A 144,179-nucleotide genomic window follows, 5' to 3' on the forward strand; every position below is an offset into this window, starting at 1 on the left:
CGTGGATTTACATTTTTCAAAATCCCGCGGGAACTCTTTAATATTCCGGGATAAAAATTAGCCTATGTGTTAATCCAGGGTATAATCTATCTCCATTCCAAATTTCATCCAAATCCATTCAGCTGTTTTTGCGTGATTGAGTAACAAACATCCAAACATCCACACTTTAATATTTATAATATTAGTAGTATTTAATTAAATATTTAAGAAGAAGAAGATTAAAAATGAAAACACCGCACAATTCCAATAATTTATTTTTATAATAAAACATTCACAATCATAGATATCACTCGTCAGTCAATTTGGCCTAAAATAGTTCATTCAACAATTTTATTTATCTCGTGTAACAACCAACTTGATTCAAATTTATCTTATCTAAGGCTGAACGCACACTGGCTACTAACAATCGCTTGAATGTCTAGCTGCTCAAGCGCAAAGCACACCAACAGAGCGCACACCTTTTTTGAGAACAACTCAAACTAAACTCAAATTAAACTTCGCTCAGGCGAAAGTAGTCAATGTGCGAACAGATCAAACCTTAGGTTCATAATTTATTTACATTATTTTTTATATTGCAGTTATTTTAAAACTTACAATTTATTTACAAACAAAAACACGTCACGTCACGTACACGTCAGGTCCGGATCGCAATCGGAGTATGAGGCGGGCACCATCGATGGCGGGCTCAGCCCACGCGGTACCCCGCAACTGTGCTGTGTGGGTGTGCTGGGCGTAAGTATTAATTAAGTAAAATTTCTTCTCTAATCTGTATAAATATAACATTCAAAGTCCTAACTGACTGACTGACTTATATATCAACGAATTAACATTCGAATTAAAATTCAAATCGGCGAACGATGCAGAGATGAAAAATATTAAATAAGCAGCAAGCCGACTGACCATTCGCTATCGATATTTAATAAAAAAGCAAAAAGACTAAGTATAACTTAGACTTTCAAAATTTATCTCTAGTACTAGTTGACCTGCCTCGGCTTCGCATGGGGAACCTACCTATTCCATAGACAAAATATCGGTATGAATGTGTGATACTTATTTCCTCCGATTATAATTTTCAAAATAGTACCTACGTTAGTAGGTACATAATAATTCAGAGTCAAAATATAGGTATTTAATATACAGAAATTGTCCAGTTACAATCTATACAAATATTATAAAAAAAATTACAAAAAAAATAAAAACCGACTTCGATACACAAACACTAAAAATTGAAAAATAATTTAATTAATTACCGAATATATTATGTATACAAGAGTTAATATAGTTCCATAATAATACTTTTTGGTGCCGGTGCCAATTAGCTTTAGCTGCGCGAATCGTCTAGACTTCATATTTTTATGAGACTCCACAATGGCACCTCATTGGCACCGACCCCAAAAAATATTATTATGGAACTATATTAACTCTTGTATACATAATATATTCGGTAATAAATTAAATTATTTTTCAATTTTTAGTGTTTGTGTATCGAAGTCGGTTTTTATTTTTTTTGTAAAAAAAAATTATTTCACAATTTTTAGTGGCCCCATGGAATTATGCTATGACTGGTTAAAAATCTACTGTTTACTAAGCTATTACACTGATCGCGAGCAATTTACTCTTATCCGTTGAGGAGTTCCAGTAGGTATCTATCTTCGAAGATGTTCATCAGATCTTCACCAAATTTAAATGGGACCAACTTTGAAGTATACCTTTTCAAACAAAAAAAGAATTTTCAAAATCGGTCCAGGCGTCTTCGAGTAATCGGGGAACATACATAAAAATAAAAATAAAAAAGATTCCGACGAATTGAGAACCTCCTCCTTTTTTTGAAGTCGGTTAAAAAGATAAAGTTTGTAAGTTTGTTTGTAATCTATGGAATTACTGAGCCATATTTGAAAATTCTTTCACCAGCAGAAAGTTACATTTACCTGAGTGAAATATGCTATATTTTATTTTCAAAAAATTAGCCATCCCTATGAAAATTGTAATAAGCTACCCGTGCAAAGCCGGGGTGGATCGCTAGTTTTATTATGAAGTAGAGATTCTGCTGGATTTCAACAATGTGACCAATAAAGTAAAATATAGTTTACCTACATTATTTAATTTAAATAATTAATACGATTCGAATACCACAACTATAATTTATCATGAATTCTGTGGAGTGTGAAAACAGGTATGAATGTTCATTTCGTCAATATTGTAACAGGTAGTGCATGCATAAATTAACGACGTACGATTGTAAGGGTGTTTCCACTGACCCTGAGACGAAAGCACAAAGAAAATGGAGTTGTTTTAGTGAAACTGAAGTTGAGTGGAGCAGACAAGAAAAGAGTGGGGACGATAGGCTTTAAGACGATGCTTCTAGAAAGACGAAAAAGTTGAAGGTTTCTTACAAGTCGTCGGAAATATCTGCGCACATCGCTGGAATACGCGTTCCCGCATTTCGCCAGTTTTCGCCTATCCAGTACCGGTGCCAACGCAAGCGCGTTGCATGACGTCCCTAAGCCAGGTTCGCAGATATTTCCGACGGGTTTTAAGTAATTTGTATCCGAGAACATAAGTTCACCAAAGCTGGCTTTTTACGCTGGACAAATTAATAATTGTAATTTTGAAATGTGAAATTAGCAGTCACTAAAAACTAATTAATTTCATTACTAGCTGCCCTGGCGAAGTTAGTACCGTCTAACAGTCGATTCAATAATTTCTCCGTAAGAACCATCCTCGTACTTCAAGGAATATTATAAAAAAAGAATTAGCGAAATCGGTTCTACTGTTTTCGAGATTTGCGATCAGCAACACATTTAGCGATTCATTTTTATATATAGAGATTTGTAGTGAATCTAACACAAAATTTTCAGCTGTTTGGACACTATAATGATTTAAACTCCAAAACGCATCATGTTTGAAAAATGAAACATGATTCTTATATACCTACTTAATATCAAAAAATAAAAACTACGATAAGGCATGTTATCGAACTCTGTATGAGGAACAACCACGATTTTTGCTGTGTGAACAGTCTAAAAGCCAAAAAATATATATTTATATTTTTAGCATGTCGCATTGTCGCATTTTGTTGCTCTGGCGTAAAACAACGTTAAGTCAGGCGTAAGTTTGAACTAATGCTAAACGTATGCACCATTTTGTCTCGGTTCTGTTATATCAGCATGTATTTGCAAGTAGGCTATTACAACTAAACTGCTTAGCTGTTAAATATTAATTAGAACTAGACCGCAATTACCGTCATGTTGACCCAGATTCTTGTACTACTTAAATATTGAGATTCGATTTATTCCCAACAATCAGTTACAATAATTAGGCTTCGGTGCGGGCATTGAATATTTCTTTAAAAGATGATTAATTAAACTTTCTTTTTAAAATGGCGTTTATTTAAAACCACCATATTATGTAATTAGAACGCTAGCATAAACTTAGCGTTATTGTTATACTATCTAAACACAATCCAATACCAATAACCATTTTGCCTCATTTTGTAGTTTTAGTGATTTAGTATTTTTCATACCCGCAATGTATAGCGTGCAAAACTCGGATCAATGCCCTACCTACGACACGGCATTGTCTCCGAGTGGCCTACTTGCGCAAGGTTCGTTGACGTCGAGTCAGTTAGATGTTTTATTTATCGTGAACATTTATTTTATTTTTATTTTATTTTATTGGTTTGCCAACAGATAGTACACATATTATAAAATAACAATTACAGTTCACAGAGAAAAAATTTAGAGTGTACACCCAATTACTGGCAAACCGGCATGCATTTTAAAAGTTTGCAAGTGCGGGATTACCAGTTAACTTAAAGCTAAAAATACAAAATATAGTAAGTATTTTTATATAATATTTTTCGCGTTTTTTTGTGATATATCAGTAATCATCAGTACTATCACCTGTCCTCGTTTTTGCTAGCGTTCTTCGTCAAAATAACTGCAATAGAAAAATTCTTTATGATAACTTTATACTATTGACATTTTACAAAAATTTCCTAGAATCAATATTTATCCTAGCCTAAAATTGACAGGTATCAAACTTGAGACCACTTTAGAATAACAATTCAATCAATACACTAACTTTTACAAAATACATAAGTATAAAGATTTTTAATAGTGTCCTAGAAAAAAAATTTCATCATCATGAAAACGGATTTCTCAAAAAAATTACCTGAGTATAGAGTTCAGTAGTTAACTTGCAACAGTAACACTGTCACGTTGTCATGTAAACAGAACTGACGTTGCTTACGTACTTATTACCCTCACCACACGCACAAATCGTGTACGGACAGGCTGGTTGCCGGTAGTAGTATAAATCTGTTCACATTTACCACACGCTTTTACGGAGTGTCGGAGGTGTGATATTTCTCAAAAGCGACGCATTCGCGTTTCCTCTGGTGCTGCAAATATTCATGAGCGGTGGCAATAATTTAAAATCAGATAATAATTTAAAGAGAATAAATTAAAAAAAACATGATTTTAATTTATTTTTAACATGAAAGTCACGCTGTACGGAAGGCGAATAATGACGTCACAATCGGTAAACGTCATATTTTAATTTTTTAACATGAAAATGTTAAAAATTAACAGATGTTATAAAATTATGTATAATAGCGTGACATTAATCTCTAAATATATAAAACGAAAAGGTGACTGACTGACTGACTGACTGACTGATCTATCAACGCACAGCTCAAACTACTGGACGGATCGGGCTGAAATTCGGCATGCAGATAGCTATTATGACGTAGGCATCCGCTAAGAAAGGACTTTTGAAAATTCAACCCCTAAGGGGGTGAAATAGCGGTTTGAAATTTGTGTAGTCCACGCGGACGAAGTCGCGAGCTTAAGCTAGTAATTAATTATTTTAAAAATTGATAAAAATAATATATATTTTTTAATTTATTCTCTTTAATAATGAATTCTAGCCCCATAAACTAGCACTATACAAAAAATCACGTCATTTTATTACTACAGTCCAAGACCCTATTGCTTACAAAATGATAGATGATTAGATGATTGGAATGATTAGATGGTCAAAAATAATGCAATAAGTAGGTACAATAATATCGCGATTTAGATTCAATAGGTACTTATCAATATGGTACTTAAAAAAACATAATATATATACGAAATTGTTCACGAATCATGATATTTTACACGAAAAACTCAGAGTTTTTGTAGCACTGATCACATTGAAAAACATTGTTCATTTCACTATCTACATTTACAAGTAGGTGGAGGAATCCTCCTATATGCAGCTTTCCCGGACTTTCCTCGTGGCGGTGACCACTTCATGTCTAGAGGCCGATATGTCCACTCCCCTCGCTGTCACTCCTCGGTTCACGAATGATATGCTCTGTGAGGAAAAGAGAAGTATAATGAGAAATCAAACCAAACCAAATAAGAGCCTCGATAGCTCAACGGTTAAAGGAGCGGACTGAAAACCGAAAGGTCGCCGGTTCAAATCCCACCCGTTGCACTATATTCGTACCTACTCCTAGCACAAGCTTTACGCTTAATTGGAGGGGAAAGGGGAATATTAGTCAGCAGTTTTCTTTATTAAAAAAAGTGTCATTGTTGATCATCAACCCATCACCGGCTCAGTGAGCACGGTTCTTCTTTTAGAAAGAGAGTCCATAGTCCACCACGCTGGCAAAACTCCTTTTTAGAACATTATGGAGAACTCTTAGTCATGCAGGTTTCCACACGATGTTTTCCTTCAATGTTAAAGAAAATGATATATTATTTGCTTAAAACACACATATTATGTAGGTAACTCCGAAAAGTTAGAGGTGCCTGTCTGGGATCGAACCCCCAACCTTCCTAAGAGGAGGCCGACGTCTTAAACACTAGGTAGATGTGCCTTGCATTTGCTTCAAAAATATAAAAATAATAAAAAAACTGTTAAATATTCATACAATTTAGTTCGATCATGCTGGTTAAGCAACACTGACCAAAATTGCTAACGAACTTTCGTGGCCCGAAATTGGCTTTTACTCCCGTGCTTCGTGGAGCACGTTAAATAGCAATTCATTTCCAGTAATTATCATTAACATAATTAATATTCCGATAATAATAGTTAACCTAAGAATCGAAAATTGTAGGTAGGTACCTGCTCTAAAACGAATCGTACCTATTCACAAGGATCTGGGAACCTGCATTCTTATCCCGCCCATAAACCACCACCATTTTGAATTAATGGAAGGAATCATGACCCTCATCATCATCATCATGATCAACCCATCACCGACCATCTACAGAGCACGGGTCGCCTCTCAGAAGAAGGGGTTTGGCCATTTACGGATTGGCAGACTTCAGAACATCTTTCCCATCCCATAATTCCTTCGAGAACATCATGTAGAACTCTCAGGCATGTAGGTTTCCTCAAGATTTCCTCTTACCGTTAAAGCAAGGGATATTTAATTACTTGAATTGAAACGCACATAACTCCGAAAAGTTGAGGTGCGTACCCCGGATCGAACTCCCGACCCCGCGATTAGGAGGCCGGCATCTTAACCACTAGGCTATCAGAGCTTAGCATGACTGTCAGTAATGAGGAATACTGAGGGTCATGATTCCTTCCACAGAAAGAAAAATAGATTAACTTTTATACTTACGCCACTAGTTGGCAATATAATGCTATGGTCACTATAAATTTTTATAGTGTCTCCTTCCATTCCTATTTTGGGATTACTGAAGTCGTCCAGCGGCTTTTTATCTACGGAAAGAAAAAGCACATAAGCATTGTACAAAATACACTTTTAAACAACAAAGCTACAATTTTGTGAAATCGTAGTCAAGGGCTAATAGAGGGCCAGACCTTCGTTATTTTATAAAAGCTGAAAGTTTCTCTGCGTATTGTCCCCAACACAGGGAGGAACGATCAGCGACTATGAAGTCTGGATCAGGGTGGCATTGGAAGATAACAGGTAACAAAGGTGTAAAATTTCTTACGTATAAGAGTACAGTATAAAGTGTATATTTTTGTATAATTACTTCCGAGTAGTATTAGAAATCACGTCATGATTTGCCAGACATTAGTATCGTTGCGACCCCCTGCCGGACACCCTTAAACTTTAACAACTTGAATCGAAATAAAGAAAACCTAATAAGACCTTCATTTTATTATGATTTAAATTCTTCTGTTTTCATTCCCAGTAGCTATAAGATCTTGAAATTGTATTTCTCAAGCAAAAGCTTTCTGCAAAATGACACTTCAGTGGCAAGTAAAATAATGTTAGTTGTGATTATGCTCCTGAACTTTTCTAGCACGACGGACGGACGGACGAACGAACAGACAGACAGACACCAAAGAGTTCCTTTTTTTCCTTTTGAGGTACGGAACCCTAAAAGAGCTAATGAAACCTTCATTTTTAATTTTATCATGATTTAAATTAATAATATGATTAAAAGCTATCTTTCTTGTTTTTATTCGCAGTCGCTATAAGATCTTGAATTGTATTTCTCAAGCAAAAGCTTTCTGCAAAATGACACTTCAGTGGCAAGTAAAATAATGTTAGTTGTGATAATGCTCCTGAACTTTTCTAGCACGACGGACGGACGGACGGACGAACGAACAGACAGACAGACACCAAAGAGTTCCTTTTTTTCCTTTTGAGGTACGGAACCCTAAAAAAGCTAATAAAACCTTCATTTTTAATTTTATCATGATTTAAATTAATAATATGATTAAAAGATATCTTTCTGTTTTTATTCGCAGTCGCTATAAGATCTTAAATTGTATTTCTCAAGCAAAAGCTTTCTACAAAATGACACTTCGGTGGCAAGTAAAATAATGTTAGTTATGATAATGCTCCTGAACTTTTCTAGCACGACGGACGGACGGACGGACGAACGAACAGACAGACAGACACCAAAGAGTTCCTTTTTTTCCTTTTGAGGTACGGAACCCTAAAAAAGCAAATAAAACCTTCATTTTTAATTTTATCATGATTTAAATTAATAATATGATTAAAAGATATCTTTCTGTTTTTATTCGCAGTCGCTATAAGATCTTGAATTGTATTTCTCAAGCAAAAGCTTTCTGCAAAATTACACTTCGGTGGCAAGTAAAATAATGTTAGTTGTGATAATGCTCCTGAACATTCCCAGTGTAAAGCCTTTAAGTAACTAAGTAAAGGCTTAATGTTGATGTTACTTGGTAACGCCTTTAATGTTATGTGGGTACACATGATGTTAAACTCATAGGGGTTTCATTACAAAGTTCACTGAATTACCATATTTACACACTTGTGTCATAATATCATTTCCATAAATATGCTGAGGAGTTTTTCCATAATAATAATATTATGGAGTTACGTGGAATACTGGAAGAACAAGGTTCTAATTAATATTATAAATTGTACAACTAAAATAATATAGATTTATTTATTGTCTCCACAATAGTTGGATACACAATTTCATCATCATCATGATCAACCCATCACCGGCTCACTACAGAGCACGGGTCTCCTCTCAGAGTGAGAAGGGTTTTGGCCATAGTCTACCACGCTGGCCATGTGCGGATTGGTAGACTTCACACACCTTTGAGAACCTTATGGAGAACTCTCAGGCATGCAGGTTTCCTCACGATGTTTTCCTTCACCGTTAAAGCAAGTGATATTTACTTAATAATTAAAACGCACATAACTCCGAAAAGTTAGAGGTTCGTGCCCGGGATCGAAACCCCGACCTCCGATTAGAAGGCGGACGTCCTAACCACTAGGCTACCATTGCTCATACACAATTTACAATATTAATAATACCTATTACTGACTATTTTGCTAAACAGATTGGTTTTTGACTACGTAAAAACTTGTGTTTCAAAACACTAGGCCCTTTTCCTAAAATTATTATATACATTTATGAGAAATTATTGCTATATTATGAAATTTCTCAATCTATTTTCAGTTAATACTGGTCAAGTTATCTGTACAGCACAATTGCAAGCAAATGGCGCTTCGCACTCATTCGAAGAAATTAATTAGCAATCACTAGGTACGAACCCAAACCTTGACTACTCGACCCAACTTTATTGTAATTGTCAACTTTTCCCACTAGTACTATAATGGATCACTTACCAAATTGTACAGGCATTATATTGTCAGGATCGTCTTCTTCCCCATTCATTTTCAGTTCAAATCGGCTGCTATAGTCCATTTTCGGAGACACCGTGTATGAGAGAGGCATGTCAAGTCATCCATCGACTAGACTTTATTGTAATTGTCAACTTTTTGCACTAGTGCTATAATGGACCACTTACCAAATTGCACAGGTATAATGTCAGGATCGTCTTCCTCGCCATCCATTTTCAGTTCATATCGACTGCTGTAGTCCATTTTCGGAGACGCCGTGTACGAGGGGAGGGTGTCTCTTTTTGGGAAAGAGTCGATGCTGCCTTCCGAGTATAGAGCATTTCTGTTAGAAAAGACAAAAGCAAGATTGCTTGGTTCAGATAATACGATAAATTTTATCTTTTTTATTTATTTATGTACCAGCTGATCCCCACGGCTTTTGATTTTCCAGGACAAAAAGTAACCTATCTGTAGTAGCCCGTCCCCGTGATGCAAGATCTCAGTACCTTTCGTAAAAACATTTAAACGCATGATTCTTTAAAAATCCCCATGGTATCACCACTATTTAAGAATGCAATTCCTTACAGCATCAAGGCAAAGGATTTGGGTCCTCGAGTTCAAAAAGTCTTTACTTTTTTTTTTTTAGATACAAGTTAGCCCTTGACTGCAATCTCACCTGGTGGTAAGTGATGATGCAATCTAAGATGATAGCGGGCTAACCTGGAAGGGGTATGGCAGTTTTTATTAAACCCATACCCCTTTGGTAGGTACAGCTACTATATACCTCCAATATCATCGTACTTCGTACTGCGACATAATCGCGTTGCATGCACGGACTGCCGCGGCCGTCTCCATTATTTTAAATTCGTGATATCTCCTAAGATATTATTCTAAACTAGCTTATGCTCGCGACTTCGGCCGCGTGGACTACAAAATTTCAAATCCCTATTTCACCCCCTTAGGAGTTGAATTTTCAAAAATCCTTTCTTAGCGGATGCCTACGTCATAATAGCTATCTGCATGCCAAATTTCAGCCCGATCCGTCCAGTAGTTTGAGCTGTGCGTTGATAGATCAGTCAGTCAGTCAGTCAGTCACCTTTTCCTTTTATATATATAGATTAAATTAAATGCTACAAAGAGCAATTTTGGTCTTAATTAAATACTTGAGATGACGAACAATTTTATTTTGATAAGGATTAATACTATGATAGTGAAAACACATTTGAAAATAAAGATTTGTTTTGGACCACATTTCAAAACCATAAAAATTGTTATTGTGAGCCTATCGTAAAAGATAGATATATGCTATCACGGACTTTTTTTAAGAGCTGTTTAAGAGGACTAATCCATACTTCCATACTAATATTATAAATGCGAAAGTGTGTCTGTCTGTCTGTCTGTCTATCTGTCTGTCTGCTAACTTTTCACGGCCCAACCGTTCAACCGATTTTGATGAAATTTGGTACAGAGTTAGCTTATATCCCGGGGAAGGACATAGGCTACTTGTCATCCCGGAAAATTGATGAGTTCCCACGGGATTTTTAAAAACCTAAATCCACGCGTACGAAGTCGCGGGCATCAGCTAGTAGGTATTATTGGCAGCATTTAGCATGATTTATACAGTAATTAGATACGGCTAGCTTTAAGTTTTATTGTAACCTCTTAGATTTCAGCATCTATTACTTAGTACTTACGTAGAAGGTGGTTGCTTCCCATGCGTCCTCACGAAGTGTCTCCGGTATACAGCTACAATGATAGCGCAAACTGCAGCGCTTAGAAGCGCTACCATCGCTAGAAGGGACGCTATCATCGGCGACAATGAGAAGGGATTGCTTGCACCTGGTAACAAAACTGACAATTAGAAGTATAACCCGTCGGAAATATCTGAGCACCCGCAACTCGCCCATTTTCGCCTATCCAGTACCCAAAGAGGATATTAATTAAACACTACATTCTACCAGTACCGTTGCCAACGCAAGCACGTTGCATGACATCATTAAGCCAGGTTCGCGGATATTTCCGACGGGTTGTAATTATCTATTACCTACTACCGGTACACCGACCTGTCCGCTCCGCACACGATATCGGTAGGGCTGAGGTCTGAGCGGTACAAGGGCATTGCTATCTTATCGCTCGGCTTTGCTTCGATCAGACCTCAGCCATGCCGTCATACAAATCGCGTGTGGACTGGGGACGGCAGGAAAAATTTAACATCAACCTTTAGAAAGAGATTACGGCTTTGTAGAGCGTTGTCTCTGTCACTCACACCTATGTGACGTATTGTCGGTCTCAATGAGAGAGCTGACAAGTGTCTGGTGGGAGGGTCGAACTTGGCTAGCGTGGTAGACTATGCCCAATACTTTGCTCACTCTAAGAGGATACCCGTTCTCTGTAGTGAATCGGTGATGGGTTGCTCATGATGATTTTACAAGCAAACGCCAATGGGAAGTCTTTTCGTGAAAAATACAGATTACTGTTAAAACCAAGTTAAAACAGACAAAGATGAAATATCCTCTTCGGGTAAAATAAAAAGTCCTGATGCTGCCATTTATCACTGTCGAGACGCGAGACGCGAGACGCGAGACGCGAGACGCGAGACGCGAGACGCGAGACGCGAGACGCGAGACGCGAGACGCGAGACGCGAGACGCGAGACGCGAGACGCGAGACGCGAGACGCGAGACGCGAGACGCGAGACGCGAGACGCGAGACGCGAGACGCGAGACGCGAGACGCGAGACGCGAGACGCGAGACGCGAGACGCGAGACGCGAGATGCACAAACACTCAGCAGTCCTAATGACGGAGGGTTATTGCGGAAAGCGCTTGCTATCCCGTACTCCTTATTCGCCATGGCATTCAAATAGTAACTATACTAAACTCTATCCCGTAGAAAATACAATATAGGGCTCTGTCTGTTACGTTGTCTCATAACTACTACTGTAACTCTGTTTACCATCATCATCATCATCATCATGATCAACCCATCGCCGGCTCACTACAGAGCACGGGTCTCCTCTCAGAGTGAGAAGAGTTTTTGCCATAGTCTACCACGCTGGCCATGTGCGGATTGGTAGACTTCACACACCTTTGAGAACATTACCTGTTTACCATACTACTCTTTAATTTTATTTTATTGGTTTGCCAACAGATAATCCGTACTAATATTATAAATGCGAAAGTTTGTCTGTCTGTCTGCTACCCTTTCACGGCCCATCCGTTTAACCGATTTTGACGAAATTTGGTACAGATATAGCTTGCATCCCTAGGAAGGACATATGCTACTTTTATCCCGGAAAATCGAAGAGTTTCCTTGGGAATCAAAAAAATCTAAATCTACGCGGACGAAGACACACTTTCGAATTTATAAAATTATAGTATGGATAGTACAGATTAGTTATACCTACTTAAATACTTATACGAATATATCTCACTACGAGTCCAGTCATTGTACATAGTGCAATATATTATATCAACATCATATTATCATATAGGGGCAATGAACTGGTTAGACATACGTACTACACGCTAACAAGACCTTTATGTTGCCGGGTAACTAATAGGATAACAACATTACACCGAATATGTGGCAGCTTTGTCCGGGCTAGTACGAGCTAACATAATCAATTGTTACTAAAGGCGTGTTCATATTATGATACGCGTAAAACGTGCGTTGAGCCTGAAGATCATAAAAGTGCGGAAGAGAGTACTTCAGCCACATTATGAGAAACTAGATGATGCCCGCGACCGACTTCGTCCGCGTGGATTTAGGTTTTTCAAAAATCCCGTGGGAACTCTTTGATTTTCCGAGATAAAAAGTAGCCTATGTCCTTCCCCGGGATGTAAGCTACCTCTGTATCAAATTTCGTCAAAATCTGTTGAACGGTTGAGCCGTAAAAAGCTAGCAGGCAGACAGATACACTTTCGCATTTATAATATTAAGTATGGAAGTATGGTTCGAAGTTTCTTCTGTAAAACGCATGTTGCCACGTGTTACCACCATGGTTCAGTGCGTTATAAGTATATTTAGGTACAGAAGTAAAATTCAATTAAAAAAACACAATTTATTAACACAAAACCAAATACTTTTACAATTATCAAACTTTTAATGATTGGAACAAAATTTAACACGAAAGACACAAAAAGTAAATGTCAGTAATAAAGAAAAACATAACTCAAACCAGACCACGTTGAATACAGTACAAAAATCAGTAGCGAAATGAGCCCAGTGCTTGTTTTGTGTTGTTTCGGATTGACTATGCTGCGTAGGCCCTATTGGCCGCTACAGCGTCACCGGGGGGGTTGGCGAGCGCGAAGCTCCGCCTGGGGGTGAGCCCTAGGGCTCGAAGAAATAATTCGAGAGGTCGGGGGGCAACGTCCTCCTAAGGGCGCCTCCTGTGAGGCTCGGACCACGGCTTAGGATGACGTTGGGATGGGTGGAGTTGTCGGTTTTGTTGGTTAGTCCGTACGCCCCCGAGGCCGTGGCGTGAGCCCACGTCCGGGTGACGTTAGAAATCGGGGACCTCGTCTTCGCCGGCGAAGACGCTGTGATGAGGTTGAATTGTGTAGCCCTACGAGATAGGGTGCATTGTCGGTCATGATTTGATCGTCGGGGTCGTTAAGGACGTGCTTAGGGCGTCTTTTATCTGGGGGGTCGTTTCGGTCAGGGGTATAAGTCGCTGCCTCAACTATTAGGGGGTTGGGGTGTCTAATGGCTTTCTCAAAATAATTTTTGGAAAGCTGTTTAAAGTAATGAGCTATTGTCGGGAGTTGGAGGTCTCTGTGGAGGTCCACGTTGCGCATGTACCACGGGGAGCCAGTGGCCGTACGCATAAACTTATTCTGTAGGACTTGGAGAGGTTTGAGAGAGGAGGGCGGCAGGTGTGCAAATGCAACACAGGCATAAGACATTATTGGGCGGATGCACGTTTTGTATAGCGTGACTTTATGTCGAAGTGACATTTTGCTCTTTGCGCAAATCATGGGGTAAAGACGGGAGAGCACATACGCTGCGTTCTTGCGGACTCTACGAATGTGCGCGGCGAAGCTCATCTTGTCATCAAAGGTTACACCCAAGTACTTGGTATTAGTTTGCCAGGGAATGGGGCGGTCGTAAAGAGTTATTTCAGTCTGTCGAAGTTTGTATTGTGATTTCCTTTTGGACTTTTGAAAGAGCACTGCTGCGCTTTTCTCCGGGTTAACCTCTATCCTCCAAAGGCGGAACCAGTGGCCTAGGCTACTGACTGCCTTTTGGAGTCGAGCTTTAACGTTCCGGTAGTTTAGGTCGGAGCTGTATAGAGCGGTGTCATCCGCGAACTGGGCTATATGAACATGAGGGGATCTGGGAATGTCGCTGGTGTACAGCGCGTACAAAAGTGGCGAGAGCAGGGAGCCCTGAGGGACTCCTGCTCGAAGAGGTCTTGGGGAGGATAGGGTTCCATCCAGACGGTAGCGGAAAGTTCGATTGGTGAGAAATTCTCGTAGTAAACGTACGAGTCTTTCGGGCACGCCTAGATGGTAAAGCTTGTAGATCAAGCCGGCGTGCCACACCTTGTCGAAGGCTTTGGCTACATCGAAGAAGAGGGCTCCCGTTGGGATACCTCTCGTTTTGAATCGGTTGAAGCCGAGGAGGATGTGCTCCGTGAGGCGGTGCACTTGATGAACACATGAGTGTCTGGTTCGAAAGCCAAATTGCTCGTCGTTGAGGAGGTTTTTCTCCTCTACGACGGACCTAAGTCGATTAAGGATAACTTTCTCATACACCTTGCCAAGGGTGTTGAGCAAACTAATGGGGCGGTAGCTAGTAGGGAGGTTCCTAGGTTTCCCTGGCTTGGGGATGCCTATAACGGTAGCTTCTTTCCACCTGTCGGGGAAGGAGCATCCCGCCATGAGGGTGTTGAAAATGACAACCAGGAGGTTGATTAATACATCGGGGAGTAACTTTAGTGTTTTGTTATTAATAGAGTCGGGGCCTGGGGCTTTTTTGGCGTGAAATTCTTTGATAATTTGACGAACTTCGCCGCTATTTGTCGGGAGGATTGGATCGCCACCTGGGGCGGAAGAGAAGATAGATGCTAGTATGTTTTCGACTAGTTCTATATGGGACTTGTCTACAGAGATGGTGCTCGGGGAGCATTGGGCTTCTAAGCTATCGGCCAAGCATTCGGCCTTATCGACATCTTCAAAGGCGGGCGGTTGATTGGGACGTAAAAGCGGAGGAGTGGCCGAGACAGGGTCGGCTTTGAGAGCTCTCGCCAGGCTGTAGTAGGCTACATGCGATGGCTTGAGCTCACTCAGCTTCCTGTCCCATTGTTCGTCGCGGAGTTCGGCAAGGCGAGCCTTTACCTCCCTCTGGGCTCTCCAGAGTTCTCTCCGGTTGTCGGCGTTAGGACATGCGTCATGGGCTCTACGTTTAGCGTTTTTGATGGTGATGAGTTCTCTGGCGTCGTCCGGCAACTGTCGACGGGTGAAACCGTTCGGCATCTGTCGGGAGCAGGCGCTTAGAGCATCGCGGATATGATTAGTGAGGTGCAGTGAGGCTGCATGCGCTTCATCTAGACTACCTATAATGTCAGGAATTTGAGAGATGTGCACTGAGTCTATAGACTTAAGATGCTCTGAGAGCTTCTTGAAGTCAATGACTGTTTTGGTCGGGGGGGCCGCGGTGGGCGGGGGTCCTAGCCGCAATAGGACGGGACGGTGGTCTGAGCCTAGCTCGGACAGCACCTCCAAAGGACTCACCTGAAGGGCGATGTTCTTTAGAAGAGCTATATCGAGTATGTCCGGTCTGTCTGTTGAATTGTCGGTCATTGGATAACGAGTCGGTGTGTCAGGGGCTATAACTATGAAGTTAAGATCGGGGCGGTGCGTCAGTCTTTCGAGTTGGCGTCCTCGTGAGTTCGGGGAGCGGCAATTCCAACTTTGATGTTTGGCGTTAAGGTCTCCGGCCACGATAACGGAGTCTCCTAATGAGAGAAGTGCGCGGATGTCACTTTCTAACAGATCTTTCGAGGGAGAGAGATAAACGGATGCTAGTATGACCGACGGATGGCCAGTCATACTCACCTGACATATGGAAGCTTCCATGTTGGTTAGTTGTGGAGGATCGAGAGGAGTGCAGTGAAGAGCCCTTCTGTAGTATATGGCAGTGCCACCCTTAGCAGTGGCCCTGTCGTTTCTGACTATATTAAAATTAGCAATTCTGGGATTACTTCTACTAGGTTTCAAGAAGGTCTCTTGCACTAGAAGAATGTCGGTTTGATGTGCACATACAAATTCGCGGACTTCGTCCATTTGGTCGATAAGGCCGTTTGCGTTGTAGAACGCGACTACTAAGGAGTGGGGTTTTAATCTACCTTTGGTCGTACTATCCATTATGGGTTGCTTTAAGGTTATTAATGGAGATGAGCAGACCCAAGTGTTGGGTAATAGCTAATTTGGGATCCTTCCTGAAGGTCCGGGCGAAAACTTCCATCTCCACTATATCAATAGAGGCGAGGACAGTTTCGATTAAGTGGAGATTATCCGCAGCGTTAGTCGCCGCGGATGAATGGAGAGAAGGCTCTGCTTGGGGCTGGGGCGTAGGCGCGGAAGCCTTTACCGGGGCTGATTGGGCGGGCTTGGCCGGGGCTGGTTGGGCGGGCTTTGGCGCAGGGGGGTTAGCCCTGGGAAGGGGTTTTTCCCATGCGTTGGTGGCCGGAGCCGGCGCAGGGACGAATTTCTGGGCGGGTTGGGGAGCTGCAGCAGGTTTGCGGCCGGCCGGTTTGACCCTTCGCTTTTGCTCCTTGGGGGCTTTAGGGCATCCGCGATAATTCGCGGTGTGCCCTTGAGACCTGCAAAGAACACAGCTCGGGGGTTCCTCGGTAGGTTGCTTCCTGGGGCAGTCGGAGGTGCCGTGGTCCCCTAGGCACTTAACGCACCTGGGGTGGGCGAAACAATTCCTTGCGGAATGGCCGTACATCTGGCAGCGATGGCACTGGCCCATCCTGCCGCGGTTACGGGGGGGCTCTATTTTAAGACCCGTGAGGCGACACACCGATGTGATGTTATTGATTTTCTTACCCGCGGGGGTAAGTTCGAGGGTTACGAGCACCATCTCGTAGGGGGCTTTGGTTCTAGGATGGTACATCCTGTGAACCTCTAGTACTGGCAGCTCCTGGGAAAGGAGGTCTGTCTTTATGTGGTCGGTGTTCAGCTCCTTCGGAAGGCCGCGAATGACTACGCGTAAAACGCGTTCGTCGGGAAGAGCGTAGGTGTGGAACCCTACATTCTCTTGACGGAGCGTCTTGGTGAGAAGGCGATGGTCGCCTGAAGTTGGGCATTGAACTTTGATGCCCACTGCGGTCGAGCGGGCACTCGTGAAGGAGATACCCTGCTGGTCTAATAGTGGCAGGATACGCTGCCAGCTCAGTTTCTCTCTAATGAAGAGAGGAGGGACTTTTTCCCTTGGCGGTTCCTCCATGGGGGAGTCTTCAGACTCCTCCTCGGAGGTCGCTTGGGAGGTTGTGGGTTGGTTACCGGGCCCTGAAGGGGCTGCAACGCCCACCTTTTTAGGTGGGGTTGCGTGCGACTTTGAGGCCTTCAGCTTTCGCTTCTGGGCCTTCGTCTGCACCGTCATGAATTCCTCTGTTTCAGAGGAGGCTGGGGACGTTTCGGAGTGAGGCTCCTTGGTCGGGATCGGTTTTTGGGCTGAAGGCCCGGCTGGGGTTTTGGAGTGAGGCTCCTTAGTGTCGGTCGGTGTCACGGTCGGGGTATCGTCCTCCATGGCCGTGGCCGAGGGAGGAGATGCCGGGGGACGGTCGTAGCGCGTAGGCGTCCGACTTGCATGTACCTTAAATTTCTTAAGGTAGTTGGGGTCTCGGGTCGCGAGGTCGGCGATGAGAGCACTCATGTCGACGTCCTTGTAGAAGGTCTGGGGGAACTCCGGGCCCTGATGGGGCCCAGGAGCGGGTTGGTCGGGGTGGTTGGGGCCCATAGTGGACCCGGTGGCGCTAAAGGTCCTCCCTGCCAAGGCAGGGAGGTGGGTACCTACGGTGTGGCCCTAATGTGAGTCCCCGCCCTTGGGTGACGGGGGTGTGAACCTATGCTGCGCTTAGACTAGTGTACTCACGGGACCTGGATCCTAGAACTACACTAATACTACACCCAACGCAGGAACAATCCGATGGCACTGATAATGGCACTTGCACTGACACTGGCGAACTCGCGCGAGAGAGTTCAAACCGGTACCGAGAAACGGAGCGCATCAGCAAACGTCCGCACGGGGCGGAAGCCGAGCACGGAATAGCCCAGTGCTTGGGCGCGCTCAGCTTTTATAGCTAAGCTCATTAAGAGAGGTGGCGTGACCTAAGAGTATGTATATTATGAACGATTCAGACAGACAGATAGACAACGAAGTGATCCTATAAGGGTTCCTTTTTTCATTTCGGGACACTAAAACTAAGAGAGAGCAGAATAGTGAAGAAGGAATTACCAGTATACTTATCGGGCGACCTGACAGCAATGGTGAACAGGGTTGCCACTTCGCTCCTGCCCTTTGCATTGGCTGCGTAGAGGTTGAGCAGGTAGCTTAGACCTTTGTCGAGACCCTGGACTTCGAAGCTTGGGGTGAAGTTCGCCGTCACGTTCGCTCGCAACTATGGACAATCATGGTATCATCTAAATTTGTAAAAGGTGATCTATCAACGCACAGCTTAAACTACTGGACGGATCGCGCTGAAATTTGGCATGCAGATAGCTATTATGACGCAGGCATCCGCTAAGAAAGGATTTTTAAAAATTCAACCCCTAAGGGGGTAAACTAGGGGTTTAAAATTTGTGTAGTCCACGTGGACGAATTCGCGAGCGTAAGCTAGTTTGATAATAATTTGGAGCTACAGATTTCCTAATTTATACGTAAAATAGCCAAAATTCTAGTCCGCGTGGATTTAGGTTTTCAACAATCCCGTGGGAGCTCTTTGATTTTCCGGGATAAAAAGTAGCCTATGTCACTCACTTTCAGGTCTTAAACTATATCCATGCAAAAAATCACGTCGATCCGTTGCTCCGTTGCGACGTGATTGAAGGACAAACCAACAAACTAATAAACCAACAAACCAACAAACAAACACTTTCACATTTATAATAAGGGTGAGATGGGTAGTGATTCACTGTTTACATGCATTATATCACTTAAAGTTAAGTTAATTACTTAACAACTTAATGGCACCGATTCCGTTGTCTTTCTCTAAACTAAATTTAGAGTATCTGCATCTTTTTCTTTTTAACAATGTTAAAAATGGACAGAACATGAACTTTACTCTAAATTTTAGTGCACGCTACAAATTTAAAGAATAGGCTCGCGACTGTGCGCTAATACCATGGGTTTTACCATCTAAAAATAAAATTTAAAACTGTCAAACTGCGTCTATCCTTTTCATATTACATTAATAAGAAGAGTATGCGAATACTCTAAGTAGTCGGCAAAATAGTAATCACTCACACTCAGAGAGGGTAGCTCCAGTACTTCCATGAAGAACACTTGCGGCAGGCCTCCGTCGAAGCCTTCGTAGCACTCCACTTGCAAACCGTGACTCTGATTCAGCACTGAGCAATTTTGTAACGACGTGGGCCGCCCTAAGAAACAATAAACACTGTGTTCAAATCATCGAATCGAAGTTTTAAATAAAAAATATTTAAAAAATCGCCTTCCGAAACCACTACAAAGTAAAAAATAACTTTTGTTTCTAAACGTGTATTGTACGTTGAAGTCGAGCGAGCTTCACGCTTTGATTTCTAGTTTCTTTAATCATGAAGTCGTTCCTTGACACCTAAAATATTAATTCACCATCTGAAATTCCCAATTTCCCACGGCTTAGGAGTTCAGTACCTTGCAGCATTAGGATTGAGGAGTTGGGAAGTGGGATTCAAAGTTCAATGATGTAAGTATATGCTCGTTACCTTAAATAATAATTTAGCATGATCCGCAGTTCATGAATCACTATATATAGGAGTGCTGCACCCTACAGCATAAGGGTTAAAGAGTTGGGACTTGGAGTCCAACTAGTCCAACTATAACACTTCCTGAATCTTGATAACTTTATTTTATTTTTTATTTTTATTAATTACTCACTTTCACTTACGGCTACTCACACAATACATTAAAAATTATTAAATTAAACTAATTATTAAATTAAACTTAGGTGGGCAGTAACACTGCAGCATCAGGATTGAGGAGTTGGATCCAGAATTTTCTATGGGACCACCACGGAAACATTGTCTTTTGATTAAAAAATATATTTGCAAATCGGTCCAGAAACCTCGAAAAAATCGATGTACATACATTGAAAAAAAACGGGCCGAATTGAGAACCTACCTGCTTTTTGGAAGTAAATGGAATCCAATTATAAAGGTATATAACTTGTTATAAGAGAAATTGCAAAAATATCCGTGAGGGATGTTATCGAATATTCTTGGAAGTTAGAGAGGAAACCTTAAAGTTGTTTATCACAAAATTGCGAGGAGCTTTTTTATAAGTATAACTTTCGAAATTCGGAAAAAATAATTGATCCTTCCGATAAATAACATTGTGTAATAAACGGAACAATCTGGATCGTTAGAGAAAATATTATATATTTCTAACCTTATAGAAAATTATGGACTTAGTAACTATCTACAACTCAATTTATTTCTCGAAAAAAGCGGAGGACCAGTTATACTTACCCGCAGCAACGACGTTGAATGTGCAAGGCACCTCCTGCTTGCCGACAGAGTTGGTGGCGAGACACGACAGCGTGCCGAAGTCCTTGTCTTCCGTGGGAGTATACCGCAGCACTGAACTGTGCTCCGTGGCTGTGTATAAACTGTTGGCGAACAATTGTAGTGTTACACAGAGGCAGACTATCCCTAAGGCAAACTAGGCACGTACCTAGGGGCGCGAGGTGTCGAAGGGGCGCGCGCGATCATGTAGAGTTCCACTACCTGGCCTAGCTAATTATCCTTACTAAGGGCGAGATCTATTGAGCGCACTATCGTGTACTATACCTACTTCTTCATTTTTGTCGGAAAGCCTAATTACTGTAAGTATGAGAGAGAGGTAGCAATGCTACACATAACTACTAGCTTATTCCCGCGACTTCGTCCCGCGTGGACTACACAAATTTCAAACCCCTATTTCACCCCCTCAGGGGTTGAATTCTCAAAAATCCTTTCTTAGCGGACGTCTACATCATAACAGCTATCTGCATGCCAAATTTCAGCCCGATCCGTCCAGTAGTTTGAGCTGTGCGCTGATAGATCAGTCAGTCAGTCACCTTTTCCTTTTATATATTTAGAAGATTTAGATACTAGCTGCCCCGGCGAACTTCGTACCGCCTAACAGTCGATTCTTTTTCAGGATTTTTTTTTAATTTTTCTCTCCATAAGAACCATCCTCGTACTTCAAAGAATATTATAAAACAAGAATTATTAGCGAAATCGGTTCAGCCGTTCTCGAGATTTGCGATCAGCAACACATTTGGTGATTAATTTTTTTTATTATAGAAGATAGATGTCAGAGATTAGCTTTCGTCTTAAACTGTATACCTAAGTACCGTGATATTTGCTCAAAAAGACAAATAGCTACTTGGCTCCGTTGCCAACTTCGCAAAACTTACAAACTTGAACTTTGTCTACAACTTTGCAACTTCGAAGCGCGGATGCAGGGTTATAAAGGATTACCTGAACACCTAGTAATGTGTCATGCAGGAATAATAGTACATTATGGTACAAGTGTGTAATGTTGGTGATTACCGCTGAGGCGCCATTGAGACCCGAGCCGTTAGGTGAGGATCATCAATACGCACGTGTATCATACGACGTTTTTCAACACACTTGTAATGAAAATAATACTAAAAATTTATTTGTACTATTGAACATGGTCTTTCTTGTATCGAAACTTTTTTAAGAACAAAGCATCTCAACCAATAAAATCTAAATATATATAAAAGGAAAAGGTGACTGACTGACTGACTGACTGATCTATCAACGCTCAGCTCAAACTATTGGACGGATCGGGCTGAAATTTGGCATGCAGATAGCGATTGTGACGTGGGCATTCGCTAAGAAAATGTTATGAAAATTCAACGCCTAAGGGGGTGTAATAGGGCTTTGAAATTTGTGTAGTCCACGCGGACGAAGTTGCGAGCATAAGCTAGTAAAAAATAAAACTTTATAACTCACTTGTGTTAGCGACATTGCTTTGCCTACAGTTGAATTTAAAAAAAGAATTATGAGGAGAGGTAAAAATGGCGGCAATAAGAGCGGGAGCTATTGATTTGAAGCAGGGAAAATTAGAATTTATAATTATGTCTTGAAGAAGTTAATAGTTTAGAACTAAGATTGAAGTTTATTAAGTATTGTCTAAATGGAATAAAGTCAGTTCCTATAAGTTGAGGATATTTTTATTAGTTCCGAAGTGAAGATTACTCATCGCCCACAATTTTGTGAGTACCTATTTTTATTCGTTTATTAAAGTACCTATGTACTTTGAGTGTTAAATTGAGTTTTGATTTTGTCTCGACTAAAATGCAGAACATAGATATTATAATAATTTATATTTTAAAAAAAAGATTCCGACGAATTGAGAACCTCCTCCTTTTTTTGAAGTCGGTTAAAAATATTCAAATGAACTTTAGGAAAAGTCCGGAATCATAAACAATAGAGTAGTATTATATTAGGGTATAGAGTTATCACTCGCGGAAAATATTATACGAAACCATCAAGGAAATCAGCGCTCCTAGTAGTTGGTGTACGAACTAATTTTCTTAGATATACCCATAACTATGGTTCTGTTGTTCTGCTATATATAGCCCTTATCCTACACCTATTGTTGTTATAATTTTTCGAGGTTATTTTGATACAAGTTTATCTCTTTCATTGTTGTTGCTTAATATTTAACATAGTAACAATGAAAGAGGTAAAACTTGTGTCTAAGTTGAGTGTGAACTATTTAAAACAAAAGTAATATCATCACAATATCTTTGTTTTATTAAACTTAATAAAGTAGGTATAACATAGCATTTTAAATTAAAAAAAAAACCAGTAACGTCGTGTCTAGTGTTTACTGTCCAAATTCTGGACGAATCCGAATGAAAAATGTAGTAAAACACACCGACCAAAAAAAAAAAAAACTGGGTGAAACATAAAATAAAGGTTTATTTATTTACTTTTTTTAGTTTACGGCCCTGGATAACAGTCCTTTAAGGCCTTTATTTATTAACTACACTTCATTGACCACAGATCGATAACTTTTTTTTACTGGTTTTACGGCTCTGGGTTCTAGCTCTTTTGAGCCTACCAATAACTTATAGGATAACAATATACTTAGTAGATAATCTATGGGATAACCTAACCCGGGAGAATCGGGAAGTGAGAAAAGTTGTATGATGTCAAACTAATTAATGTCGATTTATTATTTCATCAAAATGTAGAAATTTAATAATTTTAAAATGAATATTGCATTAGGAGGCAATCAATCAGTTTATTGATTTATAAAATGTTTATAAGAATTTATATTACAGTCGAAATTATTAAAATAATACACTAGGTATATTTTGATTATTTTAACAAAAAAAAATATATATGCGTATAACGAAACGTGTAACGATTCTAGAGAAAAAGTATGCCGGCATTAAAAATAATCTTTGGTATTGCTACTACAAATATTATTAGCTGTTGATGTACAAACTACCTATATCAGTTCATATTTCCATAGTTTTGTTCGAAGTAAAAAGCACCGTGACATAAACGTCGTTAACACTTTTCCCGATGATAAAACAGTTTAAAACACTCACTAACGCCTTGTGGTCCACGAACAACATATCAAATATACCTACACGTAAAATTCATTCTTTTTATCCATGATTTAAGCAAATTTTTTATTAAAAATGAAATGAAAACAAAATTAAGATCCACAGAGTAAACTAAAATGCTAGTTTGACGTTTCGCATTCTTTAATTTTTTTAGACATTGCAACCACAGACGAAAAATGTATGAATGTTAGGGACCGTACACATCGATAATTCGTTCAGAATCGGAAATTGATCGAGTTATTTAAATCAAATTATTTTAATATAGCATTGTGTACAACAGAATCGGCCCCATTGTTTACGAACCATCAATAGATATATAAAGTTATTTTATATTGCGTTCTCGTAATAATGTTTACGGACTTATAAGTTTTGCAAGTACATAAAATGAAAATATAATTCTTTACATCAGAGTTAATTCATTCAAACGTCCACATTCCCAATATAGTTAGTTCAGCAATAGCGCATCACTAGAGGTCAAGTCAAAATAAAGTCACGTGATCAGTATCGCCATATTTGTTATCTTTTTGGATCAATCATAAATTGGAATGCAGCTGTATAGGTGTAGTATGCATATTTCGATTCGTTCCTCGAAAAGGCAAAGGTCGTAGATCATGCAGCCTGGTGAATCGTAGATGACTTAAAATATTTTAATTGTGAAATAATTTTTTGTAAAATTAAAAAAAAATACTAAACAGCACATTAAAAAAAATCTGAAAAAATATATATTTGCGCAAAAAAATTATGCGCGGGAATCGTAATAAAAAATTAATCTTTTACTCTTGAAAGTTAAACGTTTTTAAAACACGACAATTAACAATAATAAATTATGTACCACCTTTTAATGGTGATTTTGTTGCTGCTTTGTTTTTATTTCTGTTTCAGCAAGAATCTGTAATGATGATCAAGATGTAAATGCGGTACAATTTAAAGATCATAGTTTGATAAAGAGATTGATGTCATACAAGAAACAAAATTTATAAGCTATTGAAATATGCAGAAGATATTACTTATAGCAAAATGTGCCATGTTATTGCCAGGACGTTGTGGATAATATGATGACGATCACGATAAGACAATGAGACTATTAGTTTGCGGCCATCAGGTTGGTGAGCGGGCCACCATGGCGTAAATGATATAATTAATTAAGATGATGATTAAGATGATGATTAAAATGATGATTAAAATGATGATTAAAATGATGATTAAAATGATGATTAAGATGATAAGAGAAAGAGACTATTAAGTTTGCGACCATAGGCTAGTGAGCGGGCTGCCATGGCGTAAATGATATAGTTAGTTAAAGATGACAATTAATAATAAGTGAGTATATCTCTTAAGTTACACTGCATTTACACATTTAAAGAACTCAGATACTGCTTAATTGTTTTTATTTTGTTCCTTTCAGGCATCATTGACGTAACGATCGTGGATATTTTACTGATGTCATGACGTTGTGGATATGATGACGATCACCATAAGAGAATGAGACTATTAGTTTGCGGCCATCAGGATGGTGAGCGGGCCACCATGGCGTAAATGATATAGTTAATTAAGATGATGATTAAAATGATGATTAAAATAATGATTAAAATGATGATTAAGATGATAAGAGAATGAGACTATTAAGTTTGCGACCATAGGCTAGTGAGCGGGCTGCCATGGCGTAAATGATATAGTTAGTTAAAGATGACAAGTAATAATAAGTGAGTATATCTCTTAAGTTACACTGCATATTTTACACATTTAAAGAACTCAGATACTGCTTAATTGTTTTTATTTTGTTCCTTTCAGGCATCATTGACGTAACGATCGTGGATATTTTACTGATGTCATGACGTTGTGGATATGATGACGATCACCATAAGAGAATGAGACTATTAGTTTGCGGCCATCAGGATGGTGAGCGGGCCACCATGGCGTAAATGATATAGTTAATTAAGATGATGATTAAGATGATGATTAAAATGATGATTAAAATAATGATTAAAATGATGATTAAGATGATAAGAGAATGAGACTATTAAGTTTGCGACCATAGGCTAGTGAGCGGGCTGCCATGGCGTAAATGATATAGTTAGTTAAAGATGACAAGTAATAATAAGTGAGTATATCTCTTAAGTTACACTGCATATTTTACACATTTAAAGAACTCAGATACTGCTTAATTGTTTTTATTTTGTTCCTTTCAGGCATCATTGACGTAACGATCGTGGATATTTTACTGATGTCATGACGTTGTGGATATGATGACGATCACCATAAGAGAATGAGACTATTAGTTTGCGGCCATCAGGATGGTGAGCGGGCCACCATGGCGTAAATGATATAGTTAATTAAGATGATGATTAAGATGATGATTAAAATAATGATTAAAATGATGATTAAGATGATAAGAGAATGAGACTATTAAGTTTGCGACCATAGGCTAGTGAGCGGGCTGCCATGGCGTAAATGATATAGTTAGTTAAAGATGACAAGTAATAATAAGTGAGTATATCTCTTAAGTTACACTGCATATTTTACACATTTAAAGAACTCAGATACTGCTTAATTGTTTTTATTTTGTTCCTTTCAGGCATCATTGACGTAACGATCGTGGATATTTTACTGATGTCATGACGTTGTGGATATGATGACGATCACCATAAGAGAATGAGACTATTAGTTTGCGGCCATCAGGATGGTGAGCGGGCCACCATGGCGTAAATGATATAGTTAATTAAGATGATGATTAAAATAATGATTAAAATGATGATTAAGATGATAAGAGAATGAGACTATTAAGTTTGCGACCATAGGCTAGTGAGCGGGCTGCCATGGCGTAAATGATATAGTTAGTTAAAGATGACAATTAATAATAAGTGAGTATATCTCTTAAGTTACACTGCATTTACACATTTAAAGAACTCAGATACTGCTTAATTGTTTTTATTTTGTTCCTTTCAGGCATCATTGACGTAACGATCGTGGATATTTTACTGATGTCATGACGTTGTGGATATGATGACGATCACCATAAGAGAATGAGACTATTAGTTTGCGGCCATCAAGTTGGTGAGCGGGCCACCATGGCGTAAATGATATAATTAATTAAGATGATGATTAAGATGATAAGAGAATGACCATAGGCTAGTGAGCGGGCTGTCATGGCATAAATGATATAGTTAATTAAGGTGACAAGTAATAATAAGCATTATTGACGAACGATCATGGATGTTTTACTGATGTCATGACGTTGGGGATATGATGACGATCATAATAAGAGACTGAGACTATTAGTTTGCGGCCATTAGGCATCATTGACAATGATCATGAATATTAAACTGATGTCTATGTCTGTCTGATGTGTGAATGAGGACATTCTAAGAAAAGGATGGCCGAAACGAAATAATTGTTCGAATGTAACAATCATCCAAAGAAGTGGTTTGGTTTAAACAAAGATGGTGATTATGAGATTAAGATATAAGTATGAGTTTGATCAAATGAGAACCCCTGCCAAGAAAAGATGAAATTCTTCGAATGCAACAATCAACCAAAGAAGCGGTTTAGTTTAAGCAAAGGTGATGATTATGAGATTAAGATAAAACTATGAGTTTGATGGAATGAGAACCCTTGTCAAGAAAAGACGAAATTCTTCGAATGCAACAATCAACCAAAGAAATAGTTTGGTTGAAGTAAAGATGGTGATTATGAAATTAATATTAAACTATGAGTTTGATGAAATAAGAACCCCTGACAAGTTCGAATGTAACAATCATCCAAAGAAGTGGTTTGGTTAAACAAAGATGGTGATTATGAGATTAAGATATAAGTATGAGTTTGATGAAATGAGAACCCCTGCCAAGAAAAGATGAAATTCTTCGAATGCAACAATCAACCAAAAAAGCGGTTTAGTTTAAGCAAAGGTGATGATTATGAGATTAAGATAAAACTATGAGTTTGATGGAATGAGAACCCTTGTCAAGAAAAGATGAAATACTTCGAATGCAACAATCAACCAAAGAAATAGTTTGGTTTAAGTAATTATGTTTAGGTGATTATGAAATTAATATAAAGTTTGATAAAATAAGAAACCCTGACAAGAAAAGATGAAATTTTTCGAATTCAACCAAAGAAGTGGTTTGATTAATGAAAAGTTAGTGATCATGAAATCAAGATAAAACTATGAGTTTGATAGAATGAGAATCTCTTTCAATTGAGCCTGAATGTCTGAGGACAGACATGAAGTCAGAATGGCCGATTGTTAGCGACATTGCTTTGCCTACAGTTGAATTTAAAAAAAGAATTATGAGGAGAGGTAAAAATGGCGGCAATAAGAGCGGGAGCTATTGATTTGAAGCAGGGAAAATTAGAATTTATAATTATGTCTTGAAGAAGTTAATAGTTTAGAACTAAGATTGAAGTTTATTAAGTATTGTCTAAATGGAATAAAGTCAGTTCCTATAAGTTGAGGATATTTTTATTACTTGTGAATAATGGCAATGAAAAAGTCACAGTTTGATTATAGGTGTCATTATGTGCCTAGTTGCGGTGAAATTAGAGCCACTTTATGAGCAAGTGTGTTGAAAAAATAATAACATATAAAGTCTCGCAAATTGCTAATACGCGTGGCCGCCACTTTAGTGACGTCAGCACTAGACTGAAGTTTCGAGCTGATGGTATATTTTTATTTCGGCTGACGTTAAATTTTTTAATAGAGATAGCGAGCAAACGAGCAGGCGGGTCACCTGATGTTAAGTATTACCGCCGCCCATAAACATTTGTAGCACCAGAGGAACCGCCGATGCGTTGCCAGCCTTTTAGGAATTTGTTGGTCCGCCCCTTGAATAACCCCATGTTGTAATCTAAAGGGAACACCGCCGAAAGGAGTTGATTGCCACAGATTGCATGTGCGTGGAAAAAAGGATCTGGCACAACGGGTGGTCGAAGTGCTCCAGAAACCCATGCGGTGAGGGTGGAATTGATTACGGTGGCGTGCGGTGCGGTTGTAGAAAAAGGAGGGTGTAAAGAGATCAAACAACTCTTCGGAACACTCTCCATTATAGAGGCGATAGAACACGTAAAGAGAGCTTACGTCTCTGCGGTGTTCCAGGTTTTCCAACGAGCTGATTCGATGTTAATGAGACATGGTTCCAGCGCAATAGCAATTTTCGGGACATAACAGCTTGTTACCTCGGAGGCAACTCGCTCTGGTCGCCGGATCTGTTGAAGGTCCACTCGAAGTTGGTCGGCTGAGGGTTGGAGTCGACGGAGCACGCCAACTCGATGGTCTCCTGCTTCAGCGCGCCGAACACTTGCCCGTCCTCTACCGACTTGCATAACGGTGCATCTGATTAACGAATTGTACCAGATTATTGCACTAAGTAATTCATGTAATTATAGTTATTTATGCAACTGTAGTAGAAAGTGGGGCATTAAAACACGAAAGTCGGTTTAGTATGACTTGAGTGTTTTAATACCTAATTATCAACAGTTGCATATAAGACTTTATCTGCACCCATAATATTATGAATCCTCTATAAAAGATTCAGAAACAGTTAGCTTATTGCCAACATTAAAACACCCAATTGGCACCGATTCTAAGCACAACCTAATTTTAGAAGATTCGCGCCCTCTTCTTACTATTGTAATATGAAAAGGACAGAAGCAGTTTGACATTTCTAAATTAAATTTTTAGATGGTAAAACCCGTGATTTTAGCACGCACTCGCGAACCTACCGTTTAAATTTGTATTGTGCACTAAAATTTAGAGTCTTTAAATGTGAAAGTCATGTTCCGTTCCTTTTTTAGCATTAGTAAAAAGAAAAGGATGCAGATACTCTAAATTTAGTTTAGAGAGAGACTAGAGAATCGGGTATCTTAATAACCATTAAAGCATCCAAACGAGTGTTATAATGTTCTACTGAATTTCATTATAACACTCCTGTGAAAAAGAGACAGCGCTATACTGCTGGCATAAATCTGTCTCGTTATGCCAGCAGTATAGCGCCGTCAAAAATATAGTGAGCCAGCGATGGGCTGATCATGATGATGATGACTATCCATAACTTTGAAAACTTTAATTCACTTTAAATTGGTCTTTCGAATACCTGCTTCGCAACATTGATTATTCGAAAACAATAAAACAACGCCAAACTTACATTTAACTTATAACTAGACGGATTTGCTGGAGCTAACCTTAACTGAGAAAGTTGTAGTCCCGAGACGCAGCCCTATTCACAGTCTGTAGCATTTGCTTTGGTAGGTACCAGGACTTCATAACCGATCAGAAGATAAACTTACTTTGAACTTGACGAGACAGCGTTGATATCGCTGTGCGAGTGAAACAGCTGTCCCCCAACACCTTCTCTACAGTACTGGAACTGCAACTGAACCTTATACCAGAGCCATCGTCCTGTCTACCGTCTGCAGCACTAGACTTTGCTACCAGGACTTCATAACCGATCAGAAGTTAAGCTTCATTCAACTTATCAGCAGGGCGATTGTCTAAAACCTGCATCAATCATTATTACAATCTCAATTGTTCTGATTGGCTGAATTTGTGCCATTCTTATTGCAACAATGCATCGTAGCCAATAGTGAGCGAGCATTAACCAATCAGAGATGATTGCGATCGTGACATTGTAGCTGTCAAACAACGGCGGTAGGGCCCCTGATTGCTGAAGGCTCCCTGCAAGACAGCTGAACAAAGACAAAGACACTTAAATGACATTGACAGGGGGGCGCTGTTCGAGAAAAAAGAAGAACAAAGGGGACACTTGGACGGCAATGTTAGTTCCAATTTTCGCCACGCGCCAAGATAGCCTTGTCGCACTGTACTCCATACAGATGAACTCTTTGAGAACTTCGTCCACGGTCTGCAGCACTACACTATGCTACCAGGAATTTATAACAGATCAGGAACTTGTAACAAGACGCATGGATGCACTGAACGAGACAGCTGCAGTCCCATGAAGCTGTCCCGTTCACTCTGCAGCACTAGACTTCATAAGTCATAAGAAGTTGAACTTACACTGAACTTGTAGTGAGACAGAGTTGCTAGATGCACTCCCCTCGCTGTTATGAGCGAGACAGCTATAGTCTCCCGACGCCGTCCTGTTAACATTCTGCAGTACTAGACTCTGGTCGCTTAGGATGACGCCGTAGCTTGCGTTATGTTGGATTTCTTTCGTCTGGTGAAAAAAAAAAATTAAAAAAGAAAATGTTCATATCTTTTTTGTCAAATAAGATGAATTCTTGACGATTTTCTCTACTGGATCACTACCCATTATTATAAATGCGAAAATGTGTTTGTTTGTCTGTTTGTTGGTTTTTCCTTCAATCACGTCGCAACGGAGCAACAGATTGACGTCATTTTTTGCATGGATATAGGTAAAGACCTGGAGAGTGACACGGAAAATCAAAAAGTTGGACGGGATGTCACTCTCCAGGTCTTTATCTATACTCATGCAAAAAATCACGTCAATCCGTTGCACTGTTGCGACGTGATTGAAGGACAAACCAACAAACAAACACACTTTCGCATTTATAATAAGGGTACTTACTGATTTATCAAAATCGGTTGAGCCGTTGAGTAGTTACGAGCGGACATGTCAAATACAAAACCCTCCTTCGCCGCAGTTGAGTAAAAAACTTTTTTGTACTTTTTACGGTTTTTTTTACTTTTACTTTTAACTTATTCTCCTCCAACTTTTTCGAGCTAGAAGATACTAAATAAGATCCAAACTATCTTACTTCTTTGTACCAAGCTAGTCTGCTGGCCTTCGGGTTGGCTTGCACACTGCACTCGAAGTACACATCATCGCCTTCCTTGATATGATTCGGGTTCAGGTTCGAACCCATCTTCAAAGTCGCTATCGGTACATCTGTAAAAAAAAATCTCTCAGTACACCTGTACCAATTCCTTCCATTTGATCGGATCCAAAGGTGGGCTGTTCGACTTGTGGACAATCCCAAACTAACCGGCTCGTTGGAAAGCCTGGAGCACCACATAGAAGTTAGCTCTCTATGCCTTTATAATGGGGAGTGCTCTGAAGAGCTTTTTGACCTCATTCCACCCTCTTTTTTCTACAACCGCACCGCGCGCCACCGTAAGGAATTTCACCCTCACCATCTGGGTGTCTAGTGCACTTCGACCGTCCGCTGCGCCAGATCCTTCTTTCCACGCACGTGCAAACTGTGGAACCAACTCCCATCGGCGGTGTTCCCACTAGATTATAACATGGGGTTATTCAAGGGGCGGACCAACAAATTCCTAAAAGGCCGGCAACGCATCGGCAGTTCCTCTAAAGCTGCAAATGTTCATGGGCGGTGGTAATCACTTAACATCAGGTGACCCGTCTATTTAAAAAAACCTGTGCAATTGTGAATTGTGGAGTTTACATCTCCTGAGGACGGTCCGGTCCGGAAAGCTCGCACCTACGTAGAACCTAGGTAGAACAAATTATTTCATCGTTTGGTACGGTATATTATTCCAGCGATGGTTCCAGCCGGTACAACCTGTCGTTATGTTGATAAATAAGTATTTGATCGGGGCCAACGAGGTTTTTACTATCGTGCGAATAAATTGGTGGCGGGTGATGACTGGAGATGATGATGATGATAAACAAACTGCATTGTAATTCACTATGGTCGTTATCGTCATGGTCAACCGATAGGGATCCACTGCTGGGCACTCTTGTAGGAATTCCACACGCCACGGCGGCTCCCTGCGACTCGTCTGATGTCGTCATGTAAAAATATAACTTTAAAACAGCACATACAGGGTACATACCAAGACGCTAGCAAAAACTTAGCGTTATTGATAAACTACCTAAACACAATCCAATATCAATAACCATTTGCCTCATTTTGTACTTTTAGTGATTACGTATTTTTCAAACCAGCAATGGCCCCGATTCTCTAGTCTCTCTCTAAACTAAATTTATAGTATCTGCATCCTTTTCTTTTTACTAATGCTAAAAAAGGAACGGAACATGACTTTCACATTTAAAGACTCTAAATTTTAGTGCACAATACAAATTTAAACAGTAGGTTCGCGAGTGCGTGCTAAAATCACGGGTTTTACCATCTAAAAATTAAATTTAGAAATGTCAAACTGCTTCTGTCCTTTTCATATTACAATAGTAAGAAGAGGGTGCGAATACTCTAAAATTAGGTTGTGCTTAGAATCGGTGCCAATGTATTAATAATTATTAATTAATCATATTATACTGGACTGAAACTTTTTAGGCAACCCATATGCAATATATTTATTGACATATTAAATCTATATATATAAAATTCAAAGTCCTGACTGACTGACTGACATAGATATCAACGCACAGCCTAAACCGCTGGTCCTAAAGACATGAAATTTGGAGAGTCTATTCTTTGTAAAGAGTAGGTATCCACTAAGAAAGGATTTTTCGAAATTCCACCCCTAAGTGGGTTCAATGGGGGATGGAAATTTGTATGAAAGTCCGTCATTTTTCAAGTTATTTGCATGAAAATTGGTATTTGGGATTTCGGTCACAAATGAAGAAATACGTGTTACAGGATTTTTGAAAAATTCGCCCATAAGGGTGGTAAAATAGGGGATGAAAGATAGTATGAGAATGTTTTAAATATTGGTATTATTAACTTGAAATTTGGAAAGTAGGCTTTTCTTGAGGTCAGGTGTCAGCCAAGAAAAAGGGATGAAATGGGGGTTGGAAAGTTACATGTGTTATTCGGTGCTGTTCAGGGTGCGCGTCCTGATGTTAAAATGTTTGTTTCTGAAAAAAAATGCCATTTGTTTCCTGTAGACCACGCGGGCGAAGCCGCGGGCAGAAGCTAGTGTAAAAATATAACTTTAAAACAGCACATACAGGGTGTAACCAGGACGCTAGCAAAAACTTAGCGTTAATTGATAAACTACCTAAACACAATCCAATATCAATAAACATTTGCCTCATTTTGTACTTTTAGTGATTACGTATTTTTCAAACCCGCAATGTATTAATAATTATTAATTAATCATATACTGGACTGAAATTTTTTAGGCAACCCATATGCAATATATTTATTGACATATTAAATTGAATATTGACGACCTCCCTGGCGCAGTCGTGAGCGCTGTGGTCTTATTAGTGGGAGGTCCCGGGTTCGATTCCTGGCAGGGGTTTGGAATTTTATAATTTCTAAATTTCTGGTCTGGTCTGGTGGGAGGCTTCGGCCGTGGCTAGTTACCACCCTACCGGCAAAGCCGTGCCGCCAAGCGATTTAGCGTTCCGGTACGATGCCGTGTAGAAACCAAAGGGGTACGGGTTTAATAAAAACTGCCATATCCCTTCCAGGTTAGCCCGCTATCATCTTAGACTGCATCATCACTTACCATCAGGTGAGATTGCAGTCAAGGGCTAACTTGTATCTGAATAAAAAATAAAAAATAAAGAATATAAAATACGTTTCATCCATTAACCAGCTCGGTGAAGGTCGTCTTGTATCGGGATCTTAGACCAATATTAATATTTGCAAATGATCATAGAAAACACCCGAGGGAAAGCACCCGTCACGTCAGCTCAGGAATGTAATCCTAAATAATTGATACGGAGGCTGTGACGTCTGTTATCTCGCTAGATTAATGGCGGACTAATTTGACACCCACGTGTCTGTTATCTGGACTTTATTGCGGCTAAGGCGCAACGCACACGGCACACCTGTAGAGCTGATAACAACTTTGATAACAACTCAAAGAGTTATATGAGCGTTTAAATTAATTAAATATTACTTGCTTTAACGGTGAAGGAAAACATCGTGAGGAAACCTGCATGCCTGAGAGTTCTCCATAATTTTCTCAAAGGTGTGTGAAGTCTGCCAATGGTAGACTATGGCCAAAACCATTTTTACTCTGCGAGAAGACCCTTGCTGTGTAGTGAGCCGCCAATGGGTTGATCATGATGATGATGATGCTGTATAAGTAATGGAAATTATATCCAGGATAATCTCATTATTTATCATTGTTAGGGTTCCATACCTCAAAAGGTAAAACGGAACCCTTATAGGATCACTTTGTTGTCTGCCAGGGTACTTTCCGTTGACCTAGAATCATGAAATTTGGCAGGTAAGCAGGTCTTATAGCAGACATAAGGGGAAAAATATAAAAAACGTGAATTTGTGGTTACATCACACAAAAAAAATTAAAGCGTGGTCATGAACTAATAATTAGTAATTTCATTTATCAAAGTAAGATAACTATATCAAGTGGGGTATCATATGAAAGGGCTTCACCTGTGGATTCTAAAACTGATTTTTATTTATTTTTATGAATTATAGTTTTTGATTTATCGTGCAAAATGTCGAAAAAATACGAATGTAGTACGGAACCCTCGGTGCGCGAGACTGTCTCGCACTTTTTTCCGTCTAATCCCCATTCCAATCAATCGGAAGATAATTTTGGGATGTAATAACGGAAATATTCCGGCGTGTCCGTCGCTCTATCCAGTTGGATCTAATCTCCGTTAATTAATACAGCCTCTCGGATACTCGACGTTATTAAAATTAACGGACTTTGATGCCTATGGAAAATTGTTGTTGTAACAAACCATTCGTCCGCGCGGCCGCCGAATGCTTTCCCACTCGCACACTACTAACTGCACCGTTCTACAACACGTCATCGAGTCGCCGCCTACGCAAGGAGTGGGGATCAGCGTGTATAAAAGACGCGCCCGCCAGTGCAACATCGATTCACAGCCATAGAGTAAAGTAATACACTGGAAATGAAATGAAATGAAATGAAATGAAATCATTTAATTTTGCTAAATGTGAGTAGTAAATGATCGTACATATATAGATGGTCCTTTCACATTTTGCCATTTATGTATGGCGTGCAAAATATGTGGTACTTACAATAAATATAGATTTAAGAAAATAACAAATAGAAATGACCACGACAGTAAAATTTTAAAAACTTATAGTTACATTATCAAAACGTCATAATTCAAAGTAATAGTAATTTATGTCAAATCCCACAGTTATCCAAAAAATCCTTAACACTATAGAAACATTGGTTAATTAAATAGTCAAACAATTTTTTCTTAAATTTAGATATTGGTAGACTTTTAATGTTGTCAGATAGTTTATTATACAAAGTGACAGCCATACAATAAGAATTGCGGGAACATATCTCTAGTCTTCGCCATGGTATTTTTAATTTAAGTTTATGTCGGCGGCGTCCGTTATCAGGCTTCATATCAAATAAATGCACATGTTTCTTTACAAATAGACATGTTTCAAATATATATAAACATGGCAAGGGTAATATCTTTTTTTTTTTAAACAAAGGCTGACACGGAGCTATTATATCCGCGCCACACAATGATCTGATGCATTTTTTTTGTACTCTGAAAGCATTTACGATATCGACAGAGTTACCCCATAGTATTAGTCCATATCGCAGTATAGAAGCAACATAACCATGATAAGCAGTTGTAGCTGCTTCTTCAGAGACTGTATTTCGGAGTCGATATAATGCATATACAAACCTATTAAGTTTTTTACAAATTATTTGTATTTGTTCCTTCCAATTACAATATTTATCAATTGTAACCCCCAAAAAAGTTGCCGACGGCACCACTTTTATTTTTTCATTATTATAATTAATGTTAAGGTTAAGGGATGAGCAGTTATAGGTCTGAAATTCAATTATTTTGGTTTTTTTTAAGTTAACGCAAAGGTTATTTAGATCGAGCCAATGAATAATCTTATTTAGTGCAACATTGATGTCTTGTTCAAGTTCATCTTTTAACTTACTTTCAATTATTAATGTAATGTCATCAGCAAAGAGAATTGTGTCATTTTCAACCGTGTCTGGCAAGTCATTTATATAGAGCAAAAACAGCAGAGGCCCCAAGATACTTCCCTGGGGGACTCCCGATTTGACCTCTTTGTATAACGATCTATGAATAGATTTATGTTTATTTAGTATGGTCGTAATTTCAACACATTGTTGTCGTCTATGGAGATAGCTCTTTAGCCAGTCGTAGCCAGCACCTCGTATACCATATTTATAAAGTTTTTCAAGAAGAATCTCATGGCTGACACAGTCAAAAGCTTTGGACATATCCAGTAGTATAGCAGCAACTGCTCTTTTTTTGTTGAATGCACTGTTTATCTTTTTAATTAAATCAAAGCATGCTAATGTAGTTGAGCAATTTTTTTGGAATCCGTACTGGTTTGCTTTTAGAATCTTGTTTTTATCAATGAAGTCGTTTATTTTGTCAAGCATTACTTTTTCGAGAATTTTTGAAATAATTGGTATAAGAGTTATAGGTCGGTAATTATTCATCTCATTTTTTGCATCCTTTTTATGTATCGGTTTAACAATAGAATACTTTAATTTTTCAGGAAAAGTACCATCTTGAAAAGATAGATTTATTATGTGGCATAATGGCCCTGTTATTGTTGGTGCACAAGTTTTTAAAATCTTCGTTGTAATGCTATCATAACCTGTAGAGTTTGTATTTTTAAGGTTCTTTATCACTTTATACAGGTCATATTCAATAATGGGTGTTAAGAACAAAGTATTAGTGTTAAGTGGTATACTTTTTAAAGAGTTGTAAATATTTGTGGCTTGTTTAAACTTTGTTATGTTAATAAAGTAATCGTTAAATTTCTCTGCAATGGTATGTGGATCATTATGTACAACAGAGTTAATTTTTATTTCATTGATATCATTTAATTTACTGTTACAATTAAAATTATTCTTAATTAATGTCCACGTTGCTTTACATGTATTGTTAGCTCTCTTAATAAATCCTATGCTTCCTATTTTTCGTGACCTAAAGATACAGTGCTTTAAAATTTTTGCGTATCTGGTGTATTTTCTTAAATTTAGTTGTTTATTAGATTTTGAGTATATGTAATTTAAATAGAGATTTCTTTTATTAATACAACACTTTTTTATACCTTTTGTTAACCAACTTGTTTTTATTCCTTTTTTTACTGTTTTAACTAAAATATGTGGGAAACACAGGTCATAGAATAGTGCGAAAATTTCATAAAACTTATTAAATGCTGCATTGGTTTCCGTCTCATCGAATACTTCGCTGAAGGATAGTGATGCGATGCATTTGCAAAATTTGTCTATATTTTCGCGACTATAGTCTCTCTTGCTCTCATACCAGAAGGTGTTATTTTTAAGTTTATTTGCTGTAAATTTACAACCAAGTGTTTGCGCGGTGTCATGATCCGAGAGAGCTAACTGGTGTGTCCGGGGGGTGACTCTTTTATCTTCAATGTTACTTATAATAAGATCTAGACAGCTATTTAGTCTTGTCGGTTTGGTGATGTGATTTCTCATGTTGTAATTATCCAGGATGGACGCCAATTCAATACTATCTCGATTTGTTTTTAAAGTGTCAATGTTAAGATCTCCACAGAGTATTAGCTTCTTATTTTTTTGTTTAGTAATTTTTTGTAGCAAGACATTTAGGCTATTAAAGAAATTATCTACCTTAGATTGAGGTGTTCTATACACACATATGACTGTTAAATTATATATAGGGATATCAATACCACAGCATTCGAACTCATATTGTTTACACATACTAGTAAGATCTAGAGATACACATTCTATATTGCATTTTGTTAAAATACAGGTGCCACCGCGTTTCTTATCACTGCGGCTGTAAATAGCAGACAAGTTATAGTTACTTATACATAGGTTCTCGCTAAGGTCACTTCTAATAAAAGTTTCGGAGAGACATATAATATGAATTGCGCCGAGAGAGGATTCGAGCTCTTTGATCGCTATTTCTAATGAATCTTTCTTATTAAGGACACCTGCAATATTCTGATGCAGTATATTAAATGTGGTTGTGTTATTAATCTTGTCTGTTTTATTTAGGACTCCAGCTATGTTTTGGTCTCCAGCTATGTTTTTGTGAAGGATTCCAAACTGTTTAGAAAATTTACTGTAGTCGCGTTTAGATTGTTAGAGTCAGTTTTATTGTGAATAGTTGTAGTATTTTTATTTGTTTTTAAGAAATAATAAGGAATTGTACCTTTACGTTCATACGGGGTTTTGAAAGTGTCGTGTTTTGCTTTATTTTTATTCATTTGAATAAAATAGTAAGGTATAGTCCCTTTTTTTGGCTGTGCAGCAATTTTGCGATTATTGTGATAGTTTTTCGTTGCTTCTATAATGGACGTTAGATATAATCGTTCATATTCTTTACAGTTTATTTCATGACATAAGGATTTACAAAACTGATGACTGAAATTTTTTGAGGGTAAATTTACATATTTTACATATTTAAAATTTTGTACAATAGTTCTAAGGGAGTGATTCAGTTTATATTCATTTAAATATTTATTTTTGAGCACATTAAGTAGAATTACATTGGTATTATTTAACACGCGTATCGCAGAGTATACATTGTTTATAATGGCATTACAATTACTATCATTATGTCCAACTAATAATATAACAAAGTCTTTTGAAGTCAATTTTGAAGAGATTGTCATACAATTTTCAAGAATATTTTCTGTAGATGCATTTTGCTTTGTGAAGCAAGTCACAATATAGTTAGTTTTGTTTAGGGAATCAAGATAATCTGTCATTTTCTCTCCTAGTCCGACGCTGATATCACTATCACTTAGTATGATAATATTCTGTTTATTAGGTTTTTCCGTGTTAACTTTTCTATTTTCTAAACTTTTTTTTTTTCAGATTCGTTTCATCACTGTTCTTCGGGTTTGCTGAATGTCTCATATTTCTATTTACCAAATTTTTCTTTTCCTGTTTTTTTATTTCATCCCTTTGCTCCGAGTTTCCTGAGTGTGTCATATTGCTACTTTCCAGAAATTTCTTTTCAAGACTTTTTGTTTCATCATCAAAAGAGTTTGTTTGTGATGTCCGGGTTCCTGCAGAATTTTTTTCTTCTATTTGCTTCTTCAGCTTTGAGATTTCCATTTTTAGTTCGGCTATTTCTTCGTAAGCGCTTTCTAGTTGGGAAGACAGCATCGTAATTTCTTGTTTCAGATCTGCTTGTGAATTGTCAGTAGTTGATAGGTCCGGTAGGCTACAAGTGCTGACGTCTTTTAATGTCGAGTAGTGCAGGTCTTCCATCGAACTACATATTGTGACATTTTCCAAAGATGCGTTAAGTGATTGTACAGGTTTTATCATTTCTTTTTTGTTAGCTGAAGTCTGTGTGCCTGAAGTCGATGCTTCGTGTTTGTTTTGGATTTTCCTACAGTTATAACATTTCCACTTCATTTTGGTAATTGATGACATGGTATTAAATCTCTTTAGTGTGATGCTAGCACATTTTAAATCGAGTAAGTTGCTGCATCCAGCACAATGTAGATATTCAGTAGTCTTTATTGTGTGCGTGCACATCGAGCATGTTACGGTTCGTCTTGGTCTTGTAGGCATTTTTAGTTATTTATATTATCAAGTTCTTAAAAGTACAGTATTGGATGTACAATTATATACACATAAAGCCGAGCACCCCGTTCTCCGAGAGTGAGGCCTGACACTCTAAGCCGAAGTAGGTATCTATTTTATGATTGTTACCACTACACCATTGTGGATTTGTCTTAGCTGACGAAAATTGTGTTTAGGTTCCTCTTAGTTAGTTCAAATATAGTTTTCCAATAAAATTACTGATTTCGTAAAAAAACAAATTATATTTGCTGTAGTACTTTTTTATATTTTTTTGACTTTTTTTGTGAATTTTGATATAAAATTTTTCCAATATAACTATATTGCACCAATATTGTATGTTGATATTACTTTATACGTGGAGTGCCATCTATCGCTATACTTGTGAAAACATTTCGTAAGATGGGTGGTCGTCGATCGATTTCTCTGAAGATAATAAATTATTAATAATCTATAGTGATACATTCCGTAGATGGCAGTGGTGGCGTATGGAAATTTCCAAGACTTGTCATAGTTTAATTAACGGTCACGTTATTTCGTAAACTATTGTTTTTGTAAAAACTTCTTCATATCCTTATTTTTTACACAAATTATTATATCTTTTCATTTCTTGAGGTTTTTATAAATAGTCAAACACTGTTAAATGACACAACACTGTAAAAATTTTGAGTTTTAAGGGTGATCACTTTCTAACAGTTTTAGTTGAATATTTACATTGTATACACTTCTTTTATTTGGATAACAGTTTTCCTGGTAGTTTATGTCAATATCTAACTGTTTTACACTTTTTGTTGATCAAATATCACTGTTTCAATTTTAATTATCACTTTGTACTCGGAGACCGTTGTTTGTGTAACACACCTACGAACAATCCAATGGAAATAGAGAGCCTTCTCATAAGATTTTAATGTCACCCAAATTCCTAATGCAAACCTAGCACCATCTATTAGTTGGTCAACTACAACTGTAACTGTATACATACCTATAGGTATCTACATACATATATACCTACTATACTTATATATAAATAGGTGGTACCTACTACGTGCATATAGGTAAACCAAAACCACAATAGACCTTTGACTTTACAGTGTTTTATTGAGTTTCAAAACAAGTATTAATTTAACAATAATACTTAATTTATTAGTGAATTGAAAACAACAAAACACTGAAAAGTCAAAGATCCATGTGATTTTGGTTTATCAATTTAATGCACGCAGTGTAACAGGACCACCTTTTTATTGGCACCTTAATTATTATAGGTTCATTGGAATAACAACACTGATTGTGATTTACTTTTTATTTTTATTATGTCTCACAGATCACTAAATGTTAATTTCACGAGAAGACGAAGAAGAAACCACTCGACTCGACGTACTAGTAACGGAATTTACCTTTCGCCAAAACAGAAAAAACAAAACACCATGCCGATTCAAAACACAAATGGCAGCCATTTGCAATCTCTGACCATAGAGTAAAGTAAATCAAGCAATAATTTAGTTCATGTGACCAACTAATAGACGGCGCTAATAAAAACTACAACAGGTGATAATAAGCAACTTTCCGGCCCCTGTTCACAGCCTAGCGGCTGGTTTGGAGCGATAGGACGCAGTCCTCCAAGACCAGTCGGGTTAAGGAGTGCGGTAGCTACCTGCAGCCCACTCTGACAACCAGTTGAGGTTACGAACGCGATAGCCCCTGCAGTCCGTTCGTCCACCTCCAGCTTAGGATCCAATTTTGTTGTGTACGTTTATTTGTTAAATATTATGTAAGGGAAGATTATAGATTTACTACTCATCCTCGAGTTTTACTTCTACCGCCCCTTATATTGTTAATTTGATGAGCTCTAACCTATTTCACATCATCATCAACCAATAGACGTCCACTGCTGGACATAGGTCTCTTGTAGGGACTTCCACACGCCACGGTCTTGCGCCGCCTAAATCCAGCGACTCCCTGCGACTCGTCTGATGTTGTCCGTCCACCTAGTGGGGGGTCTCCCAACACTGCGTCTTCCGGTGCGAGGTCGCCATTCCAGCACCTTGGGACCCCAACGTCTATCGGTTGTACGAATGGGCAGGGCACATACCTGCCCATTGCCACTTCAGTTTCGCAACCCGTTGAGATATATGTCGGTAACCGTAGCATTTCATACATAGATATTTCACATAATTTCACATAATTTCACATGATTTCAAATAATTTCACATAATTTCAAATAATTTCACATAATTTCACATAATACAAAATAATCATTTTTAAGGTCCGTACCTCAAAAGGAAAAAAGGGACCCTTATAGGATCACCTTGTTGTCTGTCTGTCGGTCTTTCAAGAAACCTACAGGGTAGGTACTTCCCGTTGATCTATAATCAAGAAATTTGGCAGGTAGGTAGGTCTTATAGCACACATCAGGGGGAAAAAACAGAAAATCGTGAATTTGTGGTTACATAATTTATTATCTAAGGATCTCTTGTTTTACTCCGGAACCATAAAAAAACTGTGAAATATGATAAGCAAAAATGGTGAAAATATTTACTCTTTTCATTTCATCAAAAGGATAATTTTTGTTAAAAATTATTTTACGCAAAATATCAGGACTTTACTTGAGTAGAAAATGAAAACCATTTTGGAATGTGATTTTTCCTATTTATGAAGAGAAACGGGGTTATTGTAGAATGTAGACTGATTTTATCAATGAATAAAATAAAATGTTGTTAACATTTCCGAGCGTTATTTACAAACCTATAAAAAGGTCTTCCTGTTGATGAGGAGTTTACCAGAGTTTATCTGGGTTATTACCTAAGCTGTGATAGCCTAGTGGTTAAGACGTCCGCCTTCTAATCGGAGGTCAGGGGTTCGATCCCGGGCACGCACCTCTAACTTTTCGGAGTTATTATGCGTTCCCCCCCCCCCCCCCTCCAATAAGGAATTTAAAAAGTAAATTTTCATTCAAAACTAAATTGAATAAATTCCTTTTGGATAAACAGGTAGAATTTCAGGATCATGTGGCGGAGTACTCCTTTTTGTAACAAGATTTAGGCTACATCATAGGTATACCTTATACATGTGCATAGATGTTTCCAATTATATATATAAGTATAATATGTGTGAATTTGTATATATTATTAAAATATAGAATAGATAGGTTAGATAAGTACAATTAAAATAATTCCGTGGCGCCACCTGAGTAGGGACCTTTTTTTTCGGGTTGTGCCACACATAACATACTTTATTCCGGCGCTTCTTCTACTTGAGGTCTTTTGACTTTACTACTCAAGTATTAGAGGCGCCGGGATAACATAACCAGGTCTAGCTGGTAATGTGTGGCACAACCTTAAAAAATAAACGTTTTTCTTTCTTTCTTCTTTCTTTCTTTCTTTTCAGTAATTAAAATATATCACTTGTTTTAACGGTGAAGGAAAACTGCATGCCTGAGAGTTCTCCATAATGTTGTCAAAGGTGTGTGAAGTCTACCAATCCGCACATGGCCAGCGTGGTTGACTATGGCCAAACCCTTCTCACTCTGAGAGGAGACCCATGCTTTGTAGTGAGCCGACGATGGGTTGATCATGATGATGATAGACTATAGCTTATGCTCGCGATTTCGTCCGTGTGGACCATACAAATTTCAAACCCCTGCTTTTCTCCTTTAGGAGTTGAATTTAGAAAAATCCTTTCTTAGCGGATGCCTACGTCATAATAGCTATCTGCATGCCAAATTTCAACCCGATCCATGTAGTTTGAGCTGTGCGTTGATCAGTCAGACAGTTAGTTACCTTTTCCTTTTTATACATTTAGATGCTTTTCGTCAAACGCAAGCCTATCTTGTAATAACGATTTCGTTTCATCTACTTAGCTAAAACTGAAGTCATAACTATTGGTCTCAGGGAAACATATTGAGCGAAGGATCTTCGAGCAGCATCATACAGCATCCCCCGCGTTATCGGGAGCCATGGGTTATGGTTATGCGAGGGTGTGGATGATCGCCTCTTTTATGAGTCTACTCGGGAATCTCGCTCTTTTATTTATAAGCTTCATGTTGGAAATGTATTTTGAGAACAGGAAAAGGGCAGAATTGATTATAATAATGTACCTACCTTTTTTTTTTTATTCAGATACAAGTTAGCCCTTGACTGCAATCTCACCTGGTGGTAAGTGATGATGCAGTCTAAGATGATAGCGGGCTAACCTGGAAGGGGTATGTCAGTTTTTAATAAACCCATGCCCCTTTGGTTTCTACACAGCATCGTACCGGAACGCTAAATCGCTTGGCGGCACGGCTTTGCCGGTAGAGTGGTAACCAGCCACGGCCGAAGCCTCCCACCAGACCAGACCAGAAATTAAGAAATTATAAAATTCCAAACCCCTGCCAGGAATCGAACCCGGGACCTCCCACTATTAAGACCACAGCGCTCACCACTGCGCTAGGGAGGTCGTCAAAAAGTACCTACTTACTTTTGACCGAATTCGGGCCACGGCAGCCAAATCTCGACGTGGACTAGCTAACTATTGTGTTCGTAAACACTGGTGCACTTCTTCAGACTTCAGACTCATAGGGATGGGCCGGCAATCCAACACGATCGGAGAAAGAACAGTCACAGGACTTACAGTTTTATGTGTTCTCAGAGGCGGGCGTGTACTTACAATGCACATTCAACCTCCAAGTGTCCTCTATAGCGGAGTTGGCTACTCGAGGGTTCTCAGCTCGGCAGACCAGCTCGCTGTCATGGTCTTCCGCTTCGGGGACGAAGGTTAAGATGCTGGTTGTTGTGTTTGTATCCGAGAACTGTGAAAGAAATATAGCTGTTAAATAGATTTCATTACCTACCCATATCTCTATATATAAAAACTAGCTGATCCCCGCGGCTTCGCCCGCGTGGATTAAGGTTTTTAAAGATCCCGTAGAGCCTATGTCACTCAGGAATAATGTAGCTTTCTACTGGTGAAAGAATTTTTAAAATCGGTTCAGTAGTTACAGAGATTACCCCGTACAAACAAACTTAACGACATTAATATTAGATAGAAGAAGAAGATGAATCGCAAAATGTGTTGCTGATCGTAAATCTCGAGAACAGCTGAACCGATTTCGCTTACCTATTCTTTTTTTTATAAAATTCCTTGGTTGGTTGGAGGATGGTTCGAAAAGAAAAACGGAGAGAAAAATTTGAAAAATTGCCTGAAAAAGAATCGACTGTTAGGCGGTACGAAGTTCGCCAGGGCAGCTAGTTATAAATGCAAAAGTGGGGACATGAAAAGAGCCTCCCCGCGTGGTGCTTAGTAGTATACCGATCACAAGCACCCGGCGTCCCTGGAAGCAGCTACTACATGAACACAATCAGTAGGCTGACTAATGTTTTCACCACGACGGCTACCTTTAAGACCAATCTATCGTGGTTGCGGCCTTTTGGACTGCCCATGTTTGAGGTGTCCGTAGACTCGAGAAGAGAAGAATGCAAAAGTGATGTTTGCTTGTTGGTTCGTCCTCCAATCACGTCTCAACGGAGCTACGGTTCGACGTGATTTTTTGCATGGGTATAGTTAATGGAGAGTGGCATAGGCTACTTTTTATCCCGGAAATCGAAGAGTTCTCATAGGCCTTTTAAAACCCTAAATCTACGCAGATGAAGTCGTGGGCATCAGCTACCCAGTCAAAATATAAATCTAAGAAAAAACCAAGCCAAGTTACATACAAAAGTAACGATTTTTACGTAATAATGAGTTTTTTTTCTTTTCTTATTTAATTTAATTATAAAAAACAATAAATTAAGACTAAAATAAATTAAATTAAATCTAAACCCTCATCAATACCACCGCATCGAGGCATTGTACCCAAGATGCTGGCAGCATTGCCCCTTTGGATGGCCAAACTAATTATTTGACCAAGGTAGCTGCCAGCTCTCGGGTCCCCGGTTGACTCAATAACCCTTTTCGAAATTTCCTCAAAAAGAGCTCGGGCCCCGAGCTGATATCATGAGCAAACAAAGCTATAAATCAGGGAAGATTTTTTTTTTTTTTTTTTTCTTGTCATTATCTGCAATCAGTCGGGGGACTATAAGCAGATTTATTGTGCTGAATTTGTTATTGAGAAACGAGGGAGCCATTGGCCACTGCTCCCACGTCCATCAGATATCGAGCACATCAGCTCGTTTCAGTCTTTTTACTCTAGGGGCAGCTAGAAGTGAGTTGGCGAGTGGGTTTGGATGCTTGGCAAGGCGAACTTTGTGTTTTTTGGAGTACTTGTTTATTTCCTCGGAAACAGTTGGCATATCCAGGTACTGGTGCAATTCATCGTTGCGTGTAAACCAGGGCGCACTAGTTATTGTCCTTAGTATGTTGTTTTGAACCCTTTGAATCCGCATGATGTTGGTCTTACAGCTTGTGCCCCACAACTGTATGCCATACAGCCAAATGGGTTTCAATATAGTGCAGTAAACAAGTACTTTGTTGTTAAGGGATAGCGTGGATTGCCGACCAAGCAACCAAAGCAGATTTCTGAATCGAGTGTTAAGTTCATTTCTTTTGTGATCTATGTGATACTTCCACGTTAGACGTCGGTCCAGATGAAATCCAAGATACCTGACGCAAGTCGTTGTTGGCAATTCATCGTTACCTAGCTTCACGGGAGGACAATCGCCCCGTTTTAAAGCAAATGTTACATGTTGCGATTTGGAGGCACTTGCTTTTATACGCCACTTGGTCAGCCAAGTGTTGATTTTATTGAGGTGTTCTTGTAGGCGGCTACTAGCTTGATTGGCATCTTTATTACACGAAAGGAAAGCAGCATCGTCGGCAAACGTAGCTATGGTGACATCTGGTGATTGTGGAACGTCACAAGTGAAGATGTTGTATAGTACTGGACCGAGAACTGAACCCTGGGGAACTCCCGCGAAGCATGTATAAAAGCTAGACCTAGCATCTCGCTGCTTTACTTGAAATATTCTATTGTCTAGGTATGATGCCAGCAAGAGGAACATGGAATGAGGTAAAAATGTCTTAATTTTGGCCAACAGTCCTTTGTGCCATACTCTATCGAAGGCTTGTTGAACATCGAGAAACGCAGCAGAGCAATATTCTTTCTTTTCTAGACACTGGCGTATTGTATGGTAGACTCTGTGAACTTGTTCTGTGGTCGAATGTTTTTTGCGAAAGCCAAACTGGTGTCCTGGAATAATATCACTGCCATCCAGAGCGTCTTTTAGTCTAGTCAGGAATATTATTTCCCAGACCTTCGATAGAACAGGAGTAAGGCTAATAGGTCGATAAGAGGTGGCTTCTTCAGGTGGTTTACCTGGTTTGGGTATCATGATAATTTGGCTTACTTTCCAGATGTCGGGAAAGTGGCTTTTACGGAGCATACTATTGAAAAGGTTTGCCAAAAAAGCTAGACACTTTTTAGGAAGTTCCTTGAGTAACCGAGGGGTGATCAGATCAAATCCGGGAGCTTTCTTGCAATCGAGAGAAGCTATGGTTTTTGAAATTTCTCTAGGCGAAGCTGGTTTTAGAGGTAGACACATCTGTAGATCTTGGCTAAGGATATCTTGAATTTCTGGATCGTCTGGATCAGAGGAGTCATTGGGCCGAAATACATTGCTGAGGTGGACAGCAAAAGCTTCCGCCTTTTCACTGTCAGTTCGAGCCCAAGTTGAACCTGTTCTAATAGGCGGAAATATTTGTTGAGGCTGATTAAGAGTCTTTGTAGCCTTCCACAGAGATCGATCTCCACGACCTGTCGGTGATAACTGTTCAAGTTGATTTCTGATCGTGTAATTAGATGTGTCTGCTAGTATATTTTTAAGTTCTTTTATTGCACGATTTAGACTAGTTTTGTCATGCGGGCAGCGTGAGCTTTGCCAGACACGTCTGAGTCGCCTTTTTTCCTTAATTTTAGATCTTATGTCTGATGGAAGGTATATCCTATCTTGTTTAGGATTTAGAACAGGAGTGTTAATCCATGCTGCAACTTGGATTAAATTTGTCACATATGCAGCAGCATTATCGATGTCATCGGTGTTCTGGAGCGGAACTTTAAGGTTAATATTATTATTGAGATAATCTCGGTAGGATTCCCAGTCCGTCTTGTAGTTATGCAGCTTATCTTGGTTTTCACTCGTTGATAGAACAGTATTACTCACCTCCAAGATCAATGGGGAATGGTCTGATGATCCGTCTAGACTTGATTCAATTTTAGTATAAAGGTGGGATACATTTTTGGTTACAAAAAAGTCCAGGAGGTCAGGTCTTTTGCTGGGATCAGAAGGCCAATACGTCGGTTCGCCCGTCGAAAGGGTAAGTAAATGATTTATATCGACACTACTCTTCAGTTCTCTTCCACGTGGAAAGGTGTAGCGCGAGCCCCAGAAGGTATTTTTCGCATTCCAGTCACCACCGGCAATGAATCGATTGCCCAGAGTTTTAAAATATTTGGAAAACATACCTTCGTCGATTTTGTGACGAGGCGGGCAGTAGATGGCTGAAAGCGTAATGAACTCCGACTTCTCATGAACTTTGACTGTAGTGGCTTGGATATGGGGTGTTTTGTAGTGATCTAGCAAGTGGTGCTTCAAATTATTCCTGATAACTATTGCAGTTCCACCGTGGGCTCCGCCATCTGGATGAGGAGTCAAATAGCTACAATAGCCAGGAATTTCAAATATGCTTCTGACCGTTACGTGGGATTCCGAAATAAGAACAACGTCCAGCTTGTTAGCGGCTATGAAGGCTACTAATTCATCTTTCTACCAGTGAGACCGTTTATGTTCCACGTAGCGATGCGTAAAGAATTCATTTTGAAATTTTAGTAACGAGTGTGGTGATAAGCCCCAACAGGGTACTTATTTGTTGTAGTAAGAGGTCAATTTTTTCACTTTGTTTTAGAAGTAAATTTTCTATGGAATTATAAGATCCAGGAGTTGATTGAGGTTCGGTATTGTTTGGTGGAGCTTTACGTGTTCTTGTTGCTTCGGCATATGTTTGTGTTCCCTTTTCTCCTCGACGTGTGAATGAATTCGTGTCATGTTGTTTAGTGTTATCCATGTCAGATTTAGCTTGGTGAAAAGATTTAGCGTTATAAGTACTCTTTTTTCTATTAGATATCTCCCTGTAAACCTGGCATCCCTTGTAATTAGCTGGATGGTCAAGCGAGCAGAGTGCACATTTAGCAGGTGAATTTCTATCTTTTTTAGGACATTCTGATGTTTTATGCCCTTCTCCACATTTCACACACCGATAGGGTCTCATACAGTTGTTTTTGGAATGACCATATTGTTGACACCTGTGACACTGGACAACTGTTTTTGATTTTCTAGGGTTTTCTATCTTAACTCTTTGGTGAAATATATATTCAATATCTTTTAGGGATCTATTATTTATGCTCGGCTCCACGTTGACGAAAAAGGTAGATGTAGGATTCTTGTCCGGCCCGTATCTGGCGTTGATTATTTCACCTCGAACTTTGTTCCCTGTTGACTCCACGGCTTCAACTATTGCATCAGGGAAGATGAATGTTTTAAATAAACACTATACAACATCCACGTACATTCATGGTAAATTCTATTACCCTAATGTTGGTATACTATGGAGATTCTCCAAGAGGAATCGTTGTGGGTTGCCATAAAAATGAATTACTTGGCACATTCACACGATTCATGCATATGGCTGATGTATAGCGCACGACAATTTGGCACACGTAAATCAGGCGGTACTTTTATGAGTCTTATAGCCTGAAGCGTAAAGTATGTATTGCATTGAATAAATTTTGCTGACTCGTGTATTTTGCCCACCTTTAATAGTTTCAGCTGGTTCACAGTGCGACAAAACTGTCTGGCCATTATTTATCAAAAGTACAAAATATTACAAACGAGTCGATTGCTGAAAACAGTGCCAATAACACTGCAAATTATCATACATTTTTAATAATAAAATATGATTTAAACTAACAACTATAGAGTTTCTTACTGTTTTACTTAATAGATGTGGTTTATATATTGTTACACTTTTCTATGTATTACGACATGTATCTCTAAGTATTTTTCTAAAATTTTCAGATAATTTTTATAACGACTCCAGCATCAGTGTTTAGCGACGCGCGCTGTGATAGTGTCAATAGAAAGAGATATTGTCACATTACCCAAGTATCAAAAAAGACATCATTTCCACACCCAAGTGTGGAACAATCACACACCATCGATCTAAAATCACTCATACTTGTAAACGCAAGACATAAGAATTTTCCAGTATTTCTTATCATAACGTATCATGTACTAATCATGGTTTTTTCATCATCATCATGATCAACCCATCACCGGCTCACTACAGAGCACGGGTCTCCTCTCAGAGTGAGAAGGGGTTTGGCCATAGTCTACCACGCTGGCCATGTGCGGGTTGGTAGACATCCTTGAGAACATTATGGAAAACTCTCAGGCATGCAGGTTTCCTCACGATATTTTCCTTCACCGTTAAAGCAAGTGATATTTAATAAATTAAAACACACATAACTCCGAAAAGTTAGAGGTCGAAGTCCCGACCTCAGATTAGAAGGAGGACGTCCTAACCACTAGGCTATCACAGCTTTTATAGGCTAGGCTATCATTGCTTTTTATTAAGCATGATTGTCATCAAGCACAAGCCTATCTTGCAATAAAAAAACTTAAAGTTAGTCGCAGTGTAAACGCGTGTTGGCAAGTTGTAGCGCCTAGTTGTGCAAGTAATGTTGCCAACAAGCGTGTTCTCTGTACGCGTATCTTGCAGCACTGTACGCAGAACATGCTGTATAAATTCACGGCTCATATTGATTACTTGACAGCTTTACCTCTTTAATGTAGGCGTAGAGCTAACGGGAAACGCCGAGGACATCTAAATGTATCATCATCATCATCATCAACCGATAGACTTCCACTGCTGGACATGTCTCTTGTAGGGACTTCCCGCGCCGCGGTCTTGCGCCGCCTGAATCCAGCGGCTCCCTGCGACTCGTCTGATGTTGTCCGTCCACCTAGTGGGAGTCTACCAATATTGCGTTTTCCGGTGCGAGGTCGCCATTCCAGCACCTTGAGACCCCAAGTCCCCAACGTCTATCGGTTTTACGAACTATGTTCTATGTTCTGTATGTCTAAATGTAAAGGTACCTAAGTACTTTTTATCCCGGAAAATCAAAGAGTTCCTTTAAATGGAAAAGGTGACTGACTGCCTGACTGCTCAATGCACAGCTCAAAATACTGGACGGATCAAACCGAAAGGCATGCAAATAGTTATTATGGCGTAGCCATCTGCTAAGAAAGGATTTTTGAAAATTCCCTTAGTGGGTTAAAATAAGGGTTTGAAATTTGTTTAATCCATGCAGACGAAGTCGCGGGAATAAGCTAGTCGCGTCATAAGTTTTTGTGACGCACACGCACGGCATACGCTAAGAAAGGATTTTTGAAAACACAATCCCTAAGGTGGTAAAATAAGGGGTTGAAAGTGTAGTCCACGCGAACGAAGACGCGAGCATAAGCTAGTTACCTATTATAAAGAATATGCCTTCTTCAACGTCGATATCAGATGTTTAATTCAATACACTCGTAAATACTTATGAGATAACTCATTGAAACACATGAAATACTTCTTTTACATCTTTATCACCACTTACAACAATACTTCACACTTTTACATCTTTATCACCACTTACAACAATACTTCACACTTTTACATCTTTATCACCACTTACAACAATACTTCACACTTTTACATCTTTATCACCGCTTACAACAATACTTCACACTTTTACATCTTTATCACCACTTACAACAATACTTCACACTTTTACATCTTTATCACCACTTACAACAATACTTCACACTTTTACATCTTTATCACCACTTACAACAATACTTCACACTTTTACATCTTTATCACCACTTACAACAATACTTCACACTTTTACATCTTTATCACCACTTACAACAATACTTCACACTTTTACATCTTTATTACCACTTACAACAATACTTCACACTTTTACATCTTTATCACCACTTACAACAATACTTCACACTTTTACATCTTTATTACCACTTACAACAATACTTCACACTTTTACATCTTTATCACCACTTACAACAATACTTCACACTTTTACATCTTTATCACCACTTACAACAATACTTCACACTTTTACATCTTTATCACCACTTACAACAATACTTCACACTTTTACATCTTTATTACCACTTACAACAATACTTCACACTTTTTTGAGATTACCTCCCAGCTCTAAAGCTTCAAACGAACTAACTTAGAAAAACGCCATTTATGCCGACCAAACGTCACGTTTCTTTTTTTCATTCATTACACAGAAAAATGCAAAGTGTATGCCATTGGTCTGAATCGAAAACAACCCACCAATGACAGCCTCTTTGAAATTTCATCCAATGAGATTATTCCTAAATCTTAATGCAGTTGTAAAAAGTATGTGATTTGACCCAAACGATAAATTATTATTTGAAAATCATGACACTATAATATAGCTAGGCAGCTACGTTATCCCCGAGTGGTATAGACTATAATATAAATTATATCATACGGACGACTTGGTGGGCAAAAAATAGTAACACTAAAATAAAGTCAATTCATTCGTACAGCCTCTGATACACGAACATAGTTCGAAAAAACCGGCCAAGTGCGAGTCAGACTCGCGCACTGAGGGTTCCGTACGACAACCGTATTTTATTGATATTTTGCACGATAAATCAAAAACTATTATGCCTAAAAATAAATAAAAATCTGTTTTAGAATACACAAATAAAGCCCTTTCAAATTATGATACCCCACTTGGTATAGTAATCTTACTTTGAAAGTTGAAAATAGCAATATTTGTTCATGACCACAATTTAATTTTTTTTGTGTCATGTAACCACAAATTCACGGTTTTCATGCCCGCATGCATGCATTTCATGCATTTCATGCATGCATTCCCGAATGTCTGCTATAAGACCCTACCTACCTGCCAAATTTCATGATTCTAGGTCAACGGGAAGTACCCTGTAGGTTTCTTGACAGACCGACAGACAGACAACAAAGTGATCCTATAAGGGTTCCGTATTTCGTTTTGAGGTACGGAACCCTAAAAACCGACGAATTTGGAAAGAAAAAGCAAAGTTCTTACAACATTTTTTAGTAAGAACTATATTACTTTTGTTTTACATCCCAGGCCAAGAGCAAATAAACTATTTTATCTGGGGTTTGTATGAAGATTAAGGCTTTTTTGCGAATAAAGATTAAAGGACAAAGGGGCGAAGGTCGCTCCAAATGTCGGTAAATAAAGGATCCGAACTTTGCAGACCAAATAAAGTATTGAAATTCCGAACTAAATTTATTGGACCGGCCTCCATAACTCTTCTATGAGAAAAAAACCTTTATTTTTTTAGTATTACCGAGTATTTTGCTGATTAGGTAAAGCTAAAAATTGTCCAGTTTAAGAAATTTGTCAAAATAATGAGTTTGATGTGAGCTACTCACAAATTAGGCATTATTTAGACTACTGTGAAGATGATATTGCTAGGATCGAAATTAGAATGCCATAAGTCTACTTTGTCGAATTAGTTTACAAATTGTGAAAAACCAAATTAAATTTGAATTTCGCGGGCAGACCCGTGTCTTGGGCCTTAAGTTAGCATATTCAGCTCGTGATGTGTAATTTAAGCATGTCAATATGGATTTCTTTCTTAATTATTAAAGGAGTCTGTAAGGAAAACGATCATTCCTTATTTTGTATTTTCCTTCATCCCTGAAGGCAGCCTGAAGGTTTGTTGTTTCATGTCATTCCGTCGTACAATATCGCTGATAGAGTGAATAATTTAGTAGGGGCATTGTTAGGTGTGTAAGACGTCCGCCTTCTAATCGGAGGTCGGGGGTTCGATCCCGGGCACGCACCTCTAACTTTTCGTGTTATGTGCGTTTTAAGTATGTGCCTAATTAAATCTCACTTGATTTAATGGTGAAGGAAAACATCGTGAGGAAACCTGCATCCCTGAGAGTTCTCCATAATGTTCTCAAAGGTGTGGTGAAGTCTACCAATCCGCACATGGCCAGCGTGGTAGACTATGGCCAAAACCCTTCTCACTCTGAGAGGAAACCCGTGCTCTGTAGTGAGCCGGCGATGGGTTGATCATGATGAACATGATGAACCAGGTGACCTGAGCTTTGGCCTGGAGTTACTGGTCTTGCACTCTACCTCCAAACACCAGTTACCTTACTACAAGTTGGCGTCAGTGCACACTTACATTCCTCGCCTTCCTCCGGAGAGGCTTCATCCCTTTCCACCAGGTGACCTGAGCCTCGGGCCTGGAGCCGGTGGTCTTGCACTCCACCTCGTAGCTCCTGTCCGCCGAGAGCTGCCGGCTTTTGCTCAGGATCTGCACCGTCAGTGGTCTTACTGCAACAAACTGGCTTCAGCTGTTTTATACGAAAAGAAAATTTACAGCGGTTCAGAAATGTTTTTTTTATTTTTATAGACTAGCGCTTGGCTGCAATCTGACCTGGTGCCAAGTGATGATGCAGCGTAAGATGAAGCGCGCTTGCTTAGAAGATGCCTATTCACTTGAAGGTACCCATATTATAATTGGAGGGGAAAACTGATGCTGGAGGGGTGTTCCAAACTTTAGTGGTTTGGATTAGAAATGAGGAAGCAAATCGCTTCGTAAGTATCCGTGGAATTTCGACTACGTACGGGTGCAGACCTTGGCGATGCCTTGCGGTACGATAGTAGAAAGGTGAAGGAGAAACCAGCGTAAATGTCGAAATTGGTGCCGAATGTCGGAGAAATTGATGTAAAAACATAGAAAAAAATGCGAATTAAGAACCTCCTCTTATTAGATATGTAGTCGCCTAATTCATCATTAAAGCTTTTATATCTTTCATAGCCATAGCTCAAATATACTAAATTATATGAATGCAAGACCCTCTTCAAATTTTTTGTTGATTCGTATCTATCGTCGTCTAAACTTTATGGCCGTTAGGGCCGAACTTGCTCAAGGTTCTTATGCTGACACATGCTTTTTTCTCAATAACATCAGTACCTTTATTATAAATGCGAAAGTGTGTTTGTTGGTTGGTTTGTTGGTTTATTGGTTTGTTGGTTAGGCCTTCAATCACGTCGCAACGGTGCAACGGATTGACGTGATTTTTTGCATGGGTATAAATAAAGACCTGGAGAGAGACATATGCTACTTTTTATCCCGGAAAATCAAAGAGTTCCCACGGGATTTCTAAAAAACCTAATTCCACGCGAACGAAGTCACGAGCATCAGCTAGTTTGATATAACTGTCCGCTTGGTTTCATCATCATTGAATCACCAATATCAGATAAATACTATCCTCACAACGGGCTCTACGGGCAGCGGCACGTGCGTCCCGCAGTCAAAACCGCGGCGCGTGCGCGGACGGACTCCCTTGAAAAAGGACCCCGTATGGGTTCGAAACTAGTCGGGCTAACGTCGACTACACACGTGAGTAAGCCGGGACAGATAGTATTTATAATGGAAATCACTCACGGTAGTTTAAACGCTAAAATATCAGATAACTACCTATCGAATCAAAAGCAACTGCCATTGCCCTCATTTCAGCGCAATACGTAATCACAGGTAGGACCGAAGAAATTGTATTGTAGAAACGTAGTACACCATGTCGATGGGTAGGACACACTCATCGGACAGCGGAGACAGCCGTTATCTCCACGGACGAGAGAATCGCGGCGATAGTCTGCCGTGCCACCAAATTCGATACAACTCTTATAGCCTTATCTCCACAGGGCGATACTATCGCCGACGATAGTTGGTAGATAGCGACTTAGCAATTGGCACCCATCAGGCAGCAGTGGCGTGCAGGTCATAGAGGCATAAATGCACTGCTTACCCCAGTTGTAATAGCTCAATGCATATTTTTCATTATGACCTGCCAGTAAACACGGTTTCTACCTAACTAATGCCTACCCTGGCTTAAAACCCTGTGCACGCCACTGTCAGGCAGGTACGGTACTCCGAAAAGCTGTTAGTATTTCATACTCACGATTTATATCCAGTATCAGAAGCTTGGTCTGCGGCGGCGCCAGGTTGGTGTTGGACGCTTGGCAGATGAGCCTCGCGTTGAGATGCTGTCGTCCTATGCTGGGGAACGTGAGGATGTTCACGGTGACGCCATCAGGCTTCTGCTCGAAGGAGTCGTCTACGATCGTGTTTTCGAGATACCACACCAGGACAGGGCGAGGATCACCTGCAAAAGAATACCTGATGATATCATGGATTTACTTCACTAATTCAGCTTCAGCAAAATCTTTGTTAATAGCGACAACCCTTTTGAAAAATCTATACGCAAATATAAACTCAAACTCAAAACTCAACTCAAACTCCAATCATTTATTCAGAATAGGTAAAATTTTACGCTTCCTGATTGTCATAAATTTTTATTTGTAAGATGATATGATATAGTTGTGATAATTAATACGTAAGTACTTAAAACTAAAGCTACGAGGGTTCCAAACGCGCCCAGGTCTGAGAAGAGCCTAGTACAACAAACTCAGCCGGGTATACGCAAAGTATCCAGACCTTCTTATTCTAATGTTTTTAAATTCTGAAGGTTGTCCTTCAATATCAAAGTAATCTGTCTTTTCAGATCTATTTCAAAAATAGATATTTCTCAGAGATAAATTTCATGATAAGAAGTTCAAAGCTGTTAGGTAGTTACCAAAATATCTATTGAGCTGCAACATAGCTGCAGCTGCAGCTTAGAGCCTCAATAGCTCAACCGGTATAGGAGTGGACTGAAAACCGAAAGGTCGACGGTTCAAACCCCGCCCGTTGCACTATTGTCGTACCTACTCCTAGCACAAGCCTGACGCTTAATTGGAGAGGAAAGGGGAATATTAGTCATTTAATATGGCTAATATTCTTTAAAAAAAAAAAAAAAAAAAACAAACATCTATCGGAAATGTTGATATAGGCTACGTACGACGTGTAACAAATCACTGATGCATGCATGCAGGCGTCCGTTAACGCTCGCTGAGCGTTGCATGCTTCGATCAACTCAGAGCTGAGCCCAACGTCAACGTTCCTAGTGCCACGTGAATTTACTTCACGAATTCAGACGCTTCAACAAAATCTTTGTTATAAGCGACAATCTTCTTTGAACAATCTCAATCAAAAATATCTTTAAGGTGCCCACGGGTTAACTCCCGGCATCGGAAACTGTTTCATATTGCACCAAGTAAGACTAAACACGCTGATAACACATTCAGACGACGAAGTTGCAACCAAGCTAATCATCTATTCGCGAAAAGTGATATTTTTCATCTCTCTCTCCATAGGTATAAATTAGCAATTAAGGATGTTATATCAAATTCTGCCTAGTTATAGTTTATACTTTAGTCGATTTCAGTTCTGTGTTCCATAAGTTTACCTACCTAGTTAGTTTTAAATACTCTGTGCCTAGTTTTTCATACGCATACTATGCCCGTGTGTTGTGGACATAATTCTTTATTATAAGTGTTAATTTCTCATTGGAGACTGCTTTGGTTTAAGTGTTTATATATATATACTATCTAGTTAACTAATTGTAACTGTTTGTCTCTATAAAATAAAATAAATTAAATTAAATTAAATTAAATCTCTGGTACGCTACTGGCAAAGAGTATATAATCACCATACTGGAAGCAACATATCCCAGATGTGCCAGATTCTATTCTTCTAATGATGTTTTAATTGTCTCTTTACTTCTGAAGGCTGTCTGTCAACGCGTCAAAAATCAAAAAGCTCTGTCTTTCAGATCAACGTGAACGTAATAAATAGACATTTCTTAGAAATACATTTTATGGTAGAAAAAGGTCGAAGCTGTTAGAAAAAGCTCTATCGGAAGTATAGGTCAATATAGTCTACGTACGACGTGTAACAAATCACTGATGCATGCATTACTGAGCGCTGCATGCTCCGATCAACTCAGAGCTGAGCCTAATGTCAACATTCCTAGTGCCACGTGAATTTACCACACGACGGCGAATTTCAAGTAAACATACTCGTACGTTACGATTCAAAATCATGTTAAAAACCTGTTCGAAAACAGCAGAAATTGCAACCATGTTTGTGCCCAGCTTTTGGTACAGCGTAAATATATAAGCCGTGATAGCCCAGTGGTTAAGACGTCCGCCTCCTATTCGGGAGGTCGGAGGTCCGATCTTTTTAACGTTTCGGAGTTGTTTGCGTTTCAAGCAAATAAATATCACTTGCTTTAACGATGAAGGAAAACATCGTGAGGAAACCTGCATGCCTGAGAGTTCTCCATAATGTTCTCAAAGGTGTGTGAAGTCTACCGTCGCACTTGGCCAGCGTGGTAGACTATGGCCAAACTCTACTCACTCTGAGAGGAGACCCGTGCTCTGCAGTAAGCCATCATGATCAAGATGATATAAAAGGAAAAACTTACTGACTGACTGACTAACTGACTGATCTATCAACGCACAGTTCAAACCACTGGACGGAGTAAGTAAAGTACTTAAAACGCACATAACTCCGAAAAGTTAGAGATGCGTGCCCGGGATCAAACCCCCGACCTCCGATTAAAAGGCGGACGTCCTAACCACTAGGCTTTCACAGATTCCTTTTATATAGATTACTAGCTGATGCCCGCGACTTCTTTCACGTGGATTTAGATATTTGAAATCCCGGGGAAAACTTTTTGATTTTCCGGGATAAAAAGCAGCCTATGTCACTCTCCAGGTCTTTAACTGTACCCATGCAAAAAATCACGTCGATCCGTTGCTCCGTTGCGACGTGATTGAAGGACAAACCAACAAACCAACCAACCAACAAACAAACATACTTTCGCATTTATAATAAGTGGTACTGTGGCTCTACCGCGGTTGTTTGACAGCTACAATGTCACGATCGCAATCATCTCTGATTGGTTAATGCTCGCTCACTATTGGCTACAATGCATTGTTGCAACAAGAATCGCCAATCAGAACAATTTTTTTTTTTTTTTTTATACAGAAGGGGGAAATCCTCATGGACACCCCAATTGGGTAGTGCCGGACTCTTACACAATCAGAACAATTGAGATTGTAATAATGATTGATGCAGGTTTTAGACAATCGCCCTATAGATATTAGTTGATTATGACAGCATTGGATATACACAGTAGTTTTGAGGTTATAAGTGAATAAATACACAGACAAAGGCGGATATGCGACATCGATACGTGATTACTGATATTGAATTTCGCTTCCCCTTGTACACAATATTGAGATGCTGTACCAACATCCCACAAGGACATGACTGCGTATCTACATTCTACTCTAAGCGTATTAATCTAACTAAATGTATTTATGAACGTCCTGTGTTTACAGGAACCCTGATTGGTTGATAGCTACGAACAACAATACCTACATAGTCTATGGCCTATGGCCAGAATTATAAAAGTGTATCCGGTTCGAAGGACTAGCATGATGGAGTGTTTGGCACAGGTACAAATTAGGTGCTTCGTATGAATAAAACTTATTAATTAATTTAATTTGACGACCTCCCTGGCGCAGTGGTGAACGCTGTGGTCTTAATAGTGGGAGGTCCCGGGTTCGATTCCTGGCAGGGGTTTGGAATTTTATAATTTCTAAATTTCTGGTCTGGTCTGGTGGGAGGCTTCGGCCGTGGCTAGTTACCACCCTACCGGCAAAGCCGTGCCGCCAAGCGATTTAGCGTTCCGGTACGATGCCGTGTAGAAACCAAAGGGTGGGTTTAATAAAAACTGCCATACCCCTTCCAGGTTAGCCCGCTATCATCTTATACTGCATCATCACTTACCACCAGGTGAGATTGCAGTCAAGGGCTAACTTGTATCTGAATAAAAAAAAAAAAAAAAAAACGTAATTATTATGGAAAGCGAAAGACACGTGTTTACATGGCAGCGATCCGAACGCAAGAGAATGAAAAATAATGTCTGACTGACTGACTGTCATACGTTACAGATGAAGTTTTGTTGGTGTTGCCAACAGTCTATACTCTTCTCTTTATAGTTACATTCGACATTGTTGAGGGTTGTGACGCCTGTATAGGTAGGTACCCTATTACTAAGCCTCCGCTGTCCGTCCGTCCGTCTGTCTGTTAGCAGGTTGTTTCTCATGAACCCTGCACCTCCCATGGCCCCACCAACATCTCGGCTATATCGGCCAAATCGTGGAAGGGCACCCGTTCGGTACTTGCTCTTGGCATTTTCCCGGGGCGCCTTCTTGACTCCCTTTTTTTTTTTTTTTTTTTTCCTTGGAGGAGGAAAACCCTCATGGATTGCACTGTGCATGCCCGACTCCACGAACTCTTGACTCCCTACAAATTATTTTATGTCTTCTCCTTGTCCCATATGCTCACACCTTGGGGGTTAGACGTCATTAGCACAGCTGAGATTCCCGCTGCTGCTCCTCCGTGGTGCCGGCCTGGCACGCCCCGAGCTGCTTCGCCTCTTATGCCAATGGTGCGCGAATTCCGGAAGCCGGTTGTAGTTCCCCGCCAATGGGACGGGTTCCGTGTAGAAGACCGGGCAAGCTTTCCCGCGTACGATCCCATCTAACATCGTCACCCACAAGTCCACTCCCATAGTACATGGTGCCTATCCTCAACGCCAAAGCCGTACTCGTACGCCGGGCTCTCGCCATACAGGCGCGCCGGCCAACAGCCGGGTGCGATGAGGATCTGTGTATCTCATGAACCGTAATAGGTAGAGATTTGAAATTTTCACAGAATGTGTATTTCTATTGCCGCTACACTAACAAATAGTAAAAATTACAAAATGGCCGCCATGAAAATTAAAAATTAAATCGAAATTGCCTAAAGATTCAAACAGCTATGAGCAAAATTATTGGCTGTAGAGGTATTACGGTAACAAACAAATAGCGCATGCCTTCGAGTTAATTACGAATGAGAGCTTTCCAGCCAGTTACACAGAGCACACAGCTGTGACAGGTAGCTAATGTAATTCACTAGCTGTCCGTGTTCATCAGATAGGCCATAACATAAAATACGGTAAAGCAGTTTTCATGGAACTGGGGCCCAACTACCAACGCTTAAAATAGTAATGTTTTAATCATTTTAATATTGTTTTGACATTTGCATACAAAACTTTAAGCGGTGGTAGTAGGGCCCCTGTAGGGGCAACTGTTAGAACGAGACAGCGTTATATCGCCGACATTAATCTGTCAGGTTTTAACTGAAATTTAAGTCTGAGTAAAGCCAATGTACGCTCTATAGATCTCCGTTGTTATCAAGAATGTATTTCTCTGCCAAGCCTCAGCTCCACTCAACTCTGCCGGTATGCGTTGTGCGTAAAGTCCAAACAGCCAATTTCGGTGTTAAAACAAGTAAATAACGTATGCCTTTGAGTTAATTACGAATGAGAGCTTTCCGGCCAGTTACACAGAGCACACAGCTGTGACAGGTAGCTAATGGTATTCACTGGCTGTCCGTGTTCATCAGATCAGATAGGTCATAACATAAAATAGGGTAATGCAGTTTTCATAAAACTGTAATGATGTCTCTGTATACAAGGTACCCTGTATTTTAACCGTTCTGTATTCGTTGGGGTCTGATTGACCTAGTAACTATATTTCTTTACTAGATGATGCCCGCGACTTCGTCCGCGTGGATTTAGCTTTCTAAAAATCAAGTGGGAACTCTTTGATTTTCCGGGATAAAAAGTAGCCTATATCCTACCCCGGGATGCAAGCTATCGCTGTACCAAATTTCGTCAAAATCGGTTGAATGGATGGGCCGTGAAAGGCTAGCAGACAGACAGACATACTTTCGCATTTATAATATTAGTATTATAATATTAGTATGGATGTACTCGCTGTCTCAATACTGAGCACGGGTCGCCTATCAGAATAAGAAGGGGTTGGCCATAGTTTACCACGCTGGCCATGTGCGGATTGGCAGACTTCACACACCTGTGAGAACATTATGGAGAACTCTCAGGCATGCAGGTTTCCCCGTTAAAGCAATTGATACGTCTTAATTGATTAAAATCACAGCCAACTAGGAGGCCCATGTCTTACCATTAGGCTGTCACCACTCTTTATGCACGGTAGGTTTAAATAAAAAAAAAATAAAAAAAAAATGATTTTGATTGCTTTAAAAAAAAAATCTAAAATTTATATTACAATAATGAAATGCATCTACTCTAATGAATTATTAAGGAAACTCCAGAATATTTGAAAATCCGATAGACGTTGGGGTCCTAAGGTGCTGTGATGGCGAGCTCGCACCGGAAAACGCACCCACTAGGTGGTCAAATGACATCACACGTGGACTCAGGCGGCGCAAGACCGTGACATATGGACGTCCCTACAAGAGACCCTTGTCGTTGTATGTGTTGTATGTGGACGTTTATCAATTGATATTGATAATGATATCATAGCTCGTAGCTTTAGTTTTAAGTACGTATTAATTATCACCACTATAATATCATCTTACAAATAAAAAAAATTGACAATCAGGAAGCGTAAAATTTTACCTATTCTGAATAAATAATTTGAGTTTGAGTTTGATACGTTGACGGATAGATCAGTTGGGATTTTTTTTCCTAGTGGTCTTTCCTACCCCAGCAGTACTCGGAGGGTTAAATCGTAAATTCCTTTCAGTGAGCAGCGGCATTGTTACCCGTGATATTTCCCCTGTTAACGAAATAATACATGGAATATTGAAAGAAAGTATGCTTTATGGGAGCAGAAAATACAATTATTTCCTCCTGTTTTTTCGTACATTTCACGTACGATTCGCCGAGTATAATTTTCATTGTTACTTTTTTGTAATTTAATTAATTATATAGCTATTTAATTAAAATTGAGTAATTTATTAGGTTAGTAACCTTTCTGAAGATTTTAAGAAGCGAAACTAGTTCAGACGAAACACTTAAGAATGTAAAGGGCTTCTGAAACAATTAAGCGGCTTGATTACAGCACGTAGATTTTGGCTTGAAATGAAATGAAATCAAATGAAATATGTTAACATAAAATTAATAATTGAGCCAAGCATATTGAACGTTTTCAATGTTTGCTTGAGGCTTGATCGTAATTGATGCGATTTTTAGGGTTCCGTACCTCAAAAGGAAAAACGGAACCCTTATAGGATCACTTTGTTGTCTGTCTGTCTAAGAAACCTACAGGGTACTTCCCGTTGACCTAGAATCATGAAATTTGGCAGGTAGGTGGGCCTCTAGCTGGCTTTAGGGGAAAAATCTGAAAACCGTGAATTTGTAGTTACATCACACAAAAAAAAATTGTGTTCATGAACTAATAATTAGTATTTTCAATTTTCTAAGTAAGATAACTATATCAAGTAGGATATCATATGAAAGGTCTTCACCTGTGCATTCTAAAACAGATTTTCATTTATTTTTATGTGTCACAGTTTTTGAATTATCCTGCAAAATGTCGAAAAAATACGACTGTAGTACTGAACCCTCATTGCGCGAGCCTGACTCGCACTTGGCCGGTTTTTTAATATTACTTGAGGCGACGTTCGGACAGTGTTCGAGAAATGAGAAAAGAAGTACGCAATCGCCTACGTAAGACGCCGCGAAATAATTAATTCTAAAAGCATATAACATAGTATAATATGAGCTAGTAGCCTAAGAGGATGCGCCCGGAACCTAATCCGATTACCCCTGTGTATCTCACAAAGCTATTAACGTTAGTACCTACACGCTTAAAGCTCCAGAATAGCCAAGCGGTTAGAGTTAGAAAGAGTCCTTGGGAGAAACTAATTACGGAGCGACTTCATCTCAAACGTTCGTGTATTGAAGAGCTAAATGAATTCGGATGGTGATGACAACCTAGTCTGTTGTATAGAAGCAGGCGATAGTTTGCGGAAATCCATGATATACAATGAACCAAAATCCGCTGAAACAGGTCGAATCTGTGTGGTGCGACATGCACCGCCAAAGTCTAAGTCACTGTTAAAGTCTTTGCAATTGTGGATTGTAAAGTCTACATCATTCAATACCATATTGAAAACATTTCTTAAATGCTATTTACGTGAAAAAGGATTACTTAAACTAAAAAACGTTGCTAAGGCCGCCTTTGCATACACTTTTTTTTTTTTAAAAAAAAGAACATTAGCCATGTTAAATGACTAATATTCCCCTTTCCTCTCCAACTAAGCGTCAGGCTTGTGCTAGGAGTAGGTACGACAATAGTGCAACGGGCGGGGTTTGAACCGTCGACCTTTCGGTTTTCAGTCCACTCCTTTACCGATTGAGCTATTGAGGCTATTGAGGCTAGTTTTAGTTTCTTTGTTTTTGTTTTGTCATGTTGTGTAATATTTTTGTATGCAATAAAGTATTTCTATCTATCTTTCTAACGTTGTTATCACTCACTAGCGTAGCCCGCGACTTCGTCCGCGTGGACTATTCCAATTTTGGACCCCTATTTTACCCCCTTAGGGGTTGAATTTTCAAAAATCCTATATTAGCGGATGTCCCTGTCCAGTAGTTTGAGCTGTGCCTTGATAGAACAGTCAGTCAGTCAGTCAGTCACCTTTTCCTTTTATATATTTAGATTAAGTTAAGAGTAAGATAAACATAATATCCCTTACCTCCATGCACCTCACACAGCAGTTCCAGGGTGTCTCCCTCATCATACGGCTCCAGCAGCCTGGTGATGTCCCTGGTCTTCGCGTCCATTATCACAGGCCGGTTGGGGGGAGCTGCAGACAAAAAACAAACTCAATTTTTTTATTTTATTTTTAAGTTTTTATCCACTTTTCCAGTGCAAAAATGTATTATTTTTAGGGTTCCGTACCTCAAAAGCAATAAAGTAACCCTTGTAGGATCACTTCGTTGTCTTTCTGTCTGTTTATCTGTCTGTCCGTCTGTCCGTCTGTTCGTGCGTCCGTGTGTCTGTCGTGTCGTAGGTAGGTCTTATAGCACACATAAGGGGAAAAATCTGAATACCGTGAATTTGTAAGAGTTAGGTAATTTACTTGTACCTACGTGTCAAACCGCTAGCAATAGCTAGAAAACTATTTAGATTAATTATTAAGCTTTAAAGTTCCTAGTATGAAAAATAATAACCCTTTTAAAAATATCTACTTACTCATCCAGCTCTCATTACCATCCGACTGTATCCCCGGTTTAATTTCAGTCCATTGAAATTCCCAGACAATACACAATACATTTTATCTTTTATCTCCCGAGGTTGATAATTCCGAATCGGAAAGTCAATGAATGATGAAAATTTAAATGCAAAATCAGAGTCCATTGAAAAAGAAAATTACGAACTCTATATTATTGTCTCCTTGAGTATGTTACCTACTAATCTATGTAACTAAAATAAAAAAAAGTATAATACCTTTAAGAACCTGAAGTGACAATGGGCAATGGCGTGTGGAAGTCCCTAAAAGAGACCTATGTCCAGCAGTGGACATCTATCTGTTGATAATGATACTTAGAAGCAATAATAGCTACTGATGTTTACTGATAAAATGATACCACAAAAAACGCGAATTAAATTTAAAAAATTCTATAATTTCGTCAAAGTTTACGATATATTGCAAATAAAACGATATTGCAAATATTTGACGACCTCCCTGGCGCAGTGGTGAGCGCTGTAGTCTTAATAGTGGGAGGTCCCGGGTTCGATTCCTGGCAGGGGTTTGGAATTTTATAATTTCTAAATTTCTCGTCTGGTCTGGTGGGAGGCTTCGGCCGTGGCTAGTTACCACCCTACCGGCAAAGCCGTGCCGCCAAGCGATTTAGCGTTCCGGTACGATGCCGTGTAGAAACCAAAGGGGTATGGGTTTAATAAAAAACTGCCATACCCCTTCCAGGTTAGCCCGCTATCATCTTAGACTGCATCATCACTTACCACCAGGTGAGATTGCAGTCAAGGGCTAGCCCAGTCGAGGCCAATGGCGCGTTGTAGGTACACGAGGTATACATTGCGGGTTTGAAAAATACTAAATACCTAAATCTACAAAATCAGGCCAATGGTTCTTGGTATTGTATTGTGTTTAGTTAGTATTAAAATAACACTAAGTTTTTGCTAGCGTTCTGAATACATTCTGTATACAGATATACATACATAGACTGCTAAAATCATAATCCTTACTTTTTGCTTTGCCGTAGTCTAAATATATAAAAGGAAAAGGTGACTAGCTGACTGACTAATCTATCAACGCACAGCTCAAACCACTGGACGGATCGGGCTGATATTAGGCATGCAGATAGCGTATATTTTTTGTAAATATAATTTTTTTAGTGATAAGTTTTTCTGTATGTTTTATGGACTAGAGATAGACTCTAAATGATTAAATAGTTAAAAAATGCAGATAGCTATTATGACGTAGGAATCCGCTAAGAAAGAATTTTGGAAAATTAAACCCCTAAGGGGGTGAAATAGGGCTTTGAAATTTGTGTAGTCCACGCGGACGAAGTCACGAGCATAAGCTAGTGTCAAATAGAGTTTTCTTAAATAATGCGCTTATGATTACAACCATTGATGTCGGAACCACCCTTACGCCACATAAAAAAGTAGATAAACTTACTAATGACAGTAAAGTTAATTCTCAAGTTCCTCGTCGGAGAGTTCTTGAAGTCCACTCTGCACCTGTACACGCCGGTGTCGGCCGTGCTGACGTTGTCGATGAGCAGGCTCGCCGGCGCGGCGATGGCGCGGAAGAAGGCCCGAGTCCCGAAGCCCGTGGGGGAAGACCACAGCTTCGGCTGGCTGGGAGTGCGGCCTCGGACGTCGTAACTGGACAGAGTAGAATATGCTCTTTATACGTATAGGTAGAAAGAATCGCGCATCGTGGGCTCTGTATTACAGTCGTATTTTTTCGTCATTTTGCACGATAAATAAAAAACTATTATGCATAAAAATAATTAATACTTAAATCTGTTTTAGAATCCCGACTAATATTATAAAGGCGAAAGTTTGTATGTGTGTGTGTGTGTGCGTGTGTGTATGTTTGTTATTCCTTCACGCAAAAACTACTGGACGGATTTGGCTGAAATTTGGAATGGAGATAGACTATACCCTGGATTAGCACATAGGCTACTTTTTATCCCGGAAAATTAACGAGTTCCCACGGGAATTTGGAAAACTTAAATCCACGCGGACGAAGTCGCGGGCATCAGCTAGTGTACAGATAAAGCCCATTTATATAATTAACCTATTATATATTAATTTATATATTATATATTAATACCTAACTTGGTACAGTACGCGGCCGAAAGTAATCTACATCGATCTTGAGACACGACAGACAGACAACAAAGTGATTCCTAAACAGCGCCACCACACCCGGTCCTCAGTCTTCCTCATCCAACCACTTCTCACCAGGTTTTTATATCGTCGGTCCATCGTGCTGGAGGGCGTCCCACACTACGCTTGCTTAAACACGGCCTCCACTCAAGGCCTCTCCAGCTTCAACGGCCATCGCCTCTACGACAGGCATGACCTTCCCACTGCCACTTCAGCTTGCTAATAGTTTGGGCTATGTCAGTTACCTTTGTTCTCTTGCGGATCCCCTCATTTCAGATCTTATCCTTCTGGGAAGAATTCTTTCTGTAGTAAAATTAAAAGGGTGCTTATTTTACCATCGAACCGCAAGACGTCGGGCGAGTTTCCATCCTTATGTCGTCGACATCCCATCTCATTACTCATACGTATGGCTAAGGTTTGGAATACTCTTCTACGATATGTGTTTCCTAGCAATTACAACCCGGGTATCTTTAAAACAAGAGTGAATAGGCATCTTGCCTGTGGCCTATAATGAATAAAAAAAATCTAACCTGTACAATGGTTCCCAATCAGCCTCCTTGAACCACAACACCATGGCGACCCTGTCGTCTGCTGATAGAGGCTGGGTGTCGCATGGCAACGCCGCTTTCTTGCCGACCACGCCTGCCACGTGCGCCGTGGGAACTGCGGACAAAAGGAAACTTTATAACCTGAAGTTTCTGTGTTACAATTAAAAAAAAAATAGATTCCTTATTTAGAATTTTCAGCAGTATATCAATCCTGAAACCTGAACCTAAGTGTTTACTGTACAGATATCTATGAATGTTGTCTGTCCGTCGGTGAACGTCCTCTCCAGTGAGACGTGACAGGCAGCCATGCGAGCGGTCGCACGGTATACGTGTCTGTTGCCTAGTCCGTTACCATGGTAAGCGATACCTCCGAGATCGTGTTACATCTCGCTATTGAGTATGAGTACCTGTCTTATCCTACAAGTGCGTCTTAAGATGAAGCCGGTGAGAATAAAACATGATAAAAACAATATACTAAGACTATAAATAGCCTCAATAGCTCAACGGTCGGAGGTTCAAACCCCACCCTTGCACTATTGTCGTACCTACCTCCTAGCACAAGCTTTACGCTTAGTTGGAGGGTAAAGGGGAATATTGGTCATAAGTGGGTCCAGGTCGGGTCACTTTAGTGCAACACACAGTGATGGGTTGACTCCCCCAGTTTTGACTACTACATGCAAAAGAGCTTAAGATTATTAAAGGGGTGTGCGGGGTGTCCCCCCGCTTCGTACCCTGATTGCCACGTCAACCTGTCGCGGACTATACATGAATTTCAAAAATACCTATCATATTTCTCATTAGGTGTTATCGCAAATGCAAACAACGCAATGATAAAAACAAACCATACAAAAAATCCACCGAGACAAATTTTTGTCGTTTTCTTTATCAAATTAACAATTTCAACATTTGCCAGAAGCTCTCGGAATAATTACACCAGCCTCAGCATAATCAGGACGATTACAGTTTTTCACGGCTTTTACATCCACAAAGCTTTGCAAAAGCTGGAAATAGAAATATTTTCAGCTTTTAATATACAGGGTGTAACCAACCAACGCTAGCAAAAACGAAGACAGGTGATAATGGTGAAGTACTGATGATTACTGATATTATGATATTACAAAACAACACGAAAAAAATACAAAATATAATATATATGTTAAATTTTGTAAAAGTTCACGATATATTGCACTGCATTTTGAAAAGAAAAAAACCGGCCAAGTGCGAGTCAGGCTCGCACACTGACTACTACAGTCGTATTTTTTCGACATTTTGCACGATAATTCAAAAACTATGATGCATAAAAATATATAAAAATCTCTTTTAGAATATACAGGTGAAGACCTTTCATATGATACCCCACTTGATATAGTCACTCACTTCGAAAGTTGAAAATACTAATTATTAGTTCATGACCACAATTTAATTTTTTTGTGTGATCTAACCCTAAATTCACGGTTTTCAGATTTTTCCCCAAATGTCAGCCATAAGATCTACCTACCTGCCAAATTTTATGATTCTAGATCAACGGGATGTACCCTGTAGGTTTCTTGACAACCAGACAGACAGACAGACAGACAGACAACAGAGTGATCCTATAAGGGTTCCGTCTTTCCTTTTGAGGTACGGAACCCTAAAAATACGTAGGTAGGTACTTATTTCAGGACTTCTAAAAATCTACCCCCACACCTATTTTCTAAATTCCACCAGAGCGAAGCCGGGGCGGGTCAGCTAGTTTAAACATTAAGAGGTGAGAAATCGCATGCCGTAATGGTAGATAGCTCAATAATAGCTAGCAGCTACCTATTATTTTATTTTTTTTATTCAGATACAGGTTAGCCCTTGACTGCAATCTCACCTGGTGGTAAGTGACGATGCAGTCTAAGATGGTAGCGGGCTAACCTGGAACGGGTATGGCAGTTTTTAATAAGCCCATGCCCCTTTGGTTTCTACTAGGCATCGTACCGGAACACTAAATCGCTTGGCGGTACGGCTTTGCCGTTAGGGTGGTAACTAGCCACGGCCGAAGCCTCCCACCAGACCAGACCAGAAATTTAGAAATTATAAAATTCCAAATCCCTGCCAGGAATCGAACCCGGGACCTTCCAATAATAAGACCACAGCGCTTACCACTGCGCCAGGAAGGTCGTCAAAATTTTTTTTTTTTTTTTAAAGAATATTAGCCATTTTAAATGACTAATATTCCCCTTTCCTCTCCAATTAAGCGTCAGGCTTGTGCTAGGAGTAGGTACGACAATAGTGCAACGGGCGGGGTTTGAACCGTCGACCTTTCGGTTTCCAGTCCACTCCTATACCGGTTGAGCTATTAAGGCTATAAAAATATAATATATTAACCTATATAACCTATAGTATTGCACTAAAACTAAAGGTACGGACAGACGTGCTCAAAAAAAGCGTGCGCGACATGCTCGAAATAAGCATGCTCATTACATTACACACGTGCTACTAATGAGCACTTGCTCAATAAAAGCATGCTTTCGTGCTAGTAATGAGCACGTCTGTCCGTAGCTTTATGAATAATTCGCGCAGTGAAGCAAGAGTAGGTCCGCGTTCTGCTCAGCATACTTTGAAATTGTTTTAATTTCCCCGATTTTACAGCTACTCATCGCCACGTAAACTTTACACGTGGCTGCACGCTCAGGCTCACGCATAGATAACATGCATTTCAGCACCGCCACAAACTTTGCGTAACGTATGACATAGTAAACGGTACCCGTAGTACAAGATTTTGCGTCTCACCAAACCAAACCAAATTCGAGAGTCGAAATACTTCCGCGTTAAAGTAAAATGGACCTAAACAGCCTTGAATTGAAGTCAAATATTCAATGCCACTGTTTTTAATTTCGCAATGTTTCCGCTTGGAGCGCTCGCTGTAGAAGTGTAGACAAACTTGAGCTTTAAAACAAGGCATTTAAGATCCAGTTTACTGTAACGCGGAAGTATTTCGACTCTCGAATTTGGTTTGGTTTGGTGAGACGTAAAATCTTGTACTACGGGTACGGATTTAGACCGTATTCCGCGCTTCAACTATGCGTGAAATTGTCGTCGAGTTCAAAGGCTCGTTTACAACCCGATATAAGGCCTCGTTCAAAGAGACGTGGTATCGGTGCGTAGTATGGCGCTGCAAATGAAGGGTTTAGGCCATAGTTAGCCACGCTGGCCATACATAACTCCGAAAAGTTAGAGGTGTGTGCGTGCCCGGAATCGAACCCCGATTAGAAGGCGGACGTCCTAACCATTAGGCTATCACAGCTTTTGTATCAGTATTAAATGTACTTGAAACATTTTTGTTTCAAAGATTTAAGATCAGTTGCTTACATAGCTCAGTTCAACTATTAAATCCGCACAGAAAAGATTTAGAAATTGATCGCTCTAAGAAAACATTTACTGTCAGCAGTAATTTACTCGATACATTATTTTTGTTACAAAGATTTACGACACAGTCTATTTCAACTGTTCACACAGACCCCCTTATTTGGAATCATTGGGATCCAGCCCTAAACTTGTCAATCAATGGGGTATTTCTGTGGTTTCCAATAAGACGGCTGGTTAGCCTCAGTGCGCGAGGGAGTGAACTTGAACAACAAATAATTTGACCGATTGCATCCAACTGCGTTCGTAAGAAATTGTAAAGATTGCTTACACAAATGTCGATTCATGTTTGGTTCGAGTTATAAGAGCCTTGCTGTTTTAGATGCTTACAAGTTTTTAAAAGCCAAATAATATTATGATAAGTGTTATGTCGGTTTAGATGATATTTTTGATATACTGTGATTTTTCATATTTGGTTTTATTTTTTAAATGCAGCATTAATGCTGAGCTGGGGCCATATTTTCATCCTGTGCCAAGTGGGTGCGAGAATTCATTTTATTATTAAGTATTTTTATTACGAACTACTACCTATTAACCATTAATTTTAAGTTTGTTTGTACCTTAGGCACAAGATGAATAAATTAGTTCTTTAGTTAGTTTTTTTCTTTCTTTCTTCTATTTGATTTTATATTACTTTTATATTATTAAAAACTTTTGTAAGCAACCTATTTTCATTTTGAGGAACACAGAGGCTAACATTAATTTTGACTTTTAGTAAATTAAATTAGTATTGTGTAAAAGTAGGTAAATTCAATGTAATCTTAATATAATATTTCCGCTATCGCTTCTAAACTTAAAGCCAGCATTGTTTACACTTGCGACCCGACGCGCTGCATGAATACATTATACTGGTCTTGAATACACGACTTCAGTGTTTATTCCAGTATTATCATTATTCCATTTATTTTCTGCCAACGATTCCAGAACTTCGGGCTAAAACAATGTAAATTAGGTACAGAAATCCTTTGTGGGGCTGAGTATTTGCTTTTATAATAATATGGGTCCACATTCCACAAGAATTTTCAGATTTGCTATTACAATTTAAACATTGTGTAATTTAACCACTCAAAATTTCAACACACACAATTCAAACACTCGTAACACAAGTTATCTTAGTACGAGTGCCTGAGCACTCCTTTGCCAGGATCACATATTATTAACTAGCATAATCCCCATCATCGTCATATGAAGTCGGGAATATAGAAGAAGTGTTTGGTATAGTACGCGACAGGTTGAAATAGCAATCGGGAAGGGAAAGCCCTGCACACCCACCTCAGACCCCAATCGCCATCTCAACCTGTCGCGGACTTTATACCTACCCGTGATCTCCATAAATCGCGCGGAGCATCTAAAAGTGTCTTGTTTGGCTGTAAATGCTAAACGGCCAACCTGCGCCCTCGTAAAACGGCTTATGACAGGGAAATCTTTACGTTTTACTAGGGACAGACAGGACAAAGGACTTATTTAAATGACTAGCTGCTACGTGGGTATTTAGGTTTTAAAATCCCGTGGGCACTCTTTGATTTTTCGGGATAAAAAGTAGCCTATGTCCCTTTCCAGGTCTTAAAGTATACTCATGCAAAAATCACGTCGATCTGTTGCTCCGTTGCGACGTGATTGAAGGACAAACCAACAAACCAACAAACAAACAAACAAACAAAGTCGTGTAAACACTCAGAGAGCAACTTTTGACATATGCATCTCTTTCGTTTACACGGAATGTAGGTACATTTATTGTGCGTTTCTTGAGAGAAAATCGCCGATAGTTAGTTGTTTTCTCGCCAGCGGATCACTGCCTGAAATTCCAATTTTGGTATAAATATCCTCCTAATACCCGCTCTGCCTTTTTGTTAAATCTCTTAGGTGTGTGACAACGTAAATATAACCGTTTTATTGTAAACAATAAAATATAAACGACGAGTCTGGTTCGTGTACACTCGCTTATAAGGTGAGCTTCAAAATAGACGCAGGAAGGTAGAACATGGATTATTTAAAGATAGATTATATTGTGTGTAATTTATTTATAAAATAGTTGATGCCCGCGTCATACGCGTGGATTTATGTTTTTAAAAACCGAGTGGGAACTCGTTGATTTCCCGGGATAAAAAGTAGCCTATGTCACTCTGCAGGTCTTTTTTTTTTTAATTATTATTATGAAACACAAACAGCTTTTACATTTTTACTTAGCTACTTATTTCTAGTTTGTACATATGCCTATTAAGTGTTCACTCATTTACATTATATCTATTGAATTTTGGGCGGGAGTTAGTTAGGTTAGTAGTTACATTAAATTAAATTATAATGAGTTAGTTTGTTTGTAACCACTTCATAACAAACTAACAAACAAACAAACAAACTACAAACAAACTACAAACAAACTACAAAAAAAAATTACAAACAAACTTTAACTATAGGTACCCATCCAAAAAATTACGTCGATATGTTGCTCCGTTGCGACGTGATTGAAAGACAAACCAACAAACCAATAAACTAACACACAAACACACTTTCGCATTTATAATAGGGGTAGTGATTAACTGTGTAATTCTGGGGTTTATTATGAAAAAGACTTGACATGATGGCCTAAAACACTGATTGACGATTGGGCTTTATTGCAGTGGTTTTAGTAAAAAATATCGGTACACACACTACACACGAATGGTTCCGTACTATTGTACAAGATTAGTAGATAGGTATAATTCTTTGTGAAAATTTCAACTCTCTACGGTTTTTTAATTGATGAGATACAGACCACTGACAGATAGATGGACAGACGAACAGCAGAGACTTAGTAACAGGATCCCGTTAGCACTTTTTGGATACGGAGCCCTATAAAATTAAGTGATAATTAAGTAGTAATAGATAATTATTTGTTACCAAATACAACATACAGCAGGGCAAACTAATTAGCAAATATTATAACATTGCGATGTAATTATTATACAATGAATAAATTAATAACTTACTGGTGAATTACGACGGGATTTAGGAGGATTAAAATAATTGATATTGTACCTAAATAACTGAAGCGTTAAATCACGCAGGTATTTTATACCTACGCATTGGATTATAATTTTATTATTCCATTAATATTTACAAACACAGCAAATCAGAGCTTCTGCCTATCACTACCCGATATATAGAGTGTGACCAGTGGCGTGCAACTTATAGAGGCATAAAAGCGCTGCTTACCCAAGAAATAGTTAACTCGGTTGAAATTGCTCAATGCTCATTATTCTTTGACTTGCTTACCTAACTACTGCTTACCCTGGCTTTAAACCCTATGCACGCCACTGAGTGTGACTAGCACAAGCACACAAGCACACTAGCAAACATTTAGCGCTATTACTATACCTACCACCTAAACACAGTCCAATACAAATTGGTATTATGAAAAGCATCATACAAAGATGCATTTGACGAGTTAAAAGAGTACCTCGGTAGGTACTTGTAAAATTTAATTGAATAAAAAAAAATCAATTGATTTGAATTGAATAATCATTTGCCTTATATTATGTAGTTTTAGTGACTTAGTATTTTTCAAAAACGCTATGTATATATAGCGTGCAAAACTCTTGGTCAATTACTACGACCCAGCCTACGATGCAGCATTGACCCCGCGCCACCTATCTACGCAACGTTCATTGACCTCTAGCGTCAGTCAGATGTTTTGAGTGCAAACATTGCGAATTTTTTTAAAAATACAGGATTTTTTATTTTTTTTACTTTTTTTATCTATCTGTAATCATCGGTATAAGTTCCGCAAATTGCTATTGCGCTGGAACCATGTCTCATTAACATCGTAATGACGTCATTTTGACGTCATTTGACGCATATTTAAGTAAAAATATACCGTCAGCTCGAAACTTCAGTCTAGTGCTGACGTCAATAAAATGGCGGCCACGCGCATTAGCAATTTCCGGGACTTATACCTACTGTCACCTTGTTTAATTTTTTCTAGCATTCTAATAATAGCCTGTATATGTATATCACTTGACTATAATTATACTTGAAATACTTAGTATAGTTTTTGGACTTTGCAGTTTAATGAAAGATTCGCTATACAAGGCAAGATAACTATCATTCAAAGAGATAAGATTGTAAGCTCATAATTAAATACCTGGGACCTGGGTACTTTTGAGGGTTGAATTTTCAAAAATCCTTTCTTAGCGGATGCCTACGTCATAATAGCTATCTGCATGCCAAATTTCAGCCTGATCCGTTCAGTAGTTTGAGCTGTACGTTGATAGATCAGTCAGTGAGTCAGTCAGTCAGTCAGTCACCTTTTCCTTTTATATATTTAGATTAAAGGAAATTTCCATGTTGCCAAGTTTAGGCAATTTAATTATTTTAATCAATCTACATGATTATATGCCAGACTAGGTTTCGTTAAAAAATAAATACCATTCTAATTTGTATAATTTTTGTATTTTCAACTGTTGAATTTACGTAAGATAATTATTCATGAATTATTATTTTATGTGTTCTGATAATACCTAAATGTAGGTATGTATGTACATTTAAAGTTTGAAACTTGAGTAGTCCACACGGACGAAGTCGCGGGCATCAGTGTTCCCACTAGATTACAACATGGGGTTATTCAACGGGCGGACCAACAAATTCCTAAAAGGCCGGCAACGCATCGGCAGTTCCTCTGGTGCTGCAAATGTTCATGGGCGGCGGTAATCACTTAACATCAGGTGACCCGCCTGCTCGTTTGCTCGCTATTTCTATTTTTTTTTAAATCAGCTAGTTTTCGATATAAATTCAAAGAAAAGGTCAGTGAAACGCTGGAGTATTTCCAGCTATTACTAAGAAATTGTATTAATATTGTACAAAGTAATATAAAGCAAAATGTTATAGATACACAATGTGTTTCTGTGCGTTTAGAATTTACTTTGCAGTTTACTGTCGTGCACTAACTTTAACGGTCCGCTGAAAGTTCAACTTTTTAATTAAACATTTCACTACGGTTGCCTTCACCAACTTGTATCTCTTACAACAATAATATTGTATTGTATTAATTGAAATTTGTTTCATATAAATAAGGTTTATTTATTAACTAGCTATAGCTGTGATAGCCTAGTGGTTTGGACATCCACCTTCTGATCGGAGGTCGGGAGTTCGATCCCGGGCACGCACCTCTAACTTTTCAGAGTTATGTGCGTCTTAAGTACATAATTAAATATCACTTGCTTTAATGGTGAAGGAAAACATCGTGAGGAAATCTGCATGCCTAAGAGTTCTTAATAATGTTCTCTAGGTTCTGTGTAACCTCTAGGCCATCACAGCTTACCTATTGGTCTGGTATAAAATCATATTTTTAGCAAAAATACTAAAATCAGCTCTAATATCATGAGGTAGCTATTAAACTTCCTAATTACTTTATTTGGAAACCAATTAAAATGATTGAGTATCAAAAAATATTAATCGGCGGAAATCGGATTAAATGTTTTGTTGAGAAAAACAGCGACCGTGAACGCAGATAAAGGGATAATTTCCCGAAGGGACTGCAAAGTACCTATAGTGCGACAGGTCGAGATGGCAATCGAGGTATGAGGCGGGGAGAAGCCTCGCACACTCGCACGGTTCTGTGCGGGTATGCGGGCCGTCCCCACCCCAATTGCCATCTCGACCTGTCGCATACTATACTTTGTCCTTTCGTAAAATACCTTATCTAAACCATTTTTCAACTCGAACAAGCTTTTATTTCGAAATATCGTCCAAAAATTTACAAACTTCAGAGGGTCAACAATCCATACTAAATGAGAAAGTGTGTTTGTCTGTTTGTCTATCTGCTACTTTTTCACGGCCCGTTTACATTTGATATACACCTACTTATAACTCAGAACTGACAAAATTTTTTTTGCCCTTTTTGTTTTCAATGTGCGATAATGGTATATAGAAGATATCATTTTGTACGCGTTAAGAATCTCCTCCTTTGTGATATTCAGTACAAAAAAAAGTAAGTAGATCATATCCCGCGCATATTTTTAATCATAAGTCTCTTGAACTACATTTCTTTCTTTCTTTCCGCCCCACTTATGTTGTAAATCAGCCCGTGCGCCCTTAATTAAGCGAAACGTATGCATCTTTATAACATACATTCGCATGAAAGAACCCCCTGTATAGCTCGCAATACGAGGCGGTCGGTGAATGCAAAACTGGTTCAAGAAAACATTTATTTTAATAAAACACGGTTCACTACTTCACTAAGTGATATGTTTACCTTACTACGGGAGGAGATTTTTTTTTTTTTTTTTTTTAATTAGATATGCCAACGATAAATTGTAACAACATTCACAAATATTAAAAACATGTCACAAACAATTCCAGTCCTACTACAATCATCAATTATAGGCATATACAGCATTACGTAAGTCTCCGATTGTGTTAACAATAAGATACCTACATTACAAACTTTTAACATAAATATAATCTACAGCTAAATTAATAGATACAATTGCTTAATTAATAAAATTAGTTGCTCATTACATAAAAATTAAATTAAATTAGATAAGAGTCAGATAAGGATAACAATTTAAAGATTAAAGATTACGACAATGTCAGCTCATTCATGGAGTACAATAATATAAGTAATAGTATTATTTTAAATGTTTTATTATTCGGAAACACTTCTTAAAACGATTCTAAACAATTGAACATAAAAATTACAGATCGAAAATATCATCTAAACCACCGCAACGAGGCAGGGTGCTGGGAACGCTGGCAGCGTTACCTCGTTGAATGGCCAGACTAATATGCTGACCGAGGTAACTGCCAGCCCTCCGGTCCCCCGTGGATTCCGCGAGACGGGATGAAAGGTCCTTAAAAAAGGATCTAGCTTCCTCGCCCCACCAACCCATGGTCTCCAACCCAAAAGGCACAAAATATGAAACTATTTTCTGTATTCTCATATTTGCGCCTCTTGGCCCATGGCCATTTTAAATGTTAGACTTGCCCTTACAAAAGTTTAAAAAAATCGGTTAAAAATATGCTCCTGAAAAAAGCATAATACACAATCGAAGATCATGTAAATGATAAAAGAGCGTAGATTTGACTTGCATTACCTACTTTTATACACGGAATAATATTCATCATCATCATCATCATGATCGACCCATCACCGGCTCACTACAGAGCGCGGGTCTCCTCTCAGAGTGAGAAGGGTTTTGGCCTTAGTCTACCACGCGGGCCATGTGCGGATTGATAGACTTCACACACCTTTGAGAACAGGAATAATATTATTGTGTATCAAATATTTGAAAAGAGCAACCGTTAAGTTTCTTACTGGTTGTGAGATGAGATTGCAGTCAAGGTCTAACTTGTATCTGAATTAAAGATTAGTTTTCTAAAGTATAAAATTAGTTAAAACTTTCAAGTAAGTATAAATGATACAGTGACGTTTTCAAACGTTTCGTTTGAGCCCATTGAGAGAGACACGTTAATTTGTATGTACCTCCCCACATCAATATGTTACGCATCTCATAAAAATATAATTTAGGTAACATGTTCAAGCGACATGTGCAAGGCGGAAATTTTACAGAAATCCCCGTTAACCTCGTTTCTACGTAACACGCGTGAAGTTACGCGTTGCTACGATATGAAGGATTATATATACAGGGTGTAACCAGAACGTTAGCAAAAACTTAGCGTTATTGTTATACTACCTAAACACAATCCAATACCAAATAACCATTTGCCTCATTTTGTCGTTTTAGTGATTTAGTATTTTCAAACCCGCAATGTATAGCATGCAAAACTCGGTTCAATTCCGCGCCTACGACGCGGCATTGACTCCGACATTACGGAACGTTTGTTGACCTCTAAGGTCAGTCAGATGTTTTATTTGTCATAATATATCGTGAAATTTTACAAAATGTGGACTTATTTTTTTTTTCGCGTTTTTTTTTGTGGTATCATCAGTCATCACCTGTCTTCGCTTTTGCCAGCGTTCTGGTTACACCCTGTATAAGTGTAATATATTAAATGTACCTTCCTCCTTAGACAATACGCCATTTTGTTGACACTTACCCCACTTATTAAGTAAAGGTGTGAGGTACCAAAATGACGAAGTACGCGTCAGGTCGAGATGGCAATCGGGCTATTAGGCGGGAGGACACCCCGCGCATCCACACAGCGCCCGCGCTTGCCCGCACTGGGTTAGCGCGGGGGCTGTGCGGGTGTGCGGTGCGTTTCCACCCCGATTGTCATCTCGACCTGTCGCGTACTATAGATTCATTACCAACGAACACTACAAGGAAAATGAAAATTCTTTTAAATTACATTTGTCACGAACATACGACTTATAAAACCAACTAACTTCCTTCGGCGTTGTTCCCATTAGAAGCCTACAAATCACGGGGTTATTCAAGGGGCGGATCAATTGGGTATTCGACTCCAATTTTTTATAGGCTTTCAGTCAAGGGCTAACTTGTAACTGAATAAAATAAAATAAAAAATCTAGAAACAGGATTTAGGTGCTGTGTATACCAATTACCACAGCATTATTATGTACCTACTAGCTTATGCTCGCGACTTCGTCCGCGTGGACTACACAAATTTCAAACCCCTATTTCACCCCCTTAGGAGTTGAATTTTCAAAAATCCTTTCTTAGCGGACGCCTACGTCATAATAGCTATCTGCATGCCAAATTTCAGCCAGATCCGTCCAGTAGTTTGAGCTGTGCGTTGATAGATCAGTCAGTCAGTCAGTCAGTCAGTCACCTTTTCCTTTTATATATTTATTACCACCACCACTACCACAGTTACTCACTGCGCCAGGGAGTTCGACAATATCATTATTCTTGTATTCTATTCGATACTTGGATAATATAAAAAGTGGTAAGACAAAAAGGTCCCCGTATGATATTACGCTCAAATGGCCTTCTCGACTAAAACTCGAGTAGAATTTCATGAAAACGACATCCATTCGAGCTAATCGCGGTAATATTGCCTTACATTGGATCTCGCGTCGCCGACGGGTAACTTGAAACTTAAGGTGGATTTCCATGGGTCGTGGTCGGAACGAATAATACACGCGGCTGACGCGAGAAGAACGCGTGCTTTATCGCGTCAGCCGCAGCGTGTTCAATATGCGCGACCAATCACTTACGCAGGTGAAATTGCTCAGCTTACAGCACCGGTACAATGTAATTGAATTTATGGGTGAATTTATGGATCTAGCTTAGATAAGCTTTGGAGAGTGGGCTCAATTACTCCACAACCTAGTTCCTGCTTCACTTTTCTACCACAGAACAGCGAAACCGTGAACATTATTGGCATCTTTATCGACATCCAATCTACCTATTCGTACAAAATATTTTTGCTATATTACTACCCATATTATAAATGCGAAAGTGTGTTTGTTTGTTGGTTGGTTTGTCCTTCAATCGCGCCACAGCGTATCAACAGATTTAACTCTAAATCCACGCAGACAAAGTCGCGGGCATCAGCTAGTAACTTATAGACAATGGTACAATATGACCATAGCAGATGGTCAATTTACCGTAATATCGTCTTCCATATACTTCACCGCACGCGTCAGTCGCTTCATGGAACTCTACTCTTTTAGATTCTTGCGTCGCCGACGGCTGGTAACTTGAAACTCACGTCTTATAGCGCAGTTACCTTTAAACTTACGCTAAAAGTTAACATTTTACAATTTTGTACTGACTTCTACTTCGCCTTCGCTTTAAACGAAGACACGTTTAAATATTACCTACTCTAAGATTACTTTTTCCATCTAAAAGTCGGTGATATTTTCTTTTCTTTTTAACTCGACGACTATAATATATTATTTTCTTCTCTTTTATTTCAACTCATCATCGCGCGCCGGTTCACTACAGAGCACGGGTCTCGGAGTGAGAAGAGTTATTGGCCATAGTCTACCACGCTGGCCAAGTGCGGATTGGCAGACTTCACACATCTTTGAGAACATTATGGAGAACTCTCAGGCATACAGATTTCCTCACGATGTTTGACTTCAGCGTTAAAGCAAGTGACTTAAAACACATACAACTCCGAAAAGTTGAAGGTGCGTGCCCGGGATGGAACCCCCAACCTTCGATTAGGAGGCGGATATCCTAACCATTAGGCTTGTAAATAAGTAAAAAAGTAGGTAAATAAAATTATAAAAAATGATTTTCAAAAAGGTGTTGGCGATAATTAAGATCTACGAACAAAAGCATATTATTCTCTCGGTTTCTCGCTGGAACGTATAAATAATTAAACTTATTTGTCTATATTCGCGTCGCACCAATTATAATATAAATTACGCCCGCAGGCCGCTCATTAGGGGAGAGTATGCGAATGATATAAAACTCAGTTTTAATTAATACATAATAAATTTAATTTAAACTTAGTAAAGAAGGATATATTATAAAAGGAAAATCCTACCTCTCTCACTGACTCATCAACGCCTAGCACGATCCTTTGGAGTTATAGTTTTTGCATTTCACGAAGACGAGTGGTTCATGCTTGTGTTTAAGTCGTATCGGTGTATGTAACGTACACTGAATGTGTGCGTTAGAGAGCGCTTGCTCGCGACTGATTGGTCCGACATGCACGCACACTTACGCAATGGCCCCGATTCTCTAGTCTCTCTCTAAACTAAATTTAGAGTATCTGCATCCTTTTCTTTTAACTAATGCTAAAAAAGGAACGGAACATGACTTTCACATTTAAAGACTCTAAATTTTAGTGCACAATAGAAATTTAAACAGTAGATTCGCGAGTGCGTGCTAAAATCACGGGTTTTACCATCTAAAAATTAAATTAAGAAATGTCAAACTGCTTCTGTCCTTTTCATATTACAATAGTAAGAAAAGGGTCTCTAAAATTAGGTTGTGCTTAGAATCGGTGCCAATGTCCATGTAAACGACGTAACCACAAGCAAAGTTCACTCGCCTTCGTGAATTGCAAGAACTGTAGTAAGCTGAAACATGACCCACTAATTTACACAAAATATAAATTTATGATTATTAATCCTAGTAATAAATAAGTAGGTACTTGAAAATGAAAAAATATGATTTTAAAAATTCTGTAAAAAAAACTAGCTGATGCCCGCAACGCTGGAGCATAGATGTGTATATTTTGTATATACACATAGATGTGTATATTTTGTATATACACACATAGATGTGTATATTTTGTATATACACACATAGATGTGTATATTTTGTATATACACACATAGATGTGTATATTTTGTATATACACACATAGATGTGTATATTTTGTGTGCAAACCTGGCCACTTGTGCGATGTCGTTTTGTTCGTGAGCAGCCATCTATATCTACGCGACAGGTCGAAATGGCAATCGAGGAGGGAACGCCCTGGGCGTGCGGGCGGGTGACGTGCGGGTGTGCGGAGCGTCCTCCAGCCTTATACCCTGATTGCCATCTCGACCTATCCTGCGTCAATGTGGTTCCTCCTTTTAATGCCTATAAAACTGACAGCATGTCATAAAAGAAAATTCATTTCCCGCCATCAGAAACGCTTTCTTGTAGAGCAACACGAAAATTACATATTTTGCTCAATAGCGCGCTAATTTCCCGGGAGACCTCCAAACACTTTGTACCTATAACTTATTAGGTTTTTCTATTTGATATCAGGTTCGCGCTTGGCTGCGATCTCACCTGATGGTAAGTGACAATGCAATCTAAGTTGTTTTGGCACTGGAAGGAGGCACTAGTCGGGTTTGAAGCGGCATCATATCGGAATGCTAAACTTTGTTGGTAGTATACAATTTAGTGATGTAACGGACGCGAATGAGAATGCGAATATTTGCTGCCAACATTATAGAATAATATTATAAATGCGAAAGTGCGTCTGTCTGTCTATGTGCTAGCTTTTCACGGCCCAACAGTTTAAAACCCATATTCACAATAAAGAAATTTGAATTGAATTGAATTGAAAAGATTTTGTTGAAATTTTGTACAGAGTTAGCTTACATCCCGGTGAAGAACATAAACTACTTTGTATCCATGTAAATCAAAGAGTTCCCAAAAACCTAAATCAACGCGGACGAAGTCGCAGGCATCATCTAGTAAGAAATAATTATTTGCTAAATGAACCCAACCGGGAAAAATCCGGGACCTTCCGCTTATTAGGCACCGCCGCATTACCGAGGTCGTAGCAACATTGGTTCAATGGCGCCTCATGTGTTAATTTCCCGGGAGGTTTCCCAATACTTTGTACCTACCTACTTTATGTTTCACTTCACGCATCTTGTCTTCGCTATCCTTGATAACAACAAGACATTATATTATCAATTATTATACATAGTACAGTTCTTGCAATTCACGAAGGCGAGTGAACTTTACTTGTGGTTACATCGTATACACGTAGTGTGTAAGTGTGTCGCGTAATCAGTCGCGAGCAAGCGCTCGCAAACGCACACATTTACTGTACCTCCAAAAAAGGTTGATTATTCACCAGTATAGGTCAAGAGCCCCCCAAACAACATTTAGCTAAACTTGTACGGAACCCGTCTCTCCTCCTAAATAATTACACGAGTGGTAAAACAAATTATACGACCATGACTATCTGCGGAAATTACTCTCTTTTACAGCGCGTCTTATGCGAGTAACTACCTCTACAGAGGGGAAGGTACAGGTATCTACGAAACTGCGATACCCCTTCCAGGTTAGCCCGCTTCCATCTTAGACTGCATCCTCACTTACCATCAAGTGAGATTTCAGTCAAGGATTAACTTATATATAAATATACAATGAACCAAAAGCTTAATTTGCTTTAATCCGCTGAAACAGGTCGAATCTGTATGGTGCAACATGCACCGCCCGCATGGATTTGTGTGGTGATGCGTGGTGGTGCGTTTCCTGCATGTTTAGCAGTGGGAGGGCGGGCGGTGCATCTCGCATGCTGCATATTGCACCATACAGATTCGACCTGTTTCAGCGGATTATAGCAAATTAAGCTTTTCGTTCATTGTATATCATGGATTTCCGCAAAGTAACGCCTGCTTCTATGGTATATGGGTACAACATTGTATCCGAATAAAAAGAAATAAAAAAAAACTACAAGGAATAATGTGCCTCGTAGATATGAGATTTTACATCCAATTTTGATAGAATTTATTGGTTTGTTGATTTATTTGGTTTGTTGGTTTGTTGGTCTGTCCTACAATCACGTCGCAACGGTGTAACGGTTTGACGTGATTTTTTGCACGGGTATTGATAAAGACCTGGGGTACTTATCATGCTGGAAAATAAAAGAGTTACCGCAGGATTTTTAAAAAAATTAACTCCACGCGGACAGAGTCGCGGGCATCAGCTAGTAAAAAATAAATTAATGCTTCTACTTTCACTTATTTCACATGCAACAGCAGGTGCCAGCCCTATCAGAATAGGTAATGACGTTCTTACGAAGCTACCACTCTGTACGGATTTTTACTCATTGTATTATGACCGCAGTACAACGAAGCAGAAATATTATTGTGTTACGTATTTTGTAATAAAGTGCTTGCGAGGCGCCCTCTTTCATAGCTTTTTGCGTAAACACAAACTTGAGACAACTTTTTTTAATATTTATAGCAACGTAAAAGGCCCCCTAGCGGGCTATTTTAAAATCTCTATTTTGCCCGTAGATAGAGTAATAAAGGTAGATTGAAGTACTGTGTAACCGCGTATGAGATAGCGATAGCACGACGTAACGATGAATAACACGACAAATTATTACCATTGTTTAGTAGTCATATTTGTATTAACCGATCTACAATATTTGTATTAAACATTTTTATGTGAAAACAAGTAAATAACTAATGAGAAATACAATTACGCCACGAATTCTCAAAGTTTGTTTTGCAACTAAAGTTGCATTCCTTGTATGTATTCTTGAAAAAAACCAGTTACACGATAAGGGACAAAACATAAGTTAGCTGCGTCTCTGTTTATCACATTAGGAACTTTATCTGAGCTCTCTTTTTAGTGTGAATGAGAAAGCAAACGTTCCTGTATCTACCTTTAATTTCTCTATCTACGATTTTGCCATGTTTAATTTAAAAAGTATAGTTTGCGGCAGAAAGTAATGTATACATCGACCTTTAGAAGGAGATAGCAGATTTGTAGAGTATTGCCTCTGTCGTTGAGACCGACAAAACGTCATATAGGTATGAGTGACAGAGACTCTACAAAGCCAAAATGTCATACTAAAGGCCGATGTACATTACTTTCTGCCGCGTACTGTAAAATTTTGCATTCACTGTATGACCTCGGACTTATGGCAATTTTCGTTGTATACAATTTCTAAACTGTAAACTAAAATGAGAGGTTATAAAAAGTCTATCGGTTGCTGATGATGATGATGATATTTCATAGCTTAAATACTTTTAAAAGTTAGAACAGATTAAATTCTGGACTCCCGAAACGAAGGCGGACGCCTTAACCACTAGACTATTCCGATATGGAAAAGTGTACATTAACACGTAGGTACAGTACGCTACGCGCCGTAAAATAATGTCAATCGGCCTTTAGAATGACATTTCGGCTTTGTAGAGCTTTGCCATTTTGTCGGTCTCAACGACTGAGACAATGCTCTGCAAAAGCAAATCCGCTTTTTCCTTCTAAAGCTCGATGTACATTATTTCCTGCCGCGTACTGTATAACAATTTCAATAAAAAATGATTTTGACTTTACCCCTGTAGGATAACTGAGTTTTGAACATTGCAATGCAAAGTGGAATTAAAAGTTTATTCGAAGCTAATATTTTGTGTGTGTAGGCAGGTTATCTGGCCTGGTTTTGCCGTGACATCTTTTTGTGGAGCAGGCGTACACGGCCCATATGCGATTGTGTTCTAGCTTTTCCAGTTTTTGTGTCTATTTTTCTCTCGTCGCATCCGCATTGTAAGATAGTATGTCTAGTGAAAGCTGATCATTGACTTATAATTGTAGCTATAGACGAGGGCTCACAAACGAATTGACGTCGCTCAAGTGGCCAATGGATCCGAGACATGGTCGCTAACTATGGGCCTCATAAGAAAGCTCAGAGTCACTCAGCGGGCGATGGAGAGAGCTATGTGCGGAGTTTCTCTACGTGATCAAATCAGAAATGAGGAGATCCGTAGGAGAACTAGAGTAACCGACATAGCTCAACGGGTTGCGAAGCTGAAGTGGCAATGGGCAGGGCACATAGTTCGTACAACCGATAGACGTTGGGGTCCCAAGGTGCTAGAATGGCGACCTCGCACCGGAAGACGCAGCGTTGGAAGACCCCCACTAGGTGGACGACTCAGACGAGTCGCAGGGAGCCGCTGGATGGCGGCGGCGCAAGACCGTGGCGTGTGGAAGTCCCTACAAGAGACCTATGTCCAGCAGTGGACGTCTATTGGTTGATGATGATGATGAAGTGGCCAATAGGTAGTTACATGTGATGTTAGGTATCCTTGTATCCATTTAATCATATAAATGTTGATGTTTTGCATATGGTTTGTAGTTTTTTCTTTGAAGTTAAAATATAAGGAGGCGTTCACCAGCAGTGATTAATATAAGTTTTTTCCTCTGAAACGCGCGTTAGTTTTTTGTTAGGTCCGGTCTCCTTCTAAGCGGAGTGGAAAGAACATGTGTAAGTCAACCAATCAGATTTTTAAAAGATGACGTGATAATTTTTCACGTATACTTCCGTATTTCAGTATTTCGCTTTAACTGTATATGTATGAAACTGTATTCTCAAACTAATTTATCGTTCAACTGATGCAACGCAGATAAAAAAATAAAAAAAACCGGCCGGCCGGCACCGGCACCAAAAAGTATTATTATGGAACTATATTAACTCTTGTATACATAATATATTCGGTAATAAATTAAATTATTTTTCAATTTTTAGTGTTTGTGTATCGAAGTCGGTTTTTATTTTTTTTGTAATTTTTTTTTATTTCACAATTTTTAGTGGCCCCATGGAATTATGCTATGACTGGTTAAAAATCTACTGTTTACTAAGCTATTACACTGATCGCGAGCAATTTACTCTTATCCGTTGAGGAGTTCCAGTATCTATCTTCGAAGATGTGCATCAGATCTTCACCAAATTTAAATGGGACCAACTTTGAAGTATACCCTTTCAAACAAAAAAAGAAGAAAAAATTTATTTATTTATTTATAAAAAAAAAAAAAGATTCCGACGAATTGAGAACCTCCTCCTTTTTTTGAAGTCGGTTAAAAATACGCAACGAATTGAGAATCTCCTACTATTTTGGAAGTTCTAAGGAGGGTAAAATATTGATGAACTTTTGTATGGAAAATCCAATTTTAAAGCAGTCGAAACAAAAAAGTAGTTTTATAAAGGAAGAGCAACGGAGCCGATATAAAAGAGTGTGTGGTGTTGAAAACGCATTTGATAAACGCGAGTACGCTTTACCTACCCTACCTACTAGTGTTTTGAATATTTTTGCTCGCTTAAACATGAAACTGGGTTAAAATTATCACGGAAATGAAAAGTGAAGGGTATTCCAGCGGTTAAATATTAAATTCATGTCATTATATCACATAATTTAATTCATTCAGAGATTCCCTTTACCTATTATACAGGGTGTAACCAGAACTCTGGCTAACAACGAACACAGGTGCTAGTACCTACTGATGATTACTGATGTGATACCACAAATAAAGGCAAGAAATATACTAAACAAATCCTTTAATTTTGTAAAAGTTTACGATATGTTGCAAATAAAACATCTGACTGGTGCTAGAGGTCAACGAACGTTGCGTAAGTAGGCCACTCGGAGTCAATACCAGCCGCGTCGTAGGCGGGGCATTGATCCGAGTTTTGCATGCTATACAATGCGGGTTTGAAAAATACTAAATCACTAAAACTATAAAATGAAGCAAATAGTTATTGGTATTGTATTGTGTTTAGGTAGTATAACAATAACGCTAAGTTTTTGCTAGCTTTTTGGTTACATCCTGTATAGACGAGGAACAAGGCCGAATTTTTCGGAATTCATAGGAAATAGATAGAGGAGTTGTATTTGCCCTGAGTGAAGCGCGGGCGGTCTCTAACCGCCGAGTTTCTTGCTGGTTCTTCTCGGTAGGAACGGCATTCCGAACCAGTGGTAAATTAAAACTACCTGACTATTCATAAGCACTTTTAAAAAGTTTACATGAATAAAAAAACATTCTATTCTATTCTATTCTACTAGTAGAGTTACTTACATAAATACTGGAGAAAAGTACTATTTATTGACTATACTTAAGTGAATATTAATGGAAAAATATACACGTTGACTTGAGAACCTCGCCCTTTTATCAGTCATTTATTTAAAAAAATAAAAGTTCTTCGAACATAAAGGGGAATAGATATAACGGACTGTAAGTAATAAGTAAAATTATAAGAAGACTTTTTCTTTAAAAGAAAAGTTAAATTTATAAAAAAGGAAATTACCTCTTGTTTATTTGTTTACTATGTAAATATTTTATTTTATTTTATATCAATGGTTAACAAATAAACTATTAATAAACTTAAATCTAAAAAAAAACAACATTAATTCGTTTACTTGTTTGTTTGTTGGATGAATCAAACAAAGTAGGTTTACTTACCATTTACTCCTGAATTTTAAAACAAACACAATTTTGTTCTATACGGGTCACATTTTAAAATTAAAAGCTTTTCATAAAATATGCCTATTCTAACCTCGTCCCTTTTTTAATTTTGTTCTTTTGTTTTTTAATTACTTTTTAAATTAGACTTTGAAAAACCTTACTGCAATCCAAGACTTCGCCATAAAACTTAACAATTATTTCGAAAATAATTAAGAGTCGCAAACAAAGGTCTCTCTCACACATTTTCAAATTGCACTTTGTTTAAACATTTTACATAGGTACAGAGTCAGTCTGAAAGAGTGGAATAAAAAACTGCTTCATAATATACGACTTTTAAAGCATCGCTGCTTTTTAGGGTTCCGTACCTCAAAAGGAAAAACGGAACTCGTATAGAATCACTTTGTTGTCTGTCTGTCTGTCGGTCTGTCAAGAAACCTACAGGGTAGGTACTACCGGTTCACCTAGAATCATGAAAATGGCAGGTAGGTCTTATAGCAGACATTAGGGAAAAAATCTGAAACCTTGAATTTGTGGTTACATCACACAAAAAAAAATTGTGGTCATGAACTAATAATTAGTATTTTCAATTATCAAAGTATGATAACTAGGTATATATCAAATGGTGTATCATAATATGAAAAGGCTTCACCTGTGCATTCTAAAACAGATTTTTTCTACTACTACTACTACGGCTACTTTTTATCCCGAAAAATCAAAGAGTTCCCACGGGATTTTTAAAACCTAAATCCACTCGTACGAAGTCTCGGGCATCAGCTAGTTTTCTATGATTACACCTTAGCAACTTAGATTTCGCTACTTACACAGAATTATAATGTTATTAGGTTTATTTTTCCACCCTTTCAACCCATCGTCGGCCTCTGAGCAACGGGTCTCTTCTTAGAATGAGAAGGGTTTAGGCCATAGGTCACCACGCTGGTCAAGTACAGATAAGTAGACGGACTTCACACACCTTTAAAAACATTTAAGGAGAACTTTCAGGCATGCAGATTGCAGGTTTCCTCACGATATACTTATTCGTTCACCGTTTTATTTATATTCCTACCTAGATATTTTTACTTTAATCTGGCCCTGCAGCTGCTTCCTTAATAAAACTACTTTTTTTGTTTCACGCGTATACAATATACTTCCTCGTTAATTAAGGGGAGACGGCAACGCTTATTTTATTCCATATCACGGCGAGAATGTAAAAAGACTGGCCAAGCGCGAGACGGACTCGCACACGAAGGGTTCCGTACTGTCGTACTAGAAATAACACTTTTTTAATTTTCATGGCGGTCATTTTGAAATTTTCATTATTTTTTTGTCATAGCGGCAATAGAAATTATCTACACTATCTGTGAAAATTTCAAGTCTCTACCTAATTCGGTTCACGAGATACAGTCCGCTGACAGACCGATGAACGTACGGACGGATAGCGGAGTCTTAGTAACAGGGTCCCGTTGGCACAATTCGGGTACGGAACCCTAAAAACTTAAAACGCGACGGTGCTGCCACGGGTATAAAAGACGGCTACATATTTTATGCAGACAGTTCGTCCAATTTAAAAAGTGCGAGGAAGCCTTTTGTTGGCGTCTCTTAATTATTTTTCAAAATTGTTTGGCGCCACAGCTCCGCGAGGTGTTTTTGTTTACCCTGAGTGGAAAAGGAGTTTCAAATTAAAAATCAAGCTTTTCATCAGTTTTTCTATGAAATAAAAATATGTTTTTTCAAGTTTTTTTAAGGTCTGCCAAGTAGATAAAAAGCTTGATTGGTCGTATGTGGACACGGTTAGCCAAGATTCGAACAATTTTGGAAAAAATATTATGAGCGAAAACAATTAGGTTTTATCTCTGGGAAAAATATGTTTAAGGTAAGTACTACCTATTCAATTCTGTGAAATAGATATCGTTAATTTTAAGTTAGTAAGGTTTATTTAAGTTTAAGAACCTGCAGGTTTGGCACGTAGCGATGGCAAGAGACCAGACGGTATGACTCTTGTCCCGTGGAAGCAAGGTAGGTCGCTTGTGTGGGATGCCACGTGTGGGATACACTGGCGCTGTCACACGTACAGGCGACCTCCGTGGCGGCCGGAGCGGCGGCTACTAAGGCAGAAAGGGCCAAGAGGCGCAAATATGAGAATATAGAAAATAGTTTCATATTTGTGCCTTTTGGGGTGGAGACCATGGGTTGGTGGGGCGAGGATGCCAGATCCTTTTTTAAGGACCTTTCGTCCCGTCTCGCGGAATCCACGGGGGACCGGAGGGCTGGCAGTTACCTCGGGCAGCATATTAGTCTGGCGATTCAACAAGGTAACCCTGCCAGCGTTCGGCACCCTGCCTCGTTGCGGTGGTTTAGATGATATTTTCGATCTGTAATTTTTATGTTCTAGAATAAGTTTGGTATTTTTGTTTATTGTAATTTCTAATAAATTAAGATTGTATTATTTAAGTTTGTATGTTTTAATTTAATATTTTTTAAGTAGGTAATTTTAATTTAGATTTAAGTTTATTCAGAAACTAAAATATATTAAAGGGGGGTGAAATAGGGGTTTGAAATTAATGTGTGGTACAGCTTTAAAAAATAAACGTTTTTCTTCTTCATCTTCTTCTTCTTAAATTTGTGCAGTCCAACCGGACGAAGTCGCGAGCATAAGCTAGTTGAAATATAAAATTGCTAAAAACGTTTGGAACTGCAACATAATCTGTAGAGACAATGAATCCAATTTAAACTAAACTAGCTACGTGCGAATAAAATTCTTTTGTTTGCGATACTTAATTATTTTCAGAACTCTATAGTTCTCCATTTTACTTCAGAAGAAGAATGATTAGGATATTGATGAATGTTCAAGAGGAGTTTATTCGTAGCTCTTACAACCGTAATTTGGCTCTCATTTGATTGGTTAATCAAACTCAATGGAAGTAGGTAGGTACAGTACGCGGCAGAAAATAATGTACATTGACTTTTAGAATGAGATTTCGGCGTTGTCTCTGTCATTCATACCGTGACGTTGACGTTCTGTCGGTCTCAACGACAGAGACAATGCTCTTCAAAACCGGTATCTTTTTCTAGGTCGATGTACATTGTTTTCTGCCGCGTACTATAGCCAAATTCTGTGGATGGCATTTAAGCAGTGGCGTGCAGGTCATAGAGGCATAAATGCACTGCTTACCCCAGTTCTAAGCTCAATGCATATTTTTCATTATGACCTGCCAGTAAACAGGTTCCTACCTAACTAATGCCTACCCTAGCTTAAAAGTATGTGCACGCCACTGCATTTAAGCTATATTTCGTGATGGTAATTAAGCGATTTTTAATAAGAAATAGAAATAGAATGAATAGCATGGGGTTATTCAAGGGGCGGACCAACAAATTCCTAAAAGGCCGGCAACGCATCGGCGGCTCCTCTGGTGCTGCAAATGTTCATGGGCGGCGGTAATCACTTAACATCAGTTGACCCGCCTGCTCGTTTGCTCGCAATATCTATTTTTAAAAAATAGAAATTCTTTATTTGCATAATGTGTGTCACAAAAGATGATAATTATTATAACTTCCGATATTTTAAAAAAATCGTTTAAAATCGCCTAATTAATCGTGGTATGTACCCGTTTTATACAATGCAATATGTCTTAAGCCTATCACCGTATTTTTTTATTTACTAAAATATACTATTTTTGGCCTTTATTATTAAGGCTCAGCCAAAGCCCAGCTGCGCGTCTCAACTCCTTGTGAAAATTCCTAAACCATTTTCCATATTACAAATATTTGTCAAATAAAGAGAACCGCGAGTAGAAAATCTTGTAGATTTTACTTGAGTCTCCGACCGTATTGAGAATTCCACATTTCTTTATATTTCCTAGAAAACTCAAGGAATAGCATTTTCCACGTTATAAATTTTCACAGCCCATTTCACCGGTTTCGGGTCAATTTTTGAAAAATACTTTGCATTAGAGTAGAACAGGCTGTACCAGTACCACCATGAAATTCATGGGTCAAACCAAGGGATCTCTATAAGAGATCCCTTTAGTGCTTCCCTGTCCATTTCTTATCCTTTTCTTTTAGCTCGTTTATTCGTATTACAAACTAGCTTATGCTCGCGACTTCGTCCGCGTGGACTACACAAACTTCAAACCCCTATTTCACCCCCTTAGGGATTGAATTTTCAAAAATCCTTTCTTAGCGGATGCCTACGTCATAATAGCTATCTGCATGCCAAATTTCAGCCCGATCCGTCCAGTAGTTTAAGCTGTGCGTTGATAGATCAGTCAGTCAGTCAGTCAGTCAGTCAGTCAGTCATTCAGTCAGTCAGTCACCTTTTCCTTTTATATATTTAGATAAACGAACGATATATTACGAATCCATACCAACATTATAAATGCGAATGTGTGTCATTCTGTCAGTCTGTCTTCTGACAATTAGTATGACGATCGCAATCATCTCTGATTGGTAGAAACCATAAATTCAGCCAATCGCAACAATTGTGATTGTAATAATAATTATTATTGATGCAGGTTTTCCGGAATACGGTATTTGACAACTAGTCAAATCAGTAACTTTTTATCAAACGTCAAAACGCGCGCTTGGTATGCGAAATTCTATGAAATATCGGTGTGTGACGGCAGAATCATTTGACGTACTTTTTTTAGGTTAATCGATAATTTAAAATGGTTATTACACTTAAAACCAACAAAGGACGTGGATTTTACGTATTTTGGAAGACCCTCTATTTAATAATCACTGAGAAATAATTTATTTTTGATGTAGTCAAATACCCAGTTGTAAATGTAAACCTGTCTTTCAAAAACATGGGATATTAATAAATATGCAATTAATAAATAATCTAATCTAATCTATCTTTTCAAGTCAGCTAAGAAAAATAGATTAAATATGATATTATGTTCAAGATCAAGTCCTCAAGGTCTATATAATTATTTTGGCAGAAATACTGTTACGTAACATAATATCGTTAGGAAGTTTTGCTTTCACGTAAACATAATTAACACGTAAAAAAGTTTTCCCAGTCGAAGTGAGGGAAACGTGTAGCATTAGGAATGGTATCTACACATACATAAAAAGTTACTGGCGCCCCGGCCCGGCTTCGCATGGGTGCAATGTAAATACTAATGTGGTGTCAATCCTACTTTTTTCTTGAATTACTCTATCTATTGGTGAAAACCGCATTAAAATCCGTGGCGAAGTTTAAAAGATCCACGCGTTCAAACAAACAGACAACGGGAAGCGACTTTATTTTATACTATGTAGAGAAGACTAATAATATAAATATTAGGTTAGGTATGAAATCGGCTTCGTTTGCGCAAAATTCGGGTCAAGATGTGCATATAATTCATAATTGGTGTATAGTCCGCACAAAATGACTTCTCACGCGCCATCATAACACTATGGGTCAACTATCATGTCAAAAGTATGGTTCACCTTTGAAAATATGGTTTTTGTTACATATTATTGTATAAAAGGAAAAGGTGACAGACTCACTGACTGACTATTGAAACGCTTATTATGCGTACAAATTGACTTATCACGCGCCATTTGAACTTTATGTGTCAATTGTCATGTCAAAAGTTTAGTCCCTACTAGCTTCTGCTCGCGACTTCATCCGTGTGGACTACACAAAATTCAGGGTTTCTGTTCCCCTCAGGGTTGGATTTTCAAAAATCCTTTCTTAGGGGATGCCTATGTCATAATAGATAGCTGCATGCCAAATTTCAGCCCGATCCGTCCAGTAGTTTCAGCTGTGCGTTGATAGATCAGTCAGTCAGTCACCTTTTCCTTTTATATATTTAGACTAGATGATGCCGGTAACTTCGTGCGCGTGGATTTGGGTTTTTAAAAATTTAATGGGAACTCTTTGATTTTCCGGGATAAAAAGTAACCTATGTCCTTTCCCGGGATGCGAGCTATCCCTGTACCGAATTTCGTCAAAATCGGTTGAACGGTTGGGCCGTGAAAGGCTAGCAGACAGACAGACATTAGGGCAGGCAGATAGACAGACAGACACACTTTCGCATTTATAATATTAGTATGGATTAGTATGGATTATGAGCCGTCGCTTTTCATAATATTTAGGTATCAGATTGATCCTCCGTGCTCGCACTGATATAACTGATAAGGGCATAATTTCCCGGAGGGATGCGGAAGCACACTGTCCTATCTTTTATCTCGTCCCGGCTATTTCTCAGCTTAAATAGGCTTTTCCATGGCTTTAGGATGACACTTCAAGGACTTTCATGATAAACCGTCCATAATGTTCTATATTAATTACAGACAGTATTATGCACAGAGGAAGACATGTTGTGCCGACCCCACGTAGCGTGGGATAAGGTAAGGAAGAAGAAGATTATGCACTATACACAGTGAAATTTTAATAGTTGCAGCGGCAGAACGGTCGGCACTCAGTAGTATTATAGAAACATAGAGTTAATTTTAATAAATAGAAATAATTTTGTTTTGAAATCATCAACTCGAAAGCGTGAGAAACAATAGTAATTCAGTAGACATAACGTAAATAGTATGTGCATCCACTCAAACTACGCTGCCGATATGGTGAAAATGTTTAGAGCAAAATAAGCTCTCATACGTAGTGTCTAGTGATATGGCATAAACTAGCCTGCGTGCACTCGGTACTATTGGTTCGAGGTCTTTTTCGAGTTTGGCTTTTCTCGATTGTAAACATTGTTTTGATTTTTCGCGTTTTTTTTTTGGTGTTATCATATTAGTAATCACTAGTAGTATCGCCTATTTTGGTTTTTGCTAGCGGTCCGGTTACACACTGTATACATTTACTACGAACTAGCGTCGTTCCTATTTCGTATTATTATTTGCCCTATATTTCCAGAACCCAAGGGACTTTTCCGATATCCTGTTTTAAGGGACGCTTAAGAAATACTTGAAAGGAATTCTGTGACATAATATAAAGCTAGCGGCTTACGGTTTTGGAGAGTTCTTGTTGTAAGATTTATTGGGATTTCGCGAATATTAAAGTAGGTATTTAATATTAAATATCTTGTTTGATCTTTATCACAATAAATTATTATTGCTATCCATATTTTCTATACACAAATATGAATAATAATGATATTATAGGTGGACCAGAATCTCATGAAAGTATTTCGGAGTTGGCCTGTACTCTGTGAGTATTCTGTGTACATAGTGCACTGTGGTGAATATTGTGGTGAATTATTAATATTCACCACAGAGTACTGTCAGCAATACTGACTAAATTACTAGCTATTTTAGCTTATTTTTAAAGAATTGGTTTGAATTTAAAGTAATTATCAAGATTATCAATTTATTTATTAAAGTTAGTTTAATGGTTTCATGAATTGGACATTATTTGACTCATCCGATGTCATGCGATTTGTGGCGGGGCAGCCATTTTGAATCGATTTGTATAAATGCGGGTGTCTGTCGGTTTTTAAGGCAGTCTCTCAGACTCGAGACTCGACGACTATTAAATACTTTTTGTGTTTAGGTCGCTATTTCAATCAAGTGGTTGTAATAGCAATTATTCCCTAATCAAGTTAATATTTCAGTTAGGTTAGTTTAAAGACTAAAACTCTCGATAAGCCTCTACGCGTTGTGATCTATATCCGCGCGCATGTTTAATATGAGAGGACTTATCTAAAAATACCCAATTATTCACCTGCTTTTCTGACGGACTCTTTTAGTTCTATGTACATGGGGTGTTCTCGGAGTACAGTGTTGCTAAATTTTCAATTTCATTTAATGAAATTCTGGTTTACCTATAACAGCTAGCAGATCAGCCCCCCAATTGTGTAAGAAAAACGTATTCATCGTTATCGTAATCGTCAACCTTCAACTTCTGCCCTTTGATTGGTTGTGAAAAAATACGAATTTGCATGGGTATAGATAAAGACCTGGAGAGTGACATCTAGGCTACTTTTATCCCGGAAAATCAAAGAGTTCCCACGGGATTTTTAAAAACCTAAATCCACGCGGACGAAGTCGCGGGCATCAACTCGTAGATAATACCTAAAATAATGATGTAATGATACTATTTTGGAACGTATTGATGGCTGACTTGTCGGCACATCTGCAGACGCTTTAAGAACTAGACCACGCCGAATAATCTCGATGGATGATCGAGTATTGGAGCGGAGATAAGGTTGCGGGTGCCGCGGCTTTGTCTGCCTTTATCTGCAGGAAGTCGTCTGCTCGCTTATTGCTTTCTGCCTCATGAATATGAAAGATGAACAAAAGGATCTAAAGGGATATATTACTTACTCATTTACTAGGGTTTAATTGAGACTGCGACCATGTGTTTGACGATCTCCCTAGCGCAGTGGTAAGCGCTGTTGTGTTGTTGGTGGGAGGTGGGAGGGAGGTTTTATCCCGGGAAATTAAAGAGTTCCCACGGGATTTTTAAAAACCCAAATCCACGCGTATGAAGTTGCGGGCATCACGTGCAATTTATAATTTAAAACCGCGCGATTCCCTACGAGAGATATTTTAGGAAATAGGTATTCTTACAGTAGCTTCCCAATATATTTACAATAATATAATTTTTGTACGACAAAACATTCACAGTTACAAAAAATCAGTGATCTCCATGATAGGCAAACTAGAAACAGAAATAAGCTGGCTACTCCTGCGCTCCGCCTCTGGAAGGTGCGAAAGTCATTTGTGGGAATGAGTGTAATATTTTATAATAAAATTCCACAACCAATTTTAGACTTGCCTTTACACAAGTTTAAAAAATGTGTTAAAAGTATGCTCCTAAAAAAAGCATATTATACAGTCGCAGACTATGTAAACGATAAAAAAGCTTGGATTTGACTCGCTCCAGCAATGCACGGGGCTGCAATGGCTTGTATAGTACGGTATAATAACATTGTAAATTGAAAAATTAAAAAGAGCAACCGCCGAGTTTCTTGCTGGTTCTTCTCGGTAGGAACGGCATTCCGAACCAGTGGTAAATTAAAACTACCTGACTATTCATAAGCACTTTTAAAAAGTTTACATGAATAAAAAAACATTCTATTCTATTCTATTCTATTCTATCAGCTAGTCCTGAGCTTAAGGATTCAAATCTCGGAAGGGTCTGCTATACGTGCTAACGACTAACGACTCTCCCACATATTTATCCCACCGTGACCATACTGTTCCTCGTTATTTATTATTTTGCACTACATGTTGGCTTTACTTTGTAAGTTTATTAGGGTTCCGTACCTCAAAAGGGAAAACGGAACCCTTATAGGATCACTTTGTTGTCTGTCTGTCTGTCGGTCTGTCAAGAAACCTACAGGGTACTTCCCGTTGACCTAGCATCATGAAATTTGGCAGGTAGGTAGGTCTTATACCAGACATTCGGGAAAAAATCTGAAAAATGTGAATTTGTTGTTACATCACACAAAATAAATTAAATTGTTGTCATGAACTAACGATTAGTATTTTCAATTTTCGAAGTAAGATAACTATATCAAGTGGGGTATCATATGAAAGGTTTTCATCTGTGGATTCTAAAACAGATTTTTATTTATTTTTATGCATCACAGTCCTTTCTATAGCTTTTCCTTTTATATATTTAGATAGTATACTGGACCGTATAAACTATTTCGCTAACAAAGTCGGTAATTTTCCAATTCAATGAGCATGATTTTATTCATTAAGTTAGGAATAACGAGATCCGTACAGTTGCCCAACATAAATGTGCCGAAACTCAGCAACTTTTCGATCCGGCGGCCATTCGGCACGCTAACGAGCCTTTTGGATGTTTATTTAATTATCATATTTCATAATTTTTTAACAATGTTATCCTCTGTTACGGCCTAATGGTTAGAATTTTAATGGTTTCAAACGAAGGAAGATATTCGGCTCACGTAATATCGCTACTGGCGCTTGTTATTTCGTAGCAGGTAATATTTTTGAAAAACTCGAGAACACACCTTAGACGGCCATACTTTGGATATGTTTTCGTAAAAGTCCCGCAAATTGCTATTGCGCTGGAACCATGTCTCATTAACATCGAAATGACGTTATTTTGACGTCAGCCTGAAATAAAAATATACCATCAGCTCGAAACTTCAGTCTAGTACTGACGTCACTAAAATGGCGGCCACTCTGGGAGGAGACCCGTGCTCTGTAATGAGCCGGCGATGGGTTGATCATGATGGTGATGTAGTACTGATATTTTAGATAATAGGTATTATATTTTGATTGACCACAATCACACCTGATGGTAAGTGATGTAGTGCCACACCGGCCGGCGCGGTATTCTTCGTTTACATTTCCTATTATCTGTATAAATGTGTTTGCGAGGAACATTCGTCATTCCTCGGTTCGCCAAATCCCCAGATGTATAATTTAATATCTAGGGGCGAAAGAAAAATGGACGAATTTCATAAATGGAAAACGTTTTTATCGTCATCTTATTCAGTTATGGTACTTACAATGGAAAAAGCCTATTTTTTTATATTTTTTATTCAGTACAGTTAGCCCTTGACTGCAATCTCACCTGGTGGTAAGTGACGATGCAGCCTAAGATGGAAGCAGACTAACCTGAAAGGGGTATGGCAGTTTTTAATAAGCCCATGCTTTCTACACGGGATCATACCGGAACTCTTAATCGCTTGGCGGCACGGCTTTGTCGGTAGGGTAGTAACTAGCCACGGCCGAGGCCAGACCAGAAATTTAGAAATCATAAAATTCCGAATCCCTGCCGGGAATCGAACCCGGGACCTCCCACTAATAAGACCACAGCGCGTACCACTGCACAAGGGAGGTCGTCAAAATACGCAAATCGTAAATTATTTCAAGGTAAGATCAGTTAATCAGTTCCCTTATTATAAATGCGAAAGTGTGTTTGTTTGTTGGTTTGCCCTCAAATCACGTCGCAACAGTGCAACGGATTGACGTGATTTTTAGCATGGGTATATAGATAAAAACCTGGAGAGTGACATAGGTTACTTTTTATCCCGGAAAATCAAAGAGTTCCCGCGGGATTTTAACGCGCGGATGAAGTCGCGGGAACCAGCTAGTTAATGATAAAGTATTGTTTGAGTCGAGTAAAGTGTTTTGTTTTATTACAGTTGGTAAAAGTTGCGCCGTTCCAAATCTCCGGGTGACGCGGCTCTCAAGGAGGCAAAAATTGAGATTAAAATTTCAGCAAAGGGAGGCTGGAATGAGCTCAAAACTTGTTCCGAGATTCGTTCTAAGCCGATTAGGAATATTTTATAAATGCAACTTCTCGAAAAAAAGGTGTTTTAATGTTGTTAATAAATACTTAGTTTTAAAAGTCAAATGATATTCAAAATAGGTAAAAAGTTACTCTTTTCGGTTGTCAATTGTTGGATTTGTAAGATATAGTGGTGATAATTATTATGTTATTACTTTAGTTTTTTCAACTTTTCTCTTATTTATTCTATGACACGTTAGCATTTCACTAACTGAAACTAACCTGAAACTAATTGACCATAAAATTTAATGGAAATGCGCCGCCATTGGAAAGAGTTGGGCTATTTTATCAACTCCACACTACGTCGTTTTCTAAAGAGCTTTTCTGGTAAGGCTGCAAATACATCTCGTGGAATTGTTTGTTATCACATTTGAAAATGGCACCTTATAGCCGCCATATTGAATTTTTATTTTAAACTATTTGAACTAGTATTACCTATTCTTTTTACCAACATAAAAAAATTATGTTGGTTCCGTTTTTCCTTTTGAGGTACGGAACCCTAAAAACGTATTCATCGTTATCGTAATCGTCAAAAAGTTCTGCCCTTTGATTGGTTGATTCGCTGTTTACATTTTTTCACAGCCAATCAAAGGGCAGAGTTTGTTGACGATTACGATAACGATGAATACGTTTTACTAACACAATTGGGCGGCTGGTCCGCATTAACGCACCACGGGAAGAGTATCGTCCGTCGTGGCACAGACGCGTCGTTGTCGTCGGCCGAGCCTTGTACGTGCGTGGCTGTCCGTGGTCGGCGGTGGTGCGTCATGCGTGCGTGATAATCCGCAGAATTACGGACCGGGGAGTATTAGAGCAAAGCCGCACAATGCATTGCGTTGGCGGTGCCGCGCCGAACCGGTGCCGCTGCATCATCCTACATAGAGATCGTTACATAGAGACCGTCCTACATAGAGACCATCCTACATAGAGACCATCCTACATAGAGACCATCCTACAAAGAGACTATGTCGCACAATGCGATAGGCTGCGACCACAACACTGCGATGCGACGTCGGGTCGTAAAAATCTATGACGTCACACAGTTAATTGTGCAAATTTCCGATGTGTTGCAGCACCGTACAAACTTGCGATGCGACGACGTATTTCCCGTTTAGTCGGTGTCCACACCTCTCTGTGTGCCATTCTGTGCTGTGTGGGTTTTTCTTGACGCATATAGAAGACGTAGCATTCGTGTAGTGCGGTCCATAGCTCACAAGAAATTGATGGTCAGAGTTTTCTCGTACGATGCCGTAAGTGATGAAATTTTTGCGTTGCGCATCGCATTGCGTCGTTTTTGCGATGCGATAATTTCAACGCAAATTTCATCGCTTACGGCATCGTATGCGATAAAAAAATTGCGTTGCGTCAACACAGAATGGCACACAGAGAGGTGTGGACACAACGAGAATACGTCGTTTCATCGCAAGTTTGTACGATGCGGCACCGCATCGGAAAGTCGTAGATTTGTACGACCCGACGTCGCATCGCAGTGTTGTGGTCTCATCCTCAGTGTTATCCGTAACCTCAATAATATTCGATCACAACGGAGATTATTCGGCTTGGGTTGATCGTCAAAGTTTGGCAATTTATCTCTGTATTTATATTATGTAATCGGAGTAGAGCGTAGTAAGAACAACTCGGTTGCAACTTCGTTACTGAGTTCTAGAAGCTTCGTAGCCTCAACACGTGTCTGAACTTGGAAGTACCTAGTAAAAAGAAAAGTAACGGCGGCGGATCCGAGTCCGTGAAAATACGTACCTTTTTGTTTTGTATGGTAGCTTACAACATAATATTATGTCGTAGATATTTTATATATCCGTATTTTCACGGATTCGAATCGGATGAGTGCGTGATCGCTGTAAGAGGTAATTAGTGTTTAGTAAATAATACTTTGCGCTAATAAGTAACTAGCTTATGCTCGCGATTTCGCCCGCGTGGACTACACTTTCAATCCCTTATTTTACCCCTTTAGGGGTTGAATTTTCAAAAATCCTTTCTTAGCTGATGCCTACGTCATAATAGCAATCGGAATGCCAAATTTCAGCCTGATCCGTCCAGTAGTTTGAGCTGTGCGTTGATAAATCAGTCAATCAGTCGATCAGCTTTTCTATGAAATAACGGCAATGTGTTGATTATGATGATGATGATGAATGTTATTTTTTTTTTTTTCCTACCATAAAGCACCATTATAAAATGGCAGCTTTATTACTACTACCATCTAGCCTATGGGCTAATAAATAATATTATTCTAGCTTAATCTTCTACTTATGATTAATTTTTGAATCTAATTTACAGTCCAATAACTGTCCTTAGTTTATTCTAACACGTACTTACAGTTCACTATGTTCTTGTGACCTAGAAAAATAAAGTAGCACAAGCACTATTACACAAACGCTGCACTTATGTACTTTTTAACACTAATTCGAACGGCTTGGTTCTTTTGAGCCTCCTTTTGATGTCCATGTTATCTAGAAGCTTCACAGCCTCCAAATTAACATGATGAAATGTGATTGACTAATTATTTTAAGCTTGTTTCGTGGTTTAACGCCATGTTTTAATGTAGACAAGGAGTACATACCACGATTAATTTGATGTTTTTATTTGTCGATACTGCAACCCAACTGTACGGGTCGTGGTCACGACGAGACTGCGGTGCTGCGAGAGATGAAGTTCGAGCTGTAGCGAACTACCCTCTTTCTTGTTCTTTTAATCGTGATATGTACCCGTTATCTACATTAAAATATGAATTTTATTATTTAAAAACTCATTTAACTAGGTATATTTTTGCAGCTTTTGCGGTTCAGGGGGGAAAAGCGTGTAATTTTCAATTTTACGCGGAACTGCAGAGAATGCGTCACATCGCTGTACATTAATCACAAATTCCACGTTCTCACGATCACAATCCCTAATCGCAATCACTTCGCACAGTGAAGGCGCGTGTACCCAAAAGACTTCATTGCGCATTAACAGGCTGGTTCCAGGTGTACGCATGTGCTCCCCAATGATATTACAAAATTAACTGACTCACCCTCCCTTCCCTCCCGAGTCCCGCTACATCTAGAGGGTGATAGCCACCGAGCTCGGGATATCTGGGTAGAAACGTCCAACGCGTGCAGACGTCGCTTCCAGACGCAGATCTTATCGCACGATACGATCAGTACGGCGCGCGTTCGACGTATTAGCCTCCGTTTGTGTGCAGTGGTGTTCGATCCGAGCGGTTTCGGAGAGCGTATTCGACTGTGTGACGTAGTGACGGTGCTTCGGTGTTGGGTATAGGTTTAAGCTTTGTGTTATTTCTAGTTGGTGAAGTTCTGGAGTCCGGTTTTAAACAGTAAGTACACTAGAATAAGACGAAGGCTGTGAACAGCCTAACGTAGGGCATTTTCACACCCCCGTCACCCAAGGACGGGGTCAAGTGTAGGGCTACATACAGTAGGCACTCATCTCCCTGCTTCGGCAGGGAGGTAACAAGTATTACCGGGGTCGAGATGGCCCCCGAACAACCCACCCATTCAAAGCCGGGGCCCAGCCAGGCCCCGGACGTCCCGCAGACAATCTACAAAGATGTAGACATGACTGCGCTGTTAGCCGACTTGGCTAAAAGCAACCCCGATTATCTGGATAAATTCAAGATCGACGCCAAGCGGAGGCCCGAGCGCTTCGGCCCCCCGCCGGCATCCCCCCCCACGGCTATGGAGGACGACTCTACGTCTCCTCCTGTCAAGCCAATTCCGATTGTGCAGCCTCACTCTGAGGCATCCCCGGCCTCCTCCGAAATGGAGGATTTCACAACTGTGAAATCCAAGGGCCAGAAGCGCAAGCTGAAGGCTACAAAGTCACACGCAAATCCACCTAAAAAGGTGGGCATTGCACCCCCCTCGGACTCAAAGTCCCAGCCCGCCACCTCTCAGGATACCCCCGAGGAGGAGCTGGATGACTCCCCTATGGAGGAACCGCCGAGGGAAAAAGTCCCTCCCCTGTACATCCGGGACAAGCTGAGCTGGCAGCGCGTCCTGCCTAAGCTAGACGAACAGGGCATATCGTTTACGAGTGCCCGCTCGACCGCGGTGGGCATTAGGGTACAATGCCCCTCATCAGGCGACCACCGCCTCCTCACTAAAATGCTTCGACAGGAAAGCATAGGATTTCACACCTACGCCCTCCCTGACGAACGCGTCCTACGCGTCGTCATCCGAGGCCTCCCCCGTGAGCTCGACACAGAGCTCATTAAAGCCGACCTCCTTTCCCAGGAGCTACCAGTTCTGGAGGTGCACAGAATGTACCACTCCAGAACCAAAGTTCCTTACGAGATGGTGCTAGTCACACTAGAACTCTCCCCTGCGGGGAAGAGAATCAATAATATTAGCTCAGTGTGTCGGCTGTCAGGCCTAAAAATTGAGCCCCCCCATAATCGAGGCAGGATGGGGCAGTGCCACCGTTGTCAATTATACGGCCACTCCGCCAAAAATTGCTTCGCCCACCCTAGGTGCGTTAAGTGCCTAGGGGATCATGGGACTTCCGACTGCCCCAGGACGCAGAAGACTGAGGAACCCCCCAGCTGCGTGCTCTGCAGGACACAGGGACACACCGCGAATTATCGCGGTTGCCCGAAAGCCCCTAAAGAGCAGAAGCGAAGGGGTAAATTAGCCGACCGCAAACCTGCAGCAACTCCAAAGCCCGCTCAGAAATTTATCCCAGCGCCAGCTCCGGCATCCAACGCGTGGGAAAAACCTCTCCCCAGGGCTAACCCCCCGGCGCCCATTCCTCCCCAAGCACCCTCAGCCAAGCCAGCCAAAACGGCCCCGGTCATGGCCACTACGCCTAAATTAATACAATTCAATCCAGGCCAAGCACCCTATTCCTCCGCAGCGGCTAACGCAGCGGACAATCTCAAACTGATTGAGAATGTCCTCGCCTCCATCGACATAGAGGAGATGGAGATCTTCGCAAGGACCTTTAGAAAGGATCCTAAAGCAGCGATCACCCAACACTTGGGTTTACTCATTTCTATTAATAATTTAAAAGCGACCTATAATGGCTAATACGACCCTAGGTAGATTAAAACCCCATTCCCTATCTATCGCTTTTTACAACGCGAACGGCCTTAGTGATCAAATTGATGAGGTCCGCGAGTTTGTGTGCGCTCATCAAATTGACATTCTTCTAGTACAAGAGACATTCTTGAAACCTAGTAAGAAAAATCCTAAAATCGCAAACTTCAACATAATTAGAAATGACAGATCCACTGCTATGGGTGGCACTGCCATATACTACAGAAGGGCTTTACACTGCACTCCCCTCGATCCTCCGAATATGACCAATACCGAAGCTTCGATATGTCAGGTGAGTGTGACTGGCCATCCGTCTATCACACTAGCATCCGTCTATCTCTCTCCCATGAAAGATCTGCTAGAAAGTGACATCCGTGCACTCCTCTCATTAGGAGACTCCGTCATCTTGGCCGGAGATTTTAACGCCAAGGATTCAAGTTGGAATTGCCGCTCCCCGAACTCACGAGGCCTTCAGCTTCAAAGACTGGCCCGCCGCCCTGATCTTAACTTCATAGTTATAGCCCCGGACACACCGACTCGCTATCCAAGTAACGACAGACGAACCGACAGACCGGACATACTAGACATAGCACTTCTGAAGAACATTGCCCTTCAGGTAAGTCCTTTGGAGGTGCTGTCTGAGCTCTGCTCAGATCACCGGCCCATACTGATGAGGCTGGGACCATCGCCCAATGCGGCCCCCCCGATCAAAACAATCATAGATTTTAAAAAACTAGCAGACCAGCTCAAGTCTATTGACTCAGAGCATATATCCCAAATTCCTGAAATTATAGGTAGCCTCGATGAAGCGCATGCAGCCTCGCTGCACCTTACCAATCATATCCGCGATGCTCTCAGCGCCTGCTCCCGTCAGATGCCGGACGGTTTCACCCGTCGACAGTTGCCGGACGACGCCAGACAGCTGATCACTATCAAGAATGCCAAACGTAGGGCCCACGACGCATGGCCGAATGCCGACAACCGGAGGGAACTCTGGAGAGCCCAGAGGGAGGTTAAGGCTCGCCTTGCCGAACTCCGCGAAGAGCAATGGGACAGGAGGTTGAGTGAGCTCACGCCATCGCATGTAGCCTACTACAGCCTGGCGAGGGCTCTCAAAGCCGACCCTGTCTCGGCGACTCCTCCGCTTTTACGTCCCAACAATCCACCCGCCTTTGATGACGCCGATAAGGCTGAATGTTTGGCTGACAGTTTAGAATCCCAATGCACCCCGAGCACCATCTCGCTAGATAATTCCCATATAAAGCTGGTTGAAGTAGAACTAGCAGACCTTTTCTCCGCCGCACCAGACGGTGATCCTATCAGTCCAACTACCAGCGGCGAAGTTCGCCAAATAATAAAAGAGCTACACGCTAAAAAAGCCCCCGGCCCCGACACTATCAATAATAAGACTCTCAAACTACTCCCCGATGTTCTAATCAACCTCCTAGTGGTTATATTCAACACTCTTATGGCAGGATGCTCCTTCCCCGACCGGTGGAAAGAAGCTACTGTCATAGGAATCCCCAAGCCAGGTAAACCTAAGAACCTCCCCACTAGCTACCGCCCCATTAGTCTGCTCAACACTCTTGGCAAGGTGTATGAGAAAATTATCCTTATCCGGCTCAGGTCCTTTGTAGAGGAGAACAATCTCCTTAACGACGAGCAATTCGCCTTCCGAACTGGACACTCATGTGTCCACCAAGTGCACCGCCTCACGGAGCACATCCTTCTCGGGTTCAACCGATTTAAAACTAAAGGTATCTCAACGGGAGCCTTATTCTTCGACGTAGCCAAAGCTTTTGACAAGGTATGGCACGCCGGCTTGATTTACAAGCTATTCCAACTGAACGTGCCCAAAAGACTTGTATGGTTAATACGAGACTTTCTCACGAATCGAACTTTCCGTTATCGACTGGAAGGGACTCTATCCTCTCCAAGACCCCTCCGAGCTGGAGTCCCCCAGGGCTCCCTGCTCTCACCCCTTTTGTATGCGTTATACACCAGGGACATCCCCAGATCTCCGTACGTTCACATAGCCCAGTTCGCGGACGACACCGCACTATACTGCTCCCACTTAAATTACAACATAGTAATATCTCGACTCCAAAAGGCGGTCAATGAACTGGGTCACTGGTTCCGTCGATGGAGAATCGAGGTAAACCCGGACAAGAGCGCAGCAGTGCTCTTTAATAAGTCTAAAACTAGACTTTACTCACTTCGTCAAAAAGAAATCTCACTCTACGACCGTCCAATTCCCTGGCATTCGAAAGCCAAATACTTGGGTGTAACATTCGATAGTAAGATGACTTTTGCAGCACACATCCGTAGAGTCCGAAATAGTGCAACGATTGTGCTCAATCGCCTCTACCCTATGATTTGTGCCAAAAGTAAAATGTCTATTCGACATAAAGTCACGCTATATAAGACGTGCATCCGGCCAATAATGTCTTATGCTTGTATCGCATTTGCTCACCGGCCGCCCTCCTTTCTCAAACCCCTCCAAATCCTACAAAACAAGTTCATGCGTATGGCCACGGGCTCTCCGTGGTTTGTGCGCAATGTGGATCTCCACAGAGACCTCCAACTCCCGACCATAGCGTACTACTTCAAACAGCTCTCAAAAAATTATTTTGAGAAAGCTATTAGGCACCCCAACCCATTAGTAGTCGGGGCCGCGACGTACACACCCGACAGAAATGATCCTCCCGATAAAAGACGCCCTAAGCATGTCCTTAACGATCCCGACGACCAGATAATGACCGACAATGCCCCCTTTTTCGAAGGGTTACACAAAACAAAGTTACAGCGTCTTCGCCGGCGAAGACGAGGTCCCCGATTCCTGACGTCACCCGGTCGTGGCCATGTGTCACGCCCCCGGGGACCCACTGACCAAAACATCAGATTAACAGCTCCTCCCATCCCAACGTTACCCTAAGCCGTGGTCCGAGCCTCGCAGGAGGCGCCCTTAGGATGGCGTTGCCCCCCGATCACTCTGAATTGTTCTTCGAGCTCTAGGGCTCACCCCCAGGCGGAGCTTCGCGCTCGCCAACCCCCCCGGTGACGCTGTAGCGGCCAGTAGGGCCTACGCAGCATAGTCAATCCGAAACAACACACACCGAGCTCATTTGATTTTGACATTCGTAGGTTCTTCATTGAGTGATATCAATATAATTACCTTCTTCAATCAATATAAAGAACTTCTCAAAATGAAAACGATTCTAAACCTGAGTTTTGTTAATCATACAGACTGCGAAGGAAAAATATTAATGCTCTGTACCCGTAGTACAAGATTTTACGTCTCACCAAACCAAACCAAATTCGAAAGTCGAAATACTTCCGCGTTACAGTAAACTGGATCTTAAATGCCTTGTTTTAAAGCTCAAGTTTGTCTACACTTCTACAGCCAGCGCTCCAAGCGGAAACATTGCGAAATTAAAATCAGCGGCATTGAATATTTGACTTCAATTCAAGGCTGTTTAGGTCCATTTTACTGTAACGCGGAAGTATTTCGACTCTCGAATTTGGTTTGGTTTGGTGAGACGTAAAATCTTGTACTACGGGTACAGTTAACCCAGAATAACGCAGAAGCGTAGATTTAGGTTCTTAAAAATATCGTGGGAACTCTTTGGTTTTCCGGAATAAGTAAATACCATCTCCAGAATGCAAGCTATCTCTGTACCAACTAGAGGATTTTGGTTTTTTGAAAATCGCGTGGGCTGGTGATTTTGCTAATCACAACTTTTATATTAAACCTAGCCCGAACTCAATATAATTATTAGAGCTTCGATGTACACAACATAACACAACATAACCAGAATCCGACGGTTGGAAAGATCGTAAACACAAAGAGAGAAAACTCCGCCTTTAACTTTTTATGAAAGCACTACTGAAAGTATTTATCGTTTGAATGTCGGCGGAAAGTGAAAAGTAGTTAACACGTAGTTAAGTATACGAGTATAGGTATATCGGGCGGTCTGATCTCTTTCTAAGTTTACCTACTTCAGGAAAATACTTTATGGGCTGGAAATGTGACGTTCGGAAGCGTCAGTAGAATGCTAATGTGCGAATATGAGTATTCCATTAGTATATTTTTATATATATATATTTTTTTATAGTGTTTCACCTACACTTGAAGGAAATTTTCTAAATAATTTTAAATACACATCAAATATTCCATTAGTAGATAGTAGATACCTACATCAGCAAAGTGTATTTGGAACGCACTGCGAAAACGAAAACGAAGTTTGATTCTTATTTGAAATAGCTACATTCAGCCCGATCCGTCCACTAGTTTGAGCTAAGCGTTGGTAGATCAGTCAGTCAGCTTTTCTTTTACATGTAATATTTAGACTAGTTTATGCCCATCACTTTTTCCGTGTAGATTACACAAATTTCAAACCCCTATTTCACCCCTTTAGGGGTTGAATTTTCAAAAAACATTTCTTAGCAGATGCATTACAGCCCGATTCGTCCAGTCTGAGCTGTGCGTTGATAGATCAGTCAGTCAGTCAGGCACCTTTTCCTTATTTAGATAAGAAAACTAGTAAACCCGCCCCGTGTCGCTCTGATGGACTTATACCTTTAACAATATATAACAATGAGCCATAGATGCTTTTAATAAAAAGATTTTATTTTATTTATTTATTTATTTATAATATTATATTTTACAACTAGACCCCTACTGTAAAATAGGTACCTACTTAATTATTATTATAAAGCATAAATGAATAATAGCAATGACGTAATCACTGTAATGTAAATTGTAATACATATCGCTCATAATAATAAACCTGAAACTCACATTACACTAATTTATTATGAGCTACCCTGTACTTAGTCTCAGATATTATGTATTTAGATTGTTATCACAGGTTAGGCCGAGTGCAGGCGAACGACTTAAAGTCTTTAAAGTCTGGCTAGCGAAAGATGAGACTGGAAAAGCGCGGCAAATTTAAAAAATAGCAGTATGGTAGCTCTGGAATCAGCTGCGCGATTGTGGGCGAATGACAGCTACAATGTCACGATCGCAATCACCTCTGATTGGTTGACGCTCGCTCACTATTGGCTACAATGCATTGTTGCAACAAGAATCGCACAAATTCAGCCAATCAGAACAATTGAGATTGTAATAATGATTGATGCAGGTTTTAGACAATCGCCCAGCTGTATATCAATTAATGACAATTTAAAATCGTTCGTCTAGGCAAGACCTTAGGCAAACTTATCCAAAATATTATTATTACACTTAATTACCTTCTAGCAACAGGTACTACACGTAGACCCTTAAAGTTCATAATCCCTTCATTACTATGTAGGTACCCTTAACTGGGGTTCAATGAATATTGAATAGTCGACCTCTTAAGGTTGCCCCTTAATAAAATTGTTAAGACCAATTAGTCTCGGTAGTATAGTGAAAAAAGACGTTGGGGGACTCAAGGTGCTATAGAATGGCGACATCGCGCCGAAAGACGCAGCGTTGGAAGACCCCCCACTAGGTGGACGGACGACATCAGACGAGTCGCAGGGAGCCGCTGGATGGCGGCGGCGCAAGACCGTGGCGTGTGGAAGTCCCTACAAGAGGCCTATGTCCAGCAATGGACGTCTATTGGTTGATGATGATGATGATGATGCAGCCTAAGATAGAGCGCGCTTGTCTAGAAGATGCCTATTCACTCTTGACTTAAAGGTCCCATTGACAGTAGGTACTCGGCGGCGGAAAGTAATGTACATCGGCCTTTAGAATAATATTTCGGCTTTGTAGTGCGTTGTCTCTGTCATATACCTATAAGACGTTTTGTCGGTCTCAGCGACAGGGACAACGTTCTACAAATCTGCTATCTCCTTGTTATCCTAAAGGTCGATGTACATTACTTTCGGTACTGTTAAAAATTGGAGATAAAAACTGATGCCGGAAGGGCGTTCCATATCCAAGCGGTTCGAAATAGAAACGAGGAGGCAAATCGCTTCGTACGTGTCCGTGGAATTTGGACTACTCTCAATAAAAGACAATAGAGCATACCAATAGGTATCTACCACAGCACTTAGTGTCCTGTGGTAGCCTAGTGGTTAGGTCGTCCGCCTTCCAATCGGAGGTCGGGGGTTCGATCCCGGGCACGCACCTCTAACTTTTCGGAGTTATGTGCGTTTTTAAGTAATTAAAATATCACTTGCTTTTACGGTGAAGGAAAACATCGTGAGGAAACCTGCATGCCTGAGAGTTCTCCTTAAAGTTCTCAAAGGTGTGTAAAGTCTGCCAATCCGCACTTGTCCAGCGTGGTAGACTATGGCCAAAACCCTTCTCACTCTGAGAGGAGACCCGTGCTCTGTAGTGAGCCGGCGATGGGTTGATGATGATGATGATAGGTATCTACTACTTATATCATTGCACTTCATCTCGGAGCGCACATATTCCGTGTATGAACTAAGAACCTGCTTATTATTCTGGCCACACGTCATGTGAGCATATCGCGTTCAGATCGCCAACTCAGAGGACCCTTCCCAAAGCTGCCATGGAAAATAAAACCGGCCAAGTGCCAATCAGGCTCGCGCTACGAGGGTTCCGTACAACAGTCGTATTTTTTCGACATTTTGCATGATAATTCAAAAACTATGATGCATAAAAATAAATAAAAATCTGTTTTAGAATGCACAGGTGAAAACCTTTCATATGATACCCCACTTGATATAGTTATCTTACTTTGAAAATTGAAAATCCTAATTATTAGTTCATGACCACAATTTAGTTTTTTTTGTGTGATGTCACCACAAATTCACGGTATTTAGATTTTTTCCCGAATGTCTGCTATAAGACCTACCTACCTGCCAAATTTCATGATTCTAGGTCAACAGGAAGTACACTGTAGGTTTCTTGACAGACCGACAGACAGACAGACAACAAAGTGATCCTATAAGGGTTCTGTTTTTCCTTTTGAGGTACGGAACCCTAAAAACGTCTTTTATTTATCGCGAGATCACACTAGTTCAAAAACTTAATGTTTTAAGTAAAACACAAATACTCTAGAACGACGCAGCGATACTTAGCATAAAATATGGAACTACAAAATTTCAAAAGTAAAACTTTAAGCGTGCTTATTTTCATTTCACTTCGATCGCATTTGATACGCCAAAGGGAATCGCTAGTTTCTAAAAGCTCTCGGGAAATAAAAGTTACCACAAAGTCTATAAACACCGTTATGCAAACAAAATGATACTTTGCTTATTCGCAAAGCACAATATGTACTAACTTAAGAGCCCAGAACCAAGGAGAAAGGAAAAGAAAATGTGAAAATTCACTAGTGTACCGAGAAAAATGGCAAGAAAGGAATCATAGTTCATAGTCGTCACGGGATCAAAAATCAAACTACTTATATAAAAATCTTAAACCAAGGAAATGTGTACCTAATCAGTACCCTTATTATAAATGCGAAAGTGTGTTTGTTTGTTTGTTGGTTTATTGATTTGTTGGCTTGTTGGTTTGTCCTTCAATCACGTCGCATAGGTGACATAGGCTACTTTTTATCCGGGAAAATCAAAGAGTTCCCACGGGATTTTCAAAAAACTAATTCCACGCGGACTAAGTCGCGGGCATCAGCTAGTAAAATCTATTTCAGACATTTCCTGTTGACTTAAGTAATCATAGACAATTCCTTGGAATTCTATAGAATGACGGATTATGTACATTTCCGGTACAAGGTCTTGTTATTTTATAACTTGGCTATATTTTTCACAGCTCTTTTATTGAGAAGGCGCTGCAAAAGTCACGAAGAGATATTTTTGTAACAATGATCGTGCTGTGCAGAGGCGTAGCTAGGTGTGGACGAATTGGGGCCTCGACCACGGCCTACTTAAGGGGGCCTCGCACTGCAAAATTTAAAATTCAAGGCCCGTTTAGCAGTAATTTCAATCGAAGCTGGTTTAGCTGCGAACAAGTAAAGAGATAAATCCGAAAACCGTGATTTTCACCATGAAATAAAATAAAATTCAAAAACTAAGATTACTATACCACATACGTAGCGAGACTAATCATTAATCTATGCTATACCATATATTATAAGTGGGGTATCATATACCGGCACATTCTAAAACAGATTTTCATTTATTTTTATACATAATAGTTTTTGATTTATCATGAAAAATTGTAGAAAAAAAAATACGAATGTATTACGGCCTCGGTGCGCGAGTCTGAGACGCACTTGGCCGGTTCTTTTTCGCTATCACAAGTAGGTATGTCGTTTCAAAGCATTTTTGCTAGAATAGATCAATAGATCTAGGTATGGTAGGTAGATATGGTAAGGTAGATCTTGGGAATGAAAGAAAAGGGGCCTCGCTGATGCGTCTTCACCCACGCCCGTATTAGTCCACCCTACGCCTCTGGTTCTCTGGTTGATGGGTTGTAACTTGTAAGGTATCCAATAAATCCTGTCAAGTTCATCTACATTCGTCTTTCCTTGTAAGAAGTGCTTTTTCATGTAAACTCAAGACTGAAAATGTAGGTACGAAATATGAACAATAATATTAAAATGAAGACATACAAAAGCAACTACCCGTTACCTTCTTCGTTTCGTTCACGTGTTCTAGTAATTAATATTCATTTTAATATATCATAATAACAAAACTCCGCTATTCGTCTAGCCTGAACCCCCCCCTCCCCCCCATTTATAATAAATGGGTACCTTCAAGTCAAAAGTGAATAGGCATCTTCTAGGTAAGCGCGCTCCAGCTTAGGCTGCATCATCACTTGCCACCAGGTCTGATCTATAATCTAAATATATAAAAGGAAAAGGTGACTGACTGACTGACTGACTAATCTAGTAACGCACAGCTCAAACTACTGGTCGGATCGGGCTGAAATTTGGCATGCAGATGGCTATGATAATGTAGCTTAGGAAAGGATTTTTGAAAATTCAACCCATAAGGGGGTGAAATAGGGGTTGGAAATTCGTGTAGTCCACGCGGACGAAGTCGCGAGCATAAGCTAGTATTTAAAAAGAGAACTCACTTTTTTAAAAGAAGTACTTAAGTAGGGGTATGTTCTTTCAATTTCAAGATAAACATAAAATATACAATAAAAACAATGAACAGACAAAAACATTGTGGACAAAAACCTATTTTCTGTTCATGTTTATTTTCGTTACTCCATTCAGTGTTAACAAAGGCCATACATTCTCTATTATGTACCTATTATATACAAGTTAGACAAAATGACAAAAGTAATTCTTTAGGGCGGTTTCAGACTAGCGTATTTTTTGTGCGTATACGGTCGTTTCAGCATACGCGCTTACACGCGCGCTACATACGCGCTTCAAAAAACCGGACGCGCGTATACGGGCATACTTCGGCGTGTACGCTCGAACCGGTGCGGTCGGTGGCCCGGTGGGTGGTGGTCTCTGGCGGCTCGCGCTTATACGAGCTTAGATTTTAGAAGCGTGATTATGGATTATATCTATGGAATCGCGTCAACGCTCGTACGAGTTGAGCGTGTGCCAAAAGGCGCGCCTATACGCACCTACAAGCGCTTCCAAAAACGAGCTTATACGCGCATATAATACGCTAGTCTGAAACCGCCCTTACTATAAATTGAAAAGAAATCATAAAACATTTACTTTGTATATTATTCTAAGTAGGTACATTGATATGTTTATATCATTAACAAATTTAAAAGGTTAACAATACAATTTAATTTTTAGGGTTCCGTACCTCAAAAGGAAAAACGGAACCCTTATAGGATCACTTTGTTGTATGTCTGTCTGTCTGTCGGTCTGTCAAGAAACCTACAGGGTACTTCCCGTTGACCTAGAATCATGAAATTTGGCAGGTAGGTAGGTCCTATAGCAGACATAAGGAGAAAAATCTGAAAAATGTGAATTTGTGGTTACATCACACAAAAAAAATTAAATTGTTGTCACGAACTAAAAATTTGTATTTTCAATTTTCGAAGAAAAATAACTATATCAAGTGGGGTATCATATGAAAAGGCTTTACCTGTGCATTCTAATACAATTTTTTATTTATTTTTAGTGCATCATAGTTTTTGAATTATCGTGAAAAATGTCGAAAAATAAGACTGTAGTACGGAACCCTCGCTGCGCGAGCCTGACTCCCACTTCGCCGGCTTTTTACATTATTTATTGTTTCTTTCTAGATAATTTATATGTAGGTAACTAGGTACCTACTTACTTTCTGTTGTTTCTTTATGTGTAATAATATAAATTTTAATTTACAAAAAATAAAAATAAAATTGAAAATTAAGCAGAACAATAAATAAATCTCGATAGCCATAGCATATTAATTATTAAGGTGGTGGTTGCATTGGTAATGTAAGAAACTGACAACATACTTGGCATATCCAGGTCGCTTATGAACTCCGCAGTCTCCACAAAACCTCGTCCCGTGGCCATGGTTGCCATGGCGACCAGGATCGCGATCCACATCCAAGCCCCCCGGCACCCCCGCACTAAACACACTAAAACCCCCATCAACACTAACTACACAACACACCAAAATCACATTCCAAAATTCCACTTCAAACGCACGTATCCTACATTCCGTCACACATGAATCCTTTGAAAGTTGAAACACGTATTTTAGAGCTGTAATGTTGTATGAGCTATAGGTGTTATTATAGCTGTATAGTCATATATATGGAGCGTTTATAGAGCACAGAGAGACCACGTGTTAATATAAACAAACGATCGTACGGACCGACAAGCGTCGAGCGGCGGCGGCGGCGTGCGTACGACGGAGCGGCGCGGCGGCGACTGATAGCTGAAGCAACGCTGAAAGTTAAACCGATCAGTCTTCAGTGAGCCTGGAGCCACCCATGTGATAATTACAGATTCAGATGCTTAAAATCAATGATATTATACAGAACCCGAGATATCACTACCCATATTATCAGTACCCATATTATAAATACGAAAGAATTTAATGGTCGCAACGGAGCAACGGAACGACGTGCTTTTTTGCATGAGTACCAATAGAAGACCTTACTTTCTATCGCGGAAAATTAAAAAGAGCAACCGCCGAGTTTCTTGTTGGTTCTTCTCGGAAGGAACGGCATTCCGAACCAGTGGTAAATTAAAACTACCTGACTATTCATAAGCACTTGTAAAAGTTTATATGAATAAAACATATTCTATTCTATTCTAATCTATTAAAAAGTTCCAATATGATAAAACCTAAATCCACGCGGATGGAGACCGTCCGTTGCTCCAACTATAAACCAACGAAACCAACAAACAAACACTTTCGCATTTATGTAGTAGAATGTGTCATAGATAAACTCGACCAAGATCATATTGTGGTCATACCAATAAAAACTAACTGACTCGCATTATGTATAACTAAGTATAATCATCATCATCATCATCATCATCATCATCATCATTAGCCTGTGGACATCCACTGTTGGACATAGGCCTTCCCTAAAGGGCGCCACCACACCCGGTCCTCAGCCTTCCTCATCCCGCCACTTCCCGCCAGCCTCTTTATATCGTCGGTCCATCGTGCTGGAGGGCGTCCCACACTACGCTTGCTTAAACGCGGTCTCCACTCAAGGAGTTTCCGGCTCCAACGGCCATCGCCTCTACGACAGGCATGACCTGCCCACTGCCACTTCAGATTGCTAATAGTTTGGGCTATGTCACTAACTAACTATAATAACTAAGTATAATAATTATGATAATTTTTAAACCCGTGGGAACTCTTTCATTTTCCGCGATAAAAAGTAGTAGCTAATTATATTTGTCCCCGGGATGTAAGCTAACTCAATACCAATAAATAAATTATTTTTTGACAAGAATATTAGCCAAGTTAATTACTGACTAATATTCCCCTTTCCCCTCCAATTAAGCGTAAAGCTTGTGCTAGGAGTAGGTACGACAATAGTTCAACGGGTGGGATTCGAACCGACCTTTCGGTTTTCAGTCCGCTCCTTGAACCGTTGAGCTATCGAGGCTCATAATAAGTAGGTAACTAACTATAAGGAAATCGGTAAACAAGTAAATAATAATAAGTAAATGAGTAAAAATGTGGATGGATGGATGGATGAAATACAATATTTAGTTTAGTATTCTGTTTACGTGTTCTATCATAATAAAAACCGGCCAAGTGCGAGTCAGGCTCGCGCAATGTGGGTTCCGTACTACAGTCTTAGTTTTTCGACATTTTGCACGATAATTCAAAAACTATGATGCATAAAAATAAATAAAAATCTGTTTTAGAATGTACAGGTGAAGACCTTTCATATGATACCCCACTTGATATAGTCACTCACTTCAAAAGTTGAAAATACTAATTATTAGTTCATGACCACAATTTAATTTTTTTTGTGTAATGTAACCCTAAATTCATGGTTTTCAGATTTTTTCCCAAATGTCAGCTATAATATCTACCTACCTGCCAAATTTCATGATTCTAGGTCAACGGGAAGTACCCTGTAGGTTTCTTGACAGACATACGGACAGACAGACAGACAGACAACAAAGTGATCCTATAAGGGTTCCGTTTTTCCTTTTGAGGTACGGAACCCTAAAAACTGTATTAAGTATACAGTTTTTCTACAAAAATTAAATATTTTTTTCACCTGAAGTGGACTTAGCTTACGCTACAACTGGCTCTATTGAAATGCTAAGTATACACCTACTTCAATTTGTATTCAAACTTTTTATCATAAAAACCTATAGGTATTATTATGAATCGAAACTTTTAAAAAAATATTAAAATAAGTGATGTAGGTATGTTTAGAACTAGAGCAGATTTTACAGTCGTGAAATTTAATTTGTAGAATGAGAAATTATCTTCCCCTATTTATTATAAAAAAATCCGTAGGTATTTACCTACTACAGTTGTATTTTTCGACATTTTTTATGATAAATCAAAAACTATTATGCATAAAAAATAAATTAAAATCTGTTTTAGAATGTACCTACAGGTAAAGCCCTTTCATATGATACTCAACTTAGTATCGTTATCTTACTGTAAAAATTGAAAATGCTACTATAAATAGTCCTGAAAGTAAAAACGAACAGAGCGGACGTTCATGTGAATAATTACAAAACTGGTTGTTTAAAATGGTATTAATTTGTGGATAATTGAACGGGAAGTATGCTTCGGACGATCAATGCGGGATGAATTGCGGCCTCTATTTAAACAACTCTGCCATGGATTTAATGAATTTCATGAAATTACTACAGAAAATTATTGCAATTCGCATTCTGTGGATATTTTTTTGCAATCACTACCCATGTTATAAATGCGGAAATCTGTTTTAACTGACTTTTAAAAAGGAGGTGGTTCTCATTGTCAAAATTAAATATATAAAACGAAAAGATGACTGACTGACTGATCTACCAACGCACAGCTCAAACTACTGGACGGATTGGGCTGAAATTTGGCATGCAGATAGGCTTTATGACGTAGGCATCCGCTAAGAAAGGATTTTTAAAAATTCAATCCCTAAGGGGGTGAAATAGGGATTTTAAAATTGTGTAGTTCTTGGATTTTCTCCTCACAGATCTTCCCCCAAATTTCAGTATGATAAAAATAAAATCGCTCTGAGTTCAGCCTCATGATATGAGATTTTACCAGCACTTAAAAGGAATATTAAATTAAGTACCTTTTCCACACGCGCCAAAGTATGTACCTAACCTAATATCACATTCACAAGAACCAAGATGTAATAGAAACTTTCTTTATTTGTTCCTATTATTTTTCTATTCTGTGTTCGGAATTCTTTTTTTTTTTAATTCATACACAAGTTAGCCCTTGACTGCAATCTCACCTGGTGGTACACACACAAGATGGAAGCGAGCTAACCTGGAAGGAGTATGGCAGTTATTATTGAACCCATAACCCTTTGGTTTCTACACGGCATCGTACCGGAACGCTAAATTGCTTGGCACACGGCTTTGTCTGTAGGGTGGTAACTAGCCACGGCCGAAGCATTCCACCAGACAAGACGAGAAATTTTGAAATTATAAAATTCCAAACCCCTGCCGGGAATCGAACCTGAGACCTCACACTAATAAGACCACAGCGCTTACCACTGCGCCAGGCAGGTCGTCAAAAATTCGGAATAGGTGACGTGAAGAGGATCCGAGGTTCAATTCCTGGCACGCACCTTTTTGGAGATATGTACGTTTTAAGTAACTATTTTTTTTTTTAAAGAATATTAGCCATGCTAATCAGGACTAATATTCCCCTTTCCTCTCCAACTAAGCGTAAAGCTTGTGCTAGGAGTAGGTACGACAATAGTGCAACGGGTAGGGTTTGAACCGCCGACCTTTCGAAATTCAGTCCGCTCCTCAACCGTTGAGCTATTGAGGCTCAAACTAAAATTATTATTAAGTATAACAAAAATCAAAACTATAATTATAACACTTGCTTTAACGGTGAAGGAAAACATCGTGAGGAAACCTGCATGCCTGAGAGTTCTCCATACTGTTCTCAAATCCGTGTGAAGTCTGCCGATCAGCACTTATCCAGCGTGGTGGCTACGTGTTGGACTATACCTCACATAGTATAGGTTATAGTATTCTTAGGAGACGATGATGATGATGATGACGAAGCCTAAGTCCAAGGTTTTTATAAACCCAGCCCAGCGTAATGTGAATACATTGTTTCCTCTAGTTGTTCATTAAAACCAGTATTAATCAATATAAACCGTTATTAAAACGTGCAGTACGTGACAGGTTGAGATGGCAATCGGAGTGGGGACCCCCCGCATACCCGCACAGCTCTCGTGCTAACCCGGTGCAAGCGAGCGTGGGTGGCATGCGGGTTTGCGGGACGTCCCCCCGCCTCATACGCCTATTGCCATCTCGACCTGTCGCGTTCTATAATAGCGACATTTTGACATGAGACCACAAATTTAGGTGCATTATTTTGTTTTGGGTGGTGACCTACATAAGTTTGAATGTGTTAGTATTATATAATTAAACTGGGTAAATAGTAAATACAGTGTTAACACGTTGTACTATTGTTTTAAATGCTTTAATTTATTAAATAAATAATCTTTTATTTCAGACGGTTTTCAGATTTTTTCTTTTACTAGCTGGCGCCCCAGCGAACTTCGTACCGCCTAACAGTCGATTCAAATTTTTCTCTCCGTAAGAAACATCCTAGTATTTCAAAGAATATTATAAAAAAAGAATTAGCGAAATCGGTTCAGCTGTTCTCGAGATTTGCGATCATCAACACATTTAGCGATTCATTTTTATATACAGAAAGAAGATTACATGTATGGGCACTTGACCTATCTATCTGCCTCATGATTCTAGGTCAACGAGAAGTCCCCTATAGGTTTTGATTTCCCTTTTCTTGACAGACACGACAAACAGACAACGAAGTACCTAAGGGTTCCTTTTTCCTTTTGAGGTACGGAACCCTAAAAAGTGTAGAAGTTTTGAGCGCCACATAAACAGGTGAAATACAACTACAGACACTAAACTAGTGTAATAAATAGTTTCTGCGCGAGTGAAGTTTGTGAACAAGTAAGTATACAAGTTTGCCAAAAGGTCAAACAAAGACATCGACAGAACTAAGGAACTACATCAAATAAGTAAAATTTGAAATGCGCTCAAGCAAATCTTCTCTTCTAAATCCATCCAGATAAGCAGTGATAGGCTAGTGGTTAGGACGTCCGCCTTCTAATCGGAGGTCGGGGGTTCGATCCCGGGCACGCACCTCTAACTTTTCGGAATTATGTGCGTTTTAATTAATTATATATCTCTTGCTTTAATGGCGAAGGAAAACATCGTGAGGAAACCTGCATGCCTGAGAGTTCTCCATGTTCTCAAAGGTGTGTGAAGTCTACCAATCCGCACATGGCCAGCGTGGTAGACTATGGCTAAAACCCTTCTCACTCTGAAAGGAGACCCGCGCTCCGTAGTGAGCCGGTGATGGGTTGATCATGATGATGATGATGAAATCCATCCATACTAATATTATAAATGCGAAAGTGTGCCTGTCTGTCTGTTTGTCTGTCTGTCTGTCTGCTAGCTTTTCACGGCTCAACCATTCAACCGATTTTGACGAAATTTGGTACAGAGATAGTTTGCATCCCGGGGAAGGACATAGGCTACTTTTCATCCCGGAAAATTGAAGAGTTCCCACAGGATTTTTAAAAACCTAAATTCACGCGTACGAAGTCGCGGGCATCAGCTAGTATTATATATATAAAAAAGTGACTGAAAATCTGTTTTAGAATGTACAGGTAAAGCCCTTTCATATGATACCCCACTTGATATATTTATCTTACTTTGAAAGTTGAAAATACAAATTTATTGATCATGAACATTTTTTTTTGTGATGTAACGGTTTCGGATTTTTCCCCTTACGTGTGCTATTATAGCCTACCTAGATATAGACCTGCTTGCCTGCCAAATTTCATGACTCAACGGAAAGCACCCTGTAGGTTTCTTGACAGACATGATAGATAACGAAGTGTACCTACCTATAAGGGTTTCTTTTTAGGGTTCCGTAACCGAATGGCAAAAAACGGAACCCTTATAGATTCGTCATGTCTGTCTGTCCGTCTGCCTGTCCGTCCGTATGTCACAGCCACTTTTTTCTGAAACTATAAGAGCTATACTGTTGAAACTTGGTTTGTGTAAAAATCTTAATGCGGTTCACAGAATACATCTATATTCTGTGAACCGCATTAAGATTTTTACACAAAAATAGAAAAAAACAATAAATTTTTGGGTTCTCCATACTGAGAACTGAAACTCAAGTGTGTGGGGGGGGGGGGGGGTATCTCTATCTATGGGTATGTCTTTAAAAATTGGTTTTTAATATATATTTTTTCTAAACTGAATAGTTTTCGCGAATGCCCCCCCCCCCCCCCCCCGTAACTTCTAAAATAACAGAATGACAAAACTAAAAAAAAAATATAATGTACATTACCATGCAAACTTCCACCGAAAATTGGTTTGAACGAGATCTAGTAAGTCGTTTTTGATTTATCGTGCAAAATGTCGACAAAATACGATTGTACTACGGAACCCTCAGTGCGCAATCTGATTCGCACTTGGCCGGTTTTTTCCTTTTGAACTTCGGAACCCTAAAAAGGACTACACACTTAAGTACGAAAGTTTTCAAAGTTACCGTGCCGTGGAATGGAATGCAATAAGGTAGAAAGAATGTAAACGAAGCCCGCTTGACCTGTTTCCTCAGTATTGACTTTGCCTTTTGCGGTTATCTCGCCTTTCGGATAAGGTGTAGGTTTTTAAAAATCCCAAGGGAACTCTTGGATTTTCCGGGATAAAAAGTACTCAGTCTATATAGATCCCCGGGATGCAAGCTATCTTTGTACCAAACATCTAAATCGGTTAAGCAGATGGGCCCTGAAAAACTAGCAGACAGACACACTATTGCATTTTAATATGCTGTGCAATAAGAAGGACTATACAGTAATACCACTTATAAGTTACGCCGATGTACCTGCGCAGAAATCTTATTTTTGAATGGTGCGAAAATCATATTTCATATCAATCATAGTTTTTTTTCAAAGAGAGGCGGGTCGCGGCTTTTGAATTGTATTTTGATTTGATAATAAAAATAAAAATAAAAGTTGGCATTATTATAGTAAGTATTTTCTCACGCCTGTAACTTATGTTACCTACTCAAGCTCTCTCACACGTCCGTTATCCACCCGTGTCTAAGAAAAAAGCAGGTATCAAAATGGAGAACAAAGCAGGTGAAGCGAGCTTCATTCACGACCGGAGGTTATCGTGATCTGCACTACAAAGACCTGCAAGCACCTTTGTCGGGACCCGAGCAGCATAGTGAATTTACCACTTAATTATACCGCGCCTCGGTGCTTGGAGAAAACGCTCGCTTAATGGAATTGGAAGTCGAGAAAAACTCGATACTGCTCGGACAAAGTGTAAAAATACACCGACTAACGGAATAGACAAGAGTGAATAGACATCTTCTAGGCAAGCGCGCTCCATCTTAGGCTGCATCATCACTTGCCACCAGGTCTGCTTGCAGCCAAGCGTTAGACTATAAATTAAAAAAAAATAGACGAATGGAGCTAGAACAAGGATACTTCGGAGTTCGAATTGTCTGAGAGCCGAGATTTTCAGGACGTACTGATACTGAAAATAACTACATGCCCAAGTTTGAACCCACAACCTCCCGGAAAGAAGAACGATGTCTTAACCAGTAGGCTATCACTGCTTACATTTTATTATTTGAGTACGGCATTCTAAAAAATACATGAAAATCTGTGTTCATTTGTATATCATTTTCAGTCCAAAATAAAAATTATTTTTACTTCACTCATTTCTCACAATTATTTTCATTCATATTTCGAGAGTGTTCATGCATTGAAAAAGAAACAAGGATAAAACGTAGACGGCGCGGCGTGAAAACGGTTAAATTTCTGGCAACTCGTAGCATTCGTAGCAACTCGTAGCAGCGTCGTAGGCAGTTACTGTAATTGCCTTCGCTAGTAACAATTTTCTTTACGCTGCGTAACCTTAAAATATTATTTTATATTTTTACGGTTATATTAAGTACCTCGGTGCTTCAAAGATAAGAATAAGATACCGTCAAATGATATTAAGATAATATTATAGATGAATCAAAATAGATATCAAGCTAGATTTAAGAAGTGGGTACCTGGGTCTCGGGTACTAAGGATAAAAAATTTTGGTCGGCTCCTTGGTTCGTCGGGAACTATGGTGCTGAATCTCTTTGTATTTTTAGGTTTCCGTACCCAAAGGGTGCAAATGGGACCCCATTACTAAGTCTCCGTTGTCCGTCCGTCCGCAGCGGGCTGTATCTCATGAACTGATTAAGGTTCGTGAGATTTAATCGTTTTTTAGTTTACATGGCGGCCATTTTGGCATTTTTATTCGTTTATAGATAGCGGCAATAGAAATACACACTATTGTAGAGGCCCCTGGATTTCGCCCAGGGCCGCAGGATTTTCGAATCGCTCCGTATTCAAATTTCCGTTCTAAGTGGCAGCTGCGATGTGAAATGTCTTCTTTACAGCTGCCAGTCTTAGAAGAGGCCGCATGCCTCTACACTATGAAAATTTCAACTCTACTTATTACTGCTGACAGATAGACAGACAGACGGGCAGCGGAGACTTAGTATATTATTATTTTTATTTTAGCTTACCCTAAAGAAAGTAAACTATGAAACGTGGAGGAGTAATTGCCTCTAAGAAAGCTAATCATAAATTCTTATTGCCTCTTACAAAGACAATGTAAAAGTGTTCCAAAGCCATCGAGTGCGGGCAATTACTTTAAGAGCCCTAACACACTGGGACGCCATGGTGATGTCGCCAGCTATTATGTATTCAAGAAATTCGTATTGAAATGTACGACAGTTACAATTGGTCACGATCTGGTGACGTCGCCAATTTGAAAGCGTACCCACGACCGACCGACCCCGACGTGGAGGCTCGATACTCTGGCTACCTTTAGTACACAAGTAAGTTTTTTTTAAATATAATTTATTTATAGGGGTTTGGTCACAAAGTGAACATGTCACCCCTGTAGAATACAAATCGCATATAAAAATGTCTTATTCTCTACGCCCTCTTAATACTAAGTAATTTGTACAGCATCCTTGCCTTCTCGGATGCCGTGTCACACTGTGACTCGTAGGGAAGTGCGAACTCATTGTTTTTTTCCTATCGAGTCACACTGTTACTAGTTGCAACTTTTTTATTTATTGTAATTCCCAACGAGTCACACTGTTACACGATTGGGTGTGACTTGTTGGGAACCATCTATGTAACTAGACGTAGCCATGGCTACGTAGTACTAGTACGTATCCAGCGTCCCAGTGTGTAAGGGCTCTAATTCTGTACGACTGGAAAGGTTCACACAAACAAGGTTTTTATTCGCTGTGACAATCAAACTTAATGACGCAATTTTTGTGATCGTTAAAATGTGGATAAACAAAGTTTACCTTTACAAAGCTCTTTTTCAGCTTTTCATGTGATAAATGTTGTAAATATACACACACGTATGACAACTCAACTTACTTGTTCGTCGGAGTATGCCCGACTAGTTTTAGATTAGAAGAATAATTTAGGAGCGGAGAATTTTTTAAGTAAATCATTTTAAAATAGTCTATCTATGCAAATTCCTAAGTTTAATTATTAAAATGTTGATGAACTAAATAGATAAAGCTCGAAATATCATCTTTATATTTTTTATTTTTTTATTCATTATACGCGCACGCTTGACCACGATCACATCTGATGGGAAGTGATGATATGGCCTGAGACATCTGTTTATATAGATACTTAATCTTATGTATTTAGGTTTTTAATTCCGTGGGGATCCTTTCATTTTTCGGGTTAAAAAGTAGCTTAGAGATCTACGAGATGCAAGCTATCTCTGTACCGAATTCCTTCAAATCCAAGTGTGAAGAATTTCCACGGGAATTTTAAAACTCTTGTAGGGACTTCCACATGCCACGGCCTGCCATGCCTGTCATGGCGCCTGAATCCAGCGGCTCCCTGCAACTCGTCTGATGTCGTCCGTCCGTCTACCTAGTGGGTACGTAAGTACCTACTTGTAAAAGTTTAATTGAATGAGATTCTTTTTATCTAAATGTATAAATGGAAAAGTTGACTGACTGACTGACTGATCTATCAACGCACAGCTCAAACTACTGGCCGGATCCGGCTGAAATTTGGCATGCAGATGCAGGCAAGCTACTCTTGACTTTGACGTTACTTTGACTTGACTTTGACTTCGACCCCTAAAGGGGTGACATAGGGGTTTGAAATTTGTGTAGTCCACGCGGACGAAGTCGCTAGTTTATTTATTTATTTATTTATTTGTACTGGCAAAGAGTAGCAAAATCTGCGTAAAATCATTCTCGCACTGATTGTACTTGGTTGGGCGGCAAGATTTGTACAGAAACCGTATTTTATTGCATTCCGAAAGTTGTGAAAAATTCCGGAATACGGAATTTCCCACCTGTTTGCGAGAGCCTTTATTCTAATACCCGACGCTAAGTCTGCGGCTTGCCAGGTATTAAGCTGAGCCAATGAAACGTCCGAGTTCCTCCAATCTTTCCTTTTAACCGCCTTTTTAACCGACTTCAAAAAAAGGAGGAGGTTCTCAATTCGTCGGAATCTTTTTTTTTTTTTTTTTTTTTTTTTTTTTATTTTTTATGTATGTTCCCCGATTACTCAAAAACGCCTGGACCGATTTTGAAAATTCTTTTTTTGTTTGAAAGGGTATACTTCAAAGTTGGTCCCATTTCAATTTGGTGAAGATCTGATGAACATCTTCGAAGATAGATACTGGAACTCCTCAACGGATAAGAGTAAATTGCTCGCGATCAGTGTAATAGCTTAGTAAACAGTAGATTTTTAACCAGGCATAGCATAATTCCATGGGGCCACTAAAAATTGTGAAATAAAAATTTTTTACAAAAAAAATAAAAACCGACTTCGTTACATAAACACTAAAAATTGAAAAATAATTTAATTTATTACCGAATATATTATGTATACAAGAGTTAATATAGTTCCATAATAATATTTTTTGGGGTCGGTGCCAATGAGGTGCCATTGTGGAGTCCCATAAAAATATGAAGTCTAGACGATTCGCGCAGCTAAAGCTAATTGGCACCGGCACCAAAAAGTATTATTATGGAACTATATTAACTCTTGTATACATAATATATTCGGTAATAAATTAAATTATTTTTCAATTTTTAGTGTTTATGTAACGAAGTCGGTTTTTATTTTTTTTGTAAAAAATTTTTAAAGTAAGTGGAAGGTAAAATTTGCATTTGTAATTACAAGTAAGGTTGTCCTTCTACTTTTATTTCTAACTACCTTATGCTCGCGAGTTCGTCCGCGTGGACAACACAAACTTTAAACCCCTATTTCACCCCCTTAGGGGTTGAATTTTTAAAATCCTTTCTTAGCGGATGCCTACGTCATAAAAGCTATTTGCACGCACAACAGATGGAAACGTTTAAGTGCGGAAACCAGCCCAGAGTGAAGAAGAAGAAAGCTATTTGCATGACAAATTTTAGCCCGATCTGACCAGTAGTTTGAGCTGTGTGCTGAAAGATCAGTCAGTCAGTCACCTTTTTCCATTTACATAATATTTAGACACCTTTAGGTATACAGTCATCATCATCATCATGATCAACCCATCTCTGGTTTACCTAAACCCTTCTCAGAGTGAGAATAGTTTTGGCCATAGATTACCACGCGGATTGGTATACAGTAAGCCTGCTTAAAAATGTCTAATGTTTATAAAATACATCGTACCGAACTGGTATTTTCAAACTGTACCTATCTAATTGTTAATTTTAGGCAAGTTAGTGTCAAAACAATAATTATGATTTATCATGCAGCATGCATGCATGGTGAGCAATATAAAAACAAAGTCCAATTAAACTAATTGTAACTGAAAGCGGTCGGAAGCTAACCACTGTAGAGCGACATATTTGATTATTAATTACTATTTTATTTTATTTAAGCCCTCGTGTGTAAACTCGATAAATCCGTTAGCGTCACGATCGAAAAACTTTATAATGGAGATAAATGACGGCAATGAAAATATGAACCAACTGTGTCGACCCGCGCGGCCGACTGGCCTCGCGATATACCTACATATCTACCAAATAAACCTATATCCTACCTTTTTACAAGTTCTAATTTAAAAAAAAATAAAAAAACTAACTTAAAAAAGGCAAAATTTTTCACATTTGGAAATGGTGCCCAGACAGCCGAAGTTTTTTTTGTCAAAAAAATTATGGAAAGTGTTACCAGCTGCGTGATTGCGGGAGAATGACAGCTACAATGTCACGATCGCAATCATCTCTGATTGGTTAACGCTCGCTCACTATTGGCTACAATGCATTGTTGCAACAAGAATCGCACAAATTCAGCCAATCAGAACAATTGAGATTGTAATAATGATTGATGCAGGTTTTAGACAATCGCCCTACAGGATGATTAGCTATTATGACGTAGACATCTGTTAAGAAAGAATTTTTGAAAATTCAACCCCTAAGGGGATGAAATAGAGGTTTGAAATTTGTGTAGTCCACGCGGACAAAGTCGTGGGCATAAGCTAGTATCTAATAAATTTTTAGCTCCATGACCCTAGGGTATTCGCGGTAAACGAAACAAAAATATAACTCTCGAAGTTTCAAAACAATCTTTGGATTAAAAGAGGGTACCTACTTGCAAAAGAAATTAAACTTGACCAGTTTCCATCGAAACGTTTTTGACTTTTGTATTCAGAGTCGTGGCGACGCGCGACGTGCCGGCTCGGTATAATTGAATTTTGATTTATTCATTACTCTGTGGAGTCAAGATTAGGCGGATAGAGGCTGATTAGATTTGTTGTTGATTCTTTCAGGGTTCAACAGCTCCAACAGAGAAAGTTGAACTTTTATAGGAACACTTCGTTGTTTGTCTGTCTGTCTGTAAGCCCATAAATGGAATCAAAACTTAGGGTACTTCCCGTTGACCTAGAACCATGAAATTTGGCAGGTAGCAATTTCTTATAGCACAAGTAAAGGGAAAAATCCAAAAAATAAACAGTGTCATTTCTTTTACATACCCAGTGGCCATGTAACATGGCTGGCTCGGCTCGGTGGCTAAATTAGCCACCGAGGAGTAAACCCAAATTAGCCTATGTATGTTGATTTATTCATCATTGTATCATACGTATGTAGTTAAGATTAGGCGAATAGGAGCCAATTAAATTTGCTTCAAGGATTTTTAAAAACCTAAACGCACGCGAGCATAGCCGTGGGCATCAGCTAGTGTAAAATATACTAAGCCGAGAGCCATAAAAGATGACTGACTGACTGACTGATCTATCAACGCCCAGCTCAAACTACTTGACAGATTGGGCTGAAATTTGGCATGCAGATAGCTATTACGACGTAGAAGTCCGGTGAGAAAAGATTTTTGAAAATTTCACCCCTAAGGGGGTAAAACAGGGCTTTGAAATTTACGAAGCCCACGCGGACGAAGTCGCGAGCATAAGCTAGTTACTGACAGATGACGCAAAAAATTAACACGTCATTTAACAATAATAAGATTGATCTGCTAAACACATCTCCACCTACCTCCACCCTGCTGTATACCGGGCCTTATACTAACGACAAGATTTCCACTCTGGTAAGTATAAGTAGACATAATATTTTTAGAATCTATCCAATTAAGGCGTTCATTTTTTCCCCGGTCGTTTCCAGATGACAGACTTATAAAATAAAATAATTCTAATTAAAATTAATGATATCCGAACAAACAATTTCAAAATACATTTTGACATGATAAGAAATAAAACAGGTACCTAGTAAGAGGACTCTCTCCGTCACTCGGTCCATACAAACGTAGTTTCATTCTATTTTCTTTTTTACGGTTCAGTACCTCAAAAGGAAAAAAGGAACCCTGATAGGATCAGTTCTTTGTCTGTCTGTCTGTTATTTTTGTGCATAATAGTTTTTGATTTATCGTGCAAAATGTCGAAAAAAATACCCGAGTACGGAACCCTCGAATAGACATAGAGTACCTCTAGTTATAAGTCGAAATTGAATAATTAAAAACTCCTTATCTCGAAGTCCTCGATAAATCAAAGATTTATTAACTCGGAATTTTTAACTCTTCCCTTTTCGTTTCGTTTTCGAAGTTCAAGTTAAAGAGGCTCCACTGTATAAAGATTTGTATAGTTTATGTTTGAAACCGTATAACTTTAAAACAAAATAATATTATAACGAAAATCTGGTGAACCACAGATACAGATATTAGTTTCTAGAACGAGTCTACAAAATGTCATTGAGTTTGACTAACTACGAGTAGCTTAGTCAAACTACATTTTGTTTGGAGCGCACTTCCAATAAACTCCAACAATTAAAGGAATTTATTTAATTTATAAACAATGCTTCAGATCCCGGGCAAGGAATTTTGTTTTTGACATAATTTAATCTTGCCGCGAAATTAATTTCTACAGAGAAACAAGAATTTATTAATTATTGTTATCATTGCGCCCAGTTGCGCCGCACAGGACTTTGAGCAGGTTTCCTCGCGATGTTTTCCTTCGCCGCGCCGTTGAAGCAAATGATATTTAATTATACTGATATTATAAATGCGAAAATCTGTTTGTTTGTTGGTTAATTGGTTTGTTGGTGATAAACTCAAAAGGAAAAAAAGGAACCCTTTTAGGATCACTTTTTTTGTCTGTTTGTTTGTCCGTCTGTCCGTCATGTCTGTCAAGATAACTTATAGGGTAAGTCCCGTTGAACTAGAATCATGAAATTTGGTAGGAAGGTAGGTCTTATAGCACAAATACAGGAATAAATTCGAAAACAGTGAATTTGTGGTATCATAATATGAAAGGGTACTGTACATTCTTAAACAGGTTTTTTATTTATTTTTATGCATAATAGTTTTTGTGCAAAATGTCAGAAAATACGACTGTAGTACGGAACCCTCAGTGCGCGAACCCGACTCTCACTTACCCGGTTTTTTGGATAGCCGTGTAATAATGAGCACCTCATTATATTAACTCCTTTTGGGGTTAATACAAAACCCTTTCCGAATGCCATTGTAGTATTGTATGTCATCATCATCATGACCCAATCAACCCATCGCCGGCTCACTACAGAGCATGGGTCTCCTCTCAGAGTGAGAAGGGTTTTGACCATAGTCTACCACGCTGGCCATTTGCGGATTGGTAGACTTCACACACCTTTGAGAACATTATGGAGAACTCTCAGGCATGCAGGTTTCCTCACGATGTTTTCCTTCACCGTTAAAGCAAGTGATATTTAATTTATTGAAACGCACATAACTCCGAAAAGTTAGAGGTGCGTGCCCGGGATCGAACCCCCGACCTCCGATTAGGCGAACGTCCTAACCACTAGGCTATCACAAATTCGTATTTTATGTATTGATTGCAAATACGCTGAACGCAACTAGAACAACCCCATAGCTTATGGTAATAACATACGGCAAGTACTGCCATGTTACCCATTTGTATTTTATATCCGAATTTTCTTTCCTTTTCCACGTCGGCAATAAACTGTTATCGTAAATCGGAAAATACGTTTTTACGATTCAGGTTTATGTTATGTTTAATGTTCAAGCATTTTTTTAAAAATTTATAATTACTTTCCCTCCCCCATTGCCATCTCGACCTGTCGCGTACTATATATTATACTAGCTTATGCTCGCGACTTTGTCCGCGTGGACTACACAAATTTCAAACCCCTGTTTCACCCCTTTAGGGATTGAATTTTCAAAAATCCTTTCTTAGCGGATGCCTACGTCATAATTGCTATCTGCACGCCAAATTTTAGCCCGATCCGTCCAGTAGTTTGAGCTGTGCGTTGATAGATCAGTCCATTGATGTTGGAATCCCCCTCTACTTATTATTCTAGGGATCAGTCAGTCACTTTTTCCTTTTATATATTTAGATTTCAATCATAATTATTCTAAATCGATGACTTCAGTAATAACTTCCTATATAGAATTAAGTACAGCAATAACTTTTGTCATCCACTTATAATATTATGGATGACAAAACTTGATTTCACGGAAGAAGGGCAACTTCCACGGAGGAGTGATACCTACCATCGATTATGATAATGGTCCCACGACGCGACACGCGAACCCCGCTCTGAGGTATCCTTGATATTACACTAATATTATAAAGGCGAAAGTTAAATAAATAAATAAATAATATCGTTTATTGTTTCGTTATTGCTAGTAGTAACTATGTACAATGTTTTTATCTAATATTATATCTAAACTAAAAACTAACAATATACAATAAGGTCGCAAACTCAGCATAGCCGAGCACCGCTCACACTGCTCAGCGCTGGTTTTATATCTACACTTCTACACTAATATTATAAAGAGGAAAACTTTGTTTGTATGTTTGTTTGTTTGTACTGAATAGGCTCAAAAACTACTGGACCGATTTTAAAAATTCTTTCACCATTCGAAAGCTACATTATCCACGAGTAACATAGGCTATATTTTATTTTGGAAAAAAATAGGGTTCCGTAAAATATTTGGGTTTTTCGGACACAAGGTGTAAAAAATCAACCAGAAAAGTTACTTATTTTGCGTACGCTGCCTAAACTATAAAAGATAGAACCATAAAATGTTCTAATTAATTGTAGATCTTATAAATATCTACAAAAAAGTCCGCGACACACTATACCCATCTATGTCGAGTGAGGCACAGCAACCATTTTTTTATTTAAAAATCTTGAATTTTTTTGGACTACATTTAAACGCGTTTATTTTACTCATGCTATTAATCCTTATCAAAATAAATGATTTCATCACTAAGAACAGTTTATGGAGATAATATTTGGTCTTTGAATGATTAAAATTGGACGTTTGGTTTTGAAGTTATGGCGAAATTAAAATATTACGATTTCTGCTGCACGGCCCGTTGTATTATATAAAGAGGTAATGTCGTTAAGTTTGTTTGTAGGGGGTAATCTTTAGAACTACTGAACCGATTTTAAAAATTCTTTCACCAGTAGAAAGCTACATTATTCCTGAGTGACATAGGCTATACGGGATCTTTAAAAACCTAAATCTACGCGGGCGAAGCCGCGGGGATCAGCTAGTAAAAAATAAAGTATAAATATAAATGTCCCTTCCCAGCTTGGCCTAGAGAATAAAGCACTTAAACATTTAAAAAACAACAGTGATATACAGCAATATCCTCTAGTGTAGGTACTTATAATTATCTTTTAAAAAACAAAAATATACATAAAATAATTTGCCTATCCTTAATAAAATTATTTTTTGTAAATAAATTTGGCTGCCTCTATCTGTTCATTTAAGTAAAAGATCTTTAATTTACTATAATTTTTAAAGTAACTATAATATGTGTGTGTGTGTGTGTATGTTTGTTACTTTTTCAAGCAAAAACTACTGGACGGGTTTGGCTGTGCTATCTTCTTCTTCTCGAGTCGACGGTCACCTCAAACATGGGCAGCCCAAAAAGCCGCAACTGCGATAGCTCGGTCTTAAAGGTAGCTGTGCTATGAAGATAAACTACATAGGTATACCACGGATTAAATGAATTGATTATATTATCATCATCTCCCACTCAAGTAAATCAATGTGACTAAATTAAAATTAATCTTCCCAACGAGTCACACCCAGAGTATCAGTGTGACTCGTTGGGAATTGTAATGGATATAATTACAAAAAAAATAAAAACCGACTTCGTTACACAAACACTAAAAATTGAAAAATAATTTAATTTATTACCGATTATATTATGTATACAAGAGTTAATATAGTTCCATAATAATACTTTTTGGTGCCGGTGCCAATTAGCTTTAGCTGCGCGAATCGTCTAGACTTCATATTTTTATGGGACTCCACAATGGCACCTCATTGGCACCGACCCCAAAAAATATTATTATGGAACTATATTAACTCTTGTATACATAATATAATCGGTAATAAATTAAATTATTTTTCAATTTTTAGTGTTTGTGTAACGAAGTCGGTTTTTATTTTTTTTGTAAAAAAAATTTATTTCTCAATTTTTAGTGGCCCCATGGAATTATGCTATGACTGGTTAAAAATCTACTGTTTACTAAGCTATTACACTGATCGCGAGCAATTTACTCTTATCCGTTGAGGAGTTCCAGTATCTATCTTCGAAGATGTTCATCAGATCTTCACCAAATTGAAATGGGACCAACTTTGAAGTATACCCTTTCAAACAAAAAAAGAATTTTTAAAATCGGTCCAGGCGTTTTCGAGTAAACGGGGAACATACATAAAAAATAAAAAATAAAAAAAAAATAAAAAAAAAGATTCCGACGAATTGAGAACCTCCTCCTTTTTTTGAAGTCGGTTAATAAGGTTGCAACTAGTAACAGTGTGACTCGATGGGGGGGGGAAATCGATGAGTTCCCAACGAGTGACACGATTGAGTGTGACTTGTTGGGAACCCACATAATAAGGGCAGGGGCAGGGGAGATTTTGACGACCTCCCTGGCGCAGTGGTGAGCGCTGTGGTCTTAATAGTGGGAGGTCCCGGGTTCGAATCCTGGCAGGGGTTTGGAATTTTATAATTTCTAAATTTCTGGTCTGGTCTGGTGGGAGGCTTCGGCCGTGGCTAGTTACCACCCTACCGGCAAAGCCGTGCCGCCAAGCGATTTAGCGTTCCGGTACGATGCCGTGTAGAAACCAAAGGAATATGGGTTTAATAAAAACTGCCATACCCCTTCCAGGTTAGCCCGCTATCATTTTAGACTGCATCATCACTTACCACCAGGTGAGATTGCAGTCAAGGGCTAACTTGCACCTAACTACAAAAAAAAAAAAAAAAGATTAAGGGGAAGAGAAAGGTTCCTCTTTATATCTAGTAGAAATTCATGGTTCCCGCGAGATTTTTTAAAAATATATCCACGGGGATGAACTCGAACAAATAATACAAATTTGAAAATGGCCACCATGCAAATTAAAACGTAAATATTATTATAGTGTTACCTATATCTTATACGATGGTACGGAACCCTTTGTGTGGAGCTAATTGAATTAAAACATAAATTTCACGTAAAAAAAAAATTTCACTTACTAAATTTTCAGGGTTCAAGCTTTTTAAAATTAATTCAGCAGCTTCCCTAAAAAAAGCTGTTCTCTCCGTTTTTACATTTTATCAGTTTATTTTAAAACACTTGGCGACCCTTTACGTGCTCGGAATAAATTTCTCTCCGCAAAGAACTGCCGCTGAAATCTAGGAATTATGGACAGACAACTCGTACCTATTACGTTTTTTGTGTCGTACCATTGTTTCATTCACGAGTTTTTAATTAAGAACATATTACGTTCCTCTCTTTTCTTCTAAAAATAATATGAAACAAAGTCACAGTTTGCTTTTATATTTATGTATTCGCTTTGTTAGGCTCATCGTAAACCAAAGAGCGGTGATCATCATCATCGTCAACCGATGGATATCCACAGCTGGACATAGGTCTCTTGTAGGTCACACGCCACATGAATCCAGCGGCTCTCTGCGACTCGTTTGATGTCATCCGCCCACCTAGTGGGTGGGGGGGGAGGGGTCTTCCAACACCTTGGGACCCCAACGTCTATCGGTTGTACGAACTATGTGCCCTGCCCATTGCCACTTCAGCTTCGCAACCTGTTGAGCTATGTCGGTTACTCTAGTTCTCCTGCGGATCTGCTCATTTTTGATTTGCTCACGTAGAGAAACTCCGCACATAGCTCTCTCCATCGCCCGCCCAAAACCATAGTAAGATCTAATCTTCACATTTTTTTGTCGAGTTTTGAAAATATGGTAGGAATGTAGCTGAAGGGTGTCCACCGGAACCAGCTAAATTTTGAAAGTGGTCAATGAGAAAAAGTCTGGGGATCTCGAATATAGACTATCATTGCTTTAGACTTCAATAAATCCTCAAAAAAATTAATTATCAGGCAATTTCTTTAAATGAAAGTGGTCTAAGTATGAGAAAAAGTTTGGGAATCTCTGATATAGACTATCATCGCTTAAAACTTCAATAAATCCTCAAAAAAAATTAATTATCAGGCAATTTTTTGATTGAACACTTTGTAGCCTGGGTCGTGTCAGGCTGTTAAGCGGCTGTGTACCGAGCTGGGCTCTTAGGTGTGCAAACACCTCGATAGACTCGTTGTTGAAGAGCCAATATTTGTTCCTCGACGTTGTAATTTAATTCGTCTTTCGTCGTCAGGCGGCACTTATCGATAGCGTGTAACAAACATACTATGTTACCTTTTAAAAACTGCTCTACTTATCCCGCGACATCGTTCGCGTATAAGGTTTTTTTAAAGATTCCGTTGGAATTTCTAAAAATCCATTTTTCATTCTAAATTGTGGATTAATCTGCAAGCAAAATATAAACTAGCGGATTTTTACACTAAGAAAAGTAGTTTGGTTCCCATTTGAAATTTGAATATTAACCAATCAATTAAAGCACGCTCGCTGTACGTTGAAAAGTCAGTTTCCCTTTATATTACAGGTACATAATAATATAGAAGGTGAATATCTCTATTTTCTTTGAATCTAGATTTTGAAAAATTAACACCTAACGCACCCACTATAATATTTTTATTAGAAATATAAAACGAAACCTTATAAAACAAATTGTGAAATTTGAAAAAAACAGCCCTTGAGCATCTAGGGGTATATCTAAGGAAGGTATTTCGATGAAGGAAGGATTTTAAAAAATGCAATAGGATTTTAAAAAAACTAAAATTACGTTGGAAAATTAATACATACAACGAAGCCTAAATACTGCACTTTAATCCAAAAAGTCCTAAATTCGACACTGTTTTACAATTTTACTCAAAAACGATTTTGACGACAAAGGATAGATAATATAGGTATACCTAATTTAAAAGGGATGGTTCCGTTATTTTTCTTTTTACGACTCTGGGTCTATTTGAGCCTAATCCAATCGACCACCGATATTTTGAATGAAAAAATATAGTAAAAGCAAAAAAATGTAGGTAAAAAACCTAAGTAATTTTTGTTTGTTGGTCCGAAAAATATATCGACTTTTACACCTACTCGATAGTAGGTAGGTCTCTAATCGGTATATATATATCGGTATATATCGATATATCGAAATAATTATTATCGCTCAAAAATAACGATGTGTAGAAGAAATAATATCGATATCTCGATATTTTTACGACAAGCTTAAGCCTTGCCATTCAGTGAGGTAATAGCGCCAGTGTGTTGGACACAATGCCCATAAATGACCATTTGGACGGCGTATATTTTTTGTAAAAGTAAAATTTTTAGTGATAAGTTTTTTCTACATGTAAATATACCTACCTACTACATAATTTTTTTTAAAATAAAATATAAGACAAGCCTAGAAAGGTTTATTACGTAACCTGATGATAATAATAATTAATGAGTCATTAATAACTCCGCGATCACATTCAGCCGTCCCTGCACTGGACCGAGCTGACAGCACTGACGAGTGACAGCCCTGCAGTCGTTGCTAACGAATAGGGCTGTCAAGCTATCGAATTATCGATTTCTATCCATAATGCGGAAAAGGTTCTTGTTTGTTGGTTTATCCTGCAATCACGCCACAACGGAACAACGGATTGACGAGATTTTTAGGGTTTCGAACCCCCTGGACGAAAACGCAGGCATAAGCTAGTAATTCTAAAAACTAAGAGATCTAGCTAGAACGAGGTTTATTTTTATTTAGATTTCTTTCAAAACCGATCACACACCCAGCTGTACGTTGATTTGTTAGTCAGTCAGTTTATGTTTTAAGAACTATAGGTTAAATGTAGTAAACAAACTACGCTATCCAATATCCTAGTTTATCTAGTAAGTACAGGAAATATTCTCCAATATGCTGGTTTATATTTTCAATAAAATATCCCGCCTCGCATGAATCCCAGATGAGGTGGTCCGGAAAACATATCGTTTATTATTTCTACGAAGGTGAGCTACTTGATTTATCTCTTTACAACAATTTAGACTTATAGCTGCTATTATTTAAAAAAAATATGCCTGTTCTTCATCATCATCATCAACTTAACCCATCACCAACCTATTACTAAGCACGGGACCTTTCAGAATGAGAATATTTCTTTGCAAAGAATTTTTAATGTTTTAGGTAGTTCTTAAGTAATTGCTTAAAATTCACATAATCTGAAAAGTTAGACGTGCATGCCCGGGATTGAACTCCCGACCTCCCGAATAGGAGGCGGACGTCGCGCGTCGTAACTCGTAACCACTATGCTATCGGGTATACAAATACAGAGTACGTAAATATCGATAGTATTTTTTATCGATATCGTACTAGACATCCCTATCACGTTCATCAGAGCTCAATAATCAGTCACGTCATCACATCACGCTCTTGATTATGCAACGTGTGACTCGCGCCGAAATGCATCATTGATCATGTCTGAGACCTGAATTAAAAGCATTTTTTTTTATTTATAGACTAGCGCTTGGCTGCAATCAGACCTGGTGGCAAGTGATGATGCAGCCTAAGATGGAGCGCGCTTGCCTTGAAGATTCCTATTCACTCTCGACTTGAAGGTACCCATATTGGAAGGGAAACTGATGCTGGAAGGGTGTTCCAAATTTTAGCGGTTCAAATTATTAGAAATGAGGAGGCAAATCGCTTCGTACGTATCCGTGGAATTTCGACTACGTACGGGTGCAGACCTTGGCGATGCCTCGCGGTACGATAGTAGAAGGGTGAAGGAGAAACCAAGTTGAAAAGTTCTTCGGCACACTCGAAATACATCCTGTAAAATTCCGATAGACAGGCAACTTTGCGCCGATGTTCCAAACTTTGAAGTTTAGAATTGACCAGCGCTTTGTCGCCGATGAGTCTTCTAGCGCGACGATCCACCGAATCCATTGCATCAAGCTGATACTTGGCAGAGCCATCCCAAACCTTACATAATGTGGTAGGTTTTCTTGACAGACACGACGGACAAACCGACAGACAGGCAACGAAGTGATCCTATAATGGTTCCTTTTTCCTTTTGAGGTACGGAGCCATAAAAAGTATGATAAAAGTGCACAGAGCACACATATATCTAACCTAGCTTATGCTCGCGACTTCGTCCGCGAGGACTACACAAATTTCAACCCCCTATTTCACCCCCTTAGGGGTTGAATTTTGAAAAAATCCTTTCTTAGCGGAAGCCTAGATACAGCTATCTGCATGCCAAATTTCAGCCCGATCTGTCCAGTAGTTTAAGCTGCACGTTGATAGATCAGTCAGTCAGTCAATCAGTCAGTCAGTCAATCAGTCAGTCAGTCACGTTTTCCTTTTATATATTTAGATTTAGAACAGTATAGAACGTTAGTTAAGTGGATATATTACCTCCTGTCATGTTCGTAAGGTGGATTAAAATCAATGCCGGTATATGGACGTCGAGAGAGCTAACATTTGCACTTTGCAGGTCGATTGCAACGAGTCTAGGTATAACATGATCTATATTCTACGTTTACCTGGCTTAAGAACCCATATTGAAAAAAATATTATTTATATTTTGTAACAAAAACATTTACGGTAAAGAGAAAAAGAGAGCAAAAGTGGACATGGAAGCACTTATCTCTATGAGAGATCTTTATTCTCTACCAGTGACCCTTGGCAGTGCGAGAGGTTGTAAAGGGAGTAGAATAGGTACAAAAAGAAGATAGAAAGACTCACGAAAATTTTGGAAGGTTTTCATTTGAAAAAAAAAATGCTACTTTTGGATACTTTTCCTTTGAAAAATAACTTCGATCATTTCATTTGGATATTATAAATTGCAACGTGATTGGACAAACCAGCAAACCAACAAACAAACACACTTTCGCATTTATAATATGGGTCCTGATGATAAAAAACCGCAAAAAAGTAAGAAAACAAAACTAGTTTTTCAATAAGTATGTATGTGCTTTTTGGGCCTATAAATATCTATTCAAGACTTTATCATGAAATAGAAACCGGGTGGGATACAATTCCTTTGATAGGAAAAAAAGCAAAAACTGCTCCAAATAACCACTTTATTAAGTTTTAATAGGGAACTGTAATTGATTTTGCTGGTTTTTTATATTTTTTACAAAACATCATAAAATTGTTTTTAATCTAAATTAACGTGTACCTACTTAGTTTATTTTTAAAACATCATAATTTGATTTTATGCATCCATCGCTGCCAACATTACTTTATTGCCATCTCTTTCTCGGCACACTTTCTGTGAATAAATCTATTTCACATTTTTGTTTCGTCATGCTTATGGCATCTTAATGCCTAGGTATAGCCTCTGGAATAGACGGCCGTTTAGCAAACTGATTGCTAGGTACTTTTAGCTGCTAGATAGTATGAAATAGGATTTGAAAATGAAATTACTAAAACTATCAGTTTTTAGGGTTCCGTACCTCAAAAGGAAAAACGGAACCCTTATAGGATCACTTTGTTGTCTGTCTGTCTCTCTGTCTGTCAAGAAACCTACAGGGTACTTCCCGTTGACCTAGAATCATGAAATTTGGCAGGTAGGTAGATCTTAGCTGACATTTGGTGGGGAAATGGGAAAATGGGGGGAAAAATCTGAAAAAAGTGAATTTGTGGTTACATCACACACAAAAAATTAAATTGTGGTCATGAACTAATAATTAGTATTTTTAATTTTCGAAGTAAGATAACTATATCAAGTTGGGTATCATATGAAAGGTCTTCACCTGTGCATTCTACAACAGATTTTTATTTATTTTTATGTATCATAGTTTTTAAATTGTCCTGCAAAATGTCGAAAAAATACGACTGTAGTACGGAACCCTCATTGCGCGAGCCTGACTCGCACTTGGCCGGTTTTTTTTATTTTTGATGCCTTTTAGTTCACACATTTTTACTAGATAAAGCCTGCGACTTCGTACGCATGAATTTAGATATTTTTTTGAATCCACAAATTGTTTTTTTAAATCATACAAGGGTTCCTTTTTTCATTTTGAGGTACGGAACCCTAACAAATCTATTGAAAAATCTGAATATGTGCGTATGATGCTTCGTAAATCCCAATTAAAGAGGGAAGTGTAGCTCTAACTGTATAAGGAAAAAGCAGTTTTCAGACATTTTCCAGCGTTTCAGTTGCAGAATTCAATTGAATTTTATTTCTGCATTCCGTCCGAGCTTTTCCGTTCCCACTTGGTAGCACGTAGGTAGCGAACATGGCGTAGTTTCGATATTAATAGCTCATAATAACCCTAGCCAAGCCAAGCTGTGATAGCCTACTGGTTAGGACGTCCGCCTTCTTATCGGAGGTCGGGGGTTCAATCCCGGGCACGCACCTCTAACTTTTCGGAGTTATGTGCGTTTTATTTATTAAATATCACTTGCTTGAAGGAAAACATCGTGGGGAAACCTGCATGCCTGAGAGTTCTCCATAATGTTCTCAAAGGTGTGTGAAGTATACCAATCCGCACATGGCCAGCGTGGTAGACTATGGCCAAAACCCTTCTCACTCTGAAACAGACCCGTGCTCTCTAGTGAGACGGTGATGGGTTGATCATGATGATGAATGCCAAGTCCAAAAATGTTTCTTTAGGGTTCCGTACCTACTCGAAGGACGCCAACGGGACTCTAAGCCTCCGTTGTCCGCCCCTCCGTGGACTACTTTAATTTTAAACCCCTATTACCTATTTAGGGGTCGATTTTTCAAAATCCTTCGTCTACGATGTCTACGTCATAATAGCTATCTGCATGAAAAATTTCAGCTCGATCCGTCCAGTCAGTGGTTTGAGCTGTGCGTTGATAGATCAGTCAGTCAGTCACCTTTTCCTTTTATATGTATATAGATGATGCCGGTGACTTCATCCGCGTGGATTTAGGTTTTTAAAAATCCTGTGGGAACTCTTTAATTTTCCGGGATAAAAAGTAGCCTATGTCCTTTCCCGGGATGTAAGCCAACTCTGTACCGAATTTCATCAAAATCGGTTAAACTGTTGCGCCCAGAAAAGCTAGTAGATAGACAGACAGACGTTCGCATTTATAATATTAGTATGCATTAAACAATTAAGGAAAGTATATAGTGTGCAATTAAGAACATCCCTACTTATTTCAGTGGGTAGTTTTTCAATTAGTAGGTGCAGTAAAGAGTAGAAATAAAGAACTACAATGCAATTAAGAGCAAATGGTACAAGTGGAACCACTTCATTACCAATTCCTTTGGAATGTCAAATTGAAATGTAAAAAAGGTTTTAAATATACATTAGACAAAACTTAATTTTTAATAGGTTTAGTTTAGTACTTTTGTCTTTTTTTAAAACAATAGTTTTCCTGCAACGTATTCCCATTTCTGAGAGTCATGACCCCTTTTCATTAATGACGGTTATAGGTACAGTAGGTACATCGCCCTTTAGAATGATATTTCCGCTTTGTAGAGCATTGTCTCTGTCACTCATACCTATATGACGTTTTGTCGTTCTCAACGACAGAGACAACCTTCTATTACTTTTGGCCACGTACTGTACCTAAGGGTTTGCTTGGGAGGATAATGTAGAAGGCTCCCAGTACCCGTAGTACAAGATTTTACGTCTCACTAAACGAAACCAAATTCGAGAGTCGAAATACTTCCGCGTTACAGTAAAATAGACCTAAACAGCCTTGAATTGAAGTCAAATATTCAATGCCACTGATTTTAATTTCGCAATGTTTCCGCTTGGAGCGCTGGCTGTAGAAGTGTAGACAAACTTGAGCTTTAATACAAGGCATTTAAGATCCAGTTTACTGTAACGCGGAAGTATTTCGACTCTCGAATTTGGTTTGGTTTGGTGAGATGTAAAATCTTGCACTACGGGTACAGATCATTCCGGATATGAATCGACTGAGTACTTACCTACAGAATTTCGTGACTTGAGTAGCTGGGTTTGACGATTGTTATCACTTATCAGCATAATAAATATTAAATAATAATATGAGAGCCGTGATACGATCACAAGCACCCCTAACTTTTCGGAGTTACGCGCGTTTTAAGCCATTAAATATCAATTGATGAAAACATCGTAAGAAAACCTGCACGCCTGAGAGTTTTCCATAATGCTCTCAGAGGTATGTGAAGTCTGCCAATCCACTTGACCTGCTGCGTGGCGGCAAAATCTCTTCTCAATCAAATGCGGAGATTTATATGAGAACCCTCTGGTTCTCCTCTGAATCTCCTCTACTTATATCGTACATAATTATATTATACAAACAGTAAACTATACTTTTTTATAAATAAACTAGCTTCTGCTCGCGGCTTTGCCCGCGTGGCGACATGGGGAAACAAATGGCATTTTTTTTTCAGAAACAAACATTATAACATCAGGACACGCACCCTGAACAGCACCGAATATCACATATAATAAGCTTGCAACCCCATTTCATCCCTTTAGGTGGGGATTTTCTCATAGTCGATTCTTAGCTGACACCTAACCTCAAGAAAAAACCTACTATCCAAATTTCAAGTTAATAATATCAATAATTAAAACTTTCCCATACAAACTTTCATCCCCTATTTTATCACCCTTATGGGCAAATTTTCCAAAAATCCTGAAACACGTATTTCTTCATTTGTGACCGAGAACCTAAATACCAATTTTCAAGCAAATTACTTGAAAAATGACCGACTTTCATACAAACTTCCATCCCCCATTTAACCCACTTAGGGGTAGAATTTCGAAAAATCCTTTCTTAGTGGATATCTACTCTTTACAAAGAAGAGACCCTCCAAATTTCATGTCTTTAGGACCAGCGGTTTAGGCTGTGCGTTGATATATATGTCAGTCAGTCAGTCAGTCAGGACTTTAAATTTTATATAATTATAGAAGATAAATGTAGTAATAAGTTAAGTAGTAATTATAATAGTATGAAATAGTAATATAATATGTATATTGTATATTCTACTAAGTAATATTATGTAGTTAGGTAGGTAGCATTTTTTTTTTATTTTTTTTATTTTTTTTTTATGTTGCAATTTAAATAGCAACAGGTAAAAATGTCATTTTAAAAAAACTCCTCTACTGAAGCTATGTCGGTTAAAATCCAATCCAATTAAGTGCAAATTGTAGCTAAAACTGGAGCAACTTAATTACCAATTTCCTTTGTAACGTCAAATTGCGACGCCAAATAGGAACATTAGTGTGGCAAAACTCAATTTTCAATTGTATTGGCGGACAGCGCGATAACGCGCTATCTGAAACAGTTTAGCTACGTCAGCGCAACCGGGCGGGTCATTGTGTATGGGGAATAATTACACGGATTTCCATTACTTGCTGTAAGGGGAGCTTGCAACTGAGTGGAAGAAACGCTTCCTGACAATGAAAGACTGCGATTTTCAGTTCAAAAACTAG

General features: G+C 39.1%; 1 protein-coding gene across 1 annotated transcript; it reads right to left on the reverse strand.

Moving 5' to 3' along the window:
• Positions 1 to 1,873: 1,873 nt before the first annotated feature.
• Positions 1,874 to 116,040, reverse strand: LOC117990580 (nephrin-like). Its single transcript, XM_034978037.2, has 17 exons — positions 115,670 to 116,040; positions 68,111 to 68,243; positions 66,862 to 67,070; positions 64,912 to 65,022; positions 56,354 to 56,557; positions 54,571 to 54,722; positions 44,957 to 45,098; positions 31,639 to 31,769; positions 30,917 to 31,076; positions 29,077 to 29,233; positions 20,777 to 20,916; positions 19,557 to 19,690; positions 18,549 to 18,711; positions 10,774 to 10,918; positions 9,268 to 9,422; positions 6,623 to 6,723; positions 1,874 to 5,361 (listed from the first exon to the last, which is right to left on the reverse strand). Exons 1-17 carry the CDS (start codon positions 115,806 to 115,808, stop codon positions 5,254 to 5,256), a joined length of 2,484 nt encoding a protein of 827 aa, XP_034833928.1. The 5' UTR covers positions 115,809 to 116,040; the 3' UTR covers positions 1,874 to 5,253.
• Positions 116,041 to 144,179: the final 28,139 nt, after the last annotated feature.

Source organism: Maniola hyperantus, chromosome 18 (assembly GCF_902806685.2).
Source record: "Maniola hyperantus chromosome 18, iAphHyp1.2, whole genome shotgun sequence".
NCBI classification, from domain to species: domain Eukaryota; kingdom Metazoa; phylum Arthropoda; class Insecta; order Lepidoptera; family Nymphalidae; genus Maniola; species Maniola hyperantus.

Bases quoted from the DNA above. Each gene is read 5' to 3' on its own strand.
- LOC117990580 (XM_034978037.2), bottom strand. From the start codon at position 115,808: ATGGGGGTTTTAGTGTGTTTAGTGCGGGGGTGCCGGGGGGCTTGGATG. The intron at 29,234-30,916 runs GTAAGTTCAACT...TTCGTTAATCAG, and splicing joins TGTCTCACTACAAGTTCAGT to ATGCACCGTTATGCAAGTCG. The intron at 20,917-29,076 runs GTAACAAGCTGT...GTTCGCCAACAG, and splicing joins CAGAGCGAGTTGCCTCCGAG to TTTATACACAGCCACGGAGC.